Source organism: Somniosus microcephalus, chromosome 2, assembly GCF_052327205.1.
Source record: "Somniosus microcephalus isolate GS21.2 chromosome 2, FLI_Smic_1.0, whole genome shotgun sequence".
Lineage (NCBI taxonomy): Eukaryota > Metazoa > Chordata > Chondrichthyes > Squaliformes > Somniosidae > Somniosus > Somniosus microcephalus.
This window is the reverse complement of record NC_140988.1, coordinates 125,468,405-125,612,583: the sequence shown is the minus strand read 5'-3', so window position 1 is coordinate 125,612,583 and position 144,179 is coordinate 125,468,405.

Sequence of the window (144,179 nt, the reverse complement as noted above, 5' to 3'; positions counted from 1 at the left end):
GACTAGGCTAAGCAAATCTGGCCAGGATGAGTGCATTCCTTGCATCCCAGGCAGCAATGTTCTCGCGTAATGCTGCCGCTGGTTGATGGGCCTCTGCAGGATGTTCGTTTTCGCACTCCTCCTCCTCCTCATCTGAGGAGGATATGTGAGGAGCCACTTGGTCCTCAGGAATCTGCAAGCCATGACGCTGTGCCATGTTGTGAAGTGCACAGCAAACCATGACAATTCTGGAGACCCTAGCTACTGAGGAGTGTAGAGCTCCACCTGATCTATCCAGGCATCTGAAGCGCATCTTCAGCAAACCAATGGTTTGCTCGATAATGGATTTGGTGGAAATGTGGCTGGAGTTGTAGCGCTCCTCAGCTTCATTGGCTGGCCTCCTCAACAGCGTCATTAGCCACGTCCTCAGGGGATAGTCCTTGTCTCCAAGTAGCCATCCGTTAAGTTGGTCTGGTGGACTGAATAGCGGAGGCACACTAGACTGGCACAGTGTGAAGGAGCCATGGCAACTGCCAGGGTACATGGCACAAACATGCAAAATTTCCTTCTTTTGGTCACACACCAGCTGAACGTTAAGGGAGTGGAAGCCCTTGCGGTTGACAAAAGTACCTGGATTGCGATGGGGTACCCTAAGGGCCACATATGTGCAGTCAACGACGCCCTGCACCCTTGGAAAGCCTGCCAGATTAGGTAATCCAACCGCTCGTGCCGTCACACTTGCTCGATCCTTGGTGAAATGGATGTGATTGTGCGCGAGGGCAAAGAGGGCATCGGTTACCTGCGTGATGTAAGTGTGTGCGGCTGCCTGGGAGATGCTGCTGATGTCTGCTGATAATCCCTGGAATGAGCCTGAGGCAAAAAAGTTGATTACGGCGGTGACTTTGATGGCCACTGGTAATGCTTGTCCACCTGATCCTCTGGGCAGCAGGTCTTGCTGTAGCATTGCGCAGATGTCACTCACTACCTCTCGCGAAAGTCGGAGCCGCCTTTGGCATTGCTGCTCAGACATGTTGAGGTAGCTCACCCTGCGTCTGTAGACCCTGTTTGGGGGATATCTCCTGCGCCGACGGGCTTCCAGGCGCTGGCCCCTTCTAGCCTGTGCAGCTTCAGGTGGGTGAGCAGCAGCCTGGCACTCCTGCTGCTGCTGCTGTTGCTGGCGCTGCTGTTGTTCCTGGTTCTGCTGCTGCCGCAGCTGGTGCTCGAGCTCCTCTAATGCCCAGATGGGAAGGAAATAAATGGCTCCCATGCTTCTGGTATATGCCTCCGTTGAGGAAGCGCTGAGTGAAGGTGGTGAGAGGGGTTTCCCAGGAGGTCACACTGGAGATGGGTGTGAGGCTCCAACCTTGCACAGGTGTGGTTAAGCCTTCTAAAAGTTGCCCCAGACCTGAGACCACGAAGTCCTGCAAATCATGGCTGATCAAATCTCCTCTTTAATGGTTGACCTGCAGTTGATAGTCAGCAATCCAATAGTGCTCCCGCCAGGTTTCACATTCGTGTTTCCCACTAGGCGTGTTTCATGTGGGAAAAGGGTTAAATTCGCAAGGGCCTTTCAAAATAGGATTATAGAGGCCATTTAGTGCTTGTTAAGGGCCTTAATGACCAGTCCCGCCTGTTGGATGCAGGACGGAGTCGGGACCATCAGACACGACTGGGTTAAAATTGCTCAGAGTCGGGAACCAGGTTGGGGGGGGCGGTCCCGCCCGCCAGTTTTTGCGATTTTAACCCCCCGCACGCCTCCAAGCCCGCCTCCATGGCTCAATGAAGATCGAGGCCATGGCCTCAGTGAATGGTTTTCAAGCTTCCTTCCAGGTTTGAATGGTTTTTGATCTCATTTCGATCTTCCAGCCGATTAACTTCATCTTGACCAGAACAATGAGTCGTCAGCCTTGTTAATCAAGACCTGGGAGTGGGCCTCTCGGGCCATTGTTCCCAGAGACAGTTCGTTTCCATACGAATGAGTCATCTCCAGCTTGAGTGGTTTTTCACTGCTTCCCCGCCCCACCCAACCCCCCCAAGCAGCCTGTCTAGTTTTTAATAGGGGTTAAAAATCCATGGAGTCTGCGCCGACTGCTACAGGCCCGCCTTTGATATTTCAACTTTTCCCAAACAGAAATATCATCAAAAGTTTTGCCGTCTTCCGCTGCGGGAGGTGCACTGTACATCCAAACCAAACCGTACATCAAATTTTACGACATTAAATAAATTTAAAACGGAGATAGACAGTTTCCTAGCTGATAAGGGAGTAAGGGGTTATGGGGAGAGGGCAGGGAAGTGGACGTGAGTCTAAGTTCGGATCAGCCATGATCCTATTGAATGGCGGAGCAGGCCCGAGGGGCCGTATGGCCTACTCCTGCTCCTACTTCTTATGTTCTTATGTACCCCAGGGTCCTGTATCTCTCACTTTATACAACAAATCACATCACAGTTACAGGTATATATACAAACAGACAGTTAACTTTGGGCTATTCTTTAATCAAAGCTTGCCACCGGTTTCAGAGGGCTCGAATTTCCAAGCCCCCTGGAGGCGGGTTTGGAGGCAGGAGTGGGGGGAATATTGCAGAATCGGGGGGCATGAACCCATCCCGCCCCCAACCCGCCTCCATGCCCATTTCCCAGGAGGCGGGTACCCGACCTGTGCTGGGAGCCGCCTCCCCGAGGCGGGAAGGGGATTAGTGCCAATTAACTGCCTGTTAACAGGTAGTTAACAGGCAGTTTTTGGCCTAATCCCTATTTTTAGCCCTGAAGTGTGGGCTGCCCGATGGCTCCAAACCACGCCAAGTTAGCGAGGTGGACTGTCGGGCTGAAGGGCTTGGAGGGTTCGAGATGTCCGGTGTTCAGGTGAGTGATGGGTGCATGAGTGCAGAGGTATGTGTGTTTGGTGTGTGTAAAGTGTTTAAATACGTTTTACTTACCTTTACTTACTAATGCAGGCTTCCTTCCTTCAGGTCTTGGGAGTCCCTCATCTCACCGGCACAGAAAGCAGAATGGCCGCTGAAATGTCGAAATCTGCAGCCTTCTGCTTTCTGTTCTGGAGAGATTTCTAACTGAGTCTGTGGAGAAGGACTCAAGTTAGAAGTCAGATTGTCAGTGTTTGACAGCTTCACAGAGCTGGGCGGGCTCAACAAGTTCAATCAAGGGAAAATCGCGTGGGTTGGCCACAAATCGATGGAGGTTGGACTGCAACCCAAAAAGTGGGAGTCCCACCTCCATCACATCCCCATTGACAAAATCCAGCCCAGAGTGTTTTACTTCACTTTCTGCATGATAACCGGAGAAGGTAAAACGCTAACACACATTGCACTACTACAATCACATGAGAAATCACACAAATCCATGGGGGACTCAAAAAGTTAAAAACTTACAGAGCCTGCTTCTGAAGTTGAGAATTGCTTGCCCCTTCCAGCGACTTCTGACTTTCTATCTGAAAGTTCCATATTTTATACCCTTTTTGCGGTGGTATATTCTTTGAAGTTTTCTGCTGATGTAAGCTAATTATCTCGAGTCATTCTTTCTGTTGACTTGTTTTCTACTCTTACTGTCAATTCAACTGTTCACTTGCAGACTTCTGTCTCTACCCTTAGGTGTTTCAAATTTTATCATACAAAATGGTTATGACTGATGTACCTATTTGATGCCATTCTTACGAAGGGCTTCCATTCCATTTTAAAATCACCTTAGCTGTTTATAAGCAGATGTCGTGTCTCCTAGCTGTTCCATTTTCAACAGAAACACAATGTGATTGCTTGGTGCATCTATTGATGTAATATTTACAAAGTCTTCTGTTTGTACCTTTTACAATATGTAAATCAAAAACACTTCAACTAGAGTGTTCTATGCATTTCTTAGCTTCTTCAATTGGTTGTATTACAGACTTCTGTCTCCTTGTTCTAAGTTTAACATAAAACTATTTTACGGCAGGTATTTCTTTTACTTGATGTCATTTTTTCAAAGGCACATGTTTTTTTTATGTATTTGATGCTTTCTGAAGTGTTGGTTTATAACACTTAATTGGGCATTGCTATTGTGTTTCTTCCAATGTTCAGACATAGAGGAACCTTCAACCTTCATCAGGGCTATTGTCTTAGTATTAACAACCAATTCCCATTTCAAAAGCTTGTATGGCGTTTACAACTTTTGTGTCAACAACCCTTAATCTTATCTCAGAAGCCTGTATTCTGTTTACAGCCTCTGTCTTTGAGGCTTTTAGATTTTTAAACCCAGTTTTCATGTTTTAATAAAGTCAAAATTCCATTCATAGGATGGTGTATTTTTCTGAAATATGGCTATTCCTTTACACGGGTATGCCTCTGAGGCCAGTCGGAGTTGGCATGGGCTCATTAAATTTTCGTATGGGCTGAGCACAGTGAGGTGCCGGTTGCTGACCCACGAAGAGATGTGACCTTGCTCTAGGTCCTCCAAATTACTGCACCCTTTGTTCAGCAGCCACGCACCATAGAACACACATGCATCGTTTTTCGTTGCCTGCGCCAAGGCATTCTGATCCTCCCTTATCAAACTATTGATCGTCTGAGCGTGTGCCTCCAGCTCGGCTATGACTTCCTTTAAATGTATCGTCATAGCCTGGTCCTCCCGTAACTCCGACCCCTCTAGCTCGTTACCCTCCCCCAGTATCTTTCGCAGCTAGTCCCTTAAGGTGTTGACCTGCATGTGCAACTGTGCATCGCCCATACTGTTGATAATGGACGTGCCCGTGCTGAAGGCTGTGGCCGCATCATTAAATATCCTCCATCTATGGCCCAGAAATTCTGGTCTCCACGGGTGAGTACGCACGGGATACTCACCCGTGGGCCCGATGGAAGTGCCGGTTTCCTGCATGCACTGTGCATGCACGGGAAACCGGCATTTCCATTCCTCTGAAAGCAGGGTTTCAAAGGTCGAACGCATGCGTGGGGGAGTCTGTGCGTGCGCTTTGAACTTACGTTTTTTTTACAGGTTTCTCCGGGAGGGTAAGTCTTTAGAATTTAGAAATGTAAAAAGCAGGCGTAAGGCCTGCTTTTCACAAGGTAAGTGGTCAATTAATTAAAATTAAAACATTTTTTCCACAGGTTTATTATTTTTAAATACTTTAAAGCAAGTTAAGTTTATTTTTAGCCCCGTTAGAATATAAAAAAAAAATTTCAAAAATTTAAATTATTGTTTAAAATAGTTATTTAATGTAATTTATAGCTTATTTAAAAAATGTGATTTAAAAAAAAAATTATTTGAAGGTTTACTGCTATTTTGGAGCCGTAGTATTTATAAGTCTTGACAGGTCTTCCTGTCAAGTTTTATGAATGGAGCATTCCCTGCTCCGATTGGCTGCCCATGGCCCACATAATCCCAGGGGATGCATCGAACTAACTACGCCCCTGGGACACGCAAGCACTGCGCGCCGGCAGCTGGGCCAGGCCCCGGATCGGAATTCCATGGGGCCCTACAGCTCAACTGCCGGCGCGCAAGGTAAGTGCAGGTCGGGGGCTTGCACCCGCGGGAAGCACCCGACCCGAATTTCTGGGCTTATATCTCCCTGAACCAACACGATGGTTTACAGTTAAATCATAGACTTTCCCGATTCACGTCCCCGTAACTTAATTCATAAAATTGTCGGAACATTTCCTTCAACAGGACCTCATATAATATTTCCGTTTCTACCGGACACCACCAGGGCAGCTGTACCCAGGTTAAATTTAGAATGACCAACGCGACTTCGTAGGGAACGTCTTGGTACAAGATCTTGCCGGTCGGGACTAACACTAACCCATTCCTCGGTCCCGGTGTGGTGGTGGGGCAACTAATTTGTGTTTCCTGTACCGGTGGGGCTGTGGGCAGGGGCTTCCTCTCGTGTGCTACCAGTTCTGTGGAATTTACTGTGTTGAGAGGGTTTGGGATCACGCAGGGGTCCCCACTCTGATCCCAGCCGATCCCAGCCCCAGAATCCTGCCACCGCAGCAAGAAGGCGATCAACCACCTGCCGGGCAGACCCCTTCCGATCTCCACATACACATGTAAATTCCCTGTTCCTCCAATCTCCTTTTGTTCCCTGCCAAACAAAAGCAAAACAGTTCCGCTCTATGAGAGGGTTTTCCTCCATGGATCTGGTTTTGGTTATTTACAAAATATTTACAGTGTTCCCTGCCGCATTAACGAGCGCCCCATTTAAGACCTCTCCCATTGGGGCCTCTTGCGGCTCATGGTCGGTGAGTAGGGAGGCATCAATGGCACCCTAGGCCGTGGGACCCGACTGCTCCTCCTTATCGCCCCGTCCTCCGGGTCATCATCGTCCCACACCATGGGAGGAAGACCCGCATCCACCAGGCTCATAACTGTGCCCTGGTGCCTCTTGACCTTTGTTTTCCCCTCCTCGGGGTTAAACAACTTGCACTGGTTTACATGAAACCATTTCGTGCATTTCGGGAGTTTTACTGCATATACCATGGGGCTCGCTTTATCCACGATATTATAAGGCCCCATATACAGCGGCTCGAATGCCCCTACTCGGGCATAATTACGGACCATTACCTGGTCTCCCTCCTCCCACTCGTGGGTTCTCTGGGGTTCTAACAGCAGCCAATTTTTCTGGTGCTGGCTCCCCAAGTTACTGGTTGCTTGCCAGTGAATCTGTTTTAAAGTCTCTTACAGATTCTGGACAAACCTGTCCCGGTTTACCTCCCTGACCTGCGCTTCGGTGAGGACTGGTGCCAACACATGGGTTGGGGTGCACATAATCCTCCCGGTCATAAGCTCGTGTAGGGAGTACCCTATGCTTCTGGAGGGGCTGGCCCAGACACCCATTAAGACTAGATGCAAGACCTCGTCCCATCTCTGTGGGAACGGGTTTATCTCCTTCCTCAGTCTTTCTTTCAGTGCCTGGTTCATGCGCTCCACAATCCCCGATGACTGGGGGCTGTGAGCCACATTCCACTTCCCTTGTATTCCCAAGAGTTTTAAGGTGGCCTGCATCACCTGCCCCGTGAAATGGCTCCCTTGGTCGGACTCCACAACCTGTGGCAGCCCCCATCGGGAGAACACTTCCCTCACCAGGATTCTAGCTGTTGCTAGTGCCGTGGCTGCTCGGCAGGGGAAGGCTTCCACCCACTTGGAAAATATGTCCACCAGGACTAAACAGTACTTGTTGCCTGCTTTAGTGGTAGGCAGTGGTCCAATGAAATTGACCTGCAGGGACCGCCACGGCCCCTCTACCCTCCTGGTGTGTCCTATTGGGGCTTTCCTGCGCTGCGGATCGGAGTTATTGGCTGCGCACACCAAACAGTGCGCACAGAAAACTCGGACATCTTCCCTGAACGGGGGCCACCACCCTGCCTCCTCTACCCTTTGCCAAGTAGTTTCCAGCCCTGGGTGTCCCACTCCCGGGCCCCCATGGGCCAACTGGAGGAACTCCTCTCGGTGCTGCGCTAGGACTACCCACCGATCCCCTTTGAAAAGCATCCCCTCTTTGATACTAATGTCCGCTGCCCTGAACAGACCTTCTATGGACTCCCCATTCTCTCTCTTTACAAGGATGGCCTTAAGGATGGGATCCTGGGCTGGGACCTGCTTTAAGTCCGGGGCCTTACCCCCTGTGTGCCTCCCTTGTCCCAGATTGCGGCTACCGGACCTGCTTTGTACGGATCCCAGAATACTCCTTCCCTGGCCCCCTGTTTGGCCAGCTCGTCTGCCTTGGCTTTAATCCGTGGCAGGCTGTTTGATACCAGTGTCCTGAGCCAGTGATTTCTGGGGACCCCTATCAATTGCGCGTGGTCTGGCGCACCTGCAGTTGCCTTTGTGTACACCGGCCATAGCCTGTCCGCAAATGCAGCCGGTGCCTCGCCGGCCAACTGTAGAGTCCGTTCCACTTGTGAGAACGGACTACCCTGGGTATGCCCCATGGCTCTCAGGATCTCCTCTTTCAACCCCTCTGTGGTGCCTCGCCCCGTTTTTGTGGCTGCGGACAGGCTCTGATACAGTTTCCCGTCAAGAGAGAGCAGCATCAGCCTGTGGATCTCACCCTCGCTACACCCGTTGATCCCCCCCCCGGCCTGCTCGACCACCATAAAGTGAACTGAGGGGTCCCCGTCCTGTTTTAGTTTGAGCAACTCTGCTACCATGGCTTGCAACTGCAGGGTGGTGAATGGGACCACGTAATCGCTCTGCGGCGGGCCCTGGTCACCGTTTAGTGTGGGTGGACCGTACTTTTGCTGCCGCAGAGGATACATTGGTCTCGGTGGCGCTTCCGGCGCCGGTGGGACTTCCCTGTCCTGAACCTTATCCTTTGCTTCCTGACCCTCCTCGTCCCACTCCACCCGGGTTTCCCCTGATGCCATTAAACAGACCATGCCTCTGGCCCCAGACAAGGCTTGGGTCAATTTTTAAATCCTTTCTTCGCAGGGACCGTGATCAGAGTCTTCATAGTCCCTACTTCTAGCTACCTTATGAGCTATTTTAATGTCCCTTAGCTGACCCTCCAAACCGTCAGCTCTCGTTGTTAAACTTGCGTTCTCCTCCCAGAAGGCCTGCTCATTTAACCTGGCCTCCGTAACCTGGCATCACAGGTATTCCCCCATATTACGGAAGGTCTCTTCCTGTGCACGTCTTTCCTGTCTTTCCTCGCGCAACTCCTCCACTAATCTACTCCCGACTATCCCCCTCGCGTCTGACTTGTCTGCAGACTCCTTCAGCTCATTTTTGAGCTTTTCAACCTGCTCTCGGAGCAGTTGAACTTGCTTTTGGAAGCACAGGAGCCAGATCGCCTTCTCTTTGGACTTCCTGTGCTCCTTGCTCCCTGTCAATTCTGCGGCCCTATCCCGGGGACTCTCAGAGCGCAATATCTCCAGCACCCATTGCTGGGATACGTTAGCCTTTTTAAAGACGTAGGAGGAAATTCTGTCCTCCATTCCAGATCTCTTGCCCTCCAAACTGTCAATATCTAATCCACAACCTATCGTCCTGCCGTGGTCGCTAAATCTGTAACCGTTTTTTGCAGTGACCAATTTCCTATGGCCCCTGCCGCAATCGCCAATTATTGTAAGTGGTTTTGCCCCACCGGTAGCGAGCATGCAAACCCCCTTACTACAAGTTCTGGATGATAGGGATTACTGAGGACAGATTTGAACATGGACAGCATTTTCAGGCTCACCCGTACAGTGTTTATTAAGGTTGACAAAAACCACTCCACTCACATATAGTACAAGCAGTGTGAACACAACAGTACAGTTTAAAACAGTACAACCCTGACTTGCCCAACAAGCCCCTGCCATGCTGACTTACCACAGCCTAAAAACACCCTCCCGTGAACTAAACTACCACAGGACCCTTCCAACGCTAAACCCCCTCTGGTTTGGTGGGAACATACAGGCACCCCCTCACACAGCTAAGTGATCTTTTGGGTGTGTAGGCTTGGCAATGCTCACCTAGATTGCCCCTTTTGATCTTGCTTGCAGCTTCCTCCCATACGTCTCAGCTACCTGGTTCCGTACCAGCCTTGCGGCATGCGAGTCCCAGCCTTAATCGAAGTCCGTCTCGGTTGGAAGAGCAAGGCTCTGCTCCTCTTGACTTTCCATTGTGTGGAGGGCAGGAGAGAGAGAGAGAGAGAGGGCTATCCAAACTGCTCTCTAATATACCCCTGCAATGCACAGACCGCTCGCTGTGGTTTTAATGGACACATGGCCTCAGGGAATGGTTTTCAAGCTTCCTTCCAGGTTTGAATGGTTTTTGATCTCATTTCGATCTTCCAGCCGATTAACTTAACGAGTTCATCTTGACCAGAACAATGAGTCATCAGCCTTGTTAATCAAGACCTGGGAGTGGGCCTCTCGGGCCATTGTTCCCAAGGACAGTTTGTTTCCATACGAATGAGTCATTTCCAGCTTGAGTGGTTTTTCAGTGCTTCCCCCCCCCCCCCCCCCAACCAAGCAGCCTGTCCAGTTTTTAATAGGGGTTAAAAATCCATGGCTTCTCGCTGACTGCTACATGCTCTTGTTTCCACAGTATTTATGTGGCTGGTCCAGTTACGTTTCTGGTTAATGGTGACCCCCAGGATGTTGATAGTGGGGGATGCTTGGTATGCTTTTTGTGTCTTCTACTGTGAAGACAGACACAAAGGCAGGAATTTTCTTACCTGGGCAGGTCGGGTGTGGGTGGGTTGGGACCCTGTTATTCTTTTCATATTGCTCCTCAGAGTGACTTTCCTTTAATGGCGCCTATTAAGGCAGACCTACGTGTTCCCTGGCCCTATTAAATGGTGGGTTTGATGTCATCGATGACTCATTTCCAGCCTTGTTTAAAGCAGCCTTGGCAACATTACATTTGAAGGCTCATCTAGGAGTGTACAGGCTGTACATTTCAGCATCTGCTTACTGCTCAGTCTTGCACACATGGCTTCACCGAGGCAGAGGTCTGCTCCCAGATTTTCCATGACTCCCTACATTTTCTTGTGGAGGGAGTCAGAGCATGCAGGGAGGTCGTCTCCCCTGCTGATCAGTATGTGGAGGAACCAACCAGGGAACAGGCTATTCTGGATCTGGTACTGTGTAATGAGAAAGGGCTAATTGTTGTGTATGTAATATGTGTGCTACTTTGAACCTATGGACAGGACTGCACTACTTGTAGGGCGTAGTGATACGCAGTACCACTCCTGGCCATAGGGGTATAAATAGTACTGTGGGTACTGATCTCCCCTCAGTTCCCGCCTGTGGGCATGAAGTAAAGACCTACGTATAGTCCCTACCTCCAACCAGTAAAGACCTGTTTGAGTTATACGTTTAAGTCTTTGTGTTAATTGTTCAATACAATACACATACTTAACATTGGCGACGAGTCAGGTTCTTACCCTGCGGCAGTTGAAGAGAGGTTTCAAACATCACCACCCCACTAGAAGCGACAGGCTTTAGGACTCTGAAGCCTCCATCAGCGACTGAGCACTGGAGTGCAGCAGCCATCCTGACAGCTTCCAGCGACTGACAGAAGTCTTTCTGCAGTTTCCTTGTTCAACCTAGGTGGTGGGGTAAGCCGTGCAGCGTTGGCTGCAAAGACAGGGCTGGGGAAGTTGGAGAAGATAAGGGCGATCGCAATCCCTGATAAGAGCCGCGGTGAAACGCGCGAGCGGGTAAGCCAGAGCCCGGGAGGGAGCGAGCAAGAGCCGCTTCGGTCGGGAGCCACTTCGCGATCCAGCGATCGCATCCGCTGATAAGGGCCGCACTCGGGCGATCGCGGCGAAGATAAGGGCCGCACTCGGGGGCTGAAGGGAGACGGCGTCGGGGGACGGGTGAAGACCGCCAAGCGCGGGAAAACCGCCATTTTGTGGGCAGAGGACGACGGCAAGAGCGGGAAGCCGCCATCTTTGATAACAAGTAAAGAAAATAAAATCTGAGAAATTGCAAATCTACAATGCCTAAACACGGGAATATTAGCACCTTTGATAGTGACCTCGAAGATTGGGCCATATATGTTGAAAGAGTAAAAAATTATTGTAAGGCCAATAAAATTCGTGACCAAGATAAAGCTCTAACATTATTAAATTTAATGGGTGCGAAGACATACGGGCAATTGAAACACCTGTTATCACCAGATGAACCGGCGGATAAGACGTTCGATGAGATTGTTACTGTCCTGAAAGATCATCTAAACCCCACGCCGCTGATGCTAGCGGAATGATTTAAATTTTACGACAGAAGGCAGCTACAGCATGAAAGCAATGCTGAATATTTGCTGGAATTGCGTAAATTAGCGAAATATTGCCAGTTTGGAACGGGACTGACAGATGCACTATGAGACAAATTTGTGTGTGGTTTATTTAAACAGGATACACAAAAGCGACTGCTCGAGGAGAATGAGCTGACGCTTGAGAAGGCGGTCACTATGGCAGCAGCACACGAAGCCGCAGCGAGAGGCACGGCAGTAATGCAGCTACGGTCACCGGAGCTCAGTGCACACAAATTGGGTGTGAGTTCTGGCAAATGTTATCGTTGTGGAAAGACAACGCATGATCAGAACCAGTGTTGGTTTAAAAACCAAGAATGTAGAACTTGTGGTAGGCTTGGACATATAGCTAGAGTATGCAGGTCAGGGAAGAAGACCAGCAACAAGAAGTCACCGCAAGGAAAATACACAAAGGTACACAAGGTGACCGAACAGGAGTCCGATTCAGACGCTAGCAGTAATGAACTGGCTAGCTTAAGCTGTAATGAACTGGCTAGCTTAAGAGTACTCAACGCTGGTAAGGGTGCAGACCTCCAGACAATTTGGGTCACTCTTCAGATAGAAGGAGTCCAAGTAAAACTGGAATTGGACACTGGATCGGCATTGACGGTCATAAATAAGAAAGATTACGGAAAGTTATTCCAACATATTCCCCTACAGGATACGGAGATTATATTGACAACCTACACGAGGCAGAGAGTGTACCCCATCGGGAAAATAAAGGTTGCAGTGGTCCACAAGGGCGAAGACAGTCAAATAATGGACTTATATGTGATATCTGAAGGAGGTTCTCCACTACTAGGACGGGAGTGGATTAGGAAAATGAATATGGACTGGCATTTCCTACAAACAATAACGAGTGAGAACTCGGTGAAGATAGTCGGCCCAGACTCTGGAACGGATGATGGTAAGCCCAACTCAGGTGCAAAAGACAAAGTTTCAGCACAGAATTCCACTGAGCAACAACAACATAGTTTAACTGTGGATTCTGAGTCTGGCAAGTCTACTGATGTGCCCATTTCTGAGGGACACCGGGCTCGAACTCAACTCCATTTCAAACTACAACAGCAATTAGAACAAATGCTTCGCCGTTTTGAGCAAGAGTTGAATGCAACGAAAGAGTTCTTTGATACAGAGTTGGAGAATCTGGAAAGACAACAGAAGCAGCTGATGGAGAAAATGGAGCAGGAGCACACAAAACGTCTGATGTCAGAGGAGTTAACGGTCAGCCAACTCCTGCATATGCTGAAGGACAGGACTCTGAAATGGGAAAAACTTGAACACGAACTTCAATATTCAAACGAAAGGGGTTCAGAGCTCTCAAAGGTTATTGGAAGAGCTGAGGTGGCAACACAGACTGAGATGACTGCAACAGAGCAGCCCTTGGATGCCAAAAGTACGCTGACTCACGTCAACGTAGAACAACAGACCGCTGAAACAGCTGCTCCGGTAGAGGGATTGAATAGTCCGATCAATCAATCTCCAAAAGAAGTTGAAGTAGTAAAATCTCAAATGAGGTCATTAGTAAACAACTTGCTGAAAGCCCAGAAAAAGCTGGATGAAGAGGTACGCATGAAGAAGTCTCTTCAGGAAAGATGTCTGGACTTGGAACAAAAGCTGGCTAACGCCCAGCTGGGTATGGAGGAAATAGAAGACCCTCTCGCTGGCCTAGATCAGGACGACACCGAATATTACTATGTCCTGTCCTGCCCAACTTGTAACTTCGACTCCCACCATACAGAAATCATGGAGGAGCACCGAAAGTCTACGGAACATCGGGAGAAGGTGGCTCTACTACGGAAAAAGGAGGAAGAGAAGGAGGAACTGCGCATGCAGCTGGCAGCTGACAGTGGAGCCCAGAGAGTCTCCAAGAAGCAGAAAAGGAAAAGTCAAAACAGAAGATGACCCATCTGAACCATTATTACCTCTACCAGATCACACACGTGGTCCCTCCGAACGGAGCCAATTCAGTTCGGAAGTTCAAACTGTTAAATCCATGGAAGGACTATTGAATGAGTCACTCCAGCAACGTGAACCGACTACACCACAGAGATTGAATCTGTGAACTGTTTTCCGCAGAGACTGAATCTGTGATCTGTTTTGACATGAAGTTACCTATGTATCTATGTTATTCTGTTATGTAAACCTGAAGTTATATATGTATATATGTTATTACGTTATGTTAAATGGGGAGATGACTGTAAAGCTAGGAAGGGAGGAATGTTGTGTATGTAATATGTGTGCTACTTTGAACCTATGGACAGGACTGCACTACTTGTAGGGCGTAGTGATACGCAGTACCACTCCTGGTCATAGGGGTATAAATAGTACTGTGGGTACTGATCTCCCCTCAGTTCCCGCCTGTGGGCATGAAGTAAAGACCTACGTATAGTCCCTACCTCCAACCAGTAAAGACCTGTTTGAGTTATACGTTTAAGTCTTTGTGTTAATTGTTCAATACAATACACATACTTAACACTAATCAATAATCTTGTGGTAAAGGGGCCTTTAGGGACAAGTGATCATAATATGATTGAATTTTACGTTCAGTTTGAGAGTGATGTAGTCCAATCTGAAACTAAGGTCATCAATCTAAACAGAGGAAACTACAAGGAAACTACAAGAAGTAGATTGGGAAACTACACTAAAAGGTATGAAGGTGGACATACAGTGGACATACATTCCTATTCAACGAAATAATGCATAATTTGCAACAAACATATATTCCTCTAGGGCATAAAAACCCAAAAGAAAAAGTGATCCAATCATGGCTAACAAAAGAAATTAAAGCTAGTATTAAGTCAAAGGAGGAAACTTATAAAGTTGCCAGAAAAAGCGGTCAGCCTGAGGATTGGGATCTTTTTAGAAATCAGCAAACGTGGACCAAGAAATTGATAAAGAGAAAATGGACTATGAGCACAAACCAGCGAAAAATATAAAAACGGATTGTAAAAGCTTCTATAGGTATCTGAAAAGGAAAAGACTGGTGAAGGTAAATGTAAGTCCTTTACAGTCAGAGATGGGTAATTTATAATGGGGAATGAGGAAATGGCAGAGTAATTAAATAAATACTTTGTTTCTGTCTTCACAGAGGAAGACACAAAAAACCTCCCAAAAATACGAGAAAGCCAAGGTTGTGGCGAGAATGAGGAACATAAAGAAATTATTAGTAGTAAAAAAACAGTACCAGCAAAATTAATGGGACTAAAAGTCAATAAATCCCAAGGACCGTATGACTCATATCCTAAGGTTTTGAAAGAGATGGCCATTGGGATAGTCTTCTTCATCTTCCAAAATTCTGTAGATTCTGGAATGGTTCCTGCAGATTGGAGGATAGCAAATGTAACCCCACTATTTAAGAAAGGAGGGAGAGAGAAAACGGGGAACTACAGACCTGTTAGCCTCACATCAGTAGTTGGGAAAATGCTGGAATCTATTATAAAGGATGCAAAAACTGTCACTTAGAAACTAATAGTAAGAGTGGGCAGAGTCAACATGGATTTATGAAAGGGAAATCCAGTTTAACAAACCTATTGGAGCTCTTTGAGGATGTAACTAGTGGCGTAGACAAAGGGAAACTGTTAGATGTGGTGCATTTGGATTTTCATAAGGCCTTCGATAAGTTCCCACACAAGAGATTGAGAATTGGTTAACAGACAGAAAACAAAGAATAGGGATAAACAGGTCTTTTTCAGGATGGCAAGCTGTGACTAGTTGGGTACCGCAAGGATCGGTGCTTGGGCCCCAGCTATTCACAATCTATATCAATGATTTGGATGAGTGTACTAAATGTAACATTTCCAAATTTGCTGATGATACAAAGCTAGGTGGCAGTGTCAGTTGTGAAGAGGATGTGAAAAGGCTTCAAGGGGATCTCGACAGGCTCAGTGAGTGGGCAAGAACATGGCAGATGGAATATAATAATGTGGATAAATGTGAAGTTATCCACTTTGGGAGAAAAAACAGAAAGGCAGAGTATTTCCTAAATGGTGAAAGATTGGAGAACGCAGATGCTCAAAGGAACCTGGGTGTTCTTGTACATGAGTCACTGAAAGTGAATGTGCAGGTTCACCAAGCCATTAGGAAGGCAAATGGTATGCTGGCCTTCCTTACAAGAGGATTTGAGTACAGGAGTAAAGATGTCTTACTCCAATTATATAGGGTCTTGATGAGACCACACTTGGTCCTGTGTATAATTTTGGTCTCCTAAACTAAGGAAGGATATACTTGACATAGAGGGAGTACAATGAAGGTTCACAAGACTGATTCCTGGGATGGCGGGGCTGTCGTATGAGAAGAGATTGAGTAAACTAGGACTGTATTCTCTTGAATTCAGAAGACTGAGGGGATCTCATTGAAGCATACAAAATTATTATAGGGCTTGATAGGATGGATGCTGGGTGGTTGTTTCTCTTGGCTGGGGAGTCTAGAACCAGGGGCCTCAGCCTCAGGATAAAGGGTAGGCCATTCAGGACTGAGATGAGAAGAAATTTCTTCACACAGAGGTTGGTGAATCTTTGGAACTCTCTACCCCAGAGGGCTGTGGAGGCTCAGTCATTGGGTGTATTCAAAACAGAAGTCAATAGATTTCTGACTAGTAAGGGCATCAAGGGATATGGCGATAGTGCCGGTGAATGGAGTTGAGGCAGAATGATCAGCAATGATCTCATTGAATGGCAGAGCAGGCTCGAAGGGCCGAATGGCCTACTCCTGCTCCTATTATGTTCTTATGTTCTTATGATGGATGGGAGCAACCTCCCCAGGAGACAAAATGAGCCTGGCTGGAGATAGCAAAGGAGGTGAACAGCAGGGATGTGTTCAAGAGGCACTGGGTGCAATGCTGGAAGTGCTTCAATGATCTCATTAGATCAGGAAAGGTGAGTGCAAAGCCACACTCCAATTCATCCTGTTGTGCCTCTTATCACATCCCTATCACCCTACCTTCCCAAGCCTGCTCCTGCACATCATTACTCACACCAAATTAGCTTGCATGTCCACCCATCCTTCTCTTTCTATCTACATACTCACATCCCCATCTGACTAACCACCCCTCACACTCATCCTCACCCTACTGCAATCATACCAACTAACAACACACAAGGAGGCCATTTGGCAATGGCACCACAGTCCCTCATAGTTACCATCTACAGATGTAACCCATCCATTCCTTACACTCATTCCATCACTCTCACTCAAACTTCTCTTTTTTCCCTCCTTGCAGGAGAAGAGAGCCCACAATAACAGGGAGAGGGCGTGAACTGGAGGTGGCCCTCCATTATTTGCCATGTTGACATTAGCAGAGGAGGTCGCCCTGGAGGTCTCTGGAGTTGTGGAGCAGCTGGCGGTGGGGGACAGAGAGAGGGGGACCTCTAAACAACCTGGTGACAGAATTACATCTCATACAGCCACATGGCATACACCAGTCACTCATATGGGGACTGATGTCAGCAGCCAGTGAATGTTCATCATGGACATAATGGTATCTGTACCCATTCTTAATATCACATTTCTAACTCACCTCTTTACTCTCCCACAGGTCCATCAAGAACAGCCCCCCCCCCCATCCTTCCATTGTCCAGGTGAAAGAGGAAGATGACTCCTCAGAGGAGCCTCCAGCCTCTGAGGGTGCACCGTCACCCTATATAAGCGCACCCAGCACCAGCGCAGATACACACACCTCAGTAGGTCCTACATGCGATAGAGTAGTGTTTTCACCTGGTGTCTCACAAGTCACAAGTGAGCAAGAGGAGATGGTGGAAACAGGATCAGCAGTGAAGCCTTCTCACCGGAGGGTGCAGGATGCTCTGAGCTCTGCTCAGCTGCGTGCAGATGCTCAGCCTCAGGGGCCATCGAGAAAGAGGGTGATCCTGGAGGTGCAGGAAGAAGTGCAGTAGGCTCTGACAGGCTTTGCGGCCACAATGTCTGCAAATGTCCAGAGAATGGAGGAGTCCATTTCCAACCTGAGCACCACCATGTTGCAGGTAATGGCAATGGTAGGCTCTCCCATAGAAAGGATGGCCGCCTGCATGGAGCAGCTAATGCGTCACTCACAGGAGCACATGCTATCTATGGACAACAGATGGCAGAGGCTCATAGACCTCCTCTCTAGGAGGAATGTCAACGTAGACTAGGGTCCTCATGGCTCCACTGCTGTGCAACAAGGTGCTCTCCAGTTCCTTGCTAGCAGGGAAGTGCTGGTGGCCCATGAGAGGGATGATGGTGAGAAAGGACATGGAAGTGGCGGCTCCTCTGAAAGCACTCTCACTTCTCCCCCATTGCCTCCCCTCAGTCAGAGCTCCAGATGCCTCCTGGGATCGCCATGGCTGAGTTTGCTCCTGCACAGTCGCAGGAGGAGCAGACTTTGGTGGGGCCATCACAGGCTCCAAAACCCAGAGAAGGTCCACCAAAAGTGTCTACGCAGTTGCAGCAGGGGAGTGAGCAGGCTGCCCCTACTTCTGTTGAAGCCACAGGGGCTGCACCTCATAGAAGCATGCGTAAAAGGTAAATAAATAACAGAAGTAGATGCACAAGGGAACGCACATGGGTATTTAAAGAAATATTTTTGTTAATGTTCCGTTACTGTTATGTCACAGATAAAACTATTTAATTTCACCACTTTCTGGCCATGCCCATTTTTGTCTGCTACTTTGGAAGTGGCTGAGTGAGTTGGAGTAATATAAAAATAGGGAGGTATTGCTTCAGTTGTACAAGGTATTGGTGAGACCGCACCTGGAATACTGCGTACAGTTTTGGTGTCCATACTTAAGAAAGGACATACTTGCTCTCGAGACAGTACAAAGAAGGTTCACTCGGTTAATCCCGGGGATGAGGGGATGGACATATGAGGAGAGGTTGAGTAGATTGGGACTCTACTCATTGGAGTTCAGAAGAATGAGAGGCGATCTTATTGAAACATATGAGATTGTGAAGGGGTTGGATCGGGTGGATCCAGGGAAGATGTTCCCGGCGATGGGTGAAACTAGAACTAGGGGGCATAGTCTTAGAATAAGGGGCTGCTCTTTCAAAACTGAGATGAGGAGGAACTACTTCACTCAGAGGGTGGTAGGTCCATGGAATATGCTGCCCCAAAAAGCTGTAGAAGCTACATCATTACATAAATTTAAAACAGAAATAGACAGTTTCCTAGAAGTAAAAGGAATTAAGGGTTACGGGGAGCGGGCAGGAATTTGGACCTGAGTCTAGGTTCGGATCGGTCATGGCCCTGTGGGTAGCGGAGCGGGCCCAGGGGCTGTGTAGCCTGATCCTGCTCCTATTTCGTGTGTCTAATTCTGTTAGATTCAGGAGATGGTTCTGTGATAATGGATTGGCGGTTAGGACCAGATCAGCCATGATCTTATTGAATGGCGGAGCAGGCTCGAGGGGCCGATTGGCCTACTCCTGCTCCTATTTCTTATGTTCTTATGTTCTTCTGAACGGTGAGACATAATAACAGAAAATGCTGGAAAAACTCAGCAGGCCAGGCAACATCCGTGGAGAGAAATTAGAGTCGACGTTTCGGGTCTAACCCTTTTTCAAAACGGTGAGACATAATGTTACCTCCAGCAATGGGGGTCAGTATGAAAGGAATGGCTTGTTCATTGTAGGGATGTTTTATGGTGTTGTTGTGTGTGGGGGGTGGAACTTGGCACAACATGTGGCAGCCATATGGGTGTAATGCCAGAAGTTAAGTAAATCTGGCCATGATAAGGCCATCCCTGGCCTCCTGTGCAGCAATGTGCTCGGGTGCTGGTGGAATCTGTACCTCAGGTTCCTTCTGCTCCTCCTCCTCCTCCTGTGAAGAGGCTGTGCACTCTGCGCCTTGCTCCTCATGAAGCGCTAATCCTCATTGCTGCACTATGTTGTGCAGCGCGCAGCAGATGACAACGATTCTGGAGACCCTGGCTGGTGCGTACTGAAGGGCTCCTCCAGATCTGTCAACGCATCTGAAGCGCATTTTCAGCATGCCTATTGTTTGCTCTATGACAAATCTGATGGACATCTGTCCTCGGCCTCGGTGCTTGGCCTCCTCAAGGGTGTCATGAGTCATGTCTTCAGTGGATAGTCCTTGTCTGCAAGCAGTCAACTGGAAAGTGTGTTTGGAGGTCCGAAGAGCTGAGGGAGGGTGGATTGGCGCAGCACAAAAGAGTCATGACAGCTGCCAGGGAACTTGGCACACACATGCATGATGATCTTTCAATGGTTGCAGACGAGCTGCACATTGAAGGAGTAGAAGCCCTTGCGGTTGACAAACACTCCTGGGTGGTGTGGGGTGCCCCGATGGCCACATGTGTGCAGTCGATTATGCCCTGCACCTGTGAGAAGCCAGCCAAAGCTGAGTGCCCGCTCAGTCACACTGACATCATCAGTGGCAAAGTTGATATAATTGGCTGACTTGTCAAAGAGAGCATCGGTGACCCGTGTGATGCATCTGTTGGTGGTGTGGTGTATGTAACCTGTTCCACCTTAAGAGAACTACCTTAAGAGATGTGCTACTTTCTCTTGGCTGCTGTATACTGTAATACCGGTGGTGACCACACCGGTATATAAACGTTGTGTAGGGATTTGCTGGGCAGTTCAGCCCTGACCTCCGAATAGTAAAGACCTGTCAAAAGTTATTCTTGTGGTCTGTGTCCAGTGATTTATAATAAGCATAACTGGGACACACAGACTTAACAGTGGCGACGAGTCCGATCTTACCCTGCGGCAGTTTTACATCCAAGGCAGCTTCGTCCTCAGAACAGGCGTCGAGAAGAGGCATCTGCCCTCATCATCCTGCTGAGCACCATCGCACGGGAGGCATCGAGAACCCGGGTTAAAAAGAAAAATTCTGACCACGAAGCCCTCCATCAGCGACAGGCAGTGATCATCCCTTCTACCACGGTGGTGGGTAAGCCGATCAGCGACATGAGCAGAAAGTCGGCCGCGTTGACTGTGGAGTGGGGGAGGGAAAACGGAGGAAAAAGGGCGGAGAACTCGACCACGGCCGGTGAAAAGGGCCGGGCTGCAATCGAGGCCGAGAGGCGCAGCGACTGGGGCAGCTTAAGGCACGACAGCCGCGGAGAACTCAAACGCAGCTGGTGTAAAGGACCGGGCTGCATGCGGGGCTGAGAGGCGCAACAGCAGGGGAAGCGTGAATGCCCACGGGAACCGCGGGGGAGTAAAAGCAGCGTCGGGGAATTGAGAACCGCTGGGGAGGCGAGAACGGCAGCAGCACGGCAATCGCCATTGCAGCCAGCGGGGGAAGAAGGCAAATGCGGGAATCCGCCATTGTAGTCGGCGGGGGAAGAAGACGAGCGCGGGAAAGACCGCCAAGCGCGGGAAGCTGCCATTTTAGTAGGCGGGGGAAGAAGACAAGCGCGGGAAGCCGCCATTTTGAGAAAAAGAAAAATTTAAAAACTTGCAAGGATGCCTAAACATGGGAACATTAATACCTTTGATAGTGATATCGAAGATTGGACCACGTATGTAGAACGCATGGAAGTTTATTGTAAAGCAAATAAAGTACCAGATGATGAGAAAGCACTAACCTTATTAATGGGTGCGAAGAAATACGGGCTATTGAAGCACCTTCTATCACCAGATAAACCAGCGGATCAGACTTTCGCGAATATTGTTACTGTCCTGAAAAATCATTTAAACCCCACGCCGCTGATGATAGCGGAACGATTTAAATTTTACTGAAGAACGCAGCTGAAAGACGAAAGCAACGCTGAATTTTTAATTGAACTGCATAAGCTATCAAAGTACTGTCAGTTTGGAACAGGACTAGCAGATGCGCTGAGAGATAAATTTGTGTGTGGATTGTTAAAAGAAGGAACACAAAAGCGACTGCTTGAGGAGAATGATCTTACGCTTGATAAAGCTGTCACTATTGCAGCATCGCATGAAGCCGCAGCGAGAGGCACTGCGGAAATGCAGCTATGGTCACCGGAACTCAGCACCAATCAAATGGTCTTGGGCACAGTAAAATGTTATCGTTGTGAAAAGACAACGCACGATCAGAACCAGTGCTGGTTCAAAAATCAGGAATGCAGAAAGTGTGGCACGCTTGGTCACATAGCTAAAGTATGCCGGTCAGGAAAGAAGACCAGCAACAAAAAGTCACCGCAGGAAAAGTACAGGAAGGTACACAAGGTGACAGAGAACAGTTCGAACGAACAGACGTCAAATTCAGACTCCAGCAGTAATGAACTGGGTAGTCTAAGAGTACACAATGTTGGTAATGAAGCAGACCTCCAAACAATCTGGGTCACACTTCAGATAGCAGGAGTCCAAGTGAAGATGGAATTGGACACTGGATCGGCATTGACGGTCATGAATAAGCAAGATTACAAAAGGTTATTCCCACATATTCCCCTGCGGGATACGGAGATTGTATTGAAAACATACACGGGGCAAAGAGTATACCCCATCGGGAAGATAGAGGTAAAGGTGGTCCACAAGGGCAAAGAAAGCCGAGGAATGGACTTATATGTGCTACCTGAGGGAGGTCCACCTCTACTGGGACGGGAGTGGATTAGGAAAATAAATATGGACTGGCATTCCTTAAAAGCACTAACGGTAGATTACGGTAAAAAAGATGTCAAACCTAAACGATTGTCCAGAATATTGGACGATGCTAAAGAGGTGTTCCAACAGGGACTGGGAACACTGAGAGGAATTACGGCAAACATCAAGGTTGAAGAACATGCAAACCCAAAATTTTTCAAAGCCAGACCGGTACCTTATGCGATACGACCTGCTGTGGAAGCTGAGCTGGAAGGGCTAGAACGTTCAGGAGTACTGTCTAAGGTAGACTGGAGTGAGTGGGCCACGCCCATTGTTCCCGTCATGAAGCGTTCATCGAGCAACAAGCCGGGGGAACCGGGGAAGGTTCGCATCCGTGGAGATTTCAAGATCACTGTTAATCCGGTGCTTCACACGGTGCAGTATCTGCTTCCGCGGATTGAGGATATCTTCGCTTCATTGTCTGGTGGGAAACACTTCACCAAGATAGACCTGGCGCAGGCATACTTACAGATGGAAGTTGAGGAAGAGTCACGCCAGTATCTCACGATCAACACGCATAGAGGCTTGTACCGGTATAATAGACTGGCTTTTGGAGTGGCATCGGCTCCAGCAATTTGGCAGAGGGCCATGGAGCAGGTATTACAGGGAATTCTAGGCACACAATGTTACCTGGACGATATTCTGATTACAGGAGATGATGACGAGGAACACCTTGCAAATTTGGAACTGGCGCTCACCAGATTGAAAGAATATGGACTTCGAGTTAATCGCCAGAAATGTGAGTTCTTTCAGAAGCGGATCTCGTACTGTGGTCATGTCATTGACCAGGAGGGGCTTCATAAGTCTCCTGACAAGATTGAAGCTGTTGTGAAGGCTCCCGCTCCAGATAATGTATCCCAGTTGAGGTCGTTCCTAGGGTTGATTAACTATTACCATAAGTTTCTGCCAAATTTATCCACGGTGCTGCACCCGCTGAACGCTCTTTTGCAGAAGGGAGTACCATGGAAGTGGAGCGAGGACTGTAAGAGGGCCTTTCGCAAAAGCAAGGCATTGATCACCTCAGAGGAAGTGTTGGCTCACTTCAACCCAACGCTGCCTATTCGTTTGGCTTGTGATGCTTCTCCATATGGTATTGGGGCAGTACTCTCACACAAGTTGCCAAATGGCCTGGAGAGGCCAGTTGCGTTCGCATCCAGATCATTGACCTCCGCTGAGCGCAACTATGCTCAGATAGATAGGGAGGCTCTCAGCCTTGTGTGGGGAGTAAAGAAGTTTAATCTCCCAGGAATATCGGCAAACATAGGGACTAATGAGAGGGAGGAGCTGACAGAAATTAGTATCTCTAGGGATATGGTGTTGGGTAAGTTGAGGGGACTGAAGGCCGACAAATCCCCGGGGCCTGATAAACTACATCCTAGGGTACTTAAGGAGGTGGCCCTGGAGATAGCAGATGCTCTAAGGATCATCTTCCGGAACTCCATTGACTCGGGAACAGTACCCGTGGATTGGAGGGTAGCTAATGTTACCCCAATATTTAAAAAGGGGGGTAGAGAGAAAGCAGGGAATTATAGACCAGTAAGCCTTACATCGGTTGTGGGCAAAATGCTAGAGTCCATTATTAAGGATAAAATAGCGGAGCACTTGACAAATGGGGAAAGGATCGGACAGAGTCAACATGGATTTACAAAGGGTAAATCGTGTTTGACTAATCTGCTGGAATTTTTTGAGGAAGTAACTGGTAAAATAGATGGGGGAGAGCCAGTGGATGTGGTGTACCTTGACTTCCAGAAAGCCTTCGATAAGGTTCCACACAAAAGATTATCATGCAAAATTAAGGCTCATGGAATTGGGGGCAAAGTATTAACGTGGATAGAGAACTGGCTGGCGGATAGAAAACAGAGAGTTGGAATAAACGGCTCGTTTTCGGAGTGGCAGGCAGTGACCAGCGGGGTGCCGCAAGGATCTGTCCTGGGACCCCAGCTGTTCACAATATATATAAATGATCTGGATCAGGGAATTGGATGCAATATTTCCAAATTCGCTGACGACACTAAACTAGGAGGAGGGGTGGGCTCTGATGAGGATGTCAGGAGGCTACAGTGCGATTTGGACAGGTTGGGGGAATGGGCGGATACGTGGCAGATGCACTATAATGTGGATAAATGCGAGGTTATCCACTTTGGGGGTAAAAACAGGAGGGTAGATTATTATCTAAATGGCAATAGATTGGGAGATGGGGAAGTGCAGAGGGACCTGGGTGTTCTTGTGCACCAGTCACTGAAGGAGAGCATGCAGGTGCAACAGGCGATTAAGAAGGCAAATGGTATGTTGGCCTTCATATCAAGGGGGTTCGAGTATAGGAATAGGGATACCTTACTACAGCTGTACAAGGTGCTGGTGAGACCGCATCTGGAGTATTGTGTACAGTTTTGGTCGCCCCATCTGCGGAAGGATGTTCTTGCCATGGAAAGAGTGCAACGGCGATTCACCAGGCTGATACCTGGAATGGCGGGAATGACCTACGAAGAGAGATTAAATAGTTTGGGCTTGTACTCACTGGAGTTTAGAAGATTGAGAGGGGATCTCATCGAAACATATAAAATTATGGCAGGCCTGGACAGGCTGAATTCAGAGAGAATGTTTCCAATGGCCGGGGAGCACAGAACCAGGGGCCACAGTCTAAAAATAGCGGGCAAATCATTTAAAACAGAGATGAGGAAGAATTTCTTCACTCAAAGAGTGGTGAGCCTGTGGAATTCCCTGCCACAGAGGGCTGTGAAGGCTAATTCAATAAATATTTTCAAGAGAGAATTGGATATATTTCTGAAGGCTAAGGGGATTAAGGGTTACGGAGAAAAGGCGGGGACGGGGTACTGAACTGGTAAGATCAGCTATGATCTCAGACGAAGATCAGCCATGATCTCATTGAATGGCGGAGCAGGCTCGAAGGGCCGAATGGCCTACTCCTGTTCCTATCTCTATGTTTCTATGTTTCTATTACCTGCAGGGCCAAAAGTTTACGCTTCTGACAGACCACCAGCCGTTGGTATCCATTTTTAACCCTAAGAAGGGTGTTTCGGTGATGACAGCACAGAGACTCCAGAGATGGTCCCTTTTCCTAGGGGCACATCAATATCAGATCGAATTCAAAGGTACAAAGCAGCATGGTAATGCTGATGGGCTGTCGTGCCTGCCACTACCTACAGAGGAGGAGGCACCGACGGTTGACCCTGCTGAGTTATTTCACTCGACCATCATCGAATGTTTACCAGTCACCAATGCAAGTATTGAAAGAGAAACCAGGAACGACCCGACACTGTCCCGGGTCTACGAAGTGACAGTGAAGGGATGGCCAGCACATGGTGATCCACTGTTACCGGCATTCTCAGCAAGACGAGAACAGCTGTCCGTCTGTCAAGGAACATTGATGTATGGAACAAGGGTGATTATTCCTCCTAAGTTAAGAGAGAGAGTTCTAAAGGAACTGCATGAAGGTCATCTGGGGGGAGTCAAGATGAAAAGCCTTGCTAGGGCTTATGTGTGGTGGCCGGGTATCGACCAACAGATAGAGGATCTGACGAAAAGCTGCTCAGGGTGCCAAAAAGTGCAAAATGCACCTCCGATTGCACCGCTGCATCCATGGGAATGGCCTTCAACCCCATGGCAACGTGTACATATTGACTTTGCTGGTCCATTCATGGACTCCATGTTTTTAATTGCGGTGGACGCACATTCTAAATGGCCAGAAGTGATTAAGATGACTACCACTACCTCGGAAAAGACGATTGCGGTGCTAAGAACGATATTTGCAAGAAATGGATTGCCAGAGCAAATATGTTCAGACAACGGACCGCAGTTCGTGTCAGAAGAATTCCAGAAATTCATGAAGAAGAATGGGGTGAAACATTATACCTCTGCCCCATATCATCCGGCTACAAACGGGTTGGCCAAGAGATTTGTACAAACGTTCAAAAAAGCAATAAAGGCCATGAGCGAAGATCAGATTCCACTACAACACAAGGTGGACAAATTCCTACTGGCATATCGAAACGCCACTCATGCAGTGACAAACCAAAGTCCTGCCATGATGTTCTATAACAGGAGGTTGCGGTCCAGGTTGGACTTGTTAAAACCAAATGTGCAGAGGGAAGTTGAAAACAAACAGTTCCAGCATATAAATAACAAGACCACTCGGAGTTTCGAAATAGGACAACCAGTGTTAGCCCGGGACTATAAAAACGAGAAATGGCAATCTGGAACAATTCGGGCCAGACAAGGACCCCTGATGTACACGGTAGATATTGGTGAAAATGTAATACGGCGTCATGCTGACCAACTGGTAGAATCGAGAACAAGGGTCGAACCCAGGGTTACGGCAGAGACAACCGTGGAAGAAGTTAGTGAACCTGAAGCATCTACCTCAGAAGTGAATGTACCTGAGGATGATGTCCAATCCATAAGAGATCAACTAGATGAGTCACCCCAGCAACGAGAATCAGAGACCCCTGAAAGGCGTTATCCAACTCGAATCAGGCGGCCTCCTCAGAGACTGAATCTTTGAACTGTTTTGCATGAAGTTGTATATATATATATCTATATGTTATTATGTTATGTTAAATGGGGATATAACTGTTAAGCTAAAAAGGGAGGATTGTGGTGTATGTAACCTGTTCCACCTTAAGAGAGCTACCTTAAGAGATGTACTACTTTCTCTTGGCTGCTGTATACTGTAATACCGGTGGTGACCACACCGGTATATAAACGTTGTGTAGGGATTTGCTGGGCAGTTCAGCCCTGACCTCCGAATAGTAAAGACCTGTTAAAAGTTATTCTTGTGGTCTTTGTCCAGTGATTTATAATAAGCATAACTGGGACACACAGACTTAACAGGTGGCCAACTGCAAGATGCTGCAAATATCTGCTGCCGATCCCTAGAAAGAGTCTGAGGTGAAAAAGTTAAGGGCACTGGTGACTTTGACAGCCACTGGTAAGGCATGTCCACCAGGTTCTCTGGGCCCCAGCTCTTACTCGAGCAGTGTGCAAATGTCTGCGATGACCTGGCATGATAGCCTGAGCCTCCTTTGGCACTGTTACTCACTCATGTTGAGGAAGCTCATCCTCTGCATGTATACGATAGCAAAATACTGCAGATGCTGGAAATCCAAAATAACAACAGAAAATGCTGGAAAAACTCAGCAGGCCAGGCAACATCCGTGGAGAGAAAATAGAGTCAACGTTTCGGGTGAAAACCCTTTGTCAAGACTAAAGAAGCACAGGAAATGAAATACTCTGCATGTATATCCTGTGTTGGGGGTATTGCCTCCGGCGTGGTGCAGCCCTGTGCTGATACCCTCTGTCCTGTGGAGCATCAGATCATTGAGGAGAAGGTTGTTGGTGTTGTTGCTGCTGCTGCTGGTGTTGGGGCTCATCGTGGTCCGATTCGGAGCACCAAGGTGAGACAGTATAAACGGCACCCACGCTCATGTAATAGATGGCAGGTCCTGTAGAAATCAGAGAAGCAACCTGTCAATGGTGTGATAGGTAATAGCAATGAGGTGAGAGTGGCTTCCGAATTTGCAGAAAAGACTTGCAAACTCTAGACACCTAAATCTGTGCTCAAAATGCACTCAGCAAGAGCCTTTCTCTTAGGAAAGTAAGCAGGTGTCATATGGCAGTATTTATTGTGCTTTCCATGCTCTGCAGTAAGGACCTCGGTCAATGGCCACTGAGCTTCTGCCTCAGCTTAAAAGATATGGTTCCCGAGCTGTGTGATTCTTGTGGTCATGCAGTGACATTCTAAAGGTCTGGTTAAAAACATGGTTAAGGGTCTGACAACAAGGTAATAATATTCTAAATTAGGTCGTCCGCCACTGCTGTTCGGGTCCGTGCTGTGCTGCCAAACGCGCCTGAGTTAAAGGTGCGAGAAGGTGGGATGATGGCACGTTCACGACCTGCTTCCATTTTTGTCAATTTCACTCCCGACCCGACTCCAATCCCGCACGAATGAAAATTCCGGCCACAACCTTTGTTTAAAGTCTCTGTCATTTCCTTATTCCCCATTATAATTTCACCCATTTCAGCCTCTAAGGCAACTTTTTTACTTTTACTACGCTCTTCCTTTTTACATATTTGTAGAAGCTCTTAGAATCTGTTTTTATAATTCTTGCTAGTTTACTCTCGTATTCTATTTTTTCCCTTTTTATCATTTTTTTGGTCATCCTTTGCTGGTTTCTAAAGCTCTCCCAATCCTCAGGCTTACTACTATTCTTCACAACACTATAAGCCTTTTCTTGTAATCTAATACTGTCCTTAACTTCTTTAGTCACTTTTCCCGTGGAGTTTTTATTTCTCAATTGAATATATATTTGTTGAAAATTTGGGAATATTTCTTTAAATGTTTGCCATTGCTTAGCTACCATCATACCTTTTAATCTAATTTCCCAATCTACCTTCAACAACTCACACCTATATAATTGGCTTCATTTAAGTTTAAGGGCTCAAATTTACAAGCCCTGTGGAGGCGGGTTTGGAGGTGGGAGTGGGGGGAAAATTGCAGAATCGGGGGGCACGAACCCTTCCCGCCCCCAACCCGCCTCCATGCCCGTTTCCCAGGAGGCGGGTACCCAACCTGTGCTGGGAGCCTCCTCCCCGAGGCAGGAAGGGGATTAGTGCCAATTAACTGCCTGTTAACAGGTAGTTAACAGGCAGTTTTTGGCCTAATCCCTATTTTTAGCCCTGAAGTGTGGGCTGCCCGATGGCTCCAAACCATGCCAAGTTAGCGAGGCGGACCGTCGGGCTGAAGGGCTTGGAGGTTTCGAGATGTCCGGTGTTCAGGTGAGTGATGGGTGCAGGAGTGCAGAGGTAAGTGTGTTTGGTGTGTGTAAAGTGTTTAAATACATTTTACTTACCTTTACTTACTAATGCAGGCTTCCTTCCTTCAGGTCTCGGGAGTCCCTCATCTCACCGGCACAGAAAGCAGAATGGCCGTGAGCTGTCAAAAGTTGCAGCATTCTGCTTTCTGTTCTGGAGAGATTTCTAACTGAGGCTGTGTAGAAGGACTCAAATTAGAAGTCAGATTGTCTGTGTTTGACAGCTTCACAGAGCTGTCAAACACTGATTTTTCATCTGTCAGAAGCTCTTGACAGATGAAATGTCAATCCCTGATGTCACCTGAACCGGGTGTCCCTTAATTGGCCTGCTGAGCCCGCTGGGCAGGCTCAACAAGGTCAATCAAGGGAAAATTGCGTGGTTTGGCCACAAATCGATGGAGGTGGGACTACAACCCAAAAAGTGGGAGTTCTGCCTCCATCACATCCCCATTGACAAAATACAGCCCTAAGACTCTCATTTCATATTTAAGTATTTCACTCTCATACTCAATGTGAAATTCTATCATATTATGATCACTGTTCCCCAGAGGATCCTTTACTATGAGATTACTAATTAACCCTGTCTCATTACACAATACAAGATCTAAAATAACCTGTTCTCTGGTTGGTTCCATGACGTATTGTTCTAGGAAACTGTATCGAATGCATTCCATGAACACATCCTCCAGACTACCTTTGCCAATTTGATTTGCACAGTCTATATGAAGATTGAAGTACCCAATGATTATTGTATTGTATTGTATTGCCTTTGTTACAAGCTCCTGTTATGTTTTGGTAAAGCTGCAGTTTGGGGCCTAAACTACTGTTTTCTGCCCATTGTTATTTCTTATCTCCACCCATACTGATTCTACTTCCTGATCTTCCGAGCCAAGATCCTTTCACGCTACTGTCCTTACATCATCCTTTATTAGCAAGGCTGTGTCCCTCCTTTTCCATTTTGTCTATCTTTTCGAAATGTCAAGTACCCTGGAATTTTAGTTCCCAACCTTGGTCACCTTGCAACCACGTCTCTGTAATGGCTATTAGATCAAAGCCATTTATCTCTATTTGTGCCACTAATTCATCTATCTTGTTATGAATGCTTCACGCATTCAGATAAAGAGCCCTTTATTTTAACTTCTTACCATTATTCCCTGCTTTCACCTTGTTCACTGACACACAATTACTGTTAAACTCTCTGTCCCTTCCTGTCACATTCTGCTTATCTTTATCCAAATCGCTACACTGCTTCATTGCCTTGACTTTTCTCTTTGCATTTCTAAATTTCCCCTCACCTGACCCCTCCCCTGCATTTTAGTTTAAAGCCCTGTCTACAGCCCTGGTTATTTGATTCGCCAGGGCACTGGTCCCAGCCCTGTTTAGGTGGAGTCCTTCCCAATGGAACAGTTCCCTCTTTCCTCAGTACTGGTGCCAGTGCCCCATGAATCAAAACCTCGGCCTCCCACACATTTACCTCTCTGATCTGCTTGTCCCTATGCCAATTTGCGTGTGGCTCAGGTAATTATCCAGAGATGATTACCTTTGAGGTTCTGTGTTTTAATTTGGACCCTAGCCCCTCAAACTCTCTCACCAGAACTTCATTCCTAGTTCTACCTATGTCGTTGGTTCCTATGTGGACCACGGCAATGAGGTCCTTCCCCTCCCACTCCAAATTCTTCTCCAGCCATGAGGAGATATTCTTAACCCTGGCACCGGGCAGGCAACACACCTTCAGAACTCCCGGTCGTGGCTGCAGAGAACAGTATCTCTCCCCCTGACTATACTGTCCCCTACCACTACAACATTACTTTTCACTCCCCCCCTCTTGTACGGCCTCCTGCACCATGGTAGCATGATGAGTTTGCTCATCCACCCTGTAGACTTTGCCCTCATCCTCACAGGCAGCAAGAACCTCATACCTGTTGTATAAGGGCAAAGGCCAAGGCTCCTCCAGCACTGAAACTGGGGTACCCTTACCTGCCTGAGTTGCAGTCACACCCTCCTGTCCCTGGCCACTAACCAGAACTGTACCACTACCTAACCTAAGGAGTGTGACTGACTCCTGGATCAAAGTGTCCAGATAACTCTCCCCATCCCTGATGCTCCGCAATGTCTGCAACTTGGACTCCAGCTCAACAAATCTGAGCTGAAGTTCCTCGAGATGCATACACTTACTGTATTCATGCTTGAATAGCTGGCAGTGTATGCAAGGTGTGAGATGTGAGGCAGTGCATGCAAGGTGTGAGATGTGAGGCAGTGTGTGCAAGGTGTGAGATGTGAGGCAGTGTGTGCAAGGTGTGAGGCAGTGTGTGCAAGGTGTGAGATGTGATGCTTGCAGTAGTGGTAAGTCTATGAGGGTGAGGTGAATCTATGAATGTGAAGTATGAGTCGTGATTGATAGAGATTGTTGGTAGGTGAGTGTTCAGGGTGTGGTGCATTGAGCAGTGCGTGAGGCTAGTGGTGCAGTTGGTGGGAGATGGCTTTTGAATATGCATTCACTGACCTTGGCCACTTGCGTGATGTCATTGACTTCTTTCGAGACTTGGGCAGTAGTTAAAGCAGCGGGAGCGGTTGGAGAGCCCGAGACTTTGGCAGTGTTAAGTATGTGTATTGTATTGAACAATTAACACAAAGACTTAAACGTATAACTCAAACAGGTCTTTACTGGTTGGAGGTAGGGACTATACGTAGGTCTTTACTTCATGCCCACAGGCGGGAACTGAGGGGAGATCAGTACCCACAGTACTATTTATACCCCTATGGCCAGGAGTGGTACTGCGTATCACTACGCCCTACAAGTAGTGCAGTCCTGTCCATAGGTTCAAAGTAGCACACATATTACATACACAACATTCCTCCCATCCTAGCTTTACATTCATCTCCCCATTTAACATAACGTAATAACATATATACATACATAACTTCAGGTTTACATAACAGAATAACATAGATACATAGATAACTTCATGTCAAAACAGATCACAGACTCAGTCTCTGCGGAAAACAGTTCACAGATTCAATCTCTGTGGTGTAGTCGGTTCACGTTGCTGAGTGACTCATTCAATAGTCCTTCCATGGATTTAACAGTTTGAACTTCCGAACTGAATTGGCTCCGTTCGGAGGGACCACGTGTGTGATCTGGTAGAGGTAATAATGGTTCAGATGGGTCATCTTCTGTTTCGACTTTTCCTTTTCTGCTTCTTGGAGACTCTCTGGGCTCCACTGTCAGCTGCCAGCTGCATGCGCAGTTCCTCCTTCTCTTCCTCCTTTTTCCGTAGTAGAGCCACTTCTCCCGATGTTCCGTAGACTTTCGGTGCTCCTCCATGATTTCTGTATGGTGGGAGTCGAAGTTACAAGTTGGGCAGGACAGGACATAGTAATATTCGGTGTCGTCCTGATCTAGGCCAGCGAGAGGGTCTTCTATTTCCTCCATACCCAGCTGGGCGTTAGCCAGCTTTTGTTCCAAGTCCAGACATCTTTCCTGAAGAGACTTCTTCATGCGTACCTCTTCATCCAGCTTTTTCTGGGCTTTCAGCAAGTCGTTTACTAATGACCTCATTTGAGATTTTACTACTTCAACTTCTTTTGGAGATTGATTGATCGGACTATTCAATCCCTCTACCGGAGCAGCTGTTTCAGCGGTCTGTTGTTCTACGTTGACGTGAGTCAGCGTACTTTTGGCATCCAAGGGCTGCTCTGTTGCAGTCATCTCAGTCTGTGTTGCCACCTCAGCTCTTCCAATAACCTTTGAGTGCTCCGAACCCCTTTCGTTTGAATATTGAAGTTCGTGTTCAAGTTTTTCCCATTTCAGAGTCCTGTCCTTCAGCATATGCAGGAGTTGGCTGACCGTTAACTCCTCTGACATCAGACGTTTTGTGTGCTCCTGCTCCATTTTCTCCATCAGCTGCTTCTGTTGTCTTTCCAGATTCTCCAACTCTATATCAAAGAACTCTTTCGTTGCATTCAACTCTTGCTCAAAACGGCGAAGCATTTGTTCTAATTGCTGTTGTAGTTTGAAATGGAGTTGAGTTCGAGCCCGGTGTCCCTCAGAAATGGGCACATCAGTAGACTTGCCAGACTCAGAATCCACAGTTAAACTATGTTATTGTTGCTCAGTGGAATTCTGTGCTGAAACTTTGTCTTTTGCACCTGAGTTGGGCTTACCATCATCCGTTCCAGAGTCTGGGCCGACTATCTTCACCGAGTTCTCACTCGTTATTGTTTGTAGGAAATGCCAGTCCATATTCATTTTCCTAATCCACTCCCGTCCTAGTAGTGGAGAACCTCCTTCAGATATCACATATAAGTCCATTATTTGACTGTCTTCGCCCTTGTGGACCACTGCAACCTCTATTTTCCCGATGGGGTACACTCTTTGCCCCGTGTATGTTTTCAATATAATCCCCGTATCCTGTAGGGGAATATGTTGGAATAACTTTCCGTAATCTTTCTTATTTATGACCGTCAATGCCGATCCAGTGTCCAATTCCAGTTTTACTTGGACTCCTTCTATCTGAAGAGTGACCCAAATTGTCTGGAGGTCTGCACCCTTACCAGCGTTGAGTACTCTTAAGCTAGCCAGTTCATTACAGCTTAAGCTAGCCAGTTCATTACTGCTAGCATCTGAATCGGACTCCTGTTCGGTCACCTTGTGTACCTTTGCGTATTTTCCTTGCGGTGACTTCTTGTTGCTGGTCTTCTTCCCTGACCTGCATACTCTAGCTATATGTCCAAGCCTACCACAAGTTCTACATTCTTGGTTTTTAAACCAACACTGGTTCTGATCATGCGTTGTCTTTCCACAACGATAACATTTGCCAGAACTCACACCCAATTTGTGTGCACTGAGCTCCGGTGACCGTAGCTGCATTACTGCCGTGCCTCTCGCTGCGGCTTCGTGTGCTGCTGCCATAGTGACCGCCTTCTCAAGCGTCAGCTCATTCTCCTCGAGCAGTCGCTTTTGTGTATCCTGTTTAAATAAACCACACACAAATTTGTCTCGTAGTGCATCTGTCAGTCCCGTTCCAAACTGGCAATATTTCGCTAATTTACGCAATTCCAGCAAATATTCAGCATTGCTTTCATGCTGTAGCTGCCTTCTGTCATAAAATTTAAATCGTTCCGCTAGCATCAGCGGCGTGGGGTTTAGATGATCTTTCAGGACAGTAACAATCTCATCGAACGTCTTATCCGCCGGTTCATCTGGTGATAACAGGTGTTTCAATTGCCCATATGTCTTCGCACCCATTAAATTTAATAATGTTAGAGCTTTATCTTGGTCACGAATTTTATTGGCCTTACAATAATTTTTTACTCTTTCAACATATATGGCCCAATCTTCGAGGTCACTATCAAAGGTGCTAATATTCCCATGTTTAGGCATTGTAGATTTGCAATTTCTCAGATTTTATTTTGTTTACTTGTTATCAAAGATGGCGGCTTCCCGCTCTTGCCGTCGTCCTCCGCCCACAAAATGGCGGTTTTCCCGCGCTTGGCGGTCTTCACCCGTCCCCCGATGTCGTCTCCCTTCAGCCCCCGAGTGCGGCCCTTATCTTCGCCGCGATCGCCGGCCCGCGCTGCGCCTCGCACTTGAAGCGGCTCCCGGCCTCTGGCTCACCCGCTCGCGCGGCTCTTGCTCGCTCCCTCCCGGGCTCTGGCTTACCCGCTCACGCGTTTCACCGCGGCTCTTATCAGGGATTGCGATCGCCCTTATCTTCTCCAACTTCCCCAGCCCTGTCTTTGCAGCCAACGCTGCACGGCTTACCCCACCACCTAGGTTGAACAAGGAAACTGCAGAAAGACTTCTGTCAGTCGCTGGAAGCTGTCAGGATGGCTGCTGCACTCCAGTGCTCAGTCACTGATGGAGGCTTCAGAGTCCTAAAGCCTGTCGCTTCTAGTGGGGTGGTGATGTTTGAAACCTCTCTTCAACTGCCGCAGGGTAAGAACCTGACTCGTCGCCAGTGTTAAGTATGTGTATTGTATTGAACAATTAACACAAAGACTTAAACGTATAACTCAAACAGGTCTTTACTGGTTGGAGATAGGGACTATACGTAGGTCTTTACTTCATGCCCACAGGCGGGAACTGAGGGGAGATCAGTACCCACAGTACTATTTATACCCCTATGGCCAGGAGTGGTACTGCGTATCACTACGCCCTACAAGTAGTGCAGTCCTGTCCATAGGTTCAAAGTAGCACACATATTACATACACCACAGGCAGTAGTTAAAGCAACGGGAGCAGCTGGAGAGCCCAAGGCTTCGGCAGTAGTTAAAGCAGTGGGAGCAGCTGGAGAGCGCGAGGCTTCGGCAGTAGTTAAAGTAGCGGGAGCTACAACGGACCGGTAAGAAGTAAAAAGTAATCGAAGTGTGATGTCACCAGAAAGCAGGTAAGTGAATGGTTGGTGAGTATTTCTCTCTTTCTCGTTTTTTTCCAAACTTGGGCATCTAAATTTAAGTGCCTTGGTGTAGATTAAAAGATATACGTGTTCCAAATTTTAAAACTAATTAATTAATTAATTGAGATGGGAGGTCAGGCAATGTGTTGTTGTTGTTGCATGTGGGAGCTGGTGGACACCATTGAGGTCCAAGGCGACCACATCTGCAGCAAATGTTGGATGCTCGAGGAACTTCGGCTCAGAGTTGATGAGCTGGAGTCTGAGCTTCAGACACTGCGACACATTAGGGAGGGGAAGCGTTACCTGGACACTAAGTTCCAGGAGGCAGTCACACCGACTACAGAAATTACTTCCAATTTGGCCCATGGTCAGGGACAGGAGGGTGTGACTACAAGCGAGGCAGGTATTGGGATCCAGGAGGTAGTGATGGAGGAGCCTCAGCCCTTGGCCTTGTCCAACAGGTAACGAGATTCTTGCTCCCTGTGTAGAAGAGGGTAGGGACTACAGGGAGGATGAGCAAACTGACCACAGCACTGTGGTACAGGGAGCCATTCAAGTAGGGGGAGTAAAAAGAAATGTTGTAGTGATGGGGGACAGTATAGTTAGGGGGATAGATACTGTTCTCTGCAGCTGAGAGCATGAGTCCCGAAGGCTGTGTTGCCTGCCCGGTTCCAGGTTTAAGGGCATCACCTCTGGGCTGGAGAGAAACTTGGAGTGGAAGGAGGAGGATCCAGTTGTCATGGCCCATGTAGGCACCAATGACATAGGTAGGACAAAGAAAGGTTCTGCTGAGAGAGTATGAGCAGCTAGGGACTAAATTAAAAAGCAGAACCACAAAGGTAATAATCTCTGGATTACTACCTGAACCACGAGCGAATTTGCATGGGGTAAATAAGATCAGAGAAATGAATGAGTGGCTCAAAGACTGGTGTGGGAGAAATGGGTTTCAATTTGTGGGGCACTGGCACCAGTACTGGGATAAGAGGGAGCTGTTCCGTTTGGACGGGCTTCACTTGAACCATGCTGGGGCTAGAGTCCTGGCGAATCGAATAACTAGGGCTGTAAACTAAAAAGTTGGGGGGAGGATTCAGGTGAGCGGGAATTTAAAAAGTCAATGAGAAATGAGAAAGCAATAGAGCAGGATAGAAATGGGAGAAATAATAGCCAGAGTGTGACAGGAAGGGACAGAATGTTTTGAAATAAGAGTGCAACAGAAAATGGGGCCAAAACAAGGAGAAATTGTAAAAAGATAAAGTTAAAAGCTCTATATCTGAATGCATGCAGCATTCGTAACAAGATAGATGAGTTGACAGCACAAATAGATACAAATGGGTATGATCTGATCGCCATTACAGAGACGTGGTTGCAAGGTGATCAGGGCTGGGAACTGAATATTCCAGGCTATTTGACAATTCGGAAGGATAGACAGAAAGGAAAGGGAGGTGGGGTGGCTTTGTTGGTAAAGGATGGGATCAGTGCAGTGGTGAGAAGTGATATTGGCTCAAGATGTAGAATCGGTTTGGGTGGAGATAAAAAATAATAAAGGGAAAAAGTCTCTGGTGGGCGTAGTCTACAGGCCCCCGAACAGTCGCAATACTGTTGGACAGAGTATAAATCAACAAGTAATGGAGGCCTGTAAAAAAGGTACGGTAATAATCATGAGTGATTTTAATCCCCATATTGATTGGACAAATCAAATTGGCCATTGTAGCCTTGAGGAGGAGTTCATAGATTGCATCCGGAATGGTTTCCTAGAACAGTATGTAATGGAACCAACCAGGGAGCAGACTATCTTGGATCGGATACTGTGTAATGAGACAGAATTAATAAATGATCTTATAGTAAAGGATCCTCTAGGAAAGAGTGGTCATAGCATGGTTGAATTTCAAATTCAGTTGGAGGGTGAGAAAGTTGTATCTCAAACCAGTGTCCTGGTTTTAAACCTTAAATCTTAAACAAAGGCAATTACAATGGCATGAGGGCAGAACTGGCTGAAGTGGACTGGAAAAATAAATTAAAGGGTAAGACAGTTGAAATGCAGTAGCGGATATTTAAGGAGATATTTCATAACTCTCAACAAAAATATATTCCAGTGAGAAAGAAAGATTTTAAGAAAAGGGAGCACCATCCGTGGCTAACTAAGGAAGTAAAGGATGGTATCAAATTGAAAACAAAGGCATACAATGTTGCCAAGATTGGTGGGAGACCAGAGGATTGGGAAATTTTAAAAAACCAGCAAAGGATGACTAAAAAAAAATAGAGAGAGAAGATGAATTATGAGAGTAAACTGGCAAGAAACATTAAAACAGATAGTAAGAGCTTCTACAGGTATATAAAAAGGAAGAGGGTAGCTAAAGTAAACATTGGTCCCTTAGAGGATGAGATTGGGGAATTAATAATGGGGAATGGGGAAAAGGCAGAGACTCTGAACAAATATTTTGTATCTGTCTTCACGGTAGAAGACACTAACAACATCCCAATAATGGATAAACAAGGGGTCACAGGGAGGGGGGAACTAAAGACAATCACTATCACTAAAGAAATAGTACTTGGTAAAATAATGGGACTAAAAGACGACAAGTCCCCTGGACCAGATGGCTTGCATCTCAGGGTCTTAAAAGAAGTGGCTGCAGAGATAGTGGATGCATTGGTTGCAATATACCAAAATTCCCTGGACTCTGGAGAGGTCCCAGCAGATTGGAAAACCGCAAATGTAACACCCCTATTTGGGAAAGGAGGGAGACAGAAAGCAGGAAACTATAGACCAGTTAGCCTAACATCTGTCATTGGGAAAATGCTGGAGTCCTTCATTAAGGAAGCAATAGCAGGGCATTTGGAAAATCATAATGCAGTCAAGCTGAGTCAGCATGGTTTTATGAAAGGGAAATCATGTTTAACAAATTTGCTGGAGTTCTTTGAGGATGTAACTAGCAGGATGGACAAAGGTGAACCAGTGGATGTGGTGTGCTTGGATTTCCAGAAGGCATTCGATAAGGTGCCACATAAAATGTTACTGCATAAGATAAGAGCTCACGGAATTGGGGGGAATATATTAGCATGGATAGAGAATTGGCTAACCAACAGAAAGCAGAGAGTCGGGATAAATGGGTCATTTTCCGGTTGGCAAACGGTAACTAGTAGGGTGCCACAGGGATCGGTACTGGAGCCTCAACTATTTACAATCTACATTCATGACTTGGATGAAGCGACCGAGTATAATGTAGCCAAGTTTGCGGATGATACAAAGATGGGTGGGAAAGCAAGTTGTGTAGAGGACTCAAAGAATCTGCAAAGGGATATAGACAGGCTAAGTGAGCGGGCAAACATTTGGCAGATGGAGTAAAATGTGGGAAAGTGCGAGGTTATACACATTGGCAGGAAAAATCAAAAAGCAAATTGTTATTTAAATGGAGAGAGATTACAAAATGCTACGGTTCAGAGGGACCTGGGGGTCCTTGTGCATGAAACACAAAAAGTTAGCATGCAGGTACAGCAAGTAATCAAAAAGGCAAATGGAATGTTGGCCTTTATTTCAAGGGGGTTGGAGTATAAAAGCAGGGAAGTCCTGCTACAACTGTACAGGGTATTGGTGAGACCACACTTTGAGTACTGCGTACAGTTTTGGTCTCCTTATTTAAGGAAGGATATACTTGCATTGGAGGCAGTTCAGAGACGATTCACTAGGTTAATTCCAGAGATGAGGGGCTTGACTTATGAGGAAAGGTTGAGCAGGCTGGGCCTATACACATTGGAATTTAGAAGAATGAGAGGTGATCTTATTGAAACATATAAGATACTGAGGGGGCTCAACAAGGTGCAGGAAACTTTCTGGTATCCGGCATAGACGGGACCGACGTGGTGCCAGTTCAGCAACAATTCCGGATAACCGAACGCTATAGTGAAAGATACAGACCTTAGAGCTCCGTATGAAACAACAAACCCTGTTGCTTCAGAAGAACGTCCACAAGTTGCAAGCGTCCCTGTAGCTTAGCAACAGCTGCAGCCAAACCCTTGCCTTCCTCAATTTGTTGCTGTGCAAGTAATAAAAGTTATAAAAGTTAGCTGAAACCTACTCCTAAATTTTGATGGTTAACCGTCATTTCCGGTTATTTAGGGGCCAGTTAATCGAAAGTTCCTGTAGATGCAGAGAGGATGTTTCCCCTCGTGGGGAAATCTAGAACTCGGGGGCATAGTTTCAGAATAAAGGGTCGCCCTTTTAGAACTGAGATGAGGAGGAATTTCTTCTCTCAGAAGGTCGTAAATCTGTGGAATTCTCTGCCCCAGAGAGCTGCGGAGGCTGGGTCATTAAATACATTTAAGGTGGAGATAGACTGATTTTTGCAAGATAAGGGAGTGAAGGGTTATGGGGAGCGGGCGGGGAAGTGGCTTTGAGCCCAAGATCAGCCATGATCTTATTGAATGGCGGATCAGGCTCGAGGGGCCAAGTGGTCTATTCCTGCTTCTATTTCTTATGTTCTTATGAATCCAGGTCCTCAAGGCATGACTGCTGGCAATGACCGCTTCAGCTATCTGCTCCCATTGCCTTCTGACTGTAAGTCTGGAGGTCCTCCTGGTGCACTGCCTTCTCCTTTCAACCCCCTGCACTAAGGGGGTCGGGGAACCTTGGTGCCCTTTCTCTGCCCTGTTGAACCATTATTCGCTCTTCTTCTTCTTCTTCTTAGGCAGTCCCTCGAAACTGAGGATGACTTGCTTCCACATTAAAAATGAGCTCGCAGGTGACTGATTAGTCCAATGCACGACCTACAGTCTCTGTCACAGGTGGGGCAGATGGTGGTTGAAGGGGCGGGTGGGTGGGGTGCTTGGGTTGACGTGCACTCCTTGCGCTGCCTGCGTTCGGCTTCCGCTTGCTCCCGGCGAAGAGACTCAAGGTGTTTGGCGCCTTCCCGGATGCTTCTTCTCCACTTTGTGCGGTCTTGGGCCAGGGATTCCCAGGTGTCGGTGGGGATGTTACACTTTTTCAAGGAGGCTTTGAGGGTGTCCTTGAAGCGTTTCCTCTGCCCACCTGGGGCTCTCTTGCCGTGCCGGAGCTCCGAGTAGAGCGCTTGTTTTGGGAGTCTCGTATCGGGCATGCGGACAATGTGACCCGTCCATCGTAGCTGATTGAGCGTGGTCAGAGCTTCGATGCTGGGGATGTTGGCCTGAGCGAGAACACTGACGTTGGTGCGCCTATCCTGCCAATGGATTTGCAGGATCTTGCGGATGCAGCATTGGTGGTACCTCTCCAGTGCTTTGAGGTGCCTGCTGTACATGGTCCATGTCTCTGAGGCATACAGTAGGGCAGGTATCACTGCTGCCCTGTAGACCATGAGCTTAGTGCCGGGTTGCCTTGACAAGCACTTTCAGCAGCTGCTGAATGCAGAATGTACCTCACCTTTAAGAGGTGCAGACTACCTTTAAAAGTGGAGGCCAACTTTAAATTGAGCTAGACTGGCATGATCTTTGCCCCCCTGCTGAGCAATCAGCCACTCAGGAGCACTCTCAGCACTGGGCTGCATGCATCAAACATGGTAATGAGCAGACAGCACAAATGTCATGTGCTGCCTGCATTACTTTCAACGGGCGCGGGCTGATGGCGCATCGTGATCCCCACGCCCATTTTCGGGCCTAAACAGTTTGCAAGAATCTTCAGGCAGTGTCTTTTCAATTAAAGCTTTAATAAAGTACCTTATAGCACCAATGTTTAACAGGAATCTCCACATGTGGAAATATTCCTTCACAAATAAACACTTAGCTCATTTGGATCCAGCTGAACAGAATCTCCCAAAACTGCTGGTATGTCAAATCACCTGAATCTGCATCATACCAAAAGAACCGTCAGGACACATTCTGGTCTCAGTCAATGCAACCCTTATTAACCCGTATTGTGTACAGTGCAGGTGATTCAGTGGGGAGAAATTCCCCTAGAGGGTCGTTTGAGACACAAAGTGAAAAATGTTTGGAAAGTTAGTGCCAGGCGCTAACCTTTTCAAACATTTGTTAAATTCCCTTTTTTTGCTCCAAGAGGGACGTGAAGCACTAAATCAAGCGCTCCATTTGCCTCTTGGAGTGCAAGAGGCGGGGAATGTCCCGATTCGGGGCAATGTGGTGGCGCTGACGTGTTGCAGGGGCTCTTCCCTGCATTAAAGGGAATGGCCCCATGCTGCAAGCTCTGCAAGTTTCATTGTAGATTTCTGGGCCACCATGGAATTGGAGTGCCGCGTGATCAAGTAGAGGGCCGGGCTGAGCAATCGCAGCACGGACGCCGCGACCGGTGTCTGAAAATAAAATAAAAACAAAATTGGCTTTTTTTTTTGGCCGGCCACCCAAATGTAATGCACGACAGCATGAAAATTCTGGCCACAACCTTTGTTTAAAGTCTGTGCCATTTCCTTATTCCCCATTATAATTTCACCTGCCTCAGCCTCTAAGGGGCCAATGTTTACTTTTGCTACTCTCTTCCTTTTTACATATTTGTAGAAGCTCTTAGAATCTGTTTTTATATTTCTTGCTAGTTTACTCTCGTATTCTATTTTTTCCATTTTTATCAATTTTTTGGTCATCCTTTACTGGTTTCCAAAGCTCTCCCAGTCCTCAGGCTTACTACTATTCTTCACAGCATTATAAGCCTCTTCTTTTAATCTAATGCTGTCCTAACTTTTTTAGTTAGCCGTGGATGGATCACTTTTCTGATGAAGTTTTTATTTCTCAAATGAATGTATTTTCGTTGAGAATTTAGGAATATTTCTTTAAATGTTTGCCACTGCTTATCTACCGTCATTCCTTTTAATTTAATTTCTGATCTACTTTAGCCAACTCACCCCTCATACCTATGTAATTGGCTTCATTTAAGTTTAAGATTCTCATTTCATATTTAAGTATTTTACTCTCAAACTCAATGTGAAATTCTTTTGTATTATGATCACTCTTTCCTAGAGGATCCTTTACTATCAGATTACTAATTAACCCTGTCTCATTACACAGTACAAGACCTAAAATAGCCTGTTCTCTGGTTGGTTCCATGATGTATTGTTCTAGGAATTGTTCTAGCAATTCCCCTAGAAGGCCATTTGGGATGCTAAGTGAAAAATGTTTGGAAAGTTAGTGCCAGGTCCTAACCTTTTCAAACATTTGTTAAATTCCCTCTTTTTGCTCCAAGAGGGAAGTGGAGCACTAAATCAAGCGCTCCACTTGCCTCTTTGAGCGCAAGAGACAGGGAATGTCCAGATTCGGGGCGATGTGGTGGTGCTGCTGCACTGCAGGGGCTCTTTGTTGCATTAAAGGGAGGGGCCCCATGCTGTGAGCTCTGCAGGTTTCATTGTAGATTTCTAGGCCACCGGGGAATGGGAGTGCTGCACGATCAAGCTGAGTGCTGGGTTGAGCGATCGCGGCAAGGACGCCATGACCAGTGGCCAAAAATAAATCAAAAACAAAATTGGCCTTTTTTTTGGCTGGCCGCCCAATGCCCCTTTAAGTTGAGCCCCACGAGCGGCCGGCCTCACTATTGGCAACCCCTGCAGCAGTTGATAACATCTCCCAGCAAATTTTCTCCCCCGAGGCGCTACCAGGGTGCTGCACCCAGAGATGACGTCATGATCTCCAGGTGCGAAAGATAGGGGCGATAACCGAAAGCGCCGCCGCTAACCTCCCGTGAAATTTCATGGGAGGCGCAGTTATCACCTCGATGGGGGGGGACGAAAAGACATTTGCACCCTGTTAGTGCCTCCACTGGAGGTGCATACGAGGGGAATTTCGCCCCAATGTGTTTTATCCCAGTGCTTTCATTTAGTGGAAGTTTATAGTGTGTGTCTTCTATTTCCAAACAATTTCAACAACAATGTATATAGTGCCTTTAATGTAATAAAACGTACCAGTCACTTCTCAGGAGTGTTATCAAAAAAAAAAATTTGACATCGAGCCATATAAGGAGGTGTTAGGACGGATGACCAAAAGCTTGGTCGAAGAGGTCGGTTTTAAGGAGTGCCTCACAGAGGCCATTGTTGGGAGCGGTGAGAGCAGAGATTCAGTGAGTATTTAAACTCACTTTCGCGGGCTTTTTTACAGAGGCCATTGTTGGGAGCGGTGAGAGCGGAGGTTCAGTGAGTATTTAAACTCAGTTTTGCGGGCTTTTTTCACAGGCTTACCAATCTCGCAGACTAGCGGTGGCGTTCCAGAGCCACGTCACGATTCAAAACATGACGCGGGCAGGAGGGAGCAGCTGACTGGGTGAGTATTATAATTTGACAGTTAAGGTTCATAGGGGGAAAAATTCAGTTGGTAGCGCCACCCGTTAGCGCCTTAAGAGGGCACCAAGTGGGGCGCAAATGAACTAGCGCCCGGGCGTGGCGATATCTGCGCCTCTCGCGAAATTGACCGGACATTTTGCGGTGGCGCTAAATAATACCGCCCGATCTCCTGCGCACGCAGATCTTGACGTCATTCGAGAGGGGGCGCCCCGGACCGGAAATTCAGTGGCGCCCCCCTCCTTTTCACCTGGCGCTACCAACGACAGGTTGACTGGAACGCTTCCCAATCGTTGTGGGGCTGGGGGGGTCGCTATTTAAAGGGGGCCTCGTCCTGGCTTTTGTGTGGTAGCCATTTTTGCACCACTCGTTCTGAGAGAGAGAGCGAGATTTGGAGAGAGACAAAGAGAGAAAGAGAGACTTCTGCATTGAGTCAACGCTGTCTGAGGTAGTTTTGGATTCTGATCATAACTTTGCAGGTACTTTGCTTTTTGACCTTCATAACTTTGATTGCCCAGATACTATGGGGGCTGCAATGGATGGGAACGTCTTCCTTCTCCATCACATTCGGAGGGCACAGAGACGCAGAGAGAGAGTGACAATCATGGCCAGGCGGAGGAGGGCCAACAGGCCTCAGTACAGGAGACCTTACCCTCCCAGGGGTTTTCGCCAACAGTTCTCCTACATTAATATGTCTGAGGAGCAGTGTTTGTGAAGGCTGCGATTCAGCAAGGAGGTGGTCACTGAGCTCTGCCACCTGCTTCAGCCAGATCTGCAGCCTCAACTGAGGAGCAGGACGTCTCTGTCAGTGGCAGTGAAGATAACAGTGGCTCTCAACTTTTATGCCACTGGCTCATTTCAATCAGCTACTGGGGACATCGCTAATATCTTCCAGTTCGCGGTGCATTGCTGCATCCGTCAGGTAACAAATGCCCTCTTTAAAAGGAGACAAGAGTACATCTCTTTCCCCATGACCCCGGACAAGCAGCAAGAAAACGCAATGGGCTTTGCGATGATAGCGGGCTTCCCCATGGTGCAGGGCGCCATTGACTGCATGCATGTGGCTTTGCGGGTACCACAAGAGAATGCTGAGGATTTCCACAACCGAAAGGGCTTCCGTTCCTTAAACGTCCAGTTGGTCTGTGACCACAGACAGCTGATACTCGCTGTTAATGCCCACTTTCCAGGCAGCAGCCATGATGCCTTCATCCTACGCCAGACTTCTGTGGTAGACCTTTCAGGCACCGCATCACCCAGGAGGTTGGCTTCTCGGGGACAAGGGATATCCTCTGTGCATCTGGCTGATGACACCTCTCTGTTCGCCCAGTACCCCTGCTGAGCTACGATACAACGAGAGCCATCAAGCTACCAGGAACATCGTTGAGCACACAATCGGCGTGCTCAAGCAACGGTTCCGCTGTCTGGACAATTCTGGAGGAGCCCTGCAGTACTTGCCTGAGCAAGTCTCCCACTTCGTTGTTGTGTGCTGCATGCTGCATAACCTTGCAATCCTCAGGACCCAGCCAATGCCACCAGACATTGGAGCACCAGCAGAGGAGGAGGAGGAGGAGGAGTAAGATGAGGAGGATGATCATCAGCAGCACCAAGGCGGGAGGGAGGCACAAAGTGGAAGGGCCGTCCGTCAAAGGCTCATAGCAAGTCGCTTCTAGGCCTCCTCTGAGGGAATGGCTTCTGCCAGTCAAACAACCTGAATGAAACCATCCTGCAGCCCCTAAGCCAGTCAAGGCAACAATGAGTGCAAAGACCAAACATGTACATTTTGAGTACAGACACTTCTTTATTTCACAAACTGTGTGTGTCTCATTTCCGCATGACAAAGTAATAGAAAGAAACACAAAAAAAAAACAGTCATTCACATAACTGGCTCTCACAACCTGGAGACAATGTCCAAAACAGTAACAAAAATTTGACCACGAACCTCGGCCTTCAATAAAACAATGAAAAACATTTTGGCACACCTCCTACTTTTTGTCCTTCAAGGGTGATCTGCTTCCCTTGCGAAATTCCCCCCTTCCCACCCTGCAGCTCCTCCATAATGGGACCCCAGTGGCTGGAGCAAGGCTGGGGGAAGGCTGCTGAGTGTCAGAAACTGAGACTGCAGATGCCCTTGAGGGACGGCCTGGACCAGCTCTGGGCCTGGAGGGCCCGTCTGCTGACTGCACCAACTCTGCATGGGCGGCAGCAGTCTGTCCTACAGGTGGTGGCAACTGCAGTGGAGAAGTGCCAGTGGTGGCAGCAGGAATGCTGTCATCTTGAGAGAGGACAGCAACTCCCTGCTCGACCAACACACTGGCACTCCCACGGGGCAGCACTTCAGCATCCGGAGCAATCTGATGGAGCACAGATTGCTGGCCTGCTGCGGCGCGGTGAGAGCCCTGGGGAAATCTGCCCGATCCAGCGAGGGTGGCACCAGTCAGTGCTCGCGTGGCCTCAATCTGCGTTTGCATGAGACCAGCCACTGACTGCATTGCAGCACTTAGCATTTGCGTGGCAGCCACCTGTGCTACAGCAAAGTGCTCCACACTCCTTGCCAGTGATTCAATGGATTCGGGCATCCTTGCCACTGCAGCCATGAGCTCAGTGTGCCTTTGCTCCGCCTGGGCGCTCATTTCAGCGAGGACCCGCTCCTCGTCTGCATCCAGTGCAGCAGGACTCGAGGCCATACTCTCCCTCTGGGGTGAAGGCCCCCGAGCTTCCCTACCCCCATCGCATTGCTGCAGCCCGCTGGGTCCTGGAGATTCACCCTCATCAGACAATTCCCCCCTGCTCCCCGCCAGGGAAGTCATGTCCCCAGTATGGGCATGGGCTGCCTCGGTTGAGGGTGGCGCTGATGGTCCGGCTTCCTCTTCCTCCTTGCCTTCAGCTTCACTCTCACTGGCAGCTTGAGGGCCCGTCTCCTCACCTGGCGAATCACCATCTGAAAGCAGGGAGGTACAAGAGTGGCTTTAGCGTGAGGACAGGGTGGCAGCAAGGGAGGCATGAGTGCAGTGATTTAGTGATTTGGATTGAAAGTGTCAAAGGCTGCTGTTGTGAGGAACAAGTGGAAGGAGAGAGGACAAAAAGGTGATGACCTTACCATTGCTGGGGTCGGCGTCTCCAGTGGTGACGGGACCAATCACCCGGCTTGCCACAATCCTGTGGACGCGCTCCTCAAGATCGCTGAGGGCTCGAAGGTGAGGCCACCCTCCACCGGTCCATTGCTGCTGTCTCCTATTATGAGACAGCTTGGCCTGCAAGAAAAAGGACGGCGTCTGAGTAAATGTGCAGCCATGATCTTGCCTGAAATGCCTCCCATAGTTGAATAGCCCTTTCTGTATGCAGCCATGATCTTGCCTGAAATGCCTCCCATGGTTGAATAGCCCTTACTGTATGCAGCCATGATCTTGCCTGAAATGCCTCCCATGGTGGAATAGCCCTTACTGTATGCAAAGTGTGGAATGTGCGTGTGTGTTTGATGAAAGGGCCATAGGTGTTGGATGAGTATTGGGCATTGGGGCTTTCAAGACCCTCTGGCCATAAAGTGAGGTTGAGATGGAGGGATGAAGGGGTTTTGAAAAAAAGGCACTCACCCTGACGACCCGCGTGAGGTCGTTGAACTTTTTCCTACATTGCACATGGGTCCGAGGCACCATGCTGCTTAAGGACACTCTCTGAGCCACATCCCTCCACACTCTTCTGTACTCGCATGGCAAAGGCCTCTTGCCACTCTCTGGGTACAGAATGGATCTTCTGCGCTCCACCCCGCGAACCAGAGCCTCCAAAGCCCGCTCGCAGAAGCGCTGTGCTCGCTCCCTGGCCCTTTCCATAGTGTCTGGCTGCTAGATTTAGCCACAGGTCTGCCCAGGCCGAGATTCAAGGCTCCAGTGAGAAGGGTATGGCAGCAGAGCAAGGTCAACCCTACCCTTTAAGAACTGACCGGCGCCAGTGTGTCTGTGTTCAATCGCTAACTGACAGCACCTGCGCTGCGCCCGCCTTCTGAGGTAGCGCCTCGCTCCTCGGCCTTAGCGCCTTAAGAGAGTTGTGTAGCGCCTGATTTAGTGCTCCAATCACCTCCAGGGGCGATAAAAGCCAAGTTTCCTGTCGGAGGTGATAATTAGCGCCAGGCGCTAAACTTTGTGCACCGCCAGTAATGGCGGCCCATATGGGGCGATACCGAATTTTTCCCCCATAGTTTATAAAGTTTAGGAGGTCTTAATTTTGTGGTTGCAGTTTCTAAGGTCTCTGTTGTGTAGTGGGGAGTGCTAGGAAACAAGGGCCCTTGAGTGTATCATTTACACAGAAACATAGAAACATAGAAGATAGGAGCAGGAGTAGGCCATTCGGCCCCTCTAGCCTGCTCCGCCATTCAATGCGATCATGGCTGATCATCCAAGTTCAGTACCCGGTCCCTGCTTTCTCCCCATACCCCTTGATCCCTTTAGCCTTAAGAAATATATCCAACTCCTTCTTGAATATATTTAATGAATTGGCCTCTACTGCCTTCTGTGGTAGAGAATTCCACAGGTTCACCACTCTCTGGGTGAAGAAATTCCTCCTCATTTCTGTCCTAAAAGGCCTACCCCTTATCCTTAGACTGTGACCCCTGGCTCTGGATTCCCCGACCATCGGGAACATCCTCCCTGCATCTAGTCTGTCCAGTCCTGCCAGAATTTTATAAGTTTCAATGAGATCCCCTCTCATTCTTCTAAACCCCAGCGAGTACAAGCCCAATCAACCCAATCTCTCCTCATACGTCATTCCTGCCATCCCAGGTATCAGCCTGGTGAATCTTCACTGAACTCCTTCCATGGCAAGAATATCCTTCCTCAGATAAGGTGACCAAAACTGCACACAATACTCAAGATGTGGTCTCACCAAGGCCCTGTACAACTGCAGCAAGATATCCTTGTTCCTGTACTCAAACCCTCTCGCTATGAAGGCCAACATACCATTTGCCATCTTAACCGCCTGCTGCATAATTGGTGGCATTGATTTAATTTAAATTAATTAAAGGATAAGTCATGGCAGCAAAGCTTGGCCCTGTGGCATGCTCCTCCTGCACTATGTGGGAAATCAGGGACACTTCCTGTGTCCCTGATGACCATCTGTGCAGGAAGTGTATCCAGCTGCAGCTACTGGCAGACCACATTGCAGCGCTGGAGCTACGAATGGATACATACTGGAGCATTCGCGATGCTGAGAACGTCGTGGATATCACGTTTAATCAGTTGGTCACTGTTGAATCCGTGAATCTTAAGGTATGGTGTTCTTCAATAAATAGACGGAGACTGCAGATCAACAATCAACAGGTGTTTACTGGATGAGAGTAGTCTAAAAACTAACAGTACAGATGCCTGCTCAAGGCTTATATACAGGTGTGGTCAATGCCGGTACTACAGTATACAGGAGCTGTAAAAGTAGTTCTCTCTTAAAGGTACATACACTACAATTCCTCCCCTTTTAAAATAACAGTACCATAACATTCAAGTAACAGTTAACACTTTAACATGCACATTAATTGAAATAGTCCATTTATAGATTCAGTCTTTGGGGCGGCTTCCTGACCCTTTCTGGATAGCGCCTTTCCTGAGTGTCTTGTTCTTGGTGCGGAGGTGATTCTGGCCCCCTGTCGTTGGTTAGTTCATCAGTTTCCGCTGCTACTGTTTCTGGGGTAGATGGCACCGGTATGTTGGGTTCATCCCCAGGTACGTGAGACATGGAGTTGACTCGTTCCTGTGACGCTAGGATCTGGTCGACATGGCGTCTCACAATGTTCTCCCCGACATCCACTGTGTACATTAGTGGCCCTGCCGTGTGCATATCGTTCCGGGTTGCCATTTCTCTGTTCGGTAGTCGCGGGCCAAGACTGGTTGTCCTACATTGAAGCTCCTTGTCGGCTTCTCATTGATGTGCTGGAATTGCTTATTCTCAACATTTCTTCGCACATTTGGTCTGAGCAAATCCAGACGAGATCTCAACCTTCGGTTAAAGAACATCATGGCCGGGGTCTGGTTGGTAACTGCATGTGTCGCATTTCTGTAGGCTAACAGGAAAATGTCCAGCTTATGCTGTAGTGGAATGTCATCATCGCACATGGCCCTTACTGCCTTTTTAAAGGTTTGTACGAACCTCTCAGCCAATCCATTTGTGGCTGGATTATACGGGGCAGATGTGTAATGCCTTACCCCATTCCTTCTCATAAATTTCCGAAACTCTTCGGACACAAACTGTGGTCCATTATCAGAGCAAATCTGCTCTGGCAAGCTGTTCCTGGCAAATATGGTCCGTAGGACTGCAATCATTTTCTCCATAGTGGTGGAGGACATTTTGATCACCTCAGGCAATTTCGAGTGCGCATCCACTGCTATTAAGAACATTGAGTCCATGAATGGACCAGCAAAATCAATATGCACCCGTTGCCATGGAGAGGAGGGCCACTCCCATGGGTGTACAGGGGCATGTGGTGGTGCATTTTGGACCTTCTGGCATCCTGAGCAGCTCTTTGTTAGGTCCTCGATTTGTTGATCGATCCCCGGCCACCACACATAAGCCCTAGCAAGGCTTTTCATTTTCACCCCTCCCAGATGGCCTTTGTGAAGCTCATTGAGCACTCTCTCCCTTAACTTGGGTGGAATTACCACTCGGGATCCACACATCACTGTCCCCTGGCATACTGACAGCTGTTCTCTTCTGGATGAGAATGCTGGCAACAGTGAGTCACCATGTGTTGGCCATCCCTTCACCGTCAAATCATATACCCGAGACAGTGTCGGATCATTTTGGGTCTCCTTCTCTATATCCGCGTTAGTTACTGGCAAGCGTTCAATTATCAATGAATAAAATATTTCGACAGGGTCCACTGTTGGTGCTTCCTCCGCAGTAGGCAGTGGCAGGCGTGATAGCCCATCAGCGTTTCCATGCTGTTTTGTGCCCTTATACTCTACTTCATATTGGTTCGCCCCTAGAAAAAGGGACCATCTTTGTAGCCGTTGTGCAGTCATCACCGGAACGCCCTTCTTTGGATTAAAGATGGAGACAAGTGGTTGGTGGTCAGTCAGCAAGGTGAACTTCTGCCCATGCAGATAGTGGTTGAAATTTTTTACTCCCCATACTAGGCTGAGGGCCTCCATGTCAATCTGGGCATAGTTGCGCTCAGCTGAGGTTAGTGACCGAGACGCAAAGGCTACTGGCCTCTCCAAACCGTCTGGGAATTTGTGCGACAGCACCGCTCCAATACCATAGGGTGATGCATCACACGCCAACCGAATTGGTAGTGCTGGGTTGAAATGGGCCAACACCTCTTTTTATGTGATCAATTCTTTGCACTTCTGGAAAGCTCGTTTACATTCGTCATTCCACTTCCATGGTACTCCCGTTTGCAGTAGGGTGTTCAGTGGGTGTAATACTGTCAACAAATTTGGTAAGAACTTATGGTAGTAGTTCACCAGCCCGAGGAATGACCTCAGTTGTGACACATTTTCCGGTGCTGGAGCCTTGACTGCTGCCTCAATCTTTTCAGGGGACTTATGTAACCCCTCTTCATCAATAACGTGGCCACAATACGAGATCTGCTTCTGGAAAAACTCGCACTTGTGGCGATTAGCTCGTAGCCCATATTCCTTCAATCTAGTGAGCACCTTCTCCAGGTTGGCGAGGTGATCACTGTCATTTTCGCCCGTGACCAAGATGTCATCCAAATAACACTGGGTCCCTGGAATACCTTGCAGGACTTGATCCATTGCCCTTTGCCAAATAGCCGGAGCCGATGCTACCCCAAACACCAGCCGATTGTATTGGTAGAGACCTTTGTGAGTGTTGATCGTGAGGTATTGTTTCGAGGATTCTTTTACCTCCATTTGCAGGTACGCCTGGGCCAGATCAATCTTAGTGAAGCATTTTCCTCCAGATAGCAAGGTGAAAATATCTTCAATCCGCGGAAGCGGATATTGTACCGTGTGAAGGACTGGGTTCACTGTCACCTTAAAGTCCCCACAGATGCGAACCTTCTTTGGTTCCCCAGGCGTATTACTCAACGACCTCTTCATTACAGGAACGATGGGTGTAGCCCACTCGCTCCAGTCCACTTTGAACAGTACTCCTGAACGTTCCAACCCTTCCAGCTCTGCTTCGACGGCTGGGCGGATCGCATAAGGCACCGGTCTGGCCTTAAAAAACTTTGGGCTTGCATTTTCCCCTATTTTAATCATCGCTGTTATGCCTTTTAGTGTTCCAAGTCCCTCCTGGAACACTTCTTGTGCGTCAGTTAGCATTTTTGACAGTCGTCCAGGTGTGACGTCTCATCCTTTTTGACCTCAACCTTCAGTGACTGTATGGCATGCCAATCTAATTGTATCTTCCGGATCCATTTACGTCCTAGTCATGGTGGTCCTCCATCTGGCAATACATATAGGTCCATTTTTGGTATTTCCTGGCCGTTGTATATCACGTTCACCCTTATTTTTCCTTTGGGGTAAACTTTTTGCCCCGTGTACGTCTTCAAGACAATCTCTGTAGCTTTCAAGGGTATATGTGAGAATAGCCGCTTGTAGTCCCTTCGGTTTATGACTGTTAGGGCTGATCCTGTGTCCAATTCCATTTTCACTTGGACTCCGTCTATCTTGAGCGTGACCCAGATAGTCTGGTGACCCTCCATTTTGATTACATTACGTAGTTTCAGACAACCCAGCTCCTTGCTTCCGGAGTCTGTATCACTTTTCTGTTCGTCTGAACTACTGTCCGTCACCTTATGTACCTTTTTGTACTTCTCCTGTGGAGATTTCTTGCTGCTGGTTTTCTTCCCTGACCTGCAGACTCTTGCTATGTGTCCTGCTTTTCCACACTGTCTGCACACTTTGTCCTTGAACCAACAATCCTTCTGGTTGTGTGTTGTTCTGCCGCAGCGATAACACTTCCCTGCTCCATATGACATTTCATTGGTGCCATATTCTTGTGGTCTCCGTTGTATCTCTGCAGCGCCCCGTGCGGCTGCTTCGTGTGATACTGCCATGCTGAAAGCCTTGTCCAGCGTAAGATCCTTTTCTGATAGAAGCCGTTTCTGGGTTCCTTCACTTTGAAGCCCACACACGAACTTGTCCCTTAACCTATCTGCTAGTCCCATTCCAAACTGGCAGTGTTTCGATAGCTTGCGCAGTTCCGTTAAATGCTCAGCATTACTTTCGTCTTTATGCTGGTTCCTTTTGTGGAACTTAAACCTTTCTGCTATCAGCAGCGGTGTGGGGTTTAAGTGGTCCTGTAGGATTCCCACTATGCTTTCGAAATCCTTATCCACTGGCTTCTCTGGGGTTACTAGGTTTTGCAGTAAGCCATACGTTTTTGCACCCATGGAATTCAACAAAACCAGTGCTTTCCTGGCATCTGGCACTTCATTCGCCTTGCAGTACACCTCAATGCGTTCCACATATGTCGCCCAATCTTCGACTTCATTGTCGAACGCTGTGACACTGCCACTCTTCGGCATCCCTGGGTGTGGTTAGACTGGCTAAAATGGCATCTCCCGCGCTCTCCCTTCTTCTCCGCTGGCTCAAAATGGCGTCTCCCGCGCTTTCCTTTCTTCCCGCGCTTGCCCTTCTTCTCCACTGCGGCTTCAAAAATGGCATCTCCCGCACTCTCCCTTCTTCTGCACGGCTCAAATGGCGTCTCCCGCACTTCCTTTCTTACCCCACGGACGCTGCTCAGCCCTTGAGCCCTGGCTGCGCTCTGCGCGTTCTCCTGTGCGCCTCTCTCGTTGCCGTCGCTCGGTCCTGAACCCCGGCTGTGCTTTACCCTCTCTCTCTTTTTGTTTTCCGTCGACGCCGCTCGGTCTTCAACCCCCGGCTGCGCCCTGTGCGCTTTACCCTCTCTCTTACCCCGTCGATGCTGTCTGGGAAGGGTCTGCACTGTACCTGTTGCCAGCCTGTTGCTGGATCGTCGTGGCTGGAGAACCAAGCCCAGCTCTCAACAGCCTCCCCTGCGATGTTCACTCTCTGCCGGATGACTGGGCGGTTGCTCATGGCCGACGCCCGTGCTTCTGGTCTCGACTTTCTTCCACTGTCCTCCCGGAGTGAATCCTTGGGAGGAAATGCAGAGTTGCAGGTAGATTCAAATCGACCTCGTCGCCACTGTTGAATCCGTGAATCTTAAGGTATGGTGTTCTTCAATAAATAGACGGAGACTGCAGATCAACAATCAACAGGTGTTTACTGGATGAGAGTAGTCTAAAAACTAACAGTACAGATGCCTGCTCAAGGCTTATGTACAGGTGTGGTCACTGCCGGTACTACAGTATACAGGAGCTGTAAAAGTAGTTCTCTCTTAAAGGTACATACACTACAGTCACACCGCAGGTAAAGGCTGCACAGGCAGGAAGGGAATGGGTGACCACCAGGCAGAGTAGTAGGTGCAGGCAGGTAGTGCAGGGGTCCCCTGTGGCCAACCCCACTCAAACAGATATACCGCTTTGGATATTGTTGGGGAGGATGGCTTATCTGGAGAAGGCAGCAGCAACCAACTTCCTGGCACTGTGGGTGGTTCTGCTGCATGGGACAGGAGGAAAAAGAGCGCGAGAGCTATAGTGATAGGGGATTCTATTGTAAGGGGAATAGATAGACGTTACTGCGGCCACAAACGAGACTCCAGGATGGTATGTTGCCTCCCTGGTGCAAGGGTCAAGGATGTCTCAGAGCGGCTGCAGGGCATTCTGGAGGGGGAGGGTGAACATCCAGTTGTCATGGTGCATATAGGTACCAACGATATAGGTAAAAAATGGGATGAGGTCCTAAAAGCTGAATATATGGAGTTAGGAGGTAAATTCAAAAATAGGACCTCAAAGGTAGTAATCTCAGGACTGCTGTCAGGGCCACATGCTAGTCAGAGTAGAAATAGAAGGATATTTCAGATGAATACGTGGCTAGAAGAATGTTGCAAGTGGGAGGGATTCAAATTCCTGGGACATTGGAACCAGTTCTGGGGGAGGTGGAACCAGTACAAACTGGACGGTTTGCACCTGGGCAGAACTGGGACCGATGTCCTAGGGGGAGTGTTTGCTAGTGCTGTTGGGAGGGTTTAAACTAAAATGGCAGGGGGTTGGGAACCTGCGCAGGGAGACAGAGGAAAGGGAAGCAAGGATAGAAGCAAAAGACAGGAAGGAGAAAAGCAAAAGTGGAAGTCAGAGAAATCAAGGGTGTAAATCAAACATGGCCACAGTAAACAATAATTCTAAAAGGTCTAAGAGTGTTAAAAAAACAAGCCTGAAGGCTTTGTGTCTTAATGCGAAGAGCATCCGTAATAAGGTGGATGAATTAGCTGCGCAAATAGATGTAAAGGAAGGACTAGAAGGGATAGATTACCTTTGTTGCAGTCAATTAGGATGCCATTTTTGACCTTGGTAAGATCAATTTCAGTATAATGGCAAGTGGGGAGCCTGATTAGAGGGATTCAAACAAGGAGTTCTGGGAAAGATGGGCACGGATTTGGGAGGTGACAACACGTTCAAGAACTTTGAATAGAAAAGGTTGGAGATGGGGCGATAGTTTGCAAGGACGGAGGGGACAAGGGATGATTTTTTGAGGAGAGGGGTGATGACAGCAGATTTGAAGGAAGGGGGGGACAATACCAGAGGAGAGAGAACCATTAAAAATATGCGTTAACATGGGAGCCAGAAAGAAAGGTTGGGTTGACAGCAATTTAGTAGGAATAGGGTTGAGCGAGCAGGAGGTCAGTCTCATTGACAAGATGAGCTTTGAGAGGGCAAGAGGTGAGACAGGAGAGAAATTAGAGAAATATGCAAATTTAGGGCTAGGGCAGGGAAAAAACAGAGAGGAAGTAGGGTCCGGTGGGATAGGGGAAGGGAGTGAATTGAAAGCAGAAGCAGTTAAACGGTCTTTTTAACAAAGAAGTCCATGAGCTCCTCACATTTATTGTTGAAGGTGAGGGAGGAGGAGGCAGAGGATGGTGGTTTGAGAAGACAGTTCATGGTAGAGAAGAGAAGCCTGGTGTTATTTTTGTCATCCTGGATGATCTTAGAATAGTGGGCAGTTTTAGTAATGGAGAGCAGGACCCGGTAGTAGTTTATATGATCTAGCCAAATCTGGTGATGGATGATTAGACCAGTTGTCTGCCATAGATGTTCAAGTCTGCGTCCCTTGGACTTAAGGAAACAGAGATGAGGGGTATACCGGGGGAACAACTAGGGTGAGAGAGTGTAATGATTTTAGAGGGAAGAACAACATCAAAGGTGGTGGAGAGGGTGTGATTTAATAATGCAGTAGCAGCAGAGATGTCATGGAGAATAGTAGGCAAAAGACTAGGTATTGGGAATTAGAAAGTGCAGTGGTAAGGGACTTGAGGAAGAGTTTTTTCCTGGGGTGGATACGAAAAGAAGTGGGTTTAGGAGGGGGAAGGGAAATATGGGTGGAGAATGATATAAGGAAATAGTCGGAGATTGCCTTAACGGTGATGGTTATAGAAGGAATAGCGAGGCCATGTGTGATGATAAGATCAAGGCGGTGGGCGTATAACTGGGTGGGGAGTTGACATGAAGGGAAAGATTAAGGGAGGAAAGGAGGGCAGTGAACTCAGAGGAGAGGGAGCAAGATGAGTTGAGATGGAGGTTGAAATCACCAAGGATGAGAAGTCTCGGTGCAGAGGCTGAGGGAGGAAAGCAGAGAAGGTATCTCATTGAGAAGAGAAAGTGATTCAGATGGCTACTGGGTATCATGCCTCTTGAGATGGGGGTAGCCCAGTACCACCTTATGCTGAGCCACAGGATTGCCCTGCAACTGAAGATACCATGGAGAGTGATGAGGTGGCTGTCTGGGCCTATCATGCAGCTCTGACTATAATCTTTATTGCAGATGGATCTTTGCTCCAAATAGAGCCACTATATGCTGCAGGACCTAATCAATTAATGGGACATTCTGCCTCCAACCATTTTTCTGCCAAAAAAGAAGTACATCTTTAAAGGGCAGTCAGCAGCTCTTGAAGAACTGCTGTCACAGGAAATTCCATCCCTGACCTTGACACCATTCCAATTTATCATGTGCTAAGCGCTGGGAGCGCTATCAAAATATGTAAATGAGCTGACCTTGCATCATGGTACAAATTCAGCCTCTTGCTCCTGATGCGTGTGAAGTACCCAATGAGCAGTGATTCCAGCTCAGCTGCAGAGGGAGCCCATTATCAGCTGCTCCGTGTCTCATCTTCACTCTGTTCATTAAAAATTTGCCTGATTAAATGGAGAGGCTCACGTAGCCTTGGCAGAAATAAACACATCTTCTTGCGAAGGAGTAACTTTCGATTGCAAGATTTTGCAAAGGCTTGTGGGAGATTTGGTTTCATGTTCCATAGCTTACTGATTTAGTTGATGTTGTATGCCAGATGTAAGTGTAAATAGTGCCATACTCTTTGTAATTATTCTTGAATGGATGTAAAACCCCAGGTCATGTTGCTGATAAGGTGAGGGTGTCCATCTAAACTAATAAAAATTTTGGAGGGTGGAAACAGAATAGCAGATCAATAATTTTGAACCCTGACACAATAGTGTTTAGTTTTTGCAAATCTCTACAACAAAGAGTCTTTATCCTTTCCTTTCAATTGTATAGTTCTGTATCTTTGCCTTACTTTCTGTAGAATTGATTATGTGCTCCACTCACTTCCTTTAACCTGCAAAATGATTCTCTTTAACTCCTTTATGGAGGTTTTAGAATAGTTGCTTCACCTTTTTTAAAATATTGCGAGTCTGACTTTTTTTTGGTCTTAGGATGTGGGCAGTACTGGTAAAGGCAGCATTAGTTGCCTATCTCTAACTGTCCTGAGGAGCTTCAGATTCAAGCACACAGCAAGGGAATGGAGGCACATGTCAGTTAGACCAGGTAAGGTGGCAGGTTCCCTTCCAGTGAAGCAGTTTGGTTTTTAAACATGACAGTAGATTTTCTTTAGTCATTTCCTGGCGCTAGCCCACAAATTACCTGATTTATTTATTCCAGAAAATTCTGGAAACTCTCCGAGCTAGGCAGCATCTGTGGAGCAAACAGTCAAGTCGGAGTAAAATTGACAAATGCTGCACATCGGAAACATTGACTTTCTGTTTTCGCCGCAGATGCTTCCTCACCTACTTAGTGGTTGCAGCATTTTCTGTTTTTTGTTTCATATTTCCAGCATCTGCAGTGTTTTGCATTTTGTTCACCAGATTTACTGAATTCAATTTCACAACTTGCTATAGTGGGATTTAGACTCATGGGGGGTAATTTTGACTTGGGGTGATAATGTGAAACAGGCAATATCGATAGTTACCTGTTATACACCTCTCCCGATTTTCATTTCGGAAAGGAAAATCGGGAGAGATATATAATGGGTGGCTGAGCCAATATTACCCGTTTTACAATATCGGCCAAAGTTAAAATGACCCCCATGACCTCTGGGTTCCCAGTCCACTACTATGACCACTAAGCCACCTTACCCTGTATTTAACAAAATGGCAGTGCCAAAAGAACGTCTGTTCTTTCTCTACAGTCCACTTTGTTTCTGTGAACAGCAGACAAAGCTTTCAACTATTTTGCATTCTTGCTTCTGTTCTGGTATAAGATGAATTTTCACAAAAGGATGCTATCTTATTATCACCGTCTGATTATCTAATATCTCCTTATGTGGCTCGGTGTCAAATTTTGTTTTACAACGCTCCTGTGAAGCACCTTGGGATGTTTTACTACGTTAAAGGCACTATATTAATACATGTTGTTGTTGTTATTGTTGATTTGGCACACCAGTACAGCTCAGTGTACAAACATGTTGCTGATCTGTTGGACATGCAAGCACTATAGAACAATGCATATTATTGGAAAAAAGAGACTCTCAGTTAAAATATAACAGAAAGACAAGACTTTAAGGTCAAACATTTATATTAAATTTGGCTGATTGAATTTGGCAGATGGAACAAGTCAAGCATTTTTTAGTAAGTCGATTATCAAGAGAGTTTGAAGTGTTGAGTTCTCAGATATAGATTATGTAATGCAATGTAGGCCAGCATTAGTGCCAAAACCACTGCCACATTTAGCACCCCTCCTTAAACACTCCTACAGAGCGGCAGCAGCGCAGGATCACTGTCTCTCGCTTTTGTAGCTAATATTCAGTAAAAAAAAAGAAATCACTTATGATCATTTCATAACAGACCATTCACACTGATGTCAACCAGAAGGGAACATGCTCTAAGGTGATCCTTGGGCTTCTGTCACCTCAGTGTTTCCACTATTGGCTTAGAAAATGAACTGTTGAAAAATGAAGTACCTGGGACTAATCTAGGAGTAAAGTACTTATCACTCCTAGCACTAGCTCTCACGTTAAAGTTCTCCTTTAACTCTCAATGTCACCAAGCTGACATTTGTAGGGGGTGGCGTGCACCCAGTCAGCTTCACCTCTGACTGTCTCTGAGCGGTTCAAATCGCTCCCACACCCCTGGGTTCTAGACACCGAACTTAGGTACAGACGGCAATACAGAAAATTGAGTAGACAAGTGGTTTGGTGCAAGAAAACCAAAATTTTATTAAAGGCAGAATAAAACAATCTTACTGAGAATTACTGATATGGTTACAGGCATAAACAATTACACTTATATGGGAATGGGGAACACACGGCACATCGAGGGAAACAAATACATTAAAAATCCCCTTATCCTTTTTGTTGAGTCTGTGTTTCCAAATGTAGTTATGCTGAATAACTGGACACAGACTACAGAAATAATTAAATAGGTCTTTAGTAATTGAGGGTCAGGGCTGAACTGGAATACACTTTGCTCCACAGGGTTTATATACCGGTGTGGTCACCACCGGTACTACAATGTACAGGAGCCATCAAAAAGTAGTCCATCACCTTAAGGTATCCTCTTAAGGTGGTACAGGTTACATACACTACAATTCCTCCCCTTTTAGCTTAACAGTGTACACCCCAATTTAAACATTACATGGATAACATATATACAACTTTCACACAAAACTGTTCAAAGATTCAGTCTCTGAGGAGGCCTCCTGATCCGGGCTGGATAACGCCTTTCAGGGGTCTCTGGTTCTCGTTGCTGGGGTGACTCATCCATTTGATCTCCTATGGATTGAACATCATCATGTACGTTCGAGTCTGAGGAAGATGCTACAGGCTCAATAACTTCTTCAACTGGTGTCTCTGCCGTAGACATGGGGTCGACCCTTGTTCTCGATTCCACAAGTTGGTCAGCATGACGTCGTATTACGTTCTCTCCAACGTCTACCGTGTACATCAAGGGTCCTTGTCGGGCACGAATTGTTCCGGATTGCCATTTATCATTCCTATAATCCCTGGCTAACACTGGTTGTCCTATTTCGAAACTCCGAGTGGCCTTGTTATTTACGTGCTGGAATTGCTTGTTTTCGACTTCCCTACGCACATTGGGTTTTAACAAATCCAACCGGGACCGCAACCTCCTGTTATAGAACATTATGGCAGGGCTTTGATTTGTCACTGCATGCGTGGCGTTTCGATATGCCATCAGGAAATTGTCCACCTTGTGTTGTAGTGGAATATGGTCTTCGCTCATGGCCTTTATCGCCTTTTTGAACGTTTGTACAAATCTCTCGGCCAACCCATTTGTAGCCAGATGATATGGGGCAGATGTATAGTGTTTCACCCCATTCTTTTTCATGAATTTCTGGAATTCTTCTGACACGAACTGTGGTCCGTTGTCTGAGCATATTTGTTCCGGCAACCCATTCCTTGCAAATATGGTTCTTAGGACTGCGATCGTCTTTTCAGAGGTAGCGGTCGACATCTTAATCACTTCTGGCCATTTAGAATGTGCGTCTACTGCTATCAAAAACATGGAATCCATGAATGGACCTGCAAGGTCGATATGCACAGGTTGCCATGGGGTTGAAGGCCATTCCCACGGATGCAGCGGTGCAATTGGAGGTGCGTTTTGAACATTTTGGCACCCTGAGCAGCTTTTAGTCAGATCCTCTATTTGTTTGCCGATACCTGGCCACCACACATAAGCCCTAGCAAGGCTTTTCATCTTGACTCCCCCCAGATGACCTTCATGCAGTTCCTTCAGAACTCTCTCCCTTAATTTAGGAGGAATAATCACCCTTGTTCCATACATCAATGTTCCTTGACAAACGGACAGCTGTTCTCGTCTGGCTGAGAATGCTGGTAACAGTGGGTCGCCATGTGCTGGCCATCCCTTCACTGTCAAATCGTAGACCCGAGACAGTGTCGGGTCATTTCGGGTCTCTCTCTCAATACCCGCATTAGTGACTGGTAAGCATTCGATGATGGTCGAGTGAAATATCTTGACAGGGTCAACTGCCGGTGCCTCTTCCGCTGAAGGTAGTGGCAGGCGTGACAGCCCATCAGCATTACCATGTTGCTTTGTACCTTTGAATTCGATATCATATTGATGTGCCCCTAGGAAAAGGGACCATCTCTGAAGCCTCTGCGCCGTCATAACCGGAACACCCTTCTTGGGGTTAAAAATGGAAACCAACGGCTGGTGATCTGTCAGCAGCGTAAACTTTTGGCCTTGCAGGTAATGGTTAAATTTCTTAACTCCCCACACGAGGCTGAGAGCCTCCCTATCTATCTGAGCATAGTTGCGCTCTGCGGAGGTCAATGATCTGGATGCGAACGCGACTGGCCTTTCCAAGCCATTTGGAAACTTATGTGAGAGCACTGCCCCGATACCATATGGCGAAGCATCACAAGCTAAGCGAATAGGCAGCGTTGGGTTAAAGTGAGCCAACACTTCCTTAAAGGTGATCAGTGCCTTGCTTTTTTGAAAAGCCCGCTTACAATCATCGCTCCACTTCTATGGTATTCCCATTTGCAAAAGAGTGTTCAGTGGGTGTAACACCGTGGATAAATTTGGAAGAAACTTGTGGTAATAGTTAACCAACCCAAGGAACGACCTCAACTGGGATACATTTTCCGGAGCGGGAGCTTTCACAACAGCTTCGATCTTGTCAGGTGACTTATGGAGCCCCTCCTGGTCAATGACGTGGCTGCAGTACGAGATTCGCTTTTGAAAGAACTCACATTTCTGGCGATTAACTCTGAGCCCATATTCTTTCAATCTGGTAATCACCTGCTCCAAATTCACGAGGTGATCCTTATCATCATCTCCTGTAATCAGAATGTCATCCAGGTAGCATTGTGTGCCTGGAATTCCCTGCAATACCTGCTCCATGGCCCTTTGCCAAATCGCTGGAGCCGATGCCACTCCAAAAACCAGTCTATTATACCGATATAAGCCCTTATGTGTGTTGATCGTGAGATACTGGCGTGACGCTTCATCAACTTCCATCTGTAGGTACGCCTGCGCCAGGTCTATCTTGGTGAAGTGTTTCCCGCCAGACAGCGAAGCGAAGATATCTTCAATCCGCGGAAGCGGATATTGCACCGTGTGAAGAACCGGATTAACAGTGATCTTGAAATCGCCACAGATGCGAACCTTCCCAGGTTCCCCCGGCTTGTTGCTCAACGAACGCTTCATGACAGGAACAATGGGTGTGGCCCATTCGCTCCAGTCCACCTTTGACAGTACTCCTGAACGTTCTAGCCCTTCCAGCTCTGCTTCCACAGCAGGTCGTATCGCATAAGGTACCGGTCTGGCTTTGAAAAATTTTGGGTTTGCATGTTCTTCAACCTTGATGTTTGCTGTAATTCCTTTCAGTGTTCCCAATCCCTGTTGGAACACCTCCTTAGCATCGTCCAATATTTTGGACAGTCGTTTAGGTTTGATGTCGTCCTCTTTACAGGAATCTACAGTCAGTGCTTGTATGGAATGCCAGTCCACATTTATTCTCCGGATCCATTCCCGTCCCAGTAGTGGTGGACCTCCATCAGGTAACACATACAAGTCCATTTCCTGACTTTCTTTACCATTGTAGACCACATTTACTTTTATCTTTCTGATGGGGTATACTATTTGCCCCGTGTATGTTTTCAATACAATCTCCGTATCCCTCAGGGGAATGTGCGAGAATAACCTTATGTAATCTTGCTTATTCATGACCGTCAATGCCGATCCAGTGTCCAATTCCATCTTCACTTGGACTCCTGCTATCCGAAGCATGACCCAGATAGTTTGGTGGTCTGCTGTGTTACCCACATTATGTATTTTTAGACAACCCAGTTCCTTACTGCTGGAGTCTGAATCCATCTTCTGTTCATCCGAACTGTTCTCTGTCACCTTGTGTACTTTTTTGTACTTCTCCTGCGGCGACTTTTTGCTGCTGGTCTTCTTTCCTGACCGGCATACTCTCGCTATGTGACCAAGTTTGCCACATTGCCTGCATTCTTTATCTTTGAACCAGCACTGGTTCTGGTCATGCGTTGTCCTTCCGCAACGATAGCACTTTACTGCGCCCAATGCCATTTCATTGGTGCTGAATTCCAATGGCCTTTGCTGTATCTCTGCAGCGCCTTGTGCTGCTGCCTCGTGCGATGCTGCAATGCTGAAAGCTTTGTCCAGCGTAAGATCCTTTTCCTCTAGCAGTCGCTTCTGGGTTCCTTCCCTTAGGAGCCCACACACAAACTTATCTCTCAGTGCGTCTGCTAGTCCTGTACCGAACTGACAGTACTTTGATAACTTGCGCAGTTCGATTAAGAATTCAGCGTTGCTTTCCTCTTTAAGTTGAATTCTTTTGTAGAATTTAAATCGTTCCGCCATCAGCAGCGGCGTGGGGTTTAAATGCTCTTGCAGGATAGTAACAATATCCGCGAAACTCTTTCCTACTGGTTTATCTGGTGTTACAAGGTTCCTTAATAACCCATACGTCTTCGCACCCATCGAGTTTAATAGGGTTAGTGCTTTCTTATCCTCCGGTACCTCATTCGTTGTACAGTAAACTTCGACGCATTCCACATAAGTGGCCCAATCTTCCACATCGCTATCAAAAGCAGTGATGTTACCCGTTTTTGGCATCCTTGTTGAGTTTCCTTTCCTTCGGGTATGATTATTATTATTATTTTTTTTTCAAAATGGCGGCTTCCCGCGCTTGGCGGCTTTTCCCGCGCTTGTATTCTTCCCCCGCCGACTCAAAATGGCGATTACCGCGCTGTTGCCGTTCTCACCTCCCAGCGGTCCTTTATTTTCCCCTACGCTGCTGCTCTTGTTCCCCGCCGCTCCTGCGGTCCTTGTGGACATAAACGCTTTTCTGGCTGCTGCGCGTCTCTGCCCCGATTGCAGTCCGGCCCCTGACACTGGCTGCGGTCGTGTTCCCAGCCCTTTTCGTCGTTTCCCTCCCCTTCTCAACTGACAACTCGGCCGACTTCCCCCCCGTGCCGCTCGATCGGGCTTACCCGCCGCTGTCGTCAAAGGGATGTTCACTGATGTTTGACTTCGTGGCCAGAAACCAACCCGGGTTCCCGATTGCCTCCCATGCTATGCAGTGCCCAGCAGGATGTTGAGGGTGGATGTCCTTGATCGACGCCCGTTTCAGAGGCGAAGCTTCCTTTGATGCAACTGCCGCTAGGTAAGATCAGACTCGTCGCCACTGTTGAGTCTGTGTTTCCAAATGTAGTTATGCTGAATAACTGGACACAGACTACAGAAATAATTAAACAGGTCTTTAGTAATTGAGGGTCAGGGCTGAACTGGAATACACTTTGCTCCACAGGGTTTATATACCGGTGTGGTCACCACCGGTACTACAATGTACAGGAGCCATCAAAAAGTAGTCCATCACCTTAAGGTATCCTCTTAAGGTGGTACAGGTTACATACACTACACTTATCCCACCCCCTAATACCTAACTAGATTAAGCTACGAGGGGCCAGGAATTCATGCTCACCAATTCGAAACCTGTTGCTTTAACTGGTTGGGTTTTGAGGTTCACTCTTTCTGTCCTTTAGGGTTCATCGTCGTCACGTGGTCACAGGGCGCGGCGATGAAGTTGTTTGTGCAAAGCACCCTCCTTTTCCTCCATTAACGTCTTCATTAGGTACTTCGTCGCGATGGGCCTTCTTCTTCTTCGGGCGGTCGCCGACGGTATTGCTGCGGTTGTGGTTCGGTTGGCGGTCTTTACCGTTAAGATTTTCCTACCCAAACTTCGAATACCAGCTTATTCTTAGTTGGGCTCTACTGTCCAAGTGTCAAACGCCAGTTTATAACTAGGTCGTTTGTCTTGATTTCGCTACCCATGCTTCGAACGCCAACTTTTCTTAAATTGGGGTTTTACTGTCCATGCATCCAACGTCAACTTATTTATCAAACACCAGCTTATAACTAGGCTGTTTGTCCCCCAACGCGTCTTCCCACTGCCCTTCTCTGCTTTCACCGGTTTTACCGTTTTCCTCATCTCGTCTCGTCTGTTTGTGGCCCCGTGTGTCCTGTGCATCTTCGAATTCGGGTCTCGTTCTCCTCCCGCGTTTAGCCCCGGTGTAATGGGCGTCCTTGGTGTTGAGTGGCGCGGGGAGGGAGAAGAGGGCCTGCAACGAGGTACGAGAGCAAGAGGCAGGAGCCCGGAGCAGGAGACAAACGGCAAGAGCTGAGAGATAAGAGACCGATCACTATCAATAGGCCTACAATTATACCCAGTTCTTCACCCCTTATCTGCGTGCCAAATCAGGTCACTCCTTTGTCTAGCTTTTGGCGGGCTCGTTTAACGACTTCTGGGGTGGTTGTCTCATGGTATAATGGCTTCGATATCCTGGATGTTTGTCATTTATGAAATTGAATCGGGTTTCCTGGCTTGGCAGCTACCTGTGAGCTGTTACCGATTATTTATGCGAGAAGTTGATGGCTTTCAGATTAGGCCCATCCTGACTTGATCTGTTCCAAGGTGAAGAATGCATATTCTGTGTTTACCTATCTGTCTGGCTTTACAAAGTCTTTTCACAGATTCCTGCATGTTAGGTTTCATTTCAGGGCCTGCCCTTTTGCAGGGCCTTGCTTTTAAAATCCTGTCGGTTTTGGTCACGAGGTTTTAGAAGCCATTTTGGGTACCTTTTTTTTTAATAACTTGTCCATACAGGGTCCCTTTATCCATAACTTTTGGGAATGTGGGAATTTTGAGAACCCTACACTCCGCCCGTTGATACTAAACTCGCTTTAAATATCGTCCTGATAAGGTGAGCAAAATTTCCGACCCTCCATAGTCAATCTTACCCTGTAATTACCTATCTAAGATACCCACGACACATGCATTTCCCATTCTGTAAAAATGTAGTGTACATAAGCATACTTAGAATAATTACAGTCATTTACTCACATCCAAGCATGGAGGGTGTCCAACACCCCTGCACCACTTGGTACACATACATCTTTATTAAAACAACACGTTGAAAATCTTTATTAAAAACAACAAAACACAAAACAACAATCTTTAATCAGAAATACACCTTAACATAATGTACTTTCCAGGTCCTTTGGTTTCGGAATTCTAATATTTGACCTTTTCCCTTGCACTGAGTGCACACTAGGTACAATACTATTCCCAGCTGGCAAACCACGAGGATGTGGGAAGCCAGTCTAATCCACGAAGGGACCTCTATATTATTGAAAATGTCCCAGCAGGGTGGGATCACGATGTCCAATATCTTAGCCTCTATCTCTACCGTCTTCTGCTCTAACGTGTAGAAATGTTTCTGCGAGACTATTACGGCTTTGAGTATTTTGGTAAGGTGTTCTGGGAGAGGGGGGATTTTGTAGCCAAAATGCGCTACGTACTTTTGCAGGTTGGTGAAATTCTCCTTTACAGTGAGGTGAACAGTGGACGGTTCAGGAATGGGGACAATTCATTCCTGGGCCACTTGAACTTCTGCCTTGGGTTTAAAGCAGAAACTGCTGTCACTAACCGGACACCAGCTATGCTGTCCATGCTGGTAGTGGGGCGCGCCTGTGGTGACACAATATGTCCCACCTCCTACATATGCTACCTGTGAGTAAACATGGCCTTGTGCCATTGCCTCCATGGTACAATTTATAGGTTTTGCGCCAACAGCTTTAAACCCGCACTGTGGTTTTGAATAGGCATTCAAGTGCTGGGGACACAGTATTATGTGTGCTCCCTGGCTCCGGCACCCTGAGAGGTCAGTACCTGTCATAGCGTGCTCCCACTTTATGACATAAGGTGGGACCGTTGTGAAACGAATGTGTGCACCCCCTTGAATGACTCCAATGTTCTCTACCCTGTATACCAGTGCAGTTCGGGCTGTCCTACCCATGACCAGCATTCTCACGACTATACCCATGATGGTGTGGTTAGAGCGCCCACAATCCACGGGGACTGGGTAGGCCTCCGAAGCTAGCTGGAGTTGACACGGGCTTAATGAATTCTCAAATGGATGGAGGGCTGCGAGGTGTTTGTTGCTGATCCAGGAGGGGACGAAACCCTGTTTTAAATCCTCCAGATTACTGCGGCCCTCGCCCAGCAACCACGCCCCGTACACACGCACACCTCGTTCTGTGCAGCCTGGTCAGAAGCATTTCTGTCTTCTCTTATGAGGGCATTTACAGTCTTTGCGTGCTTCTCCAGCTCTGCTATAATTTCTTTTAAATGGACCGTCATGGCCTGGTCCTCATGTAACGCCGAGCCTACTACCTTGTTCTCATCCATCAATATCTTCCTTAACTGTGTTTTTAAACCGTTTATCTGGGTCTGCAACTCTATGTCATCCAGACTGTTGATGACAGAGGACCCTGTGTTAAACGCAGTAAAAACATCATTCCATACTCCCCTTCTTTGTCTCCCCGTATTGCCAAAGTATTCGCGGTGTGTGGTGTACAGTTCGGTTTTGTCTACATTAGCGAAATCAAACTCGTAAAACTTCCTAAACGTGTCCTTTAACAGGGCCTGGTATAGCTGCTCTGTCTCTTTGGGGCACCACTCAGGTAAGTGTACCTTGGTGAGGTTTAAAATCACGGAGGCTACCGCGTAGTGTACCCCCTGGTATAGCACCTGATCCGTAGGCACTAGGCACTAGTACCAGCCCATTCCCTGGTCCCATGGTGGTGGCAGGGCACCCCTCTTTGTGTGTCCTTGCTGCCTGAGTCGTGGGCAAGGGCTTCCGGGTGCGCGCCACTAGCTCAGTGGCTTTAACTGGGGCCGGGTAACGTGGGACTATGCAGGTGTGTAGGTGGGAATCCCATTCCACCCCCTTCCCCTTATCCTGCCATGATGCGGAGAAGATGATGGATATGCCCGTGGGGCAGGCCTTTTGTGACCCCCACATACAGACATAGATTCCCTGTTCCGTCTCCCACCACTTATCCCAACATACGCTAGTCCCTTCTTGGGTCCCGGTGACCGTCCGGTGGGTGTCGTTCCCCATTCGTTCCCAGTCAGCTGTACAGTCCCCCATGTCTGTGCTCAGCTTCCTGAGCCACCACCACCTTCCCAGGGGAATCTGTCCTCTACAAGTCAGGCACACGCATTTCCCCTCAGTGACCCCGACCCGTGAGACGCCGACCCGTGAGGCCACGACCTGTACGCTGGGGCAGGGGAGGGAGGCCTCCCCGGAGGTGAACCTGGTCTGGCTGGAGTACCAGGTGGAGTTGGATCCCAACTACCCGGGCCATCTTCCCTCATGGGAATAGATGGCGGGCTCCTCCGCGCCTTGTTCGCTGCTTCCAGCAGTCACCACTGGTGCTTTCTCTCCCGATCACCCATAGATGTGGGAGTCCTCCACGTCACCTCGCTTTCCAACACTCATCCCTATCAGGGCGAGGAGGAGTACACCCCCCTTCATTCTGAAAATCCTTTCCTGCAAAGAGACACAAGAGCATATAGTCAGGTCCCGAGGAGATTCTTTGGCTTGGGTGAAGCATAGTCGAGTCTTGCGACCTCGACTCAAATACAAATATTCTTAAAAATACTACTATTGTATTAAAACTACCCATCACCTTGTTTAAACTTAAACTAAACATCCAAACTTAACAATGTAAACTTACGTAAAACTATATACATCCGCTGCCCGTCTCCGGCCGGCCAGGCTAATCTCTGTTTGAGCTGCCGCACACCGCTCCCTTCGGTGTGGCCGCATTGTCCTGTACTTTTGGTCCCTCGCAGCCTGTGGCTGCTGGCTGGGGACCTCTGTCCTTGGACTTCCCCCTAACTCGGGAGGCTGTCCCTTTAAAATGGGGAGCTGGTGACCATGGTTTCCTTGGCTGGGGCGTCCATGGGGACCTTCTGAGGACTTTGGCGGGTGGGGTTTTCTTGGCTGGTGGGCCTTCAACCCAAACCATTGCCCCCTCCGGTGCGGTCTGTGGGCTTACCACTGCCGCTGGCTGGGGGTCCTCGCCCTCGGGTCCCAAATCTGGGTCTGGGGCGGGGTCTTCGACCTCAGGTTCCTCCTCCTCTAAAGCTGGGTTAGGGGCGGGGTCTTCACCCTCAGGTCCCTCCTCATCTGGATCCCAGAAGAGTGGGGGAGCGTCCCAAATGTTGGGCAGGATGGCCTCTCCCCTAAAACAAGCCACAGTGCCTGCCTGTGCAGTCTGTGAACTTGCTCCCGCTGTAGGCTGAGGATTTCTATCCTCAGACCCTACCCCAATTGGCTGTTTTCTCTTCTCGGGTTTAAACAGTTTACACTGATTAATATGGAACCATTTGGTGCGCCGAAGCATCTTAATGGCGTATACCATGGGGCTTGCCTTGTCTACAATGCTGTAGGGCCCCATGTATAATGGTTCCAGACTCCCTATCCGAGCAAAATTCCTCACCATGACCTGATCCCCTACCTCCCACTCGTGGTGTTTTCAGGGTTCTAATAGCAATCGGTTACTCCGATGCTGCTTTCCCATGTTCCCAGCTGCCTGCTCGTGGACCTGTTTAAGGTGCTTGAAGACGTTTCAGGTGAACCTGTCCCAGTTTACCTCTCTGAGCTGACCTTCCGTGAGCACTGGGGCTAGTACATGGGTGGGGGTCCGCATAACCCTGCCAGTCATCAGCTCGTACAGGGAGTACCCCGTGCTTTTTGACTGGCTGGCCCGGATCCCCATCAGGACCAACGGTAGGACCTCGGCCCATTTTCGAGGCGAGTCCACCGTCTCCTTCCTCAACCTTTCCTTTAAGGTCCTATTCATCCTCTCCACAATCCCTGATGACTGTGGGTTGTGGGCAACGTGCCACATCCCCTCGATGCCTAGCAACATAAGGGTACCCTGCATTACCTGTCCGGTAAAGTGACTCACTTGGTCGGACTCCACATACTGTGGTAGCCCCCATCACGAGAACACGTCCCGGACCAGGATCCTGGCTGTACCCAGTGTTGCGTTTGCAAGGATAACTCAATGACAGCATGTAGAAATCAACTCGTGTCGTTTTAATGCCCGATCCAACTAACCCCTACAGGCCAAGGCAATCGAGTACCTATCACCAATGTCAGACATAATGGCCCAGAAATTCGGGTCGGGGGCTTCCCGCGGGCGTAAGCCCCCGACCTACACTTACCTAGCGCGCCAGTAGTTGAGCTCTGGGCCTGCGTAGAATTCCTCTCTGGGGCCTGGCCCAGAGGCCGGCGTGCTGTGCTGGCGTGTCCCAGGGGCGTAGTTAGTGCGATGCGTCCCCTGGGATCACGTGAGCCATGGGCAGCCAATCGGAGGAGGGAAAAGCCCATTCATAAGATTGACAGAAAGACCTGTCAAAACGTATGAATGCTGAGGGCCCAAAACAGTAGTTAACCTTCAAATAAATTTTTTAAAAATCACACTTTTTAAATAAACTAAAATAACTATTTTAAACAATAATTTAAATTTTAAAAAATAATAATTTTATTTAAAAAAGGGCTAAAAATAAACTTACCTTGCTTTAAAGTATTTAAAAATAATAAACCTGTGGAAAAAATGTTTTAATTTTAATTAATTGACCACTTACCTTTTAAAATGCAGTCCTTACGCCTGGTTTTTACATTTCTAAAATCTAAAGACTTACCCTCACGGAAAAACCTGTAAAAAAAACGTAAGTTCAAAGCACACGCGCAGACTCCCGCGCGCACGCGTTAGACCTCTGAACCCCTTCGTTCAGAGGATCGGAAGTGCCGGTTTCCCGCGCATGCATAGTGCGTGCAAGAAACCGGCACTTCCATCGGGTCCCGCATGAGTACCCCGTGCGTACTCACGCGTTGGGACCCGAATTTCTGGGCCATTATAACGATAACAGCACTATCAAACTTCATGTGCTAGAGTAACTCTAATTCAGCACTGTAACCCAGTGTGCAGACATAACATTTCCTCCCCCCTCATAGAATTTCAAACATGAAATGTAGTGGCAAAGTCCTGTAGGTGGCCAGGGCGAGAATGTGTACGAACAGGCCGAGGTGGGGACTGGTGAGGAGCAGGCCGAGGTGGGGACTGGTGAGGTTGTGGCTGAGGCACAACATCTGCTTGAGGGTTGGCTGGCTGAGCCACATGTGCATCCCGCCACTCTGGGGGTAAGGCTTGGGGGTTAGATCCATGTAATCCTGCATCAGGGGGTGCTGGCACCTTCCGAAGGCGGCTGGCATGCCACCGAGAGCCATCAGTGAGGCAGAAAGTGGCTGGTCCAAGTTGGCGGCTGATTTGGAGAGGGGAGGACCAGAATGACGCCATCTTATTATTGCGGTGAGGCCTGCGGACTCTGACCCAATCGGAGACTGAGATGTTGGGCGCCTTGGCCCTCTTCGACTGGTCGAAGCAGAGTTTTATCTTCTCCTGCTGTCTGGCGACTGTGGCTTGAGCCCGTGGAGCAGGGCTCTGAGCTAGTGAGGGGCGGAGCCTGCCAAGGGGCAGCATGAGCTCACGGCCTAGCATGAGGGATGCAAGTGAGACCCCTGTAGTGGAATGCTGGGAGGCTCTGTAGTGCAGCAGTGTGTGGAGGAGGGCCTTGTCAAATGCACACCCCTGGGATAGGTATGCTCTGAGGCCATTTTTCAGTGTCTGGTTAAAATGCTCCACCCCCCCATTTGACTCGGGGTGGTAGTGACGGATGCCCTTGCTCTCAAGGTAGGAGGAGAGTTCCAAAGAGACCATTTGGGGGCCATTGTCTGTGGTGATGGCCTTTGGATGCCCCCAGCGGGAGAAGAGGGACTCAAGGATATCGATGATGACCCGAGAGGTGACGGAGCCCACGGCAGTGACCTCTGGCCATTTTGAGTGCAGCTCATAGGTCACCACTAGGAACCGTTGATGGTGGGGGACACCATGGATCTCCCCGCAGACGTCCAGCTGCAGGTGCTCCCAGGGCTGAGAGGGCCAGGCAAGGTGTTGCAGGGGTGGAGGAGCTTGGTGGCCAGTCCTGCCACTTACAAGGCAGGCTGCACAGTCCTTGACCAGGGCCTCGATTTCCCTGTCGATACCCGGCCACCACACTAGGTCTCGGCATTGTTGTTTGAGCTTCACTATGCCCAAGTGGCCCTCGTGCGCCATGGATAAAACACGCGCACGAAGGGCACTTGGGACCACAGTGCAAAGCCCACGTGCAACACAGGAGTCATTCCAGCAGGAGAGCTCCTCTTTAACTCTGGAGTAGGCAGACAGTTCCTCAGGCACCTTGCGAGGCCAGCCATCTCTGATGAAGGTGCACAGCTGGGAGAGGGCCGGATCCTGTTCAGATGCCTCTTTGAGCTCCTGGAGAGAGACTGTGGTTTGGAGAGGCGTGTGCAGCATCTGTATGATATCCTGTTCCACATGTTCAAAACCGACGAGTGGGGCTGGGGCAGAGACAGTGCGGGAGAGCAGATCTGCAACAACATTGTCATGTCCTGGCGTGAACTGTAGACTGAAATTGTATTGGCGGAGGCGGTCAGACCAGCAGTGTAGACGCAGTGGTCTGTGGCCCGTGCCGGATGTCGACAGCAGGGCATTGAGAGCCTGATGATCGGTTCGCAGGGTGAAGGCATGGCCATACGTGTACAGGTGCCACTGCTCACATGCCCAGACGCACGCCAGCGCCTCCTGCTTGCCTACTGAGTACTTCTGTTCAGTGGGGCTAAGGGCTCGGTAGGCAAAGGCGATTGGTTTCTCCACTCCATTCTGTATCTGCGATAACACTGCCCCCACAGCTGCAGCGGACATGTCGCAGGTGACGAGGGTGGGGCTGGCGATGTCAAAGTGAGCCAACACTGGAGGCGACGTGAGCTGCGATTTGAGGAGACGTACAGCTTCCGTATAGGCTTGTGACCACACCCAGGGCTCATCCTTTCGCAGGAGCTGGCGCAGTGGGGCTGTGGTGGCTGAGTACTGGGGCAAAAACTTCAGGTAGTACCCAGTCATGCCAAGGAAGGAGGCAACCTGTGCTGCAGAGCTGGGTTCTGGGATGCTGTGAATGGCATCCACGTTTGACTGGAGTGGGGATATACCGTCAGCCGACAACCGAAACCCCACAAACTCGATCTCTGAAACAGCAAAGACACACTTTTCGCCATTCAGTGTGAGCTTGTGTTTTGCTAGAGCCGTGAAAACTCTGTGAAGGCGTTTGTCGTGAGTGGAGGTCGAGGGCCCATGCACGACGATGTCATCCAGGTAGATGGCTACCCCAGGAATGCCCGCGAGCACAGAGGACATCACCTTTTGGAAGCAGCTGGGTGCAGAGCTAAGTCCAAATGGCATCCTGGTGTACTGAAAGACGCCAGCATGTGTCACAAAAGCAGTGAGGTCCCTGCTGCTGGGGTGGAGGGGAACCTGTAGATAGCCCTGTCGAAGGTCCAGTTTCGAGAACAGGATGGAGCCATAGAACTGCGCTGTGAGTTCCTCTGACGTGGGCAGTGGATATTTGTCAAGGATTACGGCCTTATTCACTGCTCGAAGATCGACACAGACGCGTAGACCACCTGACTTTTTCTTTCCGACCACCAGGTTGGAGACCCATGGGGAGGCATCAACTGGTTCGATGATGCCAGCTTCCAGCAGCTGCTTTAGTTCAGCTGTGACCCCATCACGGAGAGCAAGCGGGATGCGGCGCAATGGCTGAATGACAGGGGTAATGGTGGAGTCAACCATGGGCTGGTGGGTGAAGGCAGTCAGGCAGCCCAGACCCTTGAAGAGTGCTGGCCATGTTTGGCACCACGGTGAGGCGACGTGCAGAATCGCAGACCCGCCGGTGTCCAAGAGAGAAAAACCCAGGTCAGTGAAGAGATCCAGTCCCATCAGGTTAGCTCCTTGGCGTGCCACATGAAAACAAAAATCTGGCAAATCTTTTGTTCCATAGCATACAGTGAGGTTGACTGAGCCCACTAGTTCAATTTTTGAATTACCATACCCGCAGAGGGCAGTGGAGGGCGCAGAGAGTGGCAGGGAGCTGAAAAAATGTTTGAATGTGTCCACATTCAGCAGTGAGACACTGGCACCGGTATCCAACAACAGAGGAATGCACACATCATTCAGATTAATTGTGCATGGCTTGAAAGCCACTACTGGCCCAGAGCTCACGTTGTGAATTATAGTGCTTGAGGACTCAGAGTGTTCATTTGTAGCAACAAGGGCAGAGCGGCAGACATTTGCAAAGTGATTTTGTTTTCCACAATTGCGACAGGCTTGGCCGCGCGCGGGGCAATTCTGCGCTCTGGTAGCATGTGAACAAGATCCACAGTTTCCACACTGTTGCCGCGGTAGCGCGCGTTGCTGCAGTTGCGCAAGTATTACAGTGTCAGACCTGTCGGGGCCGAGGGTGCTGTCACTGGGTGTGTGTGGCTGAGCAGTGTGTGAGAGTTCAGAGTGGAAGTGAACGCTGGAGAAGCCGCTCACTGGATGTTTTGCTAGTTCCACTGCACATTCGGCTGCAGACTCCACTTGAAAGGCAATGTTAACTGCCTGTGACAACAACAGATTGTCGGACTCGAGTAACAGTCTTTCACGCACTCTCACGTTGTTGGTGTGCTCTATTAGTTGATCACGCACCATCTCATCTTGTAGTGCACCGAACTTGCACGAGCTAGCTAACCCCCTCAAATTAGCCACATACTGATGCATAGACTCGCTGGGGAGTTGGTGACGCTGTCTAAAAATGAATCGCCGGAGGAGGGCACTTTGTGGGGCAGAGAAGTGTGTGCTTAACAGAGCCACAGCCACATCATATGTTTGTATTGAGTCTGCTGTCCATAATGTCCCAAGAACACGCTGGCCCTCCGCTCCCAAGCAATGGGATAACAGTGCCTTTTTCCGTGCTGCACTCACATTTTCTAGTCCAAGAGCGATGAGGTAGGTTTCAAAGGACTGTAACCAGCGAACCCATGGGATTGGGGGCTCACTTGGTAGTGCAAGGAAGGGAGGAGGTGGTGGAAGAGAGATTTCAGCCATCCTCGTCGCCAAATGTTGCGTTTGCAAGGATAACTCAATGACAGCATGTAGAAATCAACTCGTGTCGTTTTAATGCCTGATCCAACTAACCCCTACAGGCCAAGGCAATCGAGTACCTATCACCAATGTCAGATATAATATAACGATAACAGCACTATCAAACTTCATGTGCTAGAGTAACTCTAGTGCAGCATTGTAACCCAGTGTGCAGACATAACACCCAGAGCTGTGGCTGTTCTGCAGGGGAAGGCTTCTACCCATTTCGTGAACACATCTACCAGGACTAGGCAGTAATTATAGCCTCCCTGGGTGGTGGGCAGGGGCCCGATGTAGTCGACCTGTATCGACTGCCATGGTCCCTCTACCCTCCTGATGTGTCCCATAGGTACCTTCCTTTTGTAGGGGTCAGGGTTGTTAGCAGCACACACCAGACAGCCGGCGCAGAACTCGCGGACATCTTCCCTGAGTCCTGGCCACCATCCCGCCTGTTCCACCCGTTGCCAGGAGGTCTCAGGCCCGGGATGCCCCGCTCCTGGACCCTCATGGGCCAGTTGAAGGAATTCCCTCCGGTATTGCTGCGGCACAACCCACTGTTTCCCCCTGAACAGCATGCCTTCTTTCACGGAGAGGGTTGCTGTGCCGTAAGGGCCCTCTACCCTTTTTCCCTCAGTCACTGCACTGAGGACTGCCTTGAGGACGGGGTCTTGGGCTTGGACCGTCTTAAGGTCCGGGGCTAAAGCTACCCCTGCACTCCCTTGTGTCCCGTCCCTACCTCTGACTGCTGCCATGGGTCTGGACCCATATGGGTCCCAGAAAGTGCCTGTGCGAGCACCCTCCTTAGCTAGCATGTCAGCCTGCTGGTTGCCTTGACTACGGGGTTCTGTGGAGGAATGGGCTTTCACCTTATGGATGAAAACTTCCCCTTCCTCCCCCACTGCTGCTAAGATTTTCTCCAGCAGAGGTTTCACTGTGAGGGGTCTCCCGCCGGTGGAGGTGTATCCGCGGCGGGACCAGATGGCCAGGTACTCCGTACACGAATTGCACGTGAACATGCTGTCCGAGAAAATCGTGTATGGGGTGGGGAAGATTTTGGGGTGTTTAACGACGTACAGTACTGCGGACAGTTCAGCCTGCTGGGCGCTCATGGTGCTGGGGAGCTTAATTGCCAGGGCAATGTTTGCCGCTGGGTCATAAACTCCACACCCCATGAGGCGCTCGCCAGCAGATACTGTGCTGGAGCCGTCCACATAGGTCTCGCGGCCTGTGGGGTGTATCCCGGCCCGTAAACTTATGTCCACTTCCCAAACCCCTTCTATGGAACACCGGTGGGCTGTTCCAGTATATACCATGTTGGCTGCAAGCTTAGGCTCGCAGAGACCCTTCACCTTTAGGTCCATCTGTGAGAGGAGCAGGGTCCAGCGGGCAATCAATGCCAGTCAATAAGGACCTCATGGTGTCCAAGAATGACGCGACCACGGCGGGAGGGATTCCTGCCTCTGCCTTTTGGGCTGCGGCTGTGGAGTTCTTTCCCTTGTTATCTTTCCAAGGGTTTTTGCACTCCTTCCTCCAGTGTCCATCCTTCCCACACCCGTAGCAATTCATCTTAGTGCTAGAAGGATTATTCCCCTCCTGATGCCACTCCTTCCTACCCTGTCCGGGTTTTACCTCATGCACCTTCCCCTTGGGTGGGTGTGCATCGGTTCCCCTACCGTTCTTATAGGCTAGGGTCAACTGTCTGATCACCGTAAGTTCGGTGGCCTGGGGATTCTTGGGTTCGAACCAGACTTCCGCCTTGGCCCGGACCTGTGGCAAGCTGTTTGCCACCAGGCAACGGAGCCAATTGGCCAGCTGATTAGGTGCCCCAGGACAGGCGCTCCTATAAACCGGCCATAACTTGTCCGCGAAAGCCTGCGGGGTTTCCCCTGTGAGCTGGACGGTCTTCTCCACACGGGAGAAAGGATACCCGCATTGCCCCTTCTTACACTTGTCTGAGAGGGATTGGATGAGCCTACTCTCCAGGGAGAATAGCAGCATTTTGGCCTGTTCAGCACCATCGCAGTCGTTGACGCTGGCTGCCTGCTCTACTTCCCTGAAGTGGATCGAGGGGTCCCCTTTTTCGGAGAGCTTTGGGATATGGCTCACCATGGCCCTAAGCTGTTGGGTGCTATAGGGTAATATGAACTGGTTTTGGAGGGGTCCCTCGTCCTCGTCATTAACGGGTGGGCCGAACCTCCGATGCCGGGCTGGGCACATCGGTCCTGGCTCCGGCCTCTCTTGCGGGGGCTGTTCCACCTCCGCTCCCACCCCTGACTCCACCCCCCCCTTGCTGCCAGACCTCGCTAAAACCTGGCGCTACGGGTGGTGGTCACGTGACCTCCTGTTCCTCAACCGGGTCGTCCCTGGGAACTACCAGTGATGCCTGAACTGTTCTCCCCTCGTTCCCTATAGAATCCGCCTGGCCTGCCTTCGGGCTTATGAGGCACACCGTGCCCTTTGCCTTCCTGAGGGCCAGGCTCAGATTTTCTATCTGTTCCTTGCAGGGGCCATGATCTGCATCTTCAAACCCCTGTTCACTCTGATGTGCCTCAATAAATCCGAGACTCGATGTTAGCGAAACAAAACAAGGCTTTTATTGACTTAGAAGGTAACACACAGAGGAGAGGTATCTTCCACCCAGAGGTCTGCCGTACTGAATGTGATGCAGGCTGGGCCAGCTTACATAGGGGCCAGGTATGGGCGGAGCCCTACACACAGTACAATACAATGGTGAGGAAACGGAACTGAGGTAAGGGAAATGAAACTGAAACCAACCACAGTCACAGGCAGAGAATACCAATGAGTGATGAATGGAATATTTCATCACACACTCACTAACTTGTAAGCTGCCTTTACCTCTTTTATTTTCTCCTCCTGTTCCCTTACTTGTCTCGCTAGGCGGTCGTTCTTTTCCCGCAACCTCAACTCATTACCCTTGGCTTCGGTGACCTGGCACTGTAGGTATTCCAACTTGGCCTTATATTCTCCCATTAAATGTACCCTTTCCTGATTCAGGGCCTGCAATGCTACCAGCAACTTCTCCCCTGCTAGAACCTTGTCCTGGATCTCCAGGGCTGACTCCTTTAACTCGGCTGCCTGTGCTGCAACGAGCCTGTCCAAAAGCTGGACCTGCCTTTTGAAGCACATCAGCCAGACTGCCTTCTCTAGGGATTTCTTGTGCTCCTTCCCTTCTGTCCACTTGGCTACGGCATCTACCAGACGCCCAGCCTTTAACAGAGTGGTGAGCCACTTCTTTATGATATTCACCTTACTAAACACATAATCAGAAATCCTTTCCTCCATCATGGTTTCCTCATCCGAACCATTGTTTACTGTATCGTACCCCTGTTGCTGGAGTCCTGCCGCAGTCACCATTTCTGTAGAGGGTGGCGTGCGCCCAGTCAGCTTCACCTCTGACTGTCTCTGAGCGGTTCGAATCGCTCCCACACCCCTGGGTTCTAGACACTGGATTAGGTACAGGCGGTGATACAGAAAATCGAGTAGACAAGTGGTTTGGTGCAAGAAAACCAAAATTTTATTAAAGGCAGAATAAAACACAATCTTACTGAGAATCACTGATATAGTTACAGGCATAAACAATTACATTTATATGGGAATGGGGAACACACGGCACATCGAGGGAAACAAATACATTCAAAATCCCCTTATCCTTATCCCACCCCCTAATACCTAACTAGATTAAGCTATGAGGGGCCAGGAATTCATGCTCACCAATTTGAAACCTGTTGCTTTAACTGGTTGGGTTTTGAGGTTCACTTTTTCTGTCCTTTGGGGTTCGTCGTTGTCACGTGGTCACAGGGCGCGGTGATTAAGTTGTTTGTGCGAAGCACCCTCCTTTTCCTCCGTTAACGTCTTCGTTGGGTATTTCGTCACGATGGGCCTTCTTCTTCTTCAGGCGGTCGCCGACGGTATTGCTGCGGTTGGGGTTCGGTTGGCGGTCTTTACTGTTAAGATTTTCCTACCCAAGTTTTGAATACCAGCTTATTCTTAGTTGGGCTCTACTGTCTAAGTATCAAACGCCAGCTTATAACTAGGCCATTTGTCTTGATTTCGCTACTCATGCTTCGAACGCCAACTTATTCTTAACTTGGGGTTTTACTGTCCATGCATCCAACGTCAACTTATTTATCAAACGCCAGCTTATAACTAGGCCATTTGTCCCCAACGCGTCTTCCCGCTGCCCTTCTCTGCTTTCACCGGTTTTACCGTTTTCCCTGTCTCGTCTCATCTGTTTGTGGCCCTGTGTGTCCTGTGCGTCTTCGAATTCGGGTCTCACTCTCCTCCCACATTTGGCCCCAGTGTAATGGGCATCCTTGGTGTTGAGCGGCATGGGGAGGGAGAAGAGGGCCCACCACGAGGCACGAGAGCGAGAGGCAGGAGCCCGGAGCAGGAGGGGTGCGACAAGAGCTGAGAGATAAGAGACCGATCACTACCGATGGGCCTACAATTATACCCGGTTCTTCACCCCTTATCTGTGTGCCAAATCAGGTCAGTCCTTTGTCTAACTTTTGGCAGGCTCGTTTAAAATGATTACGGCCATTTACTTTAACGACTTCTGGGGCAGTTATCTCATGGTATAATGGTTTCGATATCCTGGCTGTTTGTCATTTATGAAATTTAATTGGGTTTCCTGGCTTGGCAGCTACCTGTGAGCTGTTACCGATTATTTATGCGAGAAGTTGATGGCTTTCAGATTAGGCCCATCCTGACTTGATCTGTTCCAAGGTGAAGAATGCATATTCTGTGTTTACCTATCTGTCTGGCTTTACAAAGTCTTTTCACAGATTCCTGCATGTTAGGTTTCAGTTCAGGGCCTGCCCTTTTGCAGGGCCTTGCTTTTAAAATCCTGTTGGTTTTGGTCACGACGTTTTAGAAGCCATTTTGGGTACCCTTTTTTTAAATAACTTGTCCATACAGGGTCCCTTTAGCCATAACTTTCGGGGAATGTGGTAAATTTAAAAACCCTATACTTTAACCAGAGCAAGACATGCCATTAAGTTCAATTCCTTTATCTTCACTCCTAAAGGAAAAATATGTTCTTGTATAGTTCTCTCTCCTTTATCCTCTCCAGCTCTTTCCCCCAAGAAGACACAGCACACCTCTTATTTCACAACCATAGCAAATGCTTCTTTGAAAGTTTCTGTTTCAGTCTAGACTACAATTATGGCCTGGCACATAAAAAAACAACTTCCATTGTTTACGACCTGAAGTGAATTCCAGAAATAAAAGTCCAGTATCACCTCACTATCTTTCCTGCCATTACTGCTGGTGCTACTGCTTCTCCAAAAACTGCTCCTGTGTTTTAGAAGACTAGTCTTGTTGCCTTGTAGGCAGTATAGATGAAACCATAAAATTACAAAGAGATATTGATAGATTAAGTGAATGGGCAAAACTGTGGCAAATAGATTTCAATGTAGGCAAATGTGAGGTCATCCACTTTGGACCTAAAAAGGCTAGAACAGGGTACTTTCTAAATGGTGAAAAGCTAAAAACAGTGGATGTCCAAAGAGACTTGCGGGTCCAGGTACATAGATCATTAAATTGTCATAAACAGGTACAGAAAATAATCAAAAAGGCCTTTGTATCTACAAGACTGAATACAAGGGCGGTAGAAGTTATGCTACAGCAATACAAAGCCCTGGTTAGACCACACCTGGAGTGCTGTGAGCAGTTCTGGGCACCATACCTTAGGAAGGATATCTTGGTCTTGGAGGGGGTGCAGTGTAGGTTTACCAGAATGATACCTGGACTCCAAGGGTTAAATTACGAGGAGAGATTACACAAACTAGGGTTATATTCCCTGGAATTTAGAAGGTTAAGAGCTGATTTGATCAACGTTTTTAAGATATTAAGGGGAACAGATAGGGTAGATAGAGAGAAACTATTTCCGTTGGTTCGGGATTCTAGAACTAGGGGCATAGTCTAAAATTAGAGCCAGAGCTTTCAGGAGTGAAATTAGGAAACACTTCTACACACAAAGGGTAGTAGAAGGTTGGAACTCTCTTCCACAAACGGCAATTGATGCTAGATCAATTGTTAATTTTCAATCTGAGATTGTTAAATTTTTGTTAACCAAAGGTATTAAGGGATATGGGGCAAAGGCAGGTATATGGAGTTCTTCTACTTAGGCAGTCTCTTGGTACCGAGGATGACTTGCTTCCACACTAAAAATGAGTTCTCAGGTGACTGATGAGTCCAATGTGGGACCTACAGTCTCTGTCACAGGTGGGGCAGACGGTGGTTGAAGGGGCGAGTGGGTGGAGTGCTTGGGTTAATGTGCGCTCCTTCCACTGTTTGTGCTTGGCTTCCACTTGCTCCCAGCGATGAGACTCAAGGTATATTCTTGTATTCTAGTCTTGTAGATATAAAGGCCTTTTCGATTATTTTCATGGAGTTAGGTCGCAGATCAGCCATGATCTCACTGAATGGTGGAACAGGTACGAGGGGCTAAATGTCCTACTCCTGTTCTTATGTTACTATGCCTCTTCTGACTGTTTTGTTGTGTTAAAAGTGGCACTCCGAATGTCTCCCATGAGTCTTCTAGTCCGAAGTCTTCCTATCATGTCTTACTATACCCACTTAAGCCTAATCCCTGCCCCTGTCCCATTTAGACTACATGTTATTGAACAATTATCTATCACAACCTCAATGTAAACCTACTTTACTAAATTATGCATAACCACTGTAAGATTGCCGTACATCAGAAAATTATGTTTTTACAACCCCTCACAAAGTAATTAAATACCTGTTTTTAATTCTGTGGCTCCAGATACCAGATGCCTGGAAGCTGGACCAGTGGTGGGAATGTTGGTGCGAAATGAAAACTAGCAATGTGCCTGGGCATATTAATCCCTCTAAATATACTTCCTCCAGTGGCAAGAAATGAAAAATGGTGTTATGCAGCTGCAATGAAAATTTGCAGAAATTTTGCATCTCAAAAGCCAGCACTTGTTGTATTTTCTCACTTTCTACATGTTAGATTGCAGCTAAGATACAACGTCCTTTTGTGACATGATTACACACTGCTTTAGTGCTCAATATACAGGAGGGCCCATCAAAACATCTAGGCCATGATCCCCAGCCTGATGTGGACTTCGCTTCTGTCTCTAGGCTGACATGCCTGCTGGATTTAGCTTGGCACCCAGGTCACTGGACAGTAGGGAAACTGGAGTAGAAGAAATTCCCAATGTGGGAAATCCCTCCCCTTGGCCCTACCCTCTGTGATGTCAGAAGTTATGTTTGGAACAAGCAAAAATTCTGCCGACCCCAAGCCCCTGTTCAAATTGGGTTGCTTTTGGACAGAGTCCTGGTTCTAGAAATTAATTGGCGCTGTGCCCATTTTTCAGGTACTAAATGAACTCCTAAATATGGCAGGCACATTCCATGCCAGAAGTGAGTCACCCACCATAGTGGATCGGTCTGCTCTGGAGAGGTCCAGGGCACACACCAAAAGTATGTTAAATGATCATTAACATAATGGTCCTATACTTTTTATAGGACCTTTTTGTGATATTGGTCTGCCCCAGTGCCTGACTTGCTGCGTGATAAACTCACTCAGCAATCATGGTGCTAACAGGCAGGAAGGCTCTTTCAGCAGTGCTATTTAATATACTTGATAAGGTGCCAGACAAGAGGTTATTTCACAAAATTAAGGCTCATGAGATTGGGGGTAATATATTAGCATGGATTGAGGATTGGTTAACGGACAGAAAACAGAGTAGGAATAAACGGGTCATTTTTGAGTTGGCAGGCTGCAACTAGTGGGGTATTGCAAGGATCAGTGCTTGGGCCTCAGCTATTTACAATCTATATCAATGAATTAGATGAGGGGACCAAGTGTATGTATCCAAGTTTGTTGATGATACATAAGAACATAAGAACAAAAGAAATAGGAGCAGGAGTAGGCCAATCGGCCCCTCGAGCCTGCTCCGCCATTCAATAAGATCATGGCTGATCTGATCCTAACTGCCAATCCACTATCACAGAACCATCTCCTGCATCTAACAGAATTAGACACATGAAATAGGAGCAGGATCAGGCTACACGGCCCCTGGGCCCGCTCCGCTACACACAGGGCCATGACCGATCCGAACCTAGACTCATGTCCAAATTCCTGCCCGCTCCCCGTAACCCTTAATTCCCTTTACTTCTAGGAAATTGTCTATTTCTGTTTTAAATTTATGTAATGATGTAGCTTCTACAAAGCTAGGTGGGTAAGTAAGTTGTGAGGAGGATGCAAAGAGCCTGCATAGGGATATGGACAGGTTAAGTGAGTTGGCAAGAACATGGCAGATGGAATATAATGTGGAGAAATGTGAAGTTATCCACTTTGGTAGGAAAAATTGAAAAGCAGAGTATTGTTTAAATGGTGAGAGATTGGGAAATGTTGGTGTTCAGAGGGACCTGGGTGTCCTTGTATACAAATCACAGAAAATTAACATGCAGGAAAGCAAATAGTATGTTAGCGTTTATTACAAAAGGATTGGAATATAAGAGTAAAGGGGGGGAGAAATTCGTGTGCTGAGCGCCACATGCTAGCGCCACGAGATGACGCTAAAACACCGTTCAGCACTCTATCGCCAGCTGATGGCGGCTCCAGCGATGCATGTCATATCCGTCTTGTAGCGCTGCCACTAAACTCAATCGCCGGGGACATCACAATCATAGAGATCATGACATCAATGAGTGTGAAATGCTCACTTGACGCCCGATCTCCCAACTTCGTTTTGACCGTTGAAGTTACCAGCTGGAGAAAGCAACGACAGGTTGCGGTGGCGTGCAGCAGCAGGAAGCCGGCTCCAGTGACGATATTTAAAGCGATCATCACCAATCACCCGCACCTGACAGGGTTTTGAATTTTGAGTGTCTGTGTGCTACGTCCTGCAACTGCAAGAGTTTTCTTTCGTTATTTCAATGTTATTTGGTATCAGGGAGTGTTCTGGCAAGTAAAAAATACCCTCATTATTTTTGAAATGCTTTAAACTAAAACACTTGCTAAAAGTCATGGAGGCTGTACTGGCAGTCGACCTCGCCCTCCAGCATCTATGGCGGAGGGAGCGAAGTCAGCGAGAAAGATGGGAACATGTGTGCAGAGGGAGGAGGAGGGCCATCAGGGCTCTCAACAGGAGGCCTTACCCACCTAGGGTCTTCCGACATCACTTCTCCTACCTTCAATTAAGCGAGGAGCAGTGTATTAGGAGACTTCACTTCACCAAGGAGGTGGTCACAGAACTCTGCCACCTACTGCAACCAACCTCCAGCCTCAGACCAGGGCAACCACAGCTCTCCCAGTGGCAGTCAAGGTCACCGTGGCCCTCAATTTCTTTGGCAGCAGATCCTTTCAGTCTGCAGCTGGAGACATAGCTAAAATCTCACAGTTCACTGTCCATTGCTGCATCCTGGAGGTCACTGAGGCTCTCTGCACCAGTAGAAGGGACTACATTGGCTTTCCGATCACCAGAGAGAAGCAGGACGAGCATGCATGTGGCTTTGCCAGGATAGAGGGCTTTCCCATGGTGCAGGGCGCCATCGACTGCACACACATAGCTTTGCGGGCACCGCATAATAATCCTGAGATTTTCCGTAAATGCAAAGGCTACCACTCACTTAATGTGCAGTTGGTGTGCAACCACACACAGTGAATCCTCAATGTCAATGCCTGCTATCCTGGCAGCAGCCATGATGCCTTCATCCTGTGCCAGACTGGTGTGCCAGCACTCTTCCAGCCACCACGTCACGCTCGAGGTTGGCTGCTCGGAGACAAGGGCTATCCGCTTTCCACCTGGCTCATGACTCCCCTCCGCAACCCCAACACTCCTGCTCAGCGCTCATAATGAGAGCCATGCTGCCACCAGGAACATCACCGAGCAGACTATCAGACTACTGAAGCAACAGTTCCGCTGCCTTGACCACTCGGGAGGACCCTCCAGTACTCAGCTGAGCAGGTGCCCCATTTCATGGTGGTCTGCTGCATGCTCCACAACTTGGTCATCATGAGGGCACAGACCTTGTCACCAGGGATTGCAGGACCACCTCAGGAGGAGGACGAGGGAAAGGACATGGAGTACGAGGAGGACGAGGAGGACGTGAGAGATTCGGCCTTCAGGACCGTCTGTCCGTGACCGGCTCATCAGACTCCGATTCGCACGAATGAAACTCCAGACCCCCGTAGCTCACCACATCCCTATCATACCATCCCAGTCGCATGCCATATCACAGGTATCATTCTCCTGGGCGCAAAGCTGAAATGAGAGAGACCACAAAATATTCCAAACACAATTTATAAATTTATCTATAAACCTATTACACATATTGTCATAAATCTCATCATCGAGAAACTACCTATGAAATAACACTGGATGGCCAGCTGGTGGCGCCGTCTAAGGAGTATAAATACTCGGGCGTTGGCCCCAGCTTGCCAGGGACATTTTGTAAAGACAAGGAGCTAGTGGATACAACTAGACTTCCCTGTTCTGAAATAAGTTGATTAAAGCCTTGCTTTATGCTCAAACCAAGTGCGTAGTGAGTTTTATTACATCAATTTAATCAACTTAATATCGACTCCACGCTTTGGGTGATTTCGGGAACAGCCAGCTATGACTCGAACCATAGAAGGGAACTCAGACAAGTAATCGATCCATCATGGAGAAACTACTCAGCCCCACCCATCTTGACCTGGACCCAAATTCACTTACAGCTGCTAAGGTATGGAAACACTGATATCGTACTTTCAGCAACTTCCTCAGGGTGTGTGGTGAAAATGTTCCTGATAAATTAGAAATACTTGCTAATTACGTATCCCCTCATGTGTTTGATTATATCGAAGACTGTGTAGACAATAACGCCGCTATCCAAATACTATAGCAGCTATATGTCAAGTCCCCAAATGAAAATTTTTTTCGGCATCTGCTGGCCACAACTTGACAACAACCCGGGGAATCACTTGACGAATTCCTTCAGAAACTTCGCAGGCTCAGCAAGGATTGTAATCTTAAAGCTGTTACAGCTGAGCAGTACCAGGAGGAGTTAATTCGTGACTCCTTTATTAATGGGATTGCGTCTCCCTTCATACGTCAGCGTCTGTTGGAGAATGAAACCCTCAAGTTACAGGCTGCCTATGACCAGGCATGTTCTCTGGACTTAGCAAAGAGGAATGCAGATACCTATCTTTTACCACGTGCACGGGCTGCTGCTATCTCTTTTAGTGACTCTTTCGATAGGCCTCGGGCGGAAGCCTTCACAGATGACGACTCCAACCCGGCTGATGAAAACACTACCCTAGAAACCTACACTGATGATGACCCCACCCTAGTGGCATCTTGGCAATCTGGAAGGAAGCGTTTCTTCTGTGGAGGAGCTTTCCATTATAGGAAATGTTGTCCTGCTCGTAACGCGACCTGCAATCATTGCAGCAAGAAAGGTCACTTTTCTAAGGTATGCCAGTCAAGAGCCGCTGTTAGTAAGAAAGGTCACTTTTCTAAGGTATACCGGTCGAGAGCTCCTGTTAGTTTTGCAGCTACTATCTATAAAACTGCTCCTCCCCCAAGAGTCACTACTAAGGTTACAGCTGCAATCTATAAATCTGTTCCTCCCCCAAGAACCACTACTAAGGTTACAGCTGTCAAGGGTAAAACTGCCCCTCCTCCCATCACAGCTGTTTTCCCCCAAAAGTTTGTCCCATGCAGCCACGAAGGTTTCAATAAATGGACACATTTTGAGTGCACTAATCGACTCATGCAGCTCTGACAGCTTCATTAGTGAGCGGCCTGTCAGTAAGTTAAAACTGCGTATTTACCCCTCGGACAGGGAAATTGCAATGGCTCTGACGACACTGACCACCAATTCTTCCGGCTTTTGTCTTGTCGACCTTATTCTCAATGGCCACACTTATTTCTCCACCCGGCTCGGGGTGCTCAAGAACCTATGCAGTGATGTGCTCCTGGGACAGGATTTCCAGAAACAACACAAAAGACTCACTTTCGAGTTTGGAGGGTCAAAGCCGGAGATTACTATTTCCAAAGTACTGTTTTGTGTGCTTTCGGCAGCTTCGCTCGACGAGCCCTCCTTGTTTGCCAATCTTTCCCCCCGATGTAAGCCCATAGTCACTAAATCACAACGTTTCAGCCGAGATGATCGAGCCTTTATCGAGGCAGAAATCTCTCGCCTTCGAGCTGACGGATCATTGAGCCATGTTCATCTTCCTGGCGGGCTCAAGTCGTCATTGTTAAAAATCCTCTGAAGCAACACAATAAACGTCTTTGCATCGATTACTCGCAAACTATTAACCAATATACTGACCTGGATGCCTACCCACTACCACGCATCGATGACATGGTCAATAACCTTGCCAACTACAAGGTATTTTCAACTTTTGGTTTAAAGAGTGCATATCATCAATTACCGTTAAAGGACTCTGACAAAAAGTATACGGCCTTTGAGGCCAATGGTCAGCTTTACCAGTTTTGTCGCCTTCCATTTGGGGTCACCAATGGGGTGGCCGTCTTTCAACGGGCAATGGATAGCCTAGTCAAACAGGAGAACTTAACAGACACTTTTCCATATCTAGATAATATCACCATTGCTGGTCATAACCAGAAGGAGCATGGTGCCAATCTCCAGAAATTTTTTGACGTTCTCCGTCGTCGCAACTTAACCTTAAATGAGTCCAAATCTGTGAAATCAGTACAATCAGTCAACATCCTTGGCTACTGGGTGGGCAACGGTGTCATCAAACCGGATCTGGAGTGACTTCATCTGCTTCAGGAGCTCCCTCCCCCTACGAATCTCAGCTCTCTTCGTCGGGCACTCAGCATGTTCGCCTATTATGCGAAATGGATACCCCACTTCTCCGACAAGATCCAGCCCCTGCTTCACGCAAAGTCATTTCCATTGGAGGCAACGGCTATTTCAGCTTTCAACCTCCTCAAGTGACAACTGGAAAAAGCCACGCTTCGTTCCATTGACGAAAATCTTCCTTTCGTGGTTGAGTACGATGCATCGGATGTGGCGATCTCTGCTACCTTGAATCAAGGTGGTCGACCCGTTGCATTTCTGTCCAGAACTTTGCAAGGTAGCGAGCTCCATTATCCTCCTGTCGAGAAGGAGGCTACGGCCATTATTGAAGTGGTATGTAAATGGAGTCATTTTCTCGCTCGTCGCCATTTCACACTTATAACCGAGCAGCGCTCTGTGGCCTTTATGCTGGATAACCGGAAACGCACTAAGATCAAGAATAATAAAATACAACTCTGGAGGATGGAATTGGCTGCCTTTGGATACACCATACATTATCGACCCGGCAAAGTGAATGTGGCCCCGGATACCCTCACGCGGGCATTCTGCTCTTCTATATCAACTTCGACTCTGGCGGATCTTCATACTGACTTATGCCATCCTGGCGTTACCCATATGTTGCACTTTGTGTGATCTAAAAATCTCCCATTTTCTACGGAAGATGTGAAAAGAACGTGCTCCTCCTGTAAAATTTGTGCGGAGTTAAAACCGCAATTCTTCCGTCCATCGGATGGCTCGCTCATACATGCTATGCAGCCTATGCAGCGACTCAGCATTGACTTTAAAGGGCCATTGCCTTCCTCAACGCGGAACACCTACTTACTGACTATGGTGGATGAATATTCACACTTTCCCTTTGCTTTCCCCTGCCCCAATATGCTTACTTCCACAGTGATCAAATGCCTTCATCAAGTCTTTTCCCTTTGACGTACGGCCAATTTCATCCACTCTGATCAGGGTCCCTCCTTCATGTCAAGCGAACTCAAAAGTTATCTCTCCCAACGGGGAATCGCCAGAAGTAAAACGACACCCTACCATCCCATTGGTAACGGACAGGTTGAGAGATACAACGCTATCATTTGGAACGCTGTTCGTCTTGCACTGAAGTCACGCAACCTAGCAGACCAGCAGTGGGAAACTATGCTCCCTGACGCGTAGCATTCCATCAGGTCTCTCCTTTCTACTTCTACCAATGTCACACCTCACGAGCGATTCTTCAGCTTCCAGCGTCGCTCCACCCATGGGACGTCTCTACCATCATGGTTGGCATCTCCTGGCCCCCTGCTGCTCCGAAGATTCGTCCAATCATCAAAAACCGATCCTCTAGTCGACGAGGTAGAACTTACAGACGTCAACCCCACGTACACCCACGTGCGGTACCCGGATGGCCGGGAGTCCACCGTTTCGCTCCGGGACCTGGCTCCCTGTCCGGCCGGTTCCGCAGACCCGACTGATGGAGGGACCCGCGGGGTTGAGGCCTACACTCTGCACTCTCCCGAGGATGATGCCCTACCTGGGACATCAAGGGATCTGCCGGCTGCCCCGCTGGATCCACTCGGACCAGGACGCCGGTCAATCTCCGGCTAACCAATGGGACGAAGCCAGTTCTGCGCCTGTGGGGACCTGCACCCGGAGTCACGATCTCTCCAGCCTCCCTCGGGTTGATCAGAGCAACACGGACCCTGTCGATCCACCGGCACGGATCAAGCGGCCCAGGGACCAAGACACGGTCCGGGGAGACGTGCCTTCTGGCCATAAACAAAAATCTAAAAGACTGCGGCTATTCGTGGTCTGCCTAATCCGTTAAGAGGAAGTCGTTGGACTTCCAAATCTTTTAGGCAGGAAGAATGTCATAAATCTCATCATCGAGATACTACCTATGAAATAACACTGGACGGCCAGCTGGTGGCGCCGTCCAAGGAGTATAAATACTCGGGCGTTGGCCCCAGCTTTCCAGGGACATTTTGTAAAGACAAGGAGCTAGTGGATACAACTAGACTTCCATGTTCCGAAATAAGTTGATTAAAGCCTTGCTTAATTCTCAAACCAAATGCGTAGTGAGTTTTATTACGTCACATATTACATGCATGCTATTAACAAATCACCCTTGTGCAATTCCTTAGTGCCTGTCGTTCTTTTGCCTTTTCCTACTCTTGTGCTCCTATGCAGTGCACCCCCCAGTGGCTGCAGCACAGCTGGTGGAAGACTGCTGAGCTTCTGTGCGGGAGACTTCAGATGGCCTTGCAGGCCGACCTCGACCAACTGTGGACCTAGAAGGCCTGGCTGTAGACTGCACCACCTAGGCATGTGCAGCAGCAGCCTGGTTGGTTGGCTGACAGGCAGCTGCAAAGGCAATGGCAGAATGGCAGTGGTGGGAGTAGGAACGCTGTCACCCTGAGAGAGGAGAGCAGGTTCCTTTTCCACAGACCCACTGCCACTCCCCCGGGGCAGCACCTCAGCATTCCTAGCAATCTTTTGGAGCACAGATTGCTGGCCTGCTGCGACACTGAAAGCCCCAGTTGACGGTGGTAGACCCAGCCACTATGGCAGCAGTCAGAGCTTGGGTGGCATCATGCTGAGACTGCATGAGAGCAGTCTGAGCTTCCGCTGCAGCACCTATACATTGGGTCGCTTCCACCTGTGCTGCAATGGAAACTGCGATTCACTCATCATGTGCGCCATTACATCTGGGTTGCCACGGTCTCTCTGGGAGTGCACCATCATTTCCAGACTGGAAATCCTCAACTCCATGATCTGCGCAGAGCCCCGTGCAATGTTGGAGGCGGACCCCTCCATGCTCCTTGCCATTGCAATGAGGCTCGCTAGCAGCCTTACCATTGCACCTAGCAATTCGGTGTGCATGCCTATCACCCTTCCTCATCGAGGTCCTCATCTGAGTCCTGTGCATCATAACTTGCGAGTGAACTCGCCCTCTGGGGAGCTGACCCCCGAGCTACCCTATCCCCCTGGCCGTGCTGCAGCGCGCTCGTCCCCGGTGCCTCATCGTGTGCAGATCCCGCTTCTACACTAGCCTCTAAAGGACGCATAGTGCCAGTTTCTGAGCTGGTGTCTGTGATTGACAGATGTCGTGACGCGGTGTCTTCTTCTTCCTCTTCTTCTACCCCCTCGCTCTCTGCGGTGCTCTCAGGAACAGGCTGCTTGGGTGCTTGCTGATTATCTGAAAGCTGAAAGGCAAAAGAGTCGAGTTATGGTGAGGGGAGGCAGGAAAGCAGAAATGCATGCATACAGCATGATTAGCTTGAAAGTGAGAAAAGAATGTGGACTGAGGGGGAAGTGGGATGTGAGAAGAAGGATTAGGAAAGAACATACCGTTGTTGTCCCCAAGGGGATCAACGTCGACTGTGGCCACGGTGCCGGTGAACTGGTGCCCAATAATCTCTAGCAGGCTCAGCTCTTCAATGTGGGCTTGGCCCCTCACCCCCGTCCGCTTCTGCTCCCGGCGATTATGCGCCACCTTGGCCTGAAAGAGAAAGGGAAGTGTGTGAGTGAGTGTGGAGCAATGTGTTTGGGTGATGTGCCTGCCATAGTTGAATAGTTGTTATTGTATGCAAGGTGTGAGATGTGGGTGTGAGTGTTGCTAGGTAGAGATTGCTGGTGGGGGAGTGCTGGGGGTGTGGTGCATTGAGCAGTGTGTGAAGCTTGAAGTACAGATGGTGGTATGTAGCATTTGTTGAAGCCTTCACTCACCCTGATCACCCATGTGAGGTCATTAAACTTCTTCCTGCACTGGGTGTGGGTCCTGGGGACCATAGTGCTGCCTGTGACTTGGTGTGCTACCTCCCTCCACATAGTGCGGTGGACTTGTGGCGAGGGTCTTCTGCCAGTTGGCGGGTACAGGACCTTCTCTGCACCGCGAAAACCAATGCCTCCAGAGCTTCATTGGAGAACCTCTGGGTTCTCTCCCTGGGGCGACGATCTGCCATCTGGATTTGTAAAGAACTTTTCCTTCTCCTTGACCACCTTATGGTTGTTGGGACAGCTGCACACCCAAAAATTTTGACAATTAGGTGCTGCAGCATCAATGAAACTCCCCTTTAAGTAGTGAAAAAAGCCTGTGGCAATCATTACTTGCAGTTAGATTGTCCCCAATATTGGTCCAACTTTTCAGTGTAATGTCAATGAGCTTGGGTTTTTAGATGAGAATCATGACTACAATCATTTTAATGAGGAGTGAGCACGAATTTTGCATTCATCCTAGATGATTTTCAAGTGGCGCAGCTTAAGCTTTTTTAGTCTAAACACTGCCCATTTCTTGGCTATGATGAATTTCTAGCCCCACGTCTTACTGCAATTATATAGGGCCTTGCTGAGACCACACTTGAAGTATTGTGTACAGTTTTGGTCTCGTTACCTAAAGAAGGATGTACTTGCCTTGGAGGGGGTGCAGCAAAGGTTCATCAGACCGATTCCTGGGATGGGGGATTGTCTTACGAGGAGAGGTTGAGTAGACTAGGCCTATATTCCCTAGAGTTTAGAAGAATGAGAGGTGATCTCATTGCAACATATAAAATTCTTCAGGGCCTTGACAGGGTAGATGCTGGGAGGATGTTTCCCCTGGCTGGGGAGCCTAGAACCAGGGGTCACAGTCTCAGAATAAGGGGTCAGACATTTAGGACTGAGAGGAGGAGAACATTTCTTCACTCAATAGGTTGTGAATCTTTGGAATTCTCTACCCCAGAGGGCTGTGGATGCTCAGCCGTTGAGTATATTCAAGACAGAGAGCGATAGATTTTTGGATACTAAGGGAACCAATGGGTATGGGGATAGTGCAGGAAGGTGGAGTTGAGGTAGAAGATCAGCCATGATCTTATTGAATTGTGGAGCAGGCTCGAAGGGCTGAATAGACTATTCCTGCTCCTATTTCCTATGTTCTTTTGCTCTTACATTCTTAAAGGGCTCGCCCTCTACATACAGGTTAGTTGCTGAGTTGCTGGTTTGTCCTTTTAGGCTGCTGGTTAACCTCTGGCAGTTTTTTGGCCTGTTTTCTGACTTATAAAACTCAAGTCTGACATCTGAAAAGAAGGGCTGGATTTTATCAGCGGTGTCGGGATGGTGGCGGGATAGCTGTTTGCCGGGTTCCAGTCCCGCTCTCGGCTGCAGCCACTCCGTCAAAGGGATTTTCCCTTGATTGGCATTGTTAAGCCAGCCCATCGGTCAATTAACAGGAAGCAAGTCTGATGATATCATTTGATGACGCGTCATCAGCCGGTTTCCTGTTAATTGGCCACATTGATTTTGACAGTTCTTCTGTCAGTGTTCTGCAGCATTGAGGTGCTGCAAACACTGACAAGCACTGCACAGAGGTGGACGATTGCACCCAGGCTCTCCAATGCCTCCCTCCATATGCTTATGCATATGCATGCAGGGAGGTTCTCTTCCCTTCTAAGGGTGGAAGAGACATCCCCAGGACACCAACACAGCCTGGTTGCACATTGCATAGGAGGACAAAAGCAGGGATGTCGTCAGGACTCCCTGGCTGCAGTGACGCCTGTTGTGTATGTAACCTGTTCCACCTTAAGAGAGCTTAAGCCTGTTCCACCTTAAGAGATGTACTACTTTCTCAGGCTGCTGTAGACGTAATACCGGGGGTGAACACACCGGTATATAAGCACTGTGCAGTAATCTTGTATTCAGAATAGTCCCTACCTCCAACCAGTAAAGACCTGTTTTATTGTTACTGATTAAGTCTGAGTATTAATTACTTGAACAACTCACAGACTTAACACTGGCGACGAGTCTGATTCGGACCCTGCGGCAGTCACTCCACGGCAGTTTCGTCCACAGCCAGGACGTTACAGAGAGGTTTCCACCCTCTCCACCCCACTGGAAGACATCCTGACCTCGGAGCCTCCATCGGCGACCGTCAGCTTCTTCTCCAGCTTGGTGGTGGGTAAGCCGTTGTCTGAGCCGGGCAGCGACGCGACAGGCAGTCGACCGCGTTGGCTGCACGAACGGGGCTGGGGGAGCAGGAGGAATAGGGCGCGAGAGCCGCTTCGAGCGGGAGGCGTTTCAACAGAGCGATCGCATCTCCTGATAAGGGCCGAGAGCCGCGAGAGCGATCGCATCCGCTGATAAGGGCCGCACTCGGGCGATCGCGGCGAAGATAAGGGCCGCACTCGGGGGCTGAAGGGAGACGGCGTCGGGGGGGACGGGTGAAGACCGCCAAGCGCGGGAAAACCGCCATTTTGTGGGCGGAGGACGACGGCAAGAGCGGGAAGCCGCCATTTGGATAGCAGTAAAAAAAAAAAAAATCTGAGAAATTGCAAATCTGATAAAGTACTACAATGCCTAAACACGGGAATATTAGCAACTTTGATAGTGACATCGAAGATTGGGCCATATATGTTGAACGAGTTAAAAATTATTGTAAGGCAAATAAAATTCGTGAGGCTGATAAAGCACTAACATTATTAAATTTAATGGGTGCGAAGACATACGGGCAATTGAAACACCTGTTATCACCAGATGAACCGGCGGATAAGACGTTCGATGAGATTGTTACTGTCCTGAAAGATCATCTAAACCCCACGCCGCTGATGCTAGCGGAACGATTTAAATTTTACGACAGAAGGCAGCTACAGCATGAAAGCAATGCTGAATATTTGCTGGAATTGCGTAAATTAGCGAAATATTGCCAGTTTGGAACGGGACTGACAGATGCACTACGAGACAAATTTGTGTGTGGTTTATTTAAACAGGATACACAAAAGCGACTGCTCGAGGAGAATGAGCTGACGCTTGAGAAGGCGGTCACTATGGCAGCAGCACACGAAGCCGCAGCGAGAGGCACGGCAGTAATGCAGCTACGGTCACCGGAGCTCAGTGCACACAAATTGGGTGTGAGTTCTGGCAAATGTTATCGTTGTGGAAAGACAACGCATGATCAGAACCAGTGTTGGTTTAAAAACCAAGAATGTAGAACTTGTGGTAGGCTTGGACATATAGCTAGAGTATGCAGGTCAGGGAAGAAGACCAGCAACAAGAAGTCACCGCAAGGAAAATACACAAAAGTACACAAGGTGGCCGAACAGGAGTCCGATTCAGACGCTAGCAGTAATGAACTGGCTGGCTTAAGCAGTATTGAACTGGCTAGCTTAAGGGTACTCAACGATGGTAAGGGTGCAGACCTCCAGACAATTTGGGTTACTCTTCAGATAGAAGGAGTCCAAGTAAAAATGGAATTGGACACTGGATCGGCATTGTCGGTCATGAATAAGAAAGATTACAGAAGGTTATTCCAACATATTCCCCTACAGGATACGGAGATTATATTGACAACCTACACGGGGCAGAGAGTGTACCCCATCGGGACAATAAAGGTTGCAGTGGCCAACAAGGGTGAAGGAAGTCAAATAATGGACTTATATGTGCTACCGGAGGGAGGTCCACCACTACTAGGCCGGGAGTGGTTTAGAAACATAAATATGGACTGGCATTCGCTAAAAGCCATAAAGAGTGAGAACTCGGTGCAGATAATCAGCCCAGACTCTAGAACTGATGATGGTAAGACCAACCCATGTGCAAAAGACAAAGTTTCAGCACAGAATTCCACTGAGCAACAACAACATAGTTTAACAGAGAATTCTGAGTCTGTCAAGTCTACTGATATGCACATTTTTGAGGGACACTGGGCTCGAACTCAACTCCATTTCAAACTACAACAGCAATTAGAACAAATGATTCGCCGTTTTGAGCAAGAGATGAATGAAATAAAAAAGTTCTTTGTTACAGAGTGGGAGAATCTGGAAAGGCAACAGAAGCAACTGATGGAGAAAATGGAGCAGGAGCACACCAACCATCTGCGCGAGGAGGCCGAACGAATCAAAGCTGATTCAGGTTCTGAAGGTGCGTGCCATAATCTGGTGTCAGAAGAGTTAACGGTCAGCAAACTCCTTCATATGCTGAGGGACAAGACTCTGAAATGGGAAAAACTTGAACACGAGCTGCGATCTTCAAAGGAAAAGGGTTCGGAGCTCTCAAAAGTCATTGAGATGGCTGATGTGACGACACAGACTGAAACGACTGCAACAGAGCAGCCATTGGATGCCAAAAGTACGCTGACTCACGTCAATGTAGAACAACAGACCGCTGAAACAGCTGCTCCGGTAGAGGGATTGCATAGTCCGATCAATCAATCTCCAAAGGAAGTTGAAGTATTAAAATCACAAATGAGGTCACTAGTAAACGACTTGCTGAAAGCCCAGAAAAAGCTGGAGGCAGAGGTACACATGAAGAAGTCTCTTCAGGAAAGATGTCTGGATTTGGAACAAGAGCTGGCTAACGTCCAGCTGGGTATGGAGGAAATAGACGACCCTCTCGCTGACCTGTCGGATGACTCCGAATATTACTATGTCCTGTCCTGCCCAACTTGTAACTTCGACTCCCACCATACAGAAATCATGGAGGAGCACCGAAAGTCTACGGAACATCGGGAGAAGGTGGCTCTACTACAAAAAAAGGAGGAAGAGAAGGAGGAACTGCGCATGCAGCTGGCAGCTGTGGCAGCTGACAATGGAGCCCAGAGAGTCTCCACGAAGCAGAAAAGGAAAAGTAAAAACAGAAGATGACCCATCTGAACCATTATCACCTCTACCAGATCACACACGTGGTCCCTCCGAACGGAGCCAAATCAGTTCGGAAGTTCAAGCTGTTAAATCCATGAAAGGACTATTGAATGAGTAACGTGAACCGACTACACCACAGAGATTGAATCTGTGAACTGTTTTCCGCAGAGACTGAATCTGTGATATGTTACGTTAAACATGAAGTTATATATGTATATATGTTATTACGTTATGTTAAATGGGGGGGATGACTATAAAGCTAAGAAGGGAGGAGTGTTGTGTATGTAACCTGTTCCACCTTAAGAGAGCTTAAGCCTGTTCCACCTTAAGAGATGTACTACTTTCTCAGGCTGCTGTAGACGTAATACCGGGGGTGAACACACCGGTATATAAGCACAGTGCAGTAATCTTGTATTCAGAATAGTCCCTACCTCCAACCAGTAAAGACCTGTTTTATTGTTACTGATTAAGTCTGAGTATTAATTACTTGAACAACTCACAGACTTAACAACGCCAACCTTTCAATGATCTCAGTGGAACATGAAATGTTACTACAAAGCCACACTCAAACTCATCCTGCTGTGCCATTCAACACATCCCCATCACTCTGCCTTCCATACCGTTCTCATGCACATCCTTACTCACACCAACTTACCTTGCACCTCCACCCATCCCTCTCTATCTACTTTACCACTTCCCCATCTCACTAGCCACCAGTCACACTCACCCTCATCCTACTGCAAGCATACAAGGATAGGCACTTGAGAGGTTTAGCCAATGTCCATGTGAAGTTTCTGGTAATGTGTTGTCATACAATGAAATCTATGTTTTCAACACGGCCCCTTATTGGACAGATTTGTGCGCACCTTGAGAAGTGTCTTACTGAGTTCCAGTGAATGTTGAGACATAACACCGCCCCCCCCCCCCCCCCGCTATAGTGATGTGTGTGCATGGAATGGCTTGGACATTAAAGGGATGCTTCACGGTGCTAGTGTGGGATGGTGTCAACCTTATGCATCATGTGGCAGTCAGGGTTTACAGCGTTAAGTGAAGTAAATCTGGCCATGGTGATGCCATCGCTGGCCTCCCGGGCAGCAATGTTTTCAGGGGCTGATGCACTGTGTCCTGTGCAGTATCAGGTGATGGCGGAGAAGGTTGATGCTGTTGTTGGTGCTGCTGGTGTGCCTGGTGCTGCTGGTGTTGGGGTTGATCGTGGAAGGAATCAAAGGACCAAGGTGAGATAGTTTCTAGAGCAACCGATGTTGCTGCAATAGATGGCAGCTGCAGTTGAGATGACAGAAGTGATCTGTCAATGGTGAGAGAGGTTGCTCCAATGAGGTTGCACTGGATATACAATTGGCTCTAAACACTTGCGAGCTAAAGAAATCTCTATGGCCTAGAAATTCAGTTGGTTGCACCAGCCGTTAGCGCCTTAGGAGGAGTAGATGTCGGGCGCTAGGCGGGTAGCGCTCGGACGCAGTGAGAACTGCGCCTCGCCCCAACTTCACTAGAGATTTAGCGGCGGCGCAAAGTCTTTGCGTGCGCTCAGCTGCGCGCGCAGATCATGACGTCATTTCCTCGTGCAACGCCCTTTGTGCGCCCCCAACCGGAACTTCAGTGGCAACGCCCCATTGTGCGCCTGGCGCCCCTAGCGACTGTTAAGTGGAACGGTGCTCAGCCGATGCGGGGCGCGGGGGGCGCAAATTAAAGAGCACTCCTCCTGCAATATAAAAGGCTGCCATTTCGCAGCACTCCCTCTTGCGAAACGCATCTTTGGAGCGAGACCAAGGTAGATAGCTTTCTGCTTTGGCCCAACACTCGGACAGGTACTTCTGGCTTCAGGCCACAGATTTCCACTAGTCTTTGCCTTCATTGACATCTCATTGTTTGCCAGCATATTATGGGGGCTGCAATGGGTGTCAACGCAGGCTTTCTCAATTACATCCAAAGGGCTCACAGACGCCGTGAGAGAGTGGCAGCCCTGGCTAGACGGAGAGGGGGGCAACAGGCGTCGGCAAAGGAGGCCTTACCCACCCAGGGTATACCGCCAGCAGTTCTCCTATCTCAACATGTCTGAGGAGCAGTGTGTTCGGAGGCTGCGATTCACAAGGGACGTGGTCACAGAGATCTGCCAGCTGCTTGACGGTGATCTGCAGCCACAGCTGAGGAGCAGGACGTCTCTGTCGGTGGCAGTGAAGGTGACCGTGGCTCCCAAATTCTATGCCACCGGCTCCTTCCAATCCGCTACTGGGGACATTGCCAACATCTCCCAGTTCGCCGTGCATTGCTGCATCCGCCAGGTCACCAATGCCCTTTTCAAAAGGAGACGTCAGTTCATCTCCTTCTCCATGGCCCTTGCCAAGCAGCAACAGCGTGCAATGGGCTTTGCAGCATTCGCGGGCTTCCCCATGGTGCAGGGCGCCATTGACTGCACGCATGTGGCTTTGCGGGCACCTCTGGAGAATGCCGAGGATTACCGCAACCGGAAGGGCTACCATTCGCTGAACGTCCAGCTGGTGTGTGACCACAGGCAGCTCATCCTAGCTGTCAATGCCCGCTTTCCAGGCAGCAGCCACGATGCCTTCATCCTGCGACAGACTTCTGTGGCAGACATGTTCCAGGCCCAGCCTCACCCACGCGGATGGCTTATTGGGGACAAAGGCTATCCTTTGTGTACCTGGCTGATGACCCCGCTCCGTGCGCCCAGCACCCCTGCTGAAGAGGGATACAACGAGAGCCATCAAGCGACCAGGAACATCATCGAACAAACAATCGGCGTCCTGAAGCAACGGTTCCACTGTCTAGATCGTTCCGGTGGAGCCCTACAGCATTCGCCAGAGCAAGTCTCCCATTTCGTGGTCGTTTGCTGCTGCTGCACAACCTGGCTATCCGCAGGACTCAGCCACTGCCACCACAGATTGGAGGCCCACCTGAGGAGGAGGAGGAGGAGGAGGAGGAGGAGGACCAGCACAGGAGGGAGGCAGAAAGTGCAAGGGTCGCCCGTCGCCGGCTTATTGAACGTCGGTTCTAGGCCCCCTCTCAGGGACTGGCTTGTGCCAATGTCAGCAGATGAATGTAGCCGCTCCACAAGCCCTCAGCCAAGCAGGGCAACCAGGACTTAACCAAAAAACCATGCACACTGCAATTTAACAACAATAATTTATTGAAAACCTCTGCCCTTCCCACATTACATGCTCATGTGGAGAAGCCCCCTGCAAAAACACAAAACTACCAGTCTCGGCCTTACAAAAAGAAAGAAAGACACCAGTCTCGGCCTTACAAAAAGAAAGAAAGACACCAGTCTCGGCCTTACAAAAAGAAAGAAAGACACCAGTCTCGGCCTTACACAAAAACAACTGCACCAGTGTCGGCCTTACAACAAGCACCAGGCATTTGTGCATACCTCTACTTTTTGCCCTGCGAGGGCGATGCCTTGCGCATCCTTGCCTGGCCCCTGCCCGCCCTGCTGCTCCTCCTCAATGGGAGCCCAGTGGCTGCAGCAAGGCTGGGGGAAGGCTGCTGAGGGGCAGATGGTGAGACGGCAGGTGCCCTTGGGGGTCGGCCTGCACCAGCTCTGGCCTTGGAGTGTCCGGCTGCTGACTGCTCCAACTCTGGCTGGGCGGCAGCAGTCTGTCCAGCAGCTCGTGGCAGCTGCAATGGTGGAGTGGCAGTGTCGGCTGCAGGAATGGTGGCAACCTGGCAGATCGCAGGTGCTCGCTGGTCGCCTGACACATTGGCACTCGCACGGGCCAGCACTGCAGCATGCGCAGCAAACAGCTGAAGGACAGATTGCTGGGCTGCTGCTGCGCGGCGAGTGCCCTTGCGATGCCTGGCTGATCCAGCGAGGGTGGCAGCAGTTAGTGCCCGTGTGGCCCTGGTCTGTGTCCGCATGACACCAGCCAGTGAATGGACGGCACGACTGAGCACTTGGCTAGAAGCCGACTGTGCTGCCGCGAAGTCCTGCAGACTCCTGGCCTGTGCTGCCACGATGTCCTGCAGACTCCTGGCCTGTGCTGCACTGAATAGTTCCAGACTCCTGGCCTGTGCTGCACTGAATTGTTGCAGACTCCTGGCCTGTGCTGCCCCGAATTCCTGCACACTGCTTGCCAGTGACTCTATGGAGTCAGGCATCCTTGACACTGCAGCCATGAGCTCAGTGTGCCTGCGCTCAGCCTGGACGGCCATTTCCTCTAGGAGGCGCACCTCCTCTGCGCTCACCGTCGCAGGACTGGAGGCCGCACTCACCCTCTGGGGAGAAGTCCGCCGAGCTTCCCCACCCCTCCCGCGTTGCTGCAGGCCGCTGGGCCCCGGAGCTTCACTCTCCTCCGACCCTTCCCCCCGGCTCCCCTCCAGGGAAGACGTGTCCCCTACATCGCCATGGGCTGGCGCGGCTGAGGGTGGCACTGATGGGCCGGCTTCCTCTTCCTCCTCCTCGTCTTCTGAAGAGCTGACAGTGGCAGCTTGAGGGCCCGCCTCCTCACATGGCGATTCACCATCTGAAAGCAGGAAGGCACAAGAGTAGCTTTAGAGTGAGGACAGGGCGGCAGCGAGGGAGGCATGAGTGGTGCCATTCACCGCATTGGTCGGACAGTGGCAAAGGATGCTGATCTGATGCGCAAGTGGAACGAGAGAGGTCCAAAAGGTGATGCCCTTACCATTGGTGCCCAGAACAGGGTCGGCATCTCCACTGGCGACGAGGCCAATCAGCCGGCCTCCCATAATGCGCTCCACACGCTGGTCGAGGTCGGAGAGCTCTTTGAGGTCAGGACGGCCTCCACCGGTGTCAGTTCGGTTGCGCCGGTTGTGCGCAACCTTGGCCTGCAAGAGAAAGGACGGCCTCTAAGTACAGTGTGTAGCCCTGATCTTGTCTGCACTGCCTCCCATGGTCGAATAGCTTGGACAGTGTGTAGCCCTGATCTTGTCTGCACTGCCTCCCATGGTCAAATAGCTTGGACAGTGTGTAAAGTGCTGAATGTGCAATTGATTTTCATGCCAGTCCCATAGCTGCTGGATGAGGGCTGGCCATTAGGGCTTTCAGGTCCCTTTGCCCATAATGTGAGGTGCACATGCAAGGATGAGGAGGACACTGGAAAGGGTACTCACCCTGACAACCCGAATGAGGTCGTTGAACTTCTTCCGGCATTGCACAGGACTCCTGGCAACCACGCTGTTGGAAGAGACCCTGTTGGACACCTCCCTCCAGGCTTTCCGGTAGGTGCTGGGCAGCGGCCTCTTGCCACCTTCTGGGAACAAAACATGGCACCTGCGCTCCACTCCGCCAACCAGCACCCTCAGGTCTCCGTCGCTGAAGTGCTGCGCTCTCTCCCTGGCCTTCTCCATAGTCCTGGGCGTTGTACAGGTGAAGCTGAAGTGGTCAGGCCTAGGTTGAGGGCTGCAGTGTGCAGGGCGTGGCAGGCAAACAAATCCACCCTTCCCCTTTAAGAGATGACCGGCGCCAGAGTGTCTGCCGTCAATCAAGAACTCGCCGCACCTGCGCTGCGCCTGGCCTCGGGGGTATCGCTCAGCACCGCCGGCTTAGCGCCTAAAGATAGTCGTGCATCGCCTGTTCTGGCGCAGCAGCAACCTCTTGGGGCGATGTGACTGAATATCGGCGAAGGGGGTGCGACTTTGCGCCGGGCGCAAACTTTTGCGGCCGCCCGACTTTACCGCCCCAAAAGTGGCTATACTGAATTTCTAGGCCATGTCTTACAAATGAAGTAACCAACAGTTTCTGCGCTCTGAAACTGACCATCTGCAACATGGCATCCTTTACACCGCTTCTGCAGCTGTCAGCTTATCAGATACATCAGAGCAGACTCAAAACACACCAGGGCAATGGGTAACCCATGGGGAAGCATGTAAAATTGGAAGGAAGCCTCAAAATACCATTAAATTGGCTGTTAACAAGCCATTTAATGAGCTCAATTGTCTCCCCCGCTGCTTGGTGTCGAGTCAGTTTTCCATTGACAGACCCGACACCTGGGAGACTCGCATGGAAGCGGGTTGACAGCAGGATTCCTACAATCTGTAACCTCATGGCCTGGCATATCCCTCACTCTACCATTACCATCAAGCCAGGGAACCAACCCTGGTTCAATGAGGAGTGCCAGGAGCAGTGCCAGGCGTACCTAGAAATGAGGTGCCAACCTGGGAAAGCTGCAACACAGGACTACATGCACGCTAAACCGCAGAAGCATCATGCTATAAATAGAGCTAAGCGATCCCACAATCAACGGATCTGATCAAAGCTCTGCAGTCCTACCACATCCAGTTGTGAATGGTGGTGGACCATTAAACAACCAGTGTTTGCAACCATCTTCAGCCAGAAGTGCCGAGTGGATGATCCATCTCGGTCTCCTCCTGAGGTCCCCACCATCACAGAAGCCAGTCTTCAGCCAATTCGATTCACCCCACGTGATATCAAGAAAACACTGAGTGCACTGAATGCTGCAAACACTATGGGCCCCAACAACATCCCAGCTGTCGTGCTGAAGGCTTGTGCTCCAGAACTAGCCGCAACTCTAGCCAAGCTGTTCCAGTACAGCTACAAAACTGACATCTATCTGACAATGTGGAAAACTGCCCAGGTATGTCCCATCCACAAAAAACAGGACAAATCCAATCTGGCTAATTCCCACCCCATCAGTCTACTCTCAATCATCAGCAAAGTGATGGAAGATGTCGTCGACAGTGCTATCAAGTGCCACTTACTCACCAATAATCTACTCACCGATGCTCAGTTTGGGTTCCGCCAGGACCACTCGGCTCCAGACCTCATTACAACCTTGGTCCAAAGATGGACATAAGAGCTGAATTCCAGAAGTGAGGTGAGAGTGATATCAAGGCAGCATTTGACCGAGTGTGGCATCAAGGAGCCCTAGTAAAATTGAAGTCAATGGGAATCAGTGGGAAAACGCTCCACTGGCTGGAGTCATACCTAGGACAAAGGAAGATGGTTGTGGTTGTTGGAGGCCAATCTTCACAGCTCCAGGACATCGCTGCAGGAGTTCCTCAGGGCAGTGTCCTAGCCCAACAATCTTTAGCTGCTTCATCAATGACCTTACCGCCAGCATAAGGTCAGACGTGGGGATGTTCACTGATGATTGTACAGTGTTCAGTTCCATTCGCAACTCCTCAGATAATGAAGCAGTTCATGCCCGCATGCAGCAAGACCTGGTCGACATTAAGGCTTGGGGTGATAAGTGGCAAGTAACATTCACACCACACAAGTGCCAGGCAATGATTATCCCCAACAAGCGAGAATCTAACCATCGACACTTGACATTCAGCAGATTTACCATAGTTGAATCCCCCACCATCAACTTCCTGGGGGCCACAATTGACCAGAAACTTAACTGGACCAGCCATATAAATACTGTGGCTACAAGAGCAGGTCAGAGGCTGGGTATTCTGTGGCAAGTGATTCCCCGAAGCCTGTCGACCACCTACAAGGAGCGTGATGGAATACTCTTCACTTGCCTGGATGAGTGCGGCTCCAACAACACTCAAGAAGTTCAACGCCATCCAGGACAAAGCAGCCCGCTTGATCGGCACCCCATCCACCACTTTAAATATTCACTCCCTCCACCACCGGCACACCATGGCTGAAGTTTGTACCATCTACAAGATGCACTGCAGCAACTCACCAAGGCTTCTTCGACAGCACCTCCCAAACCCGTGACCTCTACCACCTAAAAGGACAAGGGCAGCAGGCACATGGGAACACCATCACCTCCAAGTTCTCATCCAAGTTCCCCTCCAAGTCACACACCATCCTGACTTGGAAATATACCACCGTCGCTGGGTCAACATCCTGGAACTCCCTCCCTAACAGCACTGTGGGAGTACCTTCACCACACAGACTGCAGCGGTTCAAGAAGGCGGCTCACAACCACCTTCTCAAGGGCAATTAGGGATGGGCAATAAATGGTGGGCTTGCCAGTAACACCCACTTCCCAGGAAAGAATAAAAATACATTGTGCCCAGTCTGTATTTGGGGAAGGGCGGAGTTGGAGGAGAATAGCAGCCCCGCAGTAGAGAGGAAAAGGCAGATGGTAAAGTCATAAGCAACAGCAAAAGAAAATTTGCAAAACTTAAAAATATTTCTTCTTGACTCTTTAAATTTCCCTCTACCATTTTGGCAGCATGAAGCCCATTTCAGATGGGCAGGACCATGACTGCGTGTTGATGAGGCAGGAAAGACCTCGGCCTAGAAATTCAGTTGGGCGCGCCAGCCGTTAGCGCCTTAGGAGGAGTAGATCTCGAGCGCTAGGCGCTTAGCGCCCGGGCGCAGCGCGATCTGCGCCTCGCCCCAACTTCAGTACACATTTAGCGCCGGCGCAAAGTCTTAGCGCGCGCCCTGCTGCGCGCGCAGATCATGGCGTCATTTACTAGTGCAACGCCCTTTGTGCGCCCCAAACCGGAACTTCACTCGCGCCGACTGTGAAGTGGAACAGTACACAGCCGAGCCGGGCTGCGGGGAGCGCTAATTAAAGGGCACTTACCCTGCACTATAAAGGGCCGCCATTTTGCAGCATTCACTCTTGTGCAACGGTTTTTTGGACAGAGACCAAGGAGGAGAGCTTACTGGTTTGGACCAACACTTGGACAGGTATTTTTGGCTCAGGCCAGAGCTTAGCAATTATCTTTGCCTTCATTGAGAGCTCAGTGTTTGCCAGCATATAATGGGGGCTGCATTGGGCGGCAACGCTGACTTTCAGCCTTATGCCAGAAGGGCTTACAGACGCCGTGAGAGAGTGGCAGCCCTGGCTAGACGCAGAGGGGGCAACAGGCGTCGCTAACTGAGGCCTTACCCACCCAGGGTATACCGCCAGCAGACCTCCTATCTGACCATGTCTGCCGCGATGTGTGTTAGGAGGCTGCGATTCAGAAGGGAGGTGGTTGCAGACATCTGCCGGCTGCTTCAGAGAGATCTGCAGCCACAGCTGATGCGCAGGACGTCTCTGTCGGTGGCAGTGAAGGTGACGGTGGCTCTCAACTTCTATGCCACCGGCTCCTTCCAATCCCCTACTGGGGACATCGCTAACATCTCCCAGTTCGCCGTGCATTGCTGCATCCGCCAGGTGACCGAAGCCCTTTTCAGAAGGAGACATCAATTCATCTCCTTCCCCATGACCCTGGACAAGCAGCAGCAGCGTGCAGTGGGATTTGCAAGAATAGCGGGCTTCCCCATGGTGCAGGGCGCCATTGACTGCACGCATGTGGCTTTGCGGGCACCTCTGGAGCATGCCGAGGATTACCGCAACCGGAAGGGCTACCATTCCCTCAATGTACAGCTGGTGTGTGACCACAGGCAGCGCATCCTAGCTGTCAATGCCCGCTTTCCAGGCAGCAGCCACGATACCTTTATCCTGCGACAGACAACTGTGGCTGACATGTTCCAGGCACAGCCTCCCCCAAGAGGATGGCTTATCGGGGACAAAGGCTATCCTTTGTGTACCTGGCTCATGACCCCGCTCCGCGCGCCCACGACCCCTGCTGAAGAGGCATACAACGAGAGCCATCAAGCGACTAGGAACATCATAGAACAAACAATCGGCGTCCTCAAGCAATGGTTCCGCTGTCTCGATCGCTCCGGGGGAGCCCTCCAGTATTCGCAGGACCGAGTCTCCCAATTCGTCGTCGTTTGCTGCATGCTGCACAACCTGGCTATCCGCAGGACTCAGGCACTGCCACCTCACGTTGGACCACCACCTCAGGAGGAGGAGCAGGAGGAGCATGAGGAGGAGGAGGACGAGGAGTACCAGCCCAGGAGGGAGGCACAAGGTCCAAGGGCCGCCCGTCGGTGGCTTATTGAACGTCACTTCTAGGCCCCCTGTCAGGGAATGGCTTGTGCCAATGAAAGAACATGATTGCAGCTGCTCCGCAAGCCCTCAGCCGGTTAAGGCAACAAACACTTCAAAGATCAAACATGGACAATGTTAATAAATAAAATGCTTTATTGTTCAAACTCAGGTCCCTTCCCACATGAAAACCAAAAACAGACGAAACCCCCAAAAAACACTCAAACACATTACTCGCTCCCACAACCTGGAGAGGATTAACAAAATAGTGCAACTAAAATGGCCGTCATTCTCGGCCTTCGTAAAAAACAAACATCACATCATCGGCCTTCAAAAAACAAACATCCAATTCTCGGCCTCAAATAACAAACACAACTGGCCACACATTCGACTATTTGGCCCGCTAGGGCGATGCCTTGGCCATCTTTGTGTGGCCCCTGTCCGCCCTGCTGCTCCTCCTCAAAGTAAGGCCATTGGCTGCTGCAAGGCTGGGGGCAGGCTCCTGAGGGGCACATGTCGTGACGGCAGATGCCCTTGGGGGTCGGCCTAGTCGAGGTCTGGCCGTCGAGCGGGCGGCTGTTGAATGCTGCAGCTGTGGCTGGCCAGCATCAGTCGCTGCAGCAGCTCCTGGCAGCTCCACTGGGGGAGTGGCAGTGGCGGCTGGAGGAATGGGGGCAAGCTGGCGGATGGCAGGCGCTCGCTGGTCGCCTGAGACACTGGCACTCGCCCGGGCCAGCACTGCAGCATGCGCACCAATCTGCCGAGGGACAGACCGCTGTGCTGCTGCAGCGCGCCGGGTGCCCCGGCGATGCCTGGCTGACACAGCGAGTGTGGCAGCAGTGAGTGCCCGTGTTGACCTGTTCACTGACCGCATCAGAGCAGCCAGTGACTGGACGGCACCACTGATCACCTGGCCAGTCGCTGCCAGAGCTGCCCCGAATTCCGCCCGACTCGCTGCCTGATCTGCCCCGAATTCCGCCCGACTCGCTGCCAGAGCTGCCCCGAATTCCGCCCAACTCGCTGCCTGATCTGCCTGGAATTCCGCCCGACTGGTGGCCTCTGAGGGCCCGAACTCGGTCACACTCCGAGAGAGGGACTCGATGGCCTCAGGCAACCGTGCCACTGCCACCATGAGCTCCGTGTGCCGGCGCTCCGAGTCCGCGGACAAGTCCTCGAGGCGTTCCATCTCCTCGGCGAAGACCATCTCCGGACTGGAGGCCGGACTCTCCCTCTGGGGAGAAGGCCGCTGAGCTGGCCGACCCTTCCTGCGTTGCTGGACGCCGCTGGGCCCAGCAATTGGACTCCCCTCCGACGCATCCCCCCTCTGGGGAGAAGGCCGCCGAGCTTCCACCCCCCTCCCGCGTTTCTGCAGGCCGCAGGTCCCATGAGCTCCCCTCCCCTTCGACACTTCCGCCACGCTCCCCTCCAGGGAAGACGTGTCCCCTACATTGGCCTGGGTGGCCGTGGCTGTGGGTTCCCCTGATGGGCCGCCTTCCTCTTGCTCCTCCTCCTGCTCCTCTTCTGAGGGGCTGTCACTGGCAAGTTCAGGGACCTCCTCCTCACCATCTGAAACCAGGAAGGCACAAGAGTAGCTTTAGAGTGAGGAGAGGGCATCAGCGAGGGATGCATGAGTGGTGGCATTCATCGCATTGGTCGGACAGTGGCAAAGGATGTAGATCTGATGCGCAAGTGGGACGAGAGAGGTCCAAACGTGGATGTCCTTACCATTGGTGCCCAGAACAGGGTCAGCATCTCCACATGCAACAGGGCCAATCACCCGGGCACCCATGATGCGCTCCACGCAATGTTGAAGCTCGGTGAGCGGCTGGATCTGGGGTCGGCCTCCCCCGGTCGCAGTCCGGCTCTTCCGATTATTAGCCAGCTTGGCCTGCAAGAGAAAGGACGGCCTCTAAGTACAGTGTGTCGCCCTGATCTTGTGTGCACTGCCTCCCATGGTGGAATAGCCTGGCCAGTGTGTCGCCCTGATCTTGTGTGCACTGCCTCCCATGGTGGAATAGTTTGGCAAGTGTGTTAAGTGCAGAATGTGCAATTGATGTTCATGCCCGTCCCATCGCTGCTGGATGAGGGCTGGCCATTAGGGCTTTCAGGTCCCTTTGCCCATAATGTGAGGTGCACATGCAAGGATGAGGAGGACACTGGAAAGGGTACTCACCCTGACAATGCGAGTGAGGTCATTAAACTTTTTGTGGCATTGGACACCGCTCCTGGGGACCTCGCTGTTGGCTGACAGCTTGCTGGCGACATGCCTCCAGGCTCTCCTGTAGACGCGGAATGGTGCCTTCTTGCCATTGTCCGGGTACAAAACATGGCGCCTCTTCTCCACAGCACCAACCAGCACACTCAGATCACGCTCTGAGAAGCGCTGCGCATGTTCACGGGCCTTCTGCATGGCTTCAGGCACTATTTGGGTCCAGCAGCAGTGTTCAGGCCTAGCTGGAGGGCTCCACGATCCAGGGCGTGGCAGCAGACACAGTCGACCCTTCCCCCTTAAGAGCTGGCCGGCGCCAGGGTGTCTGCTGTCAATCACGAGATGGCCGCACCTGCGCTGCGCCCGGCCTCGGCGCTATCGATCAGCACCTCCGGCTTAGCGCCCAAAGAGAGGCGTCCAGCACCAGTTTTAGCGCTCGAGCAAACTCTTAGGGCGAAGCTAATGAATATCGGAGAAGTGGCCTCGATTTGGCGGCGGGCGCAAACTTTAGCGGCCGCCCCACTTTACCGCCCCAAAAGTGGCTACAATGAATTTCTAGGCCCTAGAGTGAGATATATAATGTCACCACGTCAATAACATTTCATTTACATAGAACCCCCCCCCGAAAAAAATGGCTGGGTGCCATCCCCAACCTACAGAAATAATGTTCATAATCAGGGTGGGTGCAAAAGTGAGCAAGCTTTTAAGTTCCCATTTTCAAAAATCAAAATCAAATCAAATCAACTTTTATTGTCATTGTTAGTGCACAAGTGCAGTACAACGAAATGTAGGCTTGCGGCTCCCGAGAGTGTACATTTGGATTAAGACATTTAAACATTCAACATACATTTGGCTTGTAGTATATTAACATAAATATGACCATAATAAAGTGCATTGGCAGATGTGCAGGCTTTAGAGTTCATTTGTGGAGTTCAGTAGGATGACAGCCCTGGGAAAGAAGCTGTTCCTAAATCTGGTCGTACGGGTGCGAATGCATCTGTAGTGTCTCCCAGATGGTAGGAGGGCGAACAGACTGTGGCTGGGGTGGGCAGGGTCTTTGATGATGGACTGTGACCTCCGTAGGCAGCGTTTCTGGTATATGTGCTCTATGGTCGGTGTATTGATTTCTTTGTGGGTTCAATGACGAGACATTTATGAAAGAGAATGAGTTTTAATCTAAAGTCTGTTCAATTCTTTATACAGCATTGCAGGAGCTATCATGCTAGTGATGCATCTAGAATGAAACTGAAACAAAACTGGACTGCCTTGCTTGTCTCGGTCACATGACCTCTGCTGGTCAGGCACAAGCAAACAATACATGCAATCATGCTGGTAGGCATCATAATCGAACAGGCAAATAACATCACTATTTGCTGATATCATTACATCTCCTTTTCTTAAAACAAAAGTATTTTACTTTTAACTAACATGTTTTCTTTGTATTAATCTGCATTTTAACTGTAACACTTAATGAACTTACATTATCATTATCATGATCAAGGTTTTTTAACCTTGCTTTGTGTGTTCACATGAAATATGTAACTACACTAGAACTTGAAGAAAGAATAAGATAACATTACTTCCTTCTATAGCAATAGTCCTTAAATTTGCTCAATGAGTCTCTCAGGAGGCTTCACGTGTCTTGAGGATTTTCTGATTGATTGTCCTTGAATCTGAGTTGTTGCCTCAGATGATTGGTTCTCAGCTGTGTGATCAGGTTGTTCAACAGTATCAGTCTCTTGACCTGCTGTGGCTGGTCCCTTGAGAAGATCTCGACGATTTCATCTCAGAACAGCACCCTCATCTGTCTGAATGGTGTATGATTTTGGTTGAACTTCACTCAGGACAGTTCCCTTCTGAGTCCATGTGTTTGTTTTGTCTTTGAACCTTACTTGGTCACCAGTGTGGAGTTCAGGTAGGTTTTGTGTTCCTCTGTCATAGTAGTACTTTTGCTTTTCTTTCTGTTGCTCTTTGAACTTCCTCACTTTCTCCCCCTCTTTTGTTTTCAGGAGGTTCTCCAGGATGGGTAGGTTTGACCTTAGCCGACGTCCCATCAGGAGTTGGGCTGGTGACATACCACACTCGAGCGGCGTTGTGCGGTATACAAGCATGCTCTGGTAGAAGTCAGTTCCACTGTCTTTTGCCTTGTACATCAGTCTTTTCACTGTCTGGACCGATTTTTCCACTAGTCCATTGGACTGTGGAAAGTGAGGGCTTGACATTGTGTGGACAAAGTCCCACTCTTTGGCAAAGTGTCAGAAACTTGCATTGTAAAACTGAGGTCCGTTGTCTGTGAAGACCTCGCTTGCCACGCCATGTCTGGAGAATATGGCTTTCATACATGTTATCACAGCATCTGCAGTGGTGGTGTGCAGTCTACAAACCTCTGGATACAGGGAGTAATAGTCTGTGACTACAAGATAGACCTTCCCTTGACATACGAATAGGTCAGCGCCTACCTTCTGGTAAGGTCTGTCTGGTGCTGGGTGTGGCTTTAGTGGTGCTACCGGATTGCTTGCTCGATATTTCAGGCATATTGTGCAGTTTGACACCTCATTTGTCACATCTTGGTTGATTCGTGGCCAGTACATCACCTCTCGTGCTCTTTTCTTACACTTTTCGATTCCCAGATGTCCTCCATGGATCTTTTTTAGCATCTCTCTTCTCAGACTATTTGGGATAACTATTTTACTTCCTTTGTAGATGATGTCTTCGACCACTGATAGTTCCGCCCTGCAGTTCCAGTACTCTGCTATATCAGGTGAGCAGTCTTGCTTCATGTTGGGCCATCCATCCAAGATGCTTTTTCTCAGTCGTCTCATTGTTTCATCTTTGTTTGTCTCAGTCTTTATGAGCTCCATTTTTGCATCTGCTATGGGCAGTGCACTTGTGATCATGTCCACGTAGGCGTTCACTTTGTCATCCATTGTGGTGTTTGCGGGCTCACTTGGGTCTACAGCTCTGGACAACGTGTCTGCTGTATACATCAGCTTACCCGGTGTGTACGCAACATTCAGTGTATAGCATTGCAGCCTGATCATCATTCTTTGTATTCTAAGCGGACAGCTATTTAGTGGCTTTTGGAACAATGCAATCAAGGGCTTATGGTCAGTCTCTACACTGATTGCTTGTCCTGCCACAAACTGGTGAAATCTTTCACAGGCGTATGTGATGCTGAGCAGCTCCTTTTCTATTTGAGCATATCGCGTCTCCGCGTCTGTCATTGAGCGCGATGCATATGCAATAGGTTGCCAGTAGTCATATTGTTGCAGAAGAACGACACCGAGCCCACTCTGTGATACATCTGATGATATCTTGATGGGTCTCGCTGGGTCATAAAACCTCAGAACTGGTTCCTCTGTGAGCAGTTTCTTTAGATCGCTCCATGACTTCTCATGCTCATGATTCCATTCCCATTCTATGTTCTTTTAAGTTAGTCTTCTCAGTGGCGCCATCTTTTCTGAGAGGTTGGATATGAATTTCCCCATGTAGTTGATCATTCCATTAAACCTCTGCACGTTCTTTTTGCATTGTGGCTTTGGCATATTCTCAATGGCGGACACCTTTCTGGGATCTGGTCTGATGCCCTCACTGCTAAGGATATCTCCCACGAATGTCAGTTCTGTCACCCCGAGCTGGCATTTCTCTCTATTCAGCTTCAGGTTTGTTTTCCTTGTTGCTTCCAGCACTTTTTTCAGTCTCTCGTCATGCTCAGTTCTCGTGGTTCCCCATACTATGATGTCATCCATTGATGTATCAACTCCCTCCAGGTGCTCATAGATCATATGGATAGTCTTGTGATACACTTCAGGAGCTGAGGCAATGCCAAATGGTAACCTTAGGAATCTGTATCTGCCAAATGGACTGTTGAACGTGCACAGTCTTGAACTTGCCTCGTCCAGCTTCATCTGCCAAAATCCTGATGATGCATCTAACTTGCTGAAATATTTTGCATTTGCAAACTGTGCCATGATTTCCTCACGTGTAGGAAGCTTGAAGTGCTCTCTCTTTATTGCTCTGTTTAGATCTCTTGGATCCAGGCAAATTCTGAGCTTTCCATTCTTTTTGTCCACTACGACGAGGGAACTCACCCACTCAGTTGGCTCATCTATCTTCTGAATCACGTTTAGGCTTTCCATCCTGTCCAACTCTGCCTTCAGTTGCTTTTGAAGAGCAAACGGAACTTTTCTGCATGGATGTATGACCGGTGTCATACTTTTATCTACTCTGATCGTGTGTTCTCCTGGAATGCAGCCTAGACCCTTAAATAGGTCGTTGTACTCTTTCATGAGTTCATCATAGACTGTCTCTCCTTCGCTTTCCACAACGAGGACTCTCTTTACCAGGTTCAGTCTCTCACAGGCTTTTAAACCTAGTATGGCTTGCACATCCTTTGGCACCATGATTAATGCTAACGTGTGCTCTCTGTCCTTGTGTGTTACTTTGACAATGCATCTTCCTTTCACTGGTATATCAGTACCTGAGTATCCTGTCACTTTCTCTTTTATTCCATGTATCTTTGGTCTGGGTCTAATTTTCTTAAAATCAGTCTCTGATATCACATTAACTTGTGCTCCAGTATCCAATTTAAATGGAATGTGTATGTCATTCACTTTTAGTGTCAACATCCAGTCTCTTTCTTCTTTGTTTTCAGACACAATATCTACGTTGAAATCCTCTATCTCGCTTTCATCTACTGTATGGACCTTGCTTTGTTGCGCTTGGTTCTTGCAGCAACGGGCATAATGGTTGTTTTTGTTGCAACTATTGCATTTTTTACCATATGCTGGACACTTTTTTGGTGGATGCTGTGTACCGCATCGACTACATGACTTTCGATTGTCCCTTTCATTTTCGTTCGCTGGCCACGCCTCTTTTTTCACATTGGCGCTCGTTTTGTTAAACGGTTTGTATCCGTTCTTTCTCACTGCATCCACGTTGCAGCTATTGTCACTGAACAGCTTCTTTGCCTGCAACTTCACAGTCTCTGTAGCCCTACACAGTGCTATGGCTTTTCCCAGGTCTAGATTTTGCTCTCTTAGCAGTCTTTCCCTTAGACCATTATCTGGAATACCACACACCAGTCTGTCTTTTATCAGCGAGTCTGTCAGTCCCCCAAATTCACACGATTTGCTTCTGTTTCTCAGTTCAGTCACATACTGATCAATAGTCTCTCCCGTTTTCTGTACACATGTGAAAAATCTGTGCCTCTCAAACGTCACGTTACGTTTAGGTATGCAGTAGGCCTCAAACTGTTCCATTATTTTATCTAGCTTCATTTTGTCTCCATTAGCAGCGAATGTGAAGTTATTATACACCTCCAGCGCTTCATCACCCACGACATGTAAGAACAGTGACGATTTATTTTTATTACTTTTCTCGTCAGCTCCGATTGCCGCTAAATACAACCCCACACGTTGTTGGATCTCCTCCAATTTTCAGCCACATTACCTGTCAACTGAAGCGTCGCCGGTGGGTGTAAACCTTCCATTCTTTCACTTCGTTAGCTATTCTCTAATGGTAAGCAACGATGTTCTCTTTTGGCTTGCTAATTTGTGGAGAGCTGATTTAACTTCAAATTTTTTCTCTTCATCTCTTTCAATCACTTCTGACACCATGTATTGATTTAGTTGTGGGTTCAATGACGAGACATTTATGAAAGAGAATGAGTTTTAATCTAAAGTCTGTTCAACTCTTTATACAGCATTGCAGGAGCTATCATGCTAGTGATGCATCTAGAACGAAACTGAAACTAAACTGGACTGCCTTGCTTGTCTCGGTTACATGACCTCTGCTGGTCAGGCACAAGCAATCAATACATGCAATCATGCTGGTAGGCATCATAATCGAACAGGCAAATAACATCACTATTTGCTGATATCATTACAGTCGGTAGCCGGGTGCCGGTAACGCGTTGGGCAGTTTTGACTACCCGCTGCAGGGCTTTCCGGTCATAGTAGCTACAGCTGCCATACCATACTGTGATACAGTTTGTCAGGATGCTCTCTATAGTGCAGCGGTAAAAGTTAGAGAGGATCAGGGGTGACAGATTACATCCCTTCAGCCTCCTTAAGAAATATAGGCGCTGCTGGGCCTTCTTCACCAGAGAGGAGGTGTTGAGGGACCAGGAGAGGTCTTCCGTGATGTGGACTCCGAGGAACTTAAAGCTGTCCACCCTTTCCACCACAGCCCCATTGATGTGGATGGGGGTGTGACTTCCGCCTTTGGACTTCCTGAAGTCCACAATGATTTCTTTTGTTTTCTTGGTGTTAAGGGCCAGGTTGTTATCGGCGCACCACTTCACGAGATGCTGGACCTCCTCCCTGTAGGCTGACTCATCGTTGTTGGTGATCTGGCCTACTACCGTGGTGTCATCCGCAAACTTGATGATGGTGTTGGAACCATTAACAGGCACACAGTCGTGGGTGAAGAGGGAGTAGAGGAGGGGGCTCAGCACACATCCTTGTGGGGCCCCCGTGTTCAGGGTCGGGGGGGGGAGGTGTGGTTACCTAATTTGACAGACTGGGGTCTGTTTGTTAGGAAGTCCAGGGTCCAGTTGCAGAGGGAAGTGTTCAGGCCAAGAGTTTGGAGTTTGGTGGCCAGCTTGTTGGGGACGATAGTGTTGAATGCTGAGCTGTAGTCTATAAACAGCATCAATTATATAACAGAATCAATTTATCTCTTAAAAATCCACTCTTACAGTAAGAGTTCATCTCTTTTTACTGTGACTTCTTCACTTTTTTTAACACAAGCATTCAACACTTTCAAATGCAATTCATTTTTACAATAATTTTTAATAAACAGTTCTATCTATATTTCACTGAAAATCCTCAATGTTGCTATTCAGTTTGTGTATTTGTGATTAGTTACAGCCATTCATATATAACTCTCTGTTATTTAAAGCACATGTAAAATTAGCAAATGAAATCCCTACTTCTTCCAGAGGCTGTCCCTGTTCCCTCACATTGTCCTTGCTGCATAATATTCTTCATATGAGCAAGGAGCAAAAATGATGCAGTCTGCTTGTGGGAGTACAACACCAGCTGCTAATAAACATACCATGCCGTGTGTGTGCATTTGGGGCCGATGTCACACCATATAATCACCCCCTTTACAGATCCATTGTCAGTGAATATATCCAAGTACAGAATCTACTTTCAAAGTAAATTCTCCTTAATAAAGTAAGGTTTCTATTCCAAATAAAGTCACCCTAATGCTCAACATTAATCTAACCTTAACCCCAAGTGAATGATTCCAGGATCTGGCACTCCCAGCAGGGAGTGGCGCTCTCAAGCAGTGCATCTCAGGGAATTGCAAGGGCACTGTGATATACCTATCAATTCACCCAATGAAAAGCGACGAGTTAAGACAGTAACTATAGGTTTTTATTGGCTAAATAACAGAGCCCACCCTCGTGGGTGATCGGATCCAACAAGGAGGAATACCAGCCAGTCGACCACCTTTATACCTGGGCAAGCAGGCGGAGCCATGGGCGGAGTCAGCAGTGGTCAGCCCAGGTATAACAGCGTGACAAGAGGCGACCTCGTGTAGTGATACAACAGTGTAAACAGTGATAACCATAGTGTAACGATATAACAGTGATAACCATAGTGTAACGATAGTGAACGATAAAAGTGGTTTACCACATTCACCCCTTGTTTAGATTTGAGTCCGGCGGGGTGAAGTGTACTACCAGTTCGGGTATGTCAGTCTGTCCGGAGGCCTCGTAAGCCTTTCCGATCGTCGCAGCAGCGGCGGCGGTGATGCAGTATCCGATGTTAATGCTGGTGTCTGCGTGGTCGGCGAAGGCTCGTGGGGTTCCGGCATGCCGTCTACCTGGGCTGGATTTGGGGGGGTGGTGGGGGGTAACGGTGGTGTCTCAGGGATGCCCGAGGGTGCGAGGTCTCGTAAGGAGACTGTGTCCTCCCGCCCGTCTGGGTATGCCACATAGGCGTACTGGGGGTTGGCATGCAGGAGGTCCACCCTCTCGACCAGGGGGTCCATTTTATGGGCCCTCGCGTGCTTTCGCAGCAAGACGGGCCCCGGAGAGGTCAGCCAAGTTGGTAGCGTGGTTCCCGTAGTCGACTTCCTGGGGAAAACAAACATTCGTTCATGGGGGGTGGCGTTAATGGCAGTGCAAAGCAGTGACCGGATGGAATGCAGCGCTGCCGGGAGGACTTCCTGCCAGCGAGAGGTTGGGAGGCCCTTGGACTTTAAGGCTAAGAGAACGGCCTTCCAGACAATCGCGTTCTCTCTTTCCACCTGGCCGTTCCCTCGGGGGTTGTAGCTGGTGGTCCTGCTTGCAGCAATACCTCTCGCTGGTAGGAACTGGCGAAGTTCCTCGCTCATGAAGGAGGAGCCCCGGTCACTATGTATATAGTTCGGGAACCCGAACACGGCGAAGAGGTCGTTCAGGCATTTGATGACCATGGTACTGGTCATGTCTGGGCAGGGGAAGGCAAAGGGGAAACGGGAGTACTCGTCAATGATGTTGAGGAAGTACACATTACGGTCAGAGGACGGGAGGGGCCCCTTAAAATCGATGCTCAAGCGCTCGAAGGGGCGGGTGGCCTTGATCAGGCTTGCTCTGTCCGGCCTAAAGAAATGCAGTTTGCATTCGGCACAGGTTTGGCAGTTCCTGGTCATGGTCCTGACCTCCTCGATGGAGTAGGGCAGGTTGCGGGCCTTAATGAAGTGGTAAAGTCTGGTGACTCCGGGGTGGCAGAGGTCGTTGTGGAGGGTCTGCAGTCTATCAATTTGCGCATTGGCGCATGTACTTCGTGATAGAGCATCTGGGGGTTCGTTCAGTTTACCAGGCCGGTACAAGATCTCATAATCATAGGTGGAGAGCTCGATTCTCCACCTCAAGATCTTGTCGTTCTTGATTTTGCCCCTCAGCTTGTCATTAAACATAAAAGCGACCGAACGCTGGTCGGTGAGGAGGGTAAATCGTTTGCCTGCCAGGTAATGCCTCCAGCGTCGTACAGCCTCCACGATCGCCTGGGCCTCCTTCTCGACTGAGGAGTGTCAGATCTCAGGGCCCTGGAGGGTCCTTGAGAAGAAGGCCACCGGTCTCCCCTCCTGGTTAAGGGTTGCGGCTAGGGCGAAGTCGGATGCATCGCTCTCCACTTGGAAAGGGATAGACTCATCCACCGCGTGCATTGTGGCCTTAGCAATGTCTCCCTTAATGAGGGAGAAGGCTGCGCACGCTTCTGCCGTCAGGGGGAAGGAGGCGGACTTCATGAGGGGTCTGGCTTTGTCCGCATAATTCGGCACCCATTGGGCATAGTAGGCGAAGAACCCCAGGGTCCTCTTCAGCGCCTTTGGACAGTGGGGGAGGGGAAGCTCCATGAGGGGGCGCATTCTTTCGGGGTCGGGGCCGATGGCTCCGTTCTCTACTACGCAGCCGAGGATGGCAAGGCGCGAGGTGTTAAACACACATTTCTCCTTATTGTAGGTGAGGTTCAGCCGTTGTGCCGTACGGAGGAATCTCTCCAGATTAACATCATGGTCCTGCCGGTCGCGGCCGCAGATGGTGACGTTATCTAGATAGGGGAACGTGGCTTGCAGCCCGTTCTGGTCAACCATCCGGTCCATCTCCCTTTGGAAGACCGAAACCCCGTTGGTGACGCCGAAGGGAACCCTAAGGAAGTGGTAGAGGCGGCCATTCGCCTCGAAGGCGGTATACTGGCGGTCCTCACGGCGGATAGGGAGTTGGTGGTAGGCCGACTTAAGGTCGATGGTAGAGAATATTCGGTACTGTGCAATCTGATTGACCATATCAGATATGCGGGGAAGGGGGTATGCGTCCAGCTGGGTGTACCGGTTTATGGTTTGGCTGTAGTCGATGACTAGGCGGTTTTTATCGCCGGTCTTAACGACTACGACCTGGGCACGCCAGGGGCTGTTGCTCCTCTCGATGATGCCCTCTTTCAGGAGACGCTGCACCTCAGAGCTAATAAAAGCTCTGTCCCCGGCGCTGTACCGCCTGCTCTTGGTAGCGACGGGTTTACAGTCGCGGGTGAGGTTGGCGAACAGGGAGGGGGCGGAACCCTGAGGGTGGATAGGCCGCAGGTGGTACGCGGTGGGCGGTTTAAAGGCTGTTGGTTGTCGACTGTGAGTGGGGGGAGGGGTCCACCGTATGCCAAAGTGACACTTTGAAGGTGGGATTGGAAATCCAGCCCTAGTAGGACGGCAGCGCAGAGTTGGGGCAGGACGAGAAGTTTAAAATTTTTATACTCCGTGCCCCTAACCGATAGGGTCACAACACAGTATCCGCTGATGTCTGTTGAATGGGACCTCGACGCCATCGAGATCCGGTTGCGCGTTGGCTGGACAGTGAGGGAGTAGTGGCTCACCGTGTCTGGATGGATGAAACTCTCCGTGCTTCCGCTGTCGAACAGGCAGGTCGTGGTGTGGCCGTTTACTTTGATGTCCATCATGGACTTGGACAGGTGATGCGGGCGAGCTTGGTCCAGTGTGACGGAGGCTAGTGTATGGCTGAGCGAGCTGCTGTAGTCTGCGGGTGAGGCTGCGGTCGGGTCTGGAAACAAGGTGGCGGTCGAGTGTGGTGAACAAAATGGCGGTGCCCACGACGTTGCATAAAATGGCGGAGAAGATGGCCGCCCCCACAACTCACATGAGGCACTGCCGGTGTAGGTGGCCTTGATCAAAGATGGCCGCCCCCACGACTCACACGAGGGGATACTGGCATCTGTGGCCTTGATGAAAGATGGCCGCCCCCACAACTCGCATGAGGCACTGCTGGCGTCTGTGGCTTTCCCCCTGCAGGCCTTCGCGAAGTGGCCTTTCTTGTGGCAGTCGGAGCAGGTCGCGTTTCTTGCAGGGCAGCGCGCCCTCGGGTGTTTCGCCTGGCCACAGAAAAAGCAGCCGGCGGCCGGATCGCGGGGCTCCGATGTCGCAGCCGGTACCAGGGGTGGCGGTCCCGATCGGGTCCGAGACGCCGACGCTGAGGTAGGTCCCAGAGGCAGCGGTGTGAGGGGTATTGCGGTCGGGGTCGGGCCCGAGTCCCAGGGTCGCGCAGCACAGTACCTGGAATACGCCTCGAGGTCCCGATGGGCCACTTCCAGAGAGCGAGTGAGGGCTGCAGCTGTGTTCAGGTCGAGGTCCTTTGATTCGAGCAGTCTTTGCCGTGAGTAGTCGGACCGAAGGCCTTTCACGAAGGCATCGCGGATATTCTCTTCAGTATTTTCTGCAGCCGTTACAGCTTTAAAGTCACAGTCCCTGCCGAGTGTTTGTAGCGCCCGTAAAAATTCATCTACAGACTCTCCTGGCTGTTGCGGGCGGGATCTTAGGAGATGTCTGGCATACATAGAATTTACCGGGCTCCGGTACTGCTCTTTCAGCAGGTTGAGGGCCGCCTCGTATGTAGTAAGGTCCTGGATGAGTGCAAATACTTTAGGGCTCACTTGGGCGGTCAGAACTCTTAGTTTGGATCTCTGAGGCACGCCGGATTCTCCCAGGTAGGATTCGAAACAGCTCAGCCAGTGTTTGAAGTCGAGGGCTGAGTTTGCGGCCTGTGGGTTTAGATCCAGGTACGGCGGTCGGAGGGCTCGCAGCCAGGCCGGCTACTGTGGCTGTTGTAGCTGGGCGTCTGACTGGTCGTTTGGCTGCTCCGTTAAAGACATTTCAAAATTTAGCCAATAAAATTGATATACCTATCAATTCATCCAATGAAAAGCGACGAGTTAAGACAGTAACTATAGGTTTTTATTGGCTAAATAACAGAGCCCACCCTCGTGGGTGATCGGATCCAACAAGGAGGAATACCAGCCAGTCGACCACCTTTATACCTGGGCAAGTAGGTGGAGCCATGGGCGGAGTCAGCAGTGGTCAGCCCAGGTATAACAGCGTGACAAGAGGCGACCTCGTGTAGTGATACAACAGTGTAAACAGTGATAACCATAGTGTAACGATATAACAGTGATAACCATAGTGTAACGATAGTGAACGATAAAAGTGGTTTACCACACACTGGCCCTGACGGATGCAGTTGGACTCCATGATGTACAGCTGTGTTTGTACAAACGCACTTCTTTTCAGAATTACTGATTACACTAGAGTCTCTCTGTCCATGAAAGAAACTAGATGCAATATTGGGGTGGATTTTCCCGCAGTGCAGAATCTGTTGGTGCTACTTGGAGGCCTGGTCCAATTTGAGAACCGGGCCTTATTTGCATTGGGCCAGCGGGTTCTGGCCAGAAACTGAGTGCCCTGGGGCTCACTTGCTCTGGGCACTGCAATGTCAGGTTAGCCCAGGCAGCCTCCGGGCCGGAGGAAGGTAGATTCCTGGAAGGAGGCTAAATCAGTTGGGGAGGGTGGGGAGCTGGAGCGGCAATGAAGCAGGCTGATGTTGTCGAGCTTTGAGGAAGATAGGAATGGAAGTAGGCCATTTAGCCCCTCGAGCATGTTCCACCATTCAATGGCTGATCTGCAACCTAACGCCACATTCCCGCCTTTGCCCCGTATCCCTTAATACATTTGGTTAAAAAAAATCTATCAATCTTAGATTTAAAATTAACAATTAATCTAGCATCAATTGCTATTTGCGGAAGAGAGTTCCAAACTTCTACCACCTTTTGTGTGTAGAAGTGTTTCCTAATTTCATTCCTGAAAGGTCTGGCTCTAATTTTTAGACTATACCCCCTAGTCCTAGACTCCCCAACCAGCGGGAATAGTTTCTGTCTATCTACCCTATCTGCTCCCTTTAATATCTTGAAAATGTCGATCAAATCACCCCTTAACCTTCTAAATTCTAGGGAATACAACCCTAATTTGTGTAATCTCTCCTTGTATTAACCCTTGAATCCAGGTATCATTCTGGTAAACCTATGCTGCACTCTCTCCAAGACTAATATATCCTTCCTAAGATGTGGTGCCCAGAACTGCTCACAATAGTCCAGGTGTGGTCTAACCAGGGTTTTGTATAGCTGCAGCATAACTTCCACCCCCTACATTGTGCGTTAAAAATCAAATATTATATAATGGGATTCTTCTCTCTTTGCAGATGTACGCAACACATACTAGGGTGAAATTCAGGCCTCGCGCCTTGTGGAAATGGGGAGCTATCATCCCAAAAATGGAGGTGGATTTTCACCAGGAGGCAGCAGAGAGCACTGCTGCACTTCCCAGCCCCGCAAAAATGAAGAGAAATTCACCGGCGGGGTCCTCTTTGCCCGGACCAGCACCTGATGCTGGTCAGAGTGTAACTGGTGCATGCTCTAGCCGGCTTAGTTCAAAATAGCAATCGGGATCCTATGCGTGTCATAAGACCCCAATTTGCATTTTAAATGGGCCTCTCGCCTGATTCAGGGGGCCGCTCCGGCCGCCCAGTGATAGGCGCGAGGAAATATTGCCGTAATGACAGGGGTAACAGGGTCTTATGTTATTGCTCATCACAGGGTGAATTTTCAGGCCTTCTGCCTGGCAGAAATGGGATGATAATGCCTTGAAAGTGGTGGGCTGTGTAAGATTTGCAAAATTCCCACATTTCCCCCAAGGTTATTAATAAAGGGACCCTATGGACATTTTAAAAAGGGTACCCAAAAGATGGCGTCCGCACCTCGTGACCAAAAGCCTGTAAGATTTTAAAAGCTTGGACTCTGCAGTACAGAACAAGCTGTTTTGGGAAATCGAAACTTAAAATGCATTTCTGTGAAAAAGGACTTTTGTGTTTGAAAACCTAGACAGCTAAGCAAACACTGAATATGCATTTTTGTCAGATTGGAACAGATCACCCCAGTTAGGCCTAAGCGCAAGGCCATTAGTTTGTCCGCATAAATAATCGGAAACAGCTTAGGGAAGCAACCAAGGCTGCATAGGCCGATTAAAATGAATTAATGACAATATAGCCCGGACATCAGGCCATTAGGTGCGATAAACGGCCATCTAAAAACAGTTAGTTTAGATTGGTGTAATCATTTAAAACAGCCTGCCAAAAGTGAAACAATGAACTGACCTGATGTGGCACGCAGATAAGGGCCATCCGAAGGAGTATAATTGTAGGCCCACCGGTAACCAACGCTCTCTTGCCCAGTAACCAACGCTCCTTGCCCTCGTGGCTCCTGCTCTTTTTCCACTCCCGCGCTTGCCACCTGGCCACTGCCCGTGTCTTTCCCGACTCCATCAGGGACGCCCAGCATTGCACCAGGCGAACACAGGCAAACCAGGCCAGACGAGGTGGGACGAGACGAGGCGAGGTGAGATGAGACGAGAGGAGACGAGACAAGACGAGGTGAGGTGAGGTGAGATGAGATGAGACGAGACGAATTGGGAGAAGATTGAAGAACGCTTCGAATAATCGGGCCTTCAATTCAGCCGACCTGCGACTATCTTCATGCAAACTCCAACTGCCGCCCACGGAAGAAGAACCATCATCCCTGCGAGGTAAAGTAACCAAGCAAAGACTTAAACCTCGGGGTACTTTACCTGGACGATGCCCTTGCAGCGCCCTGAGACCATGTGATGACGGCAGGCCCCAGAGAGCACAAAGAGCGAACCCCAAACCCCACAGCTGTTTGAACTCAGCAGATTTTGACTCGGTGAGCATGAATTCCTGGCCCCTCATAGCTTAATCTAGTTAGGTATAGGGGTGGGATAAGGATAAGGGGATTGTTAATGTAGTTTGTTTTCCCTCAATGTGCCGTGTGTTCCCCATTCCCTGTATAAGTATAGTTATTTTATTTATGCCTGTAATTGTTTACCATTAATTTCTCATAAGACTGTGTTTTATCTCTGTTCAATAAAATCTTGGTTTTCTTACACCAAACCACTTGTCTACTCAAGTTTTCTGTATCGCCGCCTGCACCTAAGTCCGGTGTCTAGAACCCAGTGGCGTGGGAGCGATTCAAACCGCTCACCAACAGTCAGGGGCATAACTGACTGGGCGCACGCGACGCGCCACCCGCCACCCCCTACAGAAAATGGTGACGCGGCAGGACACCGGCAGCAGGGTTGCGATACAGTAGACAATGGTTCGGATGAGCAAACCATGATGGAGGAAAGGATTTCTGATTATGTGTTTAGCAAGGTGAATATCACAAAGAAGTGGATCACCACTCTGTTAAGGGCTGGGCATCCAGTAGATGTAGCAGCTAAGTAGACAGAGGGAAAGGAACACAAGAAGTCCTTAGAGAAGGCAGTCTGGCTGATGTGTTTCAAAAAGCAGGTCCAGCTTTTGGACAGGCTCGTTGCAGCACAGGCAGTCGAGTTAAGGGAGTCAGCCCTGGAGATCCAGGATAAGGCTCTAGCAGGGGAGAAGTTATTAGTAGCTTTGCAGGCCTTGAATCAGGAGAGAGTGCATTTAATGGGAGAACACAAGGCCCAGTTGGAATACCTACAGTGCCAAGTCACCGAGGCCAAGGGAAATGAGTTAAGGTTGCGGGAGAAGAACGCCCGCTTGGCAAGGCAGATTAAGGAACAGGAAGAGAAATTACAGGAGGTAAAGGCAGTGTACAAGCTAGTGAGCGAACAGGGGTTTGAGGAGGCAGACCATGGTCCCTGTAAAGAGAGGATAGAAAATCTGAGCCAGGCCCTCCGGAAGGCAAAAGGCATGGTATGCCTCATAAGCCCAAAGGCAGGCCAGGCGGATTTTATGGGGAACGAGGGGAGGACAGTTCCAACGTCACCGGTAGTGCCTAGGGACGACCCAGTTGAGGGAGAGGAGATCTCACGACCACCACCCGTAGCGCCAAGTTTCAGCGAGGTTTGGCAGCAAGGGGGCGTGGAGCCAGAGGTGGAAGCAGAGGTGGAGCAACCCCCGCCAGAGAGGTCGGAGCCGGGACCGATGTGCCCAGCATAGCATTGGAGGTTTCGGCCCGCCCGTCAATGGCGATGATGAGGGACCCCTCCAAAACCAGTTTGTATTACCCTATAGCACCCAACAGCTTAGGGCTATGGTGAATCATATTCCAAAGCTCTCCGAAAAGGGAGACCCCTCGATCCACTTCAGGGACAAAGAGCAGGCAGCCAGCGTCAACGATTGTGATGGCGCTGAGCAGGCCAAGATGCTGCTATTCTCCCTGGAGAGTAGTCTCCTCCAATCCCTCGCTGATGAGTGTAAGAGGGGGCAGAGCGGGTATGAAGAGCTTAGAGATGCAGTTCTGGAGGCCATGGGGATGAATGAGGGAAGACCTTTCTCCCGTGTGGAGAAGACGGTCCAGCTCGCAGGGGAGACCCTGCAGTCTTTCGCGGACTGGCTATGGCCGGTGTACCGGAGGGCCTGTCCGGGGACGCCGAACCGGGTGTCCCTGAACGGGGATCCCCTGGCCCATTGGCTCCGTTGCCTGGTGGCGAACAGCTTGCCACAGGTCCGGGCCAAGGCAGAAGTCTGGTTCGACCCCAAAAACCCCCAGACCACCGAACTTACGGTGATCAGACAGTTTACTCTAGCCTATAAAAACGGTAGGGGAACCGATGCACACCCACCTAAGGGAAAGGTGCATGAGGTAAAACCCGGACCGGGTAGGAAAGAGTGGCACCAGGAAGGGAGTAACCCCCCCAACACAAACACGAATTGTTACGGGTGCGGGAAGGATGGTCACTGGCGGGAGGAGTGCAAGAACCCTTGGAAAGATAACAAGGGAAAGAATTCCACAGCCACAGCCCAAAAGGCGGAGGCAGGAATCACTCCCGCTGCGGTCGAGTCATTTTTGGACGCAAAGAGGTCCATATTGACTGGCCAAGGGAGGGTAGCAGCCACTACCGGTGCTCTGGCCCCGTCAGCCCCATCTAACCAACAGCCCTGACTAGAACCAGCGCAGCCTGTCGACCTGTGTCCCCTTTGAAAACGATGAGGGGAACAGGCCCTGTGTTAAGATACGGATGGAGACGGTGCAGGGGAGATATTCGGTGGACACTGGCGCTTCCAGCACGGTGGTCCATCCGGAAGACCTGACCAATCCACCCAGGTCTAAAAAGGTCCCATTTAGCCCAATGGGACTCACAGGGAATGAGCAGGCTGGGGAAATGGCCAAACTTTTGGCCATAGTTTTAGGATCCCTCCCTACCACGTGGGAGGGTAACCAAAAGACCAATGAGGTGGCCGAGCAGAGGGTTAGGGAAGGAAAGTCTTGGGACCCCTATCGGACCGGTTCGGTCGCCGCAATCCGGGACAAGGGAGGCACACAGTGGGTAGCTTTGGCCCCGGACCAAAAGAAGGTCCAAGCCAAGATCCCGTCTGTAAGGCCGTCCCGGTAAGGGAAGAGAACGGGGAGTCCCTAGAAGGCCCATTCGGGGCAGTGGACAAGGTTTTAAAACAGGCTGCTGGTTATATCAATCAGTGCAAACTGTTTAAACCTTAAAGGGGAAAATAGCCAGTTGGGGTAAGGTCTGAGGATAAAGATCCTTAGCCTGCAGCAGGAGCGAGCTCAAAGACCGCACAGGCAGGCGCTGTGGCTTGCTTAAAGGGAGGGGCCGTCCCGCCCATCAATTGGGACACTCCCCTGCTCTTCTGGGATCCAGATGAGGAGGGACCCGAGGGCAAAAACCCCGCCCCTAACCCAGGTGTAGAGGGGGAGGGACCTGAGGTCAAAAACCTCGCCCTGGACCCAGGTTTGGGACCTGGGGGCGGAGACTCTCAGCTTGCAGCAACAGGCTGCGGAGAGTTACCTGTCCCTGGCCCAGGTTCGGGAGAGGTCAAGCCTGAGGGAGTGGCGGTCCGGGTTAAAGGCCCATCAGCCAAGAAAGCCCCACCCGCCAAGGTCCCTAGAAGGTCCCCGCGGACGCCCCAGCCGAGAAAGCCATGGTCACTAGCTCTCCAGTTACCAAGGGCCGCCCCTCAAGTTAGGGGGAGGTCCAAGGACAGAGGTCCTCAGCCAGCAGCCACGGGCTGCGAGGGACCAACAGTGCAGGATGGTGCGGCCACGCCGGGGGTAGCGGTGTGCCGCAGTCCAACCAGGGATTAGCCTGGCCGCCCAGAGACGGGCGGCGGATGTACATAGTTTAGGTAATGTATGTTTATAATTTTAGGTTAGGTATTTAGCTTAAGTTTGGGTGTTTTAGCTTAAGTTAAGTAAGGTGATGGGTAGTTTTAATTAAGTAAGTAATCTGCTAAGAGTGTGTGTATTTGAGTCAAGGCTGCAAGGCTCTGTAGTGTATGTACCCGTCTACCTTTAAGAGAACTATTGTATGTAACCGTTCACCTTTAAGAGAACTATTTTAGGTGTGGCACTACTTTGTTTGGCTTCTGTATACGGTAATACCGACGGTGACCACACCAGTATATAAGTGTTGTGCCAGGAGTTATTGGGCAGATTCGCCCTGACCTTCGAATAGTAAAGTCCTGTTTTAAGTTACTCTTGGAGTCTGTGTATTAATTAACTAAACAACCCACAGACTTTACAGGCTCGACTATGCTTCACCCAAGCCAGAGAATCTCTTGGGGACCTGGCTGCATGTTTTTGTATCTGTTGCAGAAAGACTTTCAGGATGAAGGGGATCGTAATCCTGCTCGCCCTGATGGGACTGAGCCTGGAAAAGAGGGGTGATGTAGAGGACTCCCACATCTATGGGTGCTCCGGAGATAGAGCGCCGATAGCAACCGACGGAAGCGGCGAACGGGATGCCAAGGACACCGCCGTCTACGTCCATGAGGGAAGGTGGCCAGGGTGGCTGGGGTCTAATTCGTCTCAGTACTCCAGCCAGACTGGGTTCACATACGGGGAGGCCTTCCTCCTGTGCCCCAGGGTACGGGTCATTACCACAAGGGTCAGCGTCACCGTAGGGAAGCGTGTATGTTTAACATGCAAGGGACACATTCCTCTGGATAGGTGGTGGTGGCTCAGAAAGCTGAGCAAAGATATGAGAAACCCCGCAGTCGAGTGGGAACAGTTGGGGAACAATACCCACCGGACGATTACAGGGACTCATGGGGGATTAAGCGTGTGTTGGGACAAGTGGTGGGAGCTGGATCAAGGGATTTATATCTGTATGTGGGGGTCGGAGGAGGGCTGCCCCTCAGGTATATCCATTATTTTCCACCGACAGTGGCAAGACGTCAGGGAGGGGACGAAGTGGGATACCAGCCTGAAGGCACGCGCAGTCCCATACTCCCCGAACCCAGTCAATGCCACTGAGCTTGTTACCCGCCCCCGAAAGCCCCTGCCCACGGCGCAGGCAGCGAGGTTACCCAGGGAAGGGTGCCCCACCACCACCAAGGGACCAGGGAATGGGTTGGTACTAGTGCCTACTGACCAGATGCTGTACCAGGGGGTACACTACGCGGTAGCCTCCGTGATTTTAAATCTCACCGAGGTACATTTACCAGAGTGGTGTCCCAAAGAAACAGAGCAGCCATACCAGGCCCTATTAAAGGACATGTTCAAGAAGTTTTATGAGTTCGATTTCGCCCATGTTGACAAAACCGAACTGTACACTGTTGTGTCTGTGTGTTGATAGAGACACTGAAGACAGGAGTTGGTTTGATAGGTGTTTACTAAACAAAGTCTGGAGGGGAACTAACGGATACAACACAATACTCAGGCTTATATAGCCCGAGTGGCCATTACCGGCATTACAGTACACATGGGGCTCTTAAAGGCACATACACTACAATTCCTCCCCTTTTAGCTAACCAGTACATAATATTTTAAGTAATTATTAATTACATGTTACAAGAAAAATAATCTATACATTGCTGCAGTTAATTAATTATAAGTCAGTCTCTCTGGAGGCTTCCTGACTCGGTCCGGATAACGCCTCGGTGGTGTAGTAGTTTCTGGTGGTGTAGTAGGTTCTTTTGGCAAGGCTGATTCGGCTTGAATGCCAGTGTTGGGTTCATCGGGTTCCAGTATCACCGGATCGGAGGTAGATATAGGTATCTCTACTTCATCGTTAGGCGTATAGAGTTGTGGTGTAGGTTGTCCCTTTTCAGATGACTCTATGATTTGGTCAGCATGGCGCCTTATTATGCTTTCTCCGATGTCCACGGTATACATCAGCGGTCCTAGTCGTGTGCAGATAGTTCCAGGCTGCCATTTCTTGGTACGGCAGTCCCGGGCCAAAACTTGTTGACCTATCTGGAAGGTTCTAGTTGGCCTTTCATTCATGCCTTGAAATTGCCGGTTCTCCACGTCCCTTCTGATGTTGGGCTTGATCAAATCCAGCCGGCATCTTAGGCTTCTATTGAAGAACATCATGGCGGGAGTTTGGTTTGTAACCATATGTGTTGCATTCCTGTATGCAAACAAGAAGTTATCCACCTTGTGCTGAAGTTTTATGTCTTCATTACCCATGTTCTTTATGGCCTTCTTGACGGTCTGGACAAACCTTTCAGCCAATCCATTGGTGGCAGGATGGTATGGGGCGGACGTGTAGTGCTTAACCCCATTGTTTTTTAAGAACTTCCTGAATTCTTCGGACACAAATTGCGGTCCATTATCAGAACAGATCTGTTCCGGCAGCCCATTCCTGGCAAATATGGTCCTTAATACTGTGATGGTTTTTTCCGTGGTGGTGGAGGACATCTTGATTACCTCCGGCCACTTGGAGTGTGCATCAACCGCAATTAAGAACATTGAGTCCATAAATGGACCAGCAAAGTCGATGTGTACCCTTTGCCAGGGAGATGAGGGCCACTCCCATGGATGTAGAGGGGCTTGGGGTGGAGCGTTTTGGACCTTCTGGCATCCTAGGCAGCTCTTGGTCATTTCTTCGATGTCTCCATCGATACCTGGCCACCATACAAACGCTCTGGCTAGGTTCTTCATTTTGACTCCACCCAGATGCCCGTGAAGCTCCTTTAGAACTTTATCCTGGAGTTTGGGTGGAATCACCACTCTGGATCCACACATCAAGGTTCCTCGGCACACTGACAGCTGTTCTCTTCTTTGCGAGAATGCTGGCAACAGTGATTCGCCATGTGCTGGCCATCCCTTCACCATTAAGTCGTAGACTCGTGAGAGAGTCGGGTCATTTCTCGTTTCCTTTTCAATGGCAGAGTTTGTTACTGGTAGACATTCCACTATGGTTGAGTGGAACATCTCCACTGGGTCTACTGTAGGTGCCTCTTCTATCGTTGGCAACGGTAGGCGCGATAACCCATCAGCATTCCCATGCTGTTTTGATCCTTTGTATTCTATGTTGTATTGGTGTGCCCCTAGAAAAAGGGACCACCTCTGTAGCCTTTGCGCTGTCATAATGGGAACACCCTTTTTAGGGTTGAAAATGGAGATGAGGGGTTGATGGTCAGTCAACAAGGTAAATTTTTGTCCGTGTAGGTAATGGTTGAATTTCTTCACTCCCCATACCAGGCTGAGTGCTTCCCTGTCGATTTGGGCATAGTTACGCTCAGCTGAGTTCAATGAGCGTGATGCAAAAGCTATCGGCCGTTCCGAGCCATCAGGGAATTTATGCGATAATACTGCTCCTATGCCGTAAGGGGATGCATCGCACGCCAGTCTGATTGGCAGTGGGTTGTAATGAGCCAAAACTTCTTTGGACGTGATTAAGTCTTTGCATTTATGGAAGGCACGTTTACAGTCTTCGCTCCATTTCCAAATTACTGCTGTTTGTAGCAGTTCATTAAGAGGGTGTAGAAGAGTTGATAAGTTCGGTAAAAATTTATGATAGTAATTTATTAATCCCAGGAACGACCTTAATTGTGAAACATTTTCAGGTGCTGGGGCTTTTATGACCGCTTCAATTTTTTCAGGTGACTTATGCAACCCTTCCTTATTAATTATGTGGCCACAATATGATATTTGATTTTGGAAAAATTCGCACTTGGGGCGATTTGCTCGTAGGCGCCGTTCTCTCAGCCTAGTGAGCACCTGCTCCAAATTGGCAAGGTGCTCGTTGTCGTTTTCTCCTGTTACAAGGATGTTGTCTAGGTAGCATTGAGTCCCCGGAATCCCTTGGAGGACTTGCTCCATAACTCTTTGCCAGATAGCTGGAGCGGATGCTACTCCAAAACCAGTCGATTGTACTGGTACAGACCTTTGTGTGTATTTATCGTGAGATATTTTTTAGAGGCCTCTTCAACCTCCATCTGTAGATATGCCTGTGCCAAGTCAATTTTGGTGAAACGTTTCCCTCCGGATAGTGAGGCGAAAATATCTTCTATCCTCGGAAGAGGATACTGTACCATGTGCAGGACCGGGTTTACAGTCACCTTGAAGTCTCCACAGATGCGAATTTTTCTCTGTTCTTCAGATTTATCATTCTTCAATGCTTTCTTCATGACTGGGACGATGGGTGTTGCCCACTCGCTCCAATCTATTTTAGATAATACGCCTGCCTTTTCCAAATTCTCCAGCTCTGCCTCGACTGCTGGACGAATTGCGTATGGCACCGGTCTTGCCTTAAAAAATTTGGGAATTGCTGCATCTTCCACTTTTATTGAGGCGGTGATGCCTTTCAAGGTTCCGAGTTTGTCTTGAAACACTTCCTTGGCGTTGGCCATGATGTCTTTTAATCGTTCAGGTATGACGTCATCATCACTTTTTTTCCTTACTGGTCACCGTCAGTGCCTGAATGGAGTGCCAGTCAAAACGTATTTTCCTGATCCATTCACGGACCACTATCTTGTAGAACGTATAAATACAACTTCTGTATTTCCTTGCCGTTGTATACAACAGGCACCCTTATTTTTCCTTTGGGGTATACTTTCTGCCCCGTATATGTTTTCAAGATAATGGATGTGTCTTTTAAAGGTATATGCGGAAATAGCCACCAGTAATCCCGTTTATTTATGACAGTCAGAACTGACCCTGTATCTAGCTCCATTTTAACTGGGGACCCTGCTATTGTGAGGGTAACCCAAATGGTCTGGTAATCTTCTTTGGCAATTACATTATGTAATTTGAGAGAGCTTAGTCTCTTGTCCCCGGAGTTGCTATCGCTCTTCTGGTCTTCGGAGCTACTGTCCGTCATCATTTGTACCTTTCTGTGCTTTTCCTTATTGATCTTTTTCCTGTTAGTGGATTTTTTGTTTCCAGATCGGCATACACGTGTAATGTGTCCCATCTTTCCGCATTGCCTGCATGCTTTGTCCTTGAACCAGCAGTCCCTCTGGTCATGGGTGGATCTGCCGCAGCGATAACATCTCTCGAAACCCCGTGTCATTTCATGGGTGCCGAAGTCCTGTGGCTTTTGCTGTATCTCTGCAGCTCCTCTTGCACTGAAAGCATTGTCCAGTTTTAAATCTTTCTCAGAAAATAGCCTTTTTTTGTTCCTACACTTAGGAGACCGCAGACGAATTTGTCTCATAGAGAATCTGCCAGTCCTGCCTCGAATTGGCAGTGTAGGGTATCAACAATCTCCTTAAAATTCTTGTCCATCGGTTTGGCTGGAGTGATTAAGTTTCGTAACAGCTTGTATGTCTTTGCGCCCATTAGATTTAGAAGTACTGAAGCTTTTTTTTCATCTTCTATTCCATTTGCGGTGCAACATACCTCCACTCTTTCCACATATGTGGTCCAATCCTCTATCTTGTTATCAAAAGCATCAATATTGCCAGAATTAGGCATCTTAGAAAAGATATGGCGCTTCCCGCGCTTTTCTTTCTTTTCTGCAGAAAAGATATGGCGCTTCCCGCGCTTTCCCGCCGCTGCTGCCAATGACAACGCTGTTTCCCGCGGTTTCCGTTCTTTTTTTATTTATTTATTTATCTACAGTTGGAGACTCGTTCCCGCCGGACTCTCTCTCTAGGTCTGAACGCCGACCTGCTTGCAGCGCCGGCCGTCTCCCGAGTGCTCCCTCCCCGTCTGTTACTGCTTGCCTCCACTTTCGCTGCTTGGCCCAGCTGTAGAGCCAGCCGCTGGAGCCCCAGCCTGACGCCCAGGAAGGATTACCGCAGTACCTGCCACCAGCTTGGCCAGTTGGTGAAACAACAGCTTCTTTCACTTCTTGATTCTTCTGGACACCAGTGGAATCGATGTCCTTGAGGTGCTGCCGAATTGTAGGTAAGTCCGTTTCCACTTCGTCACCACTCTTGTGTCTGTGTGTTGATAGAGACACTGAAGACAGGAGTTGGTTTGATAGGTGTTTACTAAACAAAGTCTGGAGGGGAACGAATGGATACAACACAATACTCAGGCTTATATAGCCCGAGTGGCCATTGCTGGCATTACAGTACACATGGGGCTCTTAAAGGCACATACACTACATACACCACACACCGAGCATATTTGGGTAACACAGGGAGACAAAGAAGGGGAGTATGGAATGATGTTTTTACTGCATTTATTACTGGGTCCTCTGTCATCAACAGTTTAGATGACATAGAGTTGCAGACCCAGATAAACGGTTTAAAAACTCAGTTGAAGATATTAATGGATGAGAACAAGGTAGTGGGCTCGGAGTTGCATGAGGACCAGGCCATGACGGTCCATTTAAAGGAGATTATAGCGGAGTTGGAGAAGCATGCAACGACGGTAAATGCCCTCATAAGGGAGGACAGAAATGCTTCTGACCAGGCTGCGCAGAACGAGGTGTGCGTGCTGTATGGGGCGTGGTTGCTGGGCGAAGGCCGCAAAATCTGGAGGATTTAAAACAGGGTTTAGTCCCCTCCTGGATCAGCAGCCAGCACCTCGCAGCCCTCCACCCGTTTGAGAATGCATTAAGCCCGTGCCAACTCCGGCTAGCCTCCGAAGCCTAACCTGTCCCTGTGGATTGTGGGCGGTCCAACCACACGATCATGGGAGTAGTAGTTAGGATGCCGGTCATGGGTAGGACTGCAGTGTATGTGCTTTAAGTCAGAACTACTTTTTACAGCTCCTGTATACTGTAGTACCGGCAGTAACCACACCGGTATATAGGCTGTGCGCATGCCTCTGTACTCCAGTCTAGAGATTGCCCTCCTCCAGTAAAGACCTGTTATTTGTTTATGTACAGCATCCGTGTAATTATTTATCCACTGAACCACGGATCTAACAGAGGCGACGAGTGTTGATGCGAATCTACCTGCAAAATTAAACAAAAAAAAAAATTTTTTTAAATAGTCGAGTCCAGGAACACGGGCGTCGACCGCGAGCAACCGCCCAGCAGTCAGGCAGAGATCCAACTTCACTGGGGAGGCTGTGGAGAGCCCGGCTTGGTTCCCCAGCCACAACGAGCAGTAAGAGACCGACGACAGTTCCAGAGCAGTCCCTTCCCGAGCAGCGGCGGCTGGAGCCGACCGATGGCAGAGAGAGAGAGCCGGGCAGCGTCGACGGGGTAAGAAAAAGGGTGAAGAGAGCAGGGCGCAGCCAGGGGTTGATCACCGAGCGGCATCGAGGAAAAATACTGCAAAACCGGAGAGAGGGTAAGAAACAGCCGGGTTCTAGACTGAGCGGCGTCGACAAATATCAAGAGAAGAACGCGCAGAGCACAGCCAGGGATCACGGGCTGATCAGGGTCCGCGGGGCGAAGCAAGGGGAGACACCATTGAGCCGCGGAGAAGCAGGGAGAGCGCGGGAGACGCCATTGAGCCGCGGAGAAGAAGGAAGAGCGCGGGAGACGCCATTTTGCGAAGCCGCAGCGGAGAAGACGGGCGAGCGCAGAAGGAAGGAAAGCGCTGGAGATGCCATTTTGTGCCAGCGGAGAAGAAGGGGAAGCGCGGGAGGTGCCATTGGTGATAGTTAACGCACAACCAAGGATGCCGAAGAGTGGCAGTATCTCTACATTCGACAATGAAGTCGAAGATTGGGCGACATATGTGGAATGTATTGAGGTGTACTGCAGGGCGAATGAAGTGCCAGATGCTAATAAAGCACTGGTTCTGTTAAATTCCATGGGTGCAAAAACTTATGGGTTACTGCAAAATCTAGTAACCCCAGAGAAGCCGGTAAACAAGAATTTTGAAAGCATAGTAGAAATCCTACAGGACCACTTAAAACCCACACCGCTGCTGATAGCAGAACGATTTAAGTTCCATAAAAGGAACCAACACAAAGATGAAAGCAATGCTGAGTACCAAACGGAACTGCGCAAGCTATCGCAATACTGCCAGTTTGGAGCGGGACTAGCAGACACGTTAAGGGACAAGTTTGTGTGTGGGCTACAAAGTGAAGGAACCCAGAAACGGCTTCTATCAGAAAAGGACCTTACGCTGGACAAAGCTTTCAGCAGGGCAGTATCACACGAAGCAGCCGCAAGGGGCGCTGCAGAGATACAACGGAGACCGCAAGAATATGGCACCAACGAAATGACCTATGGAACAGGGAAGTGCTATCGCTGCGGCAGAACAACACATGACCAGAAAGATTGTTGGTTCAAGGACCAAGTGTGCAGACAGTGTGGGAAAGCAGGACACATAGCAATAGTCTGCAGGTCTGGGAAGAAAACCAACAGTAAGAAATCTCCACAGGAGAAGTACAAAAAGGTACACCAGGTGATGGACAGTGGTTCAGACGAACAGAAAAGTGACACAGACTCCGGAAGCAAGGAGCTGGGTTGTCTGAAACTACATAATGTAACCGAAATGGAGGATCACCAGACTATCTGGGTTACACTCAAGATAGACGGAGTCCAAGTGAAAATGGAATTGGACACAGGGTCAGCTCTAACAGTCATAAATCACAGAATCACAGAATCACAGAAACCCCACAGTGCAGATAGAGGCCATTTCGGCCCATCGAGCCTGCACCGACACATATCCCACCCAATCCCCGTAACCCCTACACCAACACATATCCCACCCTATCCCCGTATTTAACCCCCCTAACGCTAAGGGTCAATTTATCATAGCCAATCAACCTAACCCGCACATCTTTGGACTGTGGGAGGAAACCGGAGCACCCGGAGGAAACCCACGCAAACACGGGGAGAATGTGCAAACTCCACACAGACAGTCACCCGAGGCCGGATTCGAACCCGGGTCCCTGGTGCTGTGAGGCAACAGTGCTAACCACTATGCCACCGAGACTACAAGCGGCTATTTTCACACATACCCTTAAAAGCTACAGAGATTGTCTTGAAGACGTATACAGGGCAAAAAGTCTACCCCAAAGGAAAAATAAGGGTGAAAGTGACATATAAAGGTCAGGAAATACCTAAAATGGATATATATGTATTGCCAAATGGAGGACCACTACTGCTAGGACGTGAATGGATCCGGAAGATACATTTAGATTGGCATTCCATACAGGCACTGAAGGTGGAGGCCAAAAAGGATGACGACGTCACACCTGGACGACTGTCAAAAATGCTAACTGACGCAAAAGAAGTGTTCCAGGAGGGACTAGGAACACTAAAAGGAATAACAGCAACAATTAAAATAGAGGATAATGCAAGCCCAAAGTTTCTGAAGGCCAGACCAGTGCCTTATGCGATCAGACCAGCAGTTGAAGCAGAGCTGGAAGGGTTGGAACGTTCAGGAGTACTGTCCAAAGTGGACTGGAGCGAGTGGGCTACACCCACCGTTCCTGTAATGAAGAGGTCGTTGAGTAATACGCCTAGGGAACCAAAGAAGGTCCGCATCTGTGGGGATTTTAAGGTGACAGTGAACCCAGTCCTTCACACCGTGCAATATCCGCTTCCACGAATTGAGGATATTTTCAGCTCGCTATCTGGTGGTAAACGCTTCACAAAAATTGATCTAGCCCAGGCGTACTTGCAAATGGAGGTAGAAGAAGCTTCGAAACATTGCCTTACGATCAACACCCATAAAGGTCTCTATCAATACAACCGGCTGGTGTTTGGAGTAGCCTCGGCTCCGGCTATCTGGCAAAGGGCGATGGATCAGGTCCTGCAAGGGATTCCAGGGACCCAGTGTTATTTGGACGACATCTTGGTCACGGGCGAAAATGACGGTGATCATCTCGCTAACTTGGAGAAGGTGCTCGCCAGATTAAAGGAATATGGGCTACGAGCTAATCGCCACAAGTGCGAGTTTTTCCAGAAACAGATCTCGTATTGCGGCCATATCATCGATGAAGAGGGGTTACATAAGTCCCCTGACAAGATGGAGGCAGTAGTCAAGGCTCCAGCACCGGAAAATGTGTCACAACTGAGGTCGTTCCTCGGGCTGGTAAACTATTACCACAAGTTCTTACCAAATTTGTCTACGGTATTACACCCGCTGAACACCCTACTGCAAATAGGGGTACCATGGAAGTGGGATGACGAACGTAGACGAGCTTTCCAGAAGTGTAAAGAATTGATCACATCAAAAGAGGTGTTGGCCCATTTCAACCCAGCACTACCAATTCGTTTGGCATGTGATGCATCACCCTACGGCATTGGAGCGGTGCTGTCGCACAAATTCCCGGACAGTTTGGAGAGGCCAGTAGCCTTTGCGTCTCGGTCACTAACCTTAGCCGAGCGCAACTATGCCCAGATTGACAGGGAGGCCCTCAGCCTAGTATGGGGAGTAAAAAAATTCAACCACTATCTGCATGGACAGAAGTTCACCTTGCTGACTGACCACCAACCACTTGTCTCCATCTTTAATCCTAAGAAGGGCATGCCAGTAACGACTGCACAGCGGTTAAAAAGATGGTCCCTGTTTCTAGGGGTGAATCAATATGAAATAGAATATAAAGGCACGAGACAGCATGGGAACGCTGATGGGCTATCGCGCCTGCCACTGCCTACTGTGGAGGAAGCACCAGCAGTGGACCCTATCGAGATACTTTATTCGTCGATAATTGAATGATTGCCAGTAACAAACACGGATATAGAGAAGGAGACCCGCAATGATCCGACGCTGTCACGGCTATATGAATTGACGGTGAGGGGATGGCCAACACATGGCGACTCATCGTTGCCAGCATTCTCATCCAGAAGAGAACAGCTGTCAGTATGCCAGGGGACAGTGATGTGTGGATCCAGAGTGGTGATTCCACCCAAGTTAAGGGAGAGAGTGCTAAATGAGCTACATGGAGGTCATCTGGGGGGAGTGAAAATGAAAAGCCTAGCTACGGCTTATGTGTGGTGGCCGGGAATCGATCAACAAATCGAAGGCCGAACTAAGAGCTGCTTAGGATGCCAGAAGGTCCAAAATGCACCACCACATGTGTTGGATCTGTGTGTTAATGGAGACACGGAATGCAGGAGTTGATTTAACAAGTGTTTACTGAACAAAGTCTGGAGGTGAACTAACTACACAAGACGCTATGCAGGCTTATATACCCGAGTGGTCACTACTGGTACTACAGAACACAGGGGCTTCAAAAAGGTACATACACTACAATTCCTCCCCTTTTAGATAAATAGTACACAACATTTTAAGTAATCATTAAATAACATTTTTACAAGAACAATAATCTACACATTTGCTGATGTTAATCAATTACAAATTCAGTCTCTCTGGAGGCTTCCTGACTCGGTCCGGATAACGCCTCGGTGGTGTAGTAGGTTTCGGTGGTGTAGTAGGTTCCTTTGGCAAGGTCGATTCGGCTTCAATGCCAGTGTCGGGTTGATCTGGTTCCAGTATCACCGGATCGGAGGTAGATACTATGGGTATCTCTGCTTCATCACTAGGCGTATAGAGTTGTGGTGCAGGTTGTCCTTTTTCGGATGACTCTATGATCTGGTCAGCATGGTGCCTTATTATGCTTTCTCCAATGTCCACAGTATACATCAGACGTCCTAGTCGTGTGCAAATAGTTCCAGGCTGCCATTTCTCGGTACGGTAGTCCTGGGCCAAAACTGGTTGACCTATCTGGAAGGTTCTAGTTGGCCTTTCATTCATGCTTTGAAATTGCCGGTTCTCTACGTCCCTTCTGACGTTTGGCTTGACCAAATCCAGCCGGCATCTTAGTCTTCTATTGAAAAACATCATGGCGGGAATTTGGTTTGTAACCACATGTGTTACATTCCTGTACGCAAACAAGAAGTTATCTACCTTATGTTGTAGATTTATGTCTTCGTTACCCATGGCCTTTATGGCCTTCTTGAAGGTCTGGACAAACCTTTCAGCTAATCCATTGGTGGCGGGATGGTATGGGGCGGACGTGCAGTGCTTAACCCCATTGTTTTTAAGAACTTCCTGAATTCTTCGGATACAAATTGCGGTCCATTATCAGAACAGATCTGTTCAGGCAGCCCATTCCTGGCAAATATGGTCCTTAATACTGTGATGGTTTTTGCCGTGGTGGTGGAGGACATCTTTATTACCTCCGGCCACTTGGAGTGTGCATCCACCGCGATTAAGAACATTGAGTCCATAAATGGACCAGCAAAGTCGATATGTACCCTTTGCCATGGAGATGAGGGCCACTCCCATGGATGTAGAAGGGCTTGTGGTGGGGCGTTTTGGACCTTCTGGCATCCTAGACAGCTCTTGGTCATTTCTTCGATGTCTCCATCGATACCTGGCCACCACACAAACGCTCTGGCTAAGTTCTTCATTTTCACTCCACCCAGATGCCCCTCGTGAAGCTCCTTTAGCACTTTATCCTGGAGTTTGGGTGGAATCACCACTCTGGATCCACACATCAAGGTTCCTCGGCACACTGACAGCTGTTCTCTTCTTTGCGAGAATGCTGGCAACAGTGGTTCGCCATGTGCTGGCCATCCCTTCACTGTTAAATCGTAGACTCGTGAGAGAGTCGGGTCATTTCTCGTTTCCTTTTCAATGGTAGAATTTGTCACCGGTAGACATTCCACTATGGTCGAGTGGAACATCTCCACTGGGTCCACTGTAGGCGCCTCTTCTACCGTTGGCAACGGTAGGCGCGATAACCCGTCAGCATTCCCATGCTGTTTAGTTCCTTTGTATTCTATCTCATATTGGTGTGCCCCTAGGAAAAGGGACCACCTCTGTAGCCTTTGCGCTGTCATAATGGGAACGCCCTTTTTAGGGTTGAATATGGAGACGAGGGGTTGATGGTCAGTCAACAAGGTAAATTTTTGTCCGTGTAGGTAATGGTTGAATTTCTTCACCCCCCACACCAGGCTGAGTGCCTCCCTGTCGATCTGGGCATAGTTATGCTCAGCTGAGTTCAATGAGCGTGACGCAAAAGCTATTGGCCGCTCCGAGCCATCAGGGAATCTATGCGATAATACCGCTCCCACGCCGTAAGGGGATGCATCGCACGCCAGTCTGATTGGCAGTGATGGGTTGTAATGAGCCAACACTTCCCTGGATGTAATCAAGCCTTTGCATTTATGGAAGGCACGTTTACAGTCTTCGCTCCATTTCCAAATTACTCCCGTTTGTAGCAGTGCGTTAAGAGGGTGCAGAACCGTTGACAAGTTCGGTAAACATTTATGATAGTAATTTATTAATCCCAGGAACGACCTTAATTGTGAGACATTTTCAGGCGCGGGGGCTTTTACAACCGCTTCAATTTTTTCAGGTGACTTATGCAACCCTTCTTCGTTAATGACATGGCCACAATATGACATTTGTTTCTGGAAAAATTCGCACTTGGGGCGATTTGCTCGTAGGCCCCGTTCTCTCAGCCTCGTGAGCACCTGCTCTAAGTTGGCAAGGTGATCGTTGTCATTTTCTCCTGTTACAAGGATGTCGTCTAGGTAGCATTGAGTCCCCGGAATCCCTTGCAGGACTTGCTCCATAGCTCTTTGCCAGATAGCCGGAGCTGATGCTACTCCGAAAACCAGTCGATTGTACTGGTACAGGCCTTTGTGTGTGTTTATCGTGAGATACTTTTTAGAGGCCTCCTCAACCTCCATCTGTAGATATGCCTGTGCCAAGTCAATTTTGGTGAAACGTTTCCCTCCGGATAGTGAGGCGAAAATATCTTCTATCCTCGGAAGAGTATACTGTACCGTGTGAAGAACCAGGTTTACAGTCACCTTGAAGTCCCCACAGATGCGAATTTTTCTCTGTTCTTCAGATTTATCATTATTCAACGTTTTCTTCATGACCGGGACGATGGGTGTTGCCCACTCGCTCCAATCTACCTTGGATAACACGCCTGCTTTTTCCCAATTCTCCAGCTCTGCCTCGACGGCTGGACGAATTGCGTATGGCACTGGCCTTGCCTTAAAAAACTTGGGAATTGCCGCATCTTCCACTTTTATTGAGGCGGTGGCGCCTTTCAGGGTTCCTAGTTCCTGTTGAAACACTTCTTTGGCGTTAGCCAAGATTTCTTTTAATTGTCCAGGTATGACGTCATCATCATTTTTTTTCTTACTGGTCACCGTCAGTGCCTGAATGGAGTGCCAGTCTAAACGTATCTTTCTGATCCATTCATGTCCCAACAACGGTGGACCACCATCTTGCAGAACGTATAAATACAACTTCTGTATTTCCTTGCCGTTGTATACAACAGGCACCCTTATTTTCCCTCTGGGGTATACTTTCTGCCCCGTATATGTCTTCAAGATAATGGATGTGTCTTTCAAAGTTATATGCGGAAATAGCCGCTCGTAATCCCGTCGACTTATGACGGTCAGAGCTGATCCTGTATCTAGCTCCATTTTGACTGGGGACCCTGCTATCGTGAGGGTAACCCAAATGGTCTGGTAATCTTCTTTGGCAATTACATTATGTAATTTGAGAGAGCTTAGTCTCTTGTTTCCGGAGTCGCTATCACTCTTCTGGTCTTCGGAGCTACTGTCCGTCATCATTTGTACCTTTCTGTACTTTTCCTTATTGACCTTTTTACTGTCAGCGGATTTTTTTCCAGATCTGCATACACGTGCAATGTGTCCCATCTTTCCGCATTGCCTGCATGCTTTGTCCTTGAACCAGCAGTCCTTCTGGTCATGAGTGGATCTGCCGCAGCGATAACATCTCTCGAAACCCCGTGTCATTTCACGGGTGCCGAAGTCCTGTGGCTTTTGCTGTATCTCTGCAGCTCCTCTTGCTGCTGCTTCGTATGATACAGCCACACTGAAAGCCTTATCAAGTGTCAAATCTTTCTCAGAAAGTAGTCTTTTCTGTGTTCCTTCGCTTAGGAGACCGCAGACGAATTTGTCTCGTAGAGAATCTGCCAGTCCTGCCCCGAATTGGCAGTGCTTTGACAGCTTTCATAATTCGATGAGGTAATCAGCGTTACTTTCATTCTTGTGCTGATTCCTCCTGAAGAATTTGAATCGTTCCGTTATCAGCAGCGGTGTTGGGTTTAAGTGCCCCTGTAGGGTATCAACAATCTCCTTAAAATTCTTGTCCATCGGTTTGGCTGGAGTGATCAAGTTTCGTAACAGCCCGTATGTCCTTGCGCCCATTAGATTTAGAAGTACCGATGCCTTTTTATCATCCGCTACTTCATTCGCCTTGCAATATACCTCCACTCTTTCCACATATGTGGTCCAATCTTCCATATCACTATCGAAAGCAGTAATATTGCCAGTCTTCGACATCCTGAAAATCAAAAATGGTGCCTCCCGTGCTTTTCCTTCTTCCCCGCCGAGTCAAGATGGCGCCTCCCGCGCTTTCCCAGCACTGCCACTGCTGCCAACGCTGTTCTCCGCGGTTCCCGTTGCGACCTGCAGCTTTTCGCGGTATTTCTATTTTTTTTTTATCTATCTATCTTCTAGCTATCTATATATATATAAACGGATCGATCTGTCTGTCTGTCTGTCTGTCTGTCTGTCTATCTGTCTGTCTGTCCTCCGGTGTGCGTCTGTCCGGCTATGCGCTCAAAAGTTATAGACCGTACCTACGTGTGCGTTACGTCGAAAGAAAGCTTACCTTTCCAAAATGGTCGTAAGCGTATTTACGTTTCGGCCGGACAAAAATCGCACCCGCTGTATCCGAAAAATGTTCAAAATTCCGCTCATTCGCATCTCATTATCCGCTCACTAGCGACAGAGTGACCTCGAGGTCGACCAATCGTACGCCGGGTTCCTGGCGCGTGCGGCCGGGCCCTCCTATGGTCGAGTGACGGGACGATTGACCAATCCTACGCTTTGCTGACCTGACGGTCGACCAATCGGTGCATGTGTGGGCGGGCCTTATCGTTTTATCGTTCTGAACCGAGCTGAGTCGCTGCCATCTTGCTACCATTCTTTTTCCCACTTTCTGCGCTTTTCTTTTCAAATATACATTTCCAGCAAAAAAAAAGTTACTTTTAAAAGACAAATTGTTTTTTAAAAAAAGTTAATTAATTTGTCAATCTTTTGTCTAACCTCTATAATTTTCCTACCTTTCACCGTTTTAGTAGGCCTCGAAGCCTCGGCCATCCTCCAAACCCACGCCCGAGCTAGGCACCTCCCGGCCCCAGTCAACAAGCGGCCCCCGATCGCCGCCATCTTTGTGAAGGCTGGAGGGGCGGGACTCAGCCGAGCATCGCTACCCACCGCCATCTTAGTAAAGGCGGATGGGGCAGGAGTCATCGCGCGCGACTTGAGTCCGGCCTGGCCTCACGCGGTAGGTTGCGCGGCGGCGTCTCTCTCTCTCTCTGCTCTTGAAGCCGGCTCGGGCGGGGGCGGGGGTCTCTCTCTCTGCTCTTGAAGCCGGCTTGGGCGGGGGGCGGGGTCTCTCTGCTCTTGAAGCTGGCTCGGGCGGGGGGCGGGGTCTCTCTCTCTGCTCTTGAAGCTGGCTCGGGCGGGGTCTCTCTGCTCTTGAAGCCGGCTCGGGCGGGGGGCGGGGCTCGGGAGATCGGGCCTCCGGAGATCGGTGGGGGGGGGGGCGAGCCTTGGGTAGATCGGGGGGGGTGAGCCTCGGGAGATCGGGGGGGGGGGCGAGCCTCGGGAGATCGGGGGTGGGGGCGCGAGCCTCGGGGGGGGGCGAGCCTCGGGAGATCGGGGGGTGCGAGCCTCAGGAGATCGGGGGGGGCGAGCCTCGGGAGATCGGGGGGGGCGAGCCTCGGGAGATCAGGGGGGGGGCGAGCCATGGGGGGGGGGCGAGCCTCGGGAGATGGGGGTGGGGGCGAGCCTCGGGAGATCAGGGGGGGGGCGAGCCTCGGGAGATCGGGGGGGGGCGAGCCTTGGGAGATCGGGGGGGGGCGAGCCTCGGGAGATCGGCGGGGTGGGGAGCCTTGGGGGGGCGGTTGCGAGCCTTGGGGGGGGGGCGAGCCTCGGGAGATCGGGGGGGGGCGAGCCTCGGGAGATCGGGGGGGGGCGAGCCTCGAGAGATCGGGGGGGGCGAGCCTCGGGGGATCGTGGGGGGTGGGAGGGCGAGCCTCGGGGGGGGGGGGGGAGCCTCGGGAGATCGGGGGGGCGGGGCTCGGGAGATCACTAGGGGCGGGGCTCGGGAGATGGGGGGGCGGGGCTCGGGAGGGGCGGGGCTTGGGAGATCGGGGGGGGCTCGGGAGGTCGGGGGGGGAGCCTCGGGAGATCGGGGGGGCAGCCTCGGGAGATCGTGAGGGGGTCGGGGCTCGGGGACTCCCCCCTCCCTCCCCTCCCCCCTCCCCTCCCCCTTCCCCCACCCCTCCCCTCCCCCTTCCCCCCTCTCCTCCCCCCACTCCCTCTCCCCTCCCCTCCCCCACGCTTCCTCTCCCCCTCCCCCTCCCCTCCCCCCTCCTCCCACTCCCCCCTCCCTCCCCTCCTCCCTCACCTCCCCTCCCCTCCCCCCTCCTCCCCTCCCCCCTCCCCTCCCCCTCCCCTCCCCCCTCCTCCCCTCCCCTCGCCTTCCCCGCTTCCCTCCCCCTCCACTCCCATTCCCCCCTCCCCTCCCCTTCCCCCCTCCCCTCCTCCCCTTCGCCCCCTCCCCTTCCCCCCATCCCCTCCCCTTCCCCCTCCCTTCCCCCTCCCCTCCCCTTTCCCCCTCTTCCTCCCTGCCCCTCTTCCCCCTTCCCTCTTCCCCCCTCTTCCCCCGCTCTCTTCCCCCCTCTTTCCCCCCCCTTCCCCCAGTCGCTCTCTCTCTTCCCCCCCCAGTCGCTCTCTCTCTTCCTCCCCAGTCGCTCTCTCTCTTCCCCCCAGTCGCTCTCTCTCTTCCCCCCCAGTCGCTCTCTCTCTTCCCCCCCGTCGCTCTCTCTCTTCCCCCCCAGTCGCTCTCTCTC